The following is a 139,072-nucleotide window of genomic DNA, read 5'->3' as shown; positions in this document are numbered from 1 at the left end:
AGAGTCTTGTGTTTACAAGAAGATTAGTGGGAGCTCTGTAGTATTTCTAATCTTATATGTGGATGACATATTACTAATTGGAAATAACATTCCTATGCTTGAGTCCGTAAAGACTTCACTGAAAAATAGTTTTTCGATGAAGGACTTAGGGGAAGCGGCATATATTCTGGGCATTAAGATCTATAGAGATAGATCGAGAAGGCTTATAGGTTTAAGCCAAGATACTTACATTGACAAAGTGTTGAAGCGGTTCAGCATGGAAGAGGCAAAGAAAGGGTTCTTGCCTATGTCACATGGCATACATCTCAGCAAGACTCAGTGTCCTTCGACTGCTGATGAGCGGGATCGCATGAGTAGAGTGCCATATGCCTCGGCTATTGGATCTATCATGTATGCAATGATAAGTACTCGCCCAGATGTTTCATATGCGCTAAGTATGACAAGCAGACACCAATCTGATCCAGGTGAGAGTCACTGGACAGCGGTGAAAAACATTCTTAAGTACTTGAGAAGGACTAAAGATATGTTCCTCGTCTATGGAGGTTAGGAGGAGCTCGTTGTAACAGGTTACACCGATGCTAGTTTCCAAACCGACAGAGATGATTCAAAGTCACAATCAGGATTTGTGTTCACGCTGAATGGTGGTGCTGTTAGTTGGAAGAGTTCCAAGCAGGAGACGGTGGCCGATTCTACGACAGAAGCCGAGTACATCGCGGCTTCGGAAGCCGCGAAGGAAGGTGTTTGGATAAGGAATTTCCTCATTGAGCTTGGTGTGTTCCCGAATGCGTCCAGCCCATTGAATCTCTACTGTGATAACAATGGGGCAATTGCGCAAGCAAAGGAGCCAAGGAACCACCAGAAGAACAAACACGTAATGCGGCGATTTCATCTCATTCGAGACTTCGTTAACCGGGGTGAGATCAAGATATGCAAAATACACACGGATCTGAACATTTCTGATCCGTTGACAAAACCACTCCCGCAGGCTAAGCATGATGCGCATGTAAGAGCTATGGGTATTAGGTACCTTCTAGATTGACTCTAGTGCAAGTGGGAGACTGTTGGAGGTATGCCCTAGAGGCAATCATAGAGATGATGATATTCCATTTGTATCCATAATTTGTATATTGTGTTCTTTGAATATCCATTAAAGGCTACTTGAATTGATTTGCAATTATGTGAATTGTATGTGAAACTCTTTACTTGTATGATTATTCTAAAGTTGTCCCTAGTCGGAGTTCATGTGAGGACACACATGAATATTAGACTAGCACATGTATTAGTTGATGACTATGTTTCACAAGTCATGGACATGGAGATGTTGAACTAATAATGTGGACACATGTGTTAGGATTGACCCAACACGTGAAGTAGTTCTCTCTTTAAACAACATATACGCTTTGTCCTTAGACCTGAGATTGTCGCATGTATTCTAGATGTGGATCGACCTACTTAGTGGCTATCAAACGCTACGCCGTAACAGGGTAGTTATAAAGGTAGCTTTCGGGTTTGTCAAGAAGCATGCTATGAGACATGGTCAATCAAGATGGGATTTGCCCCTCTCTGATTGAGAGTGATATCTCTGGGCCCCTCGAGTGATCGGATCCGAAAATGCATGGCCATGCTACGTACGGTTAAGAGTTAACCTACAAAGGGATTCCGAATCACAGGATCGAGAAAGAGCGGTCGGCTTGAAGCTAGACCAAATATCGTGAGGCAAAGGGAATAGCATGTATATCATGTTGTGATGGTTCGTCTGATATGATCTTCGTATGCGTATAGGAGTTGGCACGTCTTGCTAGAGGCCGCTACCGACTATTGGGCCGAGTAGGAGTACTCGGGCCATGTCTATACGTATCCGAACCCATAGGGTCACACACTTAAGGGGCTGGAAGCCCAATTCGGATCTGATCCGAGTTGGATTAGGTTTAGGAGTACTAATGGGCCTCGGATCCAGAGGCCCATCAGGAACCTCTATAAATAGAGGGGTGGGGGCGCCCTAGGGTTTACACCTTTTGGCGAAACACATCTGCCGCGCCTCCCACGCCCTCGCCTGTTGCAACTCGCGGATCTAGCAGTCCGGCTTGCGACGCTTCCTCCCTGCACGTGTGGATACCTTGGAGGTGTTGCGCCTGCAGCACTTGGACGAGCCATCGACGAGCCGCGGCACCGGAGGCGATCTTGCTACACGTGGGAGCTGCTGGACGTGACGTGATCAACTACGTACGACTACGTTGATCGACTACGTACGACTACGTGATCGTCTTCACTGCACCGATGCATATCTACATCTTCCGCACCAGTAGTGCGTCGAGTGGTAATCCCGTGATCCTTATACGGCAGTTCTTCCTGGTTATACGCGGTAGAAATTTTGATTTGCGCTAGCGTAGCCTACCTCGTATCCCAACACTCCACACTCTCCCACCACGCCAACCTGCGGATCCCGCTGCTCCACGTGCCATCACCTGCTGCTCCACGTGCCGTCACCCGCTGCAGCTCCCCACGCCATCGCCCGCCACTTCGCCTCTGTGCTCCCCCACCGTCGTGCTGTCGTCTCACCTCGCCCCGCCGCCGTTCCTCACCGGCATCGCAGTGAAGGGCGCGAGGAGGGGAGAGGGGAGGGGCGGTCGTGAGGGGAGGCGAGGCCGCTGTGAGGGGAGAAGGTAGAGAGGAGGGCCGTTCGGGAGAGAAAGGGAGGCGTGCGGATAAGACGTGAGGAGCGGATGCGTGCGGTGGACTTCAATCCAATGAAGTCCAAATTATACCAGGTGGAGGCTTCACCCGGTACTATAGGTTGCACATTAGTACCGGGTGAAGCCTCCACCCGGTACTAAAGGCCATCAGGTACATTAGTACAGGGTGAAGGCTTCAACCGGTACTAATGTGCAACCTTTAGTACCGGGTGAAGCCTCCACCTGGTACTAAAGGGGTTCACGGGGCCTCGTCGGGTACTAGCCATTAGGCTCGGTACTAATGCTCACATTAGTACCGAATCAAAATGCAACCAGTACTGAGCTTCAAGACGAATGTTCGGTTTTCTAGGACGAATGTTCAGTTTTTCAGTAATGCCCACTCACCCACCCAATTTCCCTTGTGCCTCTTGGTCGGTGCTTTTTTGCGTCTGAGATGAACTATATTCATTGTTTAAGATCCGATGGCCTACAGCTAAAGTTTCTGATCATAAGGTAGTAGTCACGGTGGATTTGGTAGGATGAAATGGTTCCAACCTGATTTTAGAGGCTGAGTGGTTCCATCCTTATATTTGGCTGGAGAAACAAAATGATTCTATTTTCTTGGTTGGAGATGGGATCAATGGAAGGTCCGCATTCTACAAACATCATTAACCCTAAGTCCCTGCTCGTCAGTCAAGTCCAACAGATCCACTATCCCATTCACAATTTTAAAATGTTAGGGAGAGGTGCTGCAATGTATCCCCTTTCATCCACATTGACATGTAGATTCACTTTTCATTGGTCAATGTTTCTTCTTATTCCTCTCTCTTTGGAGTGGCGCACAAGTGTGGCTCAACCGTGGCAGGTCACCGGGAAAAGCGTGGCCCCATGGTGGCTGGACTCGTCGGAGCAGCGCGGGTCCAACTCTAGCGAAGGATGCCATAGGGTCATCTGCAGGGAAGACCGAGCGATGAGCTCAGTCGTGATTAAGGGCAAGATGCGGCAACGGCATCCACAGGGGCAAGGTGGAGCTGAGCGGTAGTGGAGGAGCGGGGCAGCATGGAGAAAGGCCCACACATGTGTATGCGGTTGGCGGCGCTGATGAGCTGGATGGAGCGGACGCATGTATGTAATGGGACAACGAGCACGCAAGAAAAGAAACCAGGAAAGAGAATCCCTTTTCTCAAGGACGAAGGAAGGGGATAAAGGAGATTGTGAAAATGGATCTATTAGAGGACTGTTTTTACCCCTTAATCGGTCGATCCTCTTTAACCAGGATATTGGGAAAGGAGATTGTTTTTCACAATACGTTGGAGTTTCTCTTATCTCTTCACTTCCACCCACCTCTACCTCCCCTATCCCCCTCCATTGCCTCCCGCTTGGTTGCTTGAGCCATCGTCCCGCAGCCCTGCAGGCTAGCCGTGCTTCCGAGCTACAGTCTGATGGAGCCGCTTGCCCCTAACGCACTTTGAGCTTCACCTTGTCAGAGCTTCTCTCCCTAACGCGCTCAAACCTCAACTCACCTACAAGTGGCAGGGCACGTGGTGACTGAGACCAGCAGCGCTGGGAGTGGGTCGACCGGAGGGAGGCGGTGCTGGGGAGCAAGGCAAGTGATTCTAGCACCGTTGGCAAGCAGAGGTCAGGGACACGGTAGAGCGCGTCGGTACGGATCGTGCGGTGCATACCAGCTCCGATCCGCTGATGCATGGACACCCGAGGAACCAAGGGCCATCTTCGATTGTTACTAGGCTTGGATTGAATGGTAGAAAGGACAGCTCATCTCAATGCAACGAGGATCCCCATGCTTGTCTCTCGCATCACGTCACCCGGCTTGACAGGATGACCTGCCGCCTATCGGTGAATGTTGTCGGGGTGTTTGAATTCCCCTACTAAACTTTAGCACTTGCCACATCGAATGTTTCTATACTAATTAGGAGTATTAAATATAATCTAATTACAAAATTAATTGTATAGATGGAGTCTAATTCGCGAGACGAATCTATTAAGCCTAATTAGTCCATGATTTAACAATGTGGTGCTATAGTAACCATTTGCTAATGATGGATTAATTAGTCTTAATAGATTCATCTGGCGAATTAAACTCCATCTGTGCAATTAGTTTTGTAATTAGCTCATATTTAGTCCTCCTAATTAGCATCCGAATATCTGATGTGGACCTGTTAAAATTTAGCACATCGTATTTAAACATCGCAGTCCATATGACGTAGCTCTGCTTGCTCTTTTAGAGGTTAGACGGCAATAACAACGGCATGGCGGCTCGATACCCAACTTCCTCCAAATACGACGTAGCTACTATGTACGGGACGTGTCTCCTCTGCAATTACTGCAAAGAGACTGTCCCTAACAAGTGGGCCTGTTAGCCCATATGCCCACTTACTAGCCACACAATACCTTTGCAATAATCACAGAAGAACTGCTTCCCCATGCAGGAGGATGCTAGGAGGGCAACAATGCTGCCCAGGTTAATGGTGACTACTATATTGTTTGATAAGAATCAGGCATAAAGGAGACCATATAAACCTATTATTTGATTGGTATTTTTGTCATCAGATAATTTCTCTTTTTTTTTCCCATGGTTCACATGAACCAGTTATTCTATGTATACCTCATTTTCAGGTTGCATACTTCAATTGTTTAATTCCTTCAAGACATCTCATTTCATATTTAACCCCTCCAAGAAATATCCTCAATTTTCGTGTTACATCTACAAATTTCAGAACACTCAACATGTCTGCTTCACTACTGTGAGTCCACATTGGCATCATCCTAGGCATGCTACACTTAAATTTGTTGATGGTTCGGTTTGAACCCATTTTTTTTGGTTTGGGCTTTGATCTGGTTGAGCATGGTTTGGGTGGAATCGGTGGGCCAGGTAAAGAATTTGGTTAGGTATGGTTTCTAGCTGAGATAGGTTTGGGCTGCATTAGATTGGATTTCAATAGGTCCTCATGTGTTGAAAGCCTTCTTCATAGACTCCTTAACGCACGCCTTTTTTTTATTGAATACCCAGGAGAGTTGTACATCTTTGTATTATAAAGAAAAAGGTTGATTACATGACATTTCTAGCTTCTGCTTGTGTCCTCAGCCTGCTAACATCAGGTACAGATTCACCCGCCAGCTTACGACCCATTAAACACAAGACTTATTATAGAACAGGATTAGAACCAAAATAGATAGTGTTCCTGAGATACTGAGATTACTTAGAGAACATGCAACCTAGTTTTTTTGGCCCCAACAACAACCCAATTTTCCCCACTTTTCTCTCCTGCATTCTCCCACCACGCCGCCGCCAAGGGGGCACATTAGCAACCTAAGATGTCATCTAAGCCTTCTAACATTGGATCTAATTAATTGATAATTAATCACAATTAATGTGTTCATGTCACTAGGCTAGTTGATTATACAGGCCTAAGCATATTAAGTTCCAACAATTAGCATCAGAGCTGATGTAGTAAGCATGCCTCTATCAAGTGATTACCCTTAATTTTTGTCGGTGATTATGCCTAAGTACCCTATTTGATATCTGTTGATGTTATCTGCGGATAATTAGCATGATTTGAACCTTGATCAGCTATGCCCTAAGTGTTTTCTGCATGGTTAATGTTAACCTCATTGAATATGACATGATTTGCTTCGAGAATCTCATTGAAGAGTTTAATTGAGAAATTTTCTTTTTATTTTTTCTTAAATGTATTACACCACTTTATTTTGTTCTGTGAACTTCAAACCATGTATGGATCTCGGAGCTGTAGCTACAAACTGGCCCAAAATGGCACGGCTTGCTTCAAGAACCTCATTGACCAGACGGTCGAGAGCAAAATCATCCGAGATGGCGCCACCATGACTCGTGTTGTGAATCAGCACGGACCTGAAGTAAACCTGCTCCGGATCAGCCCCGATCAGCGTGTCCAACGCCAACAAGCTCGCTATGTTGCTCGCCCCATCGCCGTCGCCGTAAAGCACTTCGTCAGGCTTCGCGCCGAAATCGCCGTCCCAGTACACCAGCTTCTCCGCCGTCGGCACGCCGATACCGTTGATGCAGGTCATCGGCACCGCCGGCGCACTGAAATCCAGCGTCACCGGCAGCACCCTCGTCACGTAGCGCGCCACCTCGCCGTCAGAGAAACCATTGGCCTTGAGATACTCCGGGATATCGTAGGCGGAATAGTTCTTGGCTCGCGTGATCACCAGCGGCGCGTCGCCGAACACCTTGGGGGACGGCAGAGTTGAGAACACGCCCGCGAAGCTCCTGCCGGTGTCAGCGAACGACAGCGGGTCGGTCGGTGGCGACGACGACGACGACGGGCCACAGAACTGCAGCCGGGATACACCGCCTCCAGCGCCGGCGGAGACCATGACGAAGTGCTTGACGTACCTCCTGCGCCACGCCAGGGGGCTCCGGCGGAGGAAGACGTTGGCGTTGATGCCTCCGAAGCTGTGCGTCACAAGGATGACCGGAGCGTCCCCGTTCCTCTCGCTTGCCTGCTCCACGAGCACCCTCAGGCTTGACAGGAAGCAGGAGAACACCCTGGACTCCTTGCCGGGCGGCGCCGCCGCGTATCGGAAGTCATACGACGCGCCGAAGAGGTTCTCGCCTTCTCTGTATCCGACTCCTTCCAGTGCCCGAACGAGTTTCTCCATGCAGAAGTTCCTGACGAGTGTAACAGCATAATGATAAGAGGCAATTTGATCAGTTGGAGGAGATACGAGTTAGTACAACCGAAATAGGTGGCAAAATTAGCAAGAAACACGAGTACAAGGCCTCTTTCGGCCGGCTTAAAGAAAAAATTCGCGGAGGATATCTTATTACTTCATGGCAGGATCACCGTAGCCGAAGCCGCGCGTGGTGCCGAAGGCCACGACGCGGGTCTCGACGCCGGGCACGTTGCGGTAATCGCCGGCGACGGGGTCGTACACCAGCCGCAGCAGCTCCGCGTAGCACGGCACCAGCGTAGGGTCCTCCTGCAGCGCCGTGTGGTTGTTCCACAGCCGGAACCATCCCTTCTTCCCCTTCGGCACACCGCCGCAGCTCGGTGCCGCGGTGGCGGGCTCGAACTCGTCGGTGAGCCGCGCGTCGAGCTGGCTGCAGCCGAATCCGGGCAGCAGGACGACGGGGTGGAGGCCGGAAGCACCACGCGCCAGTGCGCCGGCGAAGAAGAGCCAGGCCCAGGCGAACAGGACGAGGAGGAGCAGTTGGGCATGGGCGCCGCCCATTGAGAAAGCTTTGCTGCTATGTAACAATGGAGAAATTGGGAGCGGCGGTGGATGGGGGGAGGATAATGCATCCACTATCTGGTTGCAGTTTAGTAGTCGCTTTCACTTCCGTACAGTATCGCACATGGTGAGCTTCCAGACGCTGCCACCCAGTTTCTGAATTTCCCTTGTGCATCTGAGGCGGCGTTTGCGAGTGAGGTGAACAGTTCATTGGTTAAGGGGCGTTTGGTTGCCTGCATCAGCCCTCAGCCAGGCTCTACTGGTGCAAGATTTCCTATTTATTTGATTTGTGTATCTGCTCAGTCAGGCTTCGCGCGTGCAAGATTCCTTCCGCAACCAGACTCTGCCGGTGCGAGGAAATCGGTCGTTTCTGCCGGGCCAGACTCGCGTGGTGCAGGTAATTAGCCATCTAATGATGTTATTAATACATTATTAGCACATATTAAATGATATTAACATATTTCGATTAATATTAAGGAGTAATAAGATAAACTAAGAGCTATAAGATAATAGTTTTCCCGTAATAAATGTCATTACGATGATTATTTATATATTTTCATCTCATGCAACCCGTTCTCGTCGGAGCAACCAAACAGCTTCTCGGGAGAGCCTGGCCCGTGCGAGCAGGCAACCAAGCATCATGCTCCTGCATGCAATGGACCTGGCTCTGGGGAGCCAGGTTGGCTGGTGCGAGCCAAGCTAGACTCCTCCAGGCAACCAAACAGGCCCTAAGATCCGATGGCCAACAGCCAAAGGTCCTAACCAAAATTTGTGTTCATCTGCATATTTGCACTCCTATTCAGTTTATCAATCCATGCGTGATAACTGAAGCAAAGGGAACAGATTTACAGTAGCTATTCAATGTGATTTCGGTTTGAAAACTTGAAGCATTGTCTACCCGCGAACCTGATCAAGAAACGTCTATTCGTATTAATTAAGATCTTGGAGAAGAATCTTCTGTGTCAGCAGTAAGATATCAAATTTACACTTACAATTAATTTCACACACACACACATATAACACAACCTCGTAGCATTTATTCAAAACAATAGTAAATCTCTTTTAGATGAAGGAATAGTTTTATTCCAGCCATAAGGCATGCAAAGCCAAAATAGTTTATATCTAGCCTCTAGCTCTAGTAAGAAAAAAAATACCACAAAACATGACAAATATCTCCCTGAAGTGATGTCACATGAACCATATTAAATAACTCATCCAGGCACAGGGTAAAGTGGGAAAAAAGAATAGAGTTTTGCTATTTATCTGTCGACAGATTTTTGAAAATTTTTGATGTTGCAAATATTGTCATTAGATGTTGCAAACATTATTCTTCGATGTTTCAAAATATCTCATGATTTTAGGGGAGGAAATGTGGCAGATTCTCCCGATGTTACGGATACTATCTACCACGTTTCAATGTATTACTCTCGCATGTTGTATAGTACTTCATGTTTCAGTCATATGCAACATGGGAGAATAACATCTGCAACATCAGAGTAACGTATGCAACATCATAAAATTTAACAGATTTTACCCTAAAAAAATCTATCGACAAATAAATAGACACTCCCAAAAGAATAACACAAGCGCTCGATGTTCCTTGCATCTAGCTACGAAAGGGCTATGCCGGCAAGCAGGTAGGAGATCCAATAAACCTCTCTCGCTGCACTTCTTAGTACTCACGTCTCGCTTCGATCTATGTTTCTCATGCCATGGGCCGTGGCAATGGAGTCATAATGATTGTTTGTTGTGACTCAAAACTATGGTCATGCACCTTACAAAGAAAACGAAAAAGGCAATTAAATACCCGTGCACCTTAGAAAAGAGGAAAAAATAGCAATTAAATGCGCAGGCATCTTGGAATGGAGTGAAAATAGAAATTAAATGTGCATGCACATTAGAAAATCTTGTCCACGAGTTAGGATTTGATTTTTTTGATAAATATTTAATAATATGAATGCATTCTTTCTGGAACAGAGGGTGTAGCTCTTATATTAAAGCAAAAGGAAAGCATCACGGAAGGCAGCGTCGTGGAAGAAATGACCATGGGTGCTGATAAGGTCGCTGCCGAGCCAAATGGTGGCGGTGTCCCCACCACCAGCAGTAGCAGCAGCAGCAAGGTGCTGGTTGCCGTGATGATACCGGCGAGCATGGTGCTAAAGTAGCTTTTCTCCATCCTCCTTGTGCTCTCTCCAAGTTGGCCCTCAACACCAGCATGCGCCCCTACATGCTCCTTGCCTACCGCAACCTCATTGGTGCCGCCGCCGTGGCGCCTCTCACCCTCATCTTTGAGAGGTATGCAATGAACTACACACCTTGTTAGTTCTCTTGCTAGCTCCAGCAAACGCACGCATGTATCGGTCTCAGATCAATTTCCAAATAAAGTGCACATGACTGGTTGTGAAGAAACAGAACTTGGGTTTCAATATTTGAATCTCAGCAATTCTTTCATTTGTAGAGATCCAAGAGTTGTGCAACAAAAATATGTGTTCTCACCTTGCTTTCCTCTTGATGAAATACATGCTCAGGCACGTTCTTGGAAAAAGAACAAAAATAGGTGTATAATCGAATTGATGTAATATCTTGTTTTCTTGAAGGTTTTCTTATTTTTTTTGTTACTCATTTGCCATTTCTTGGTTGCCTTATGATGCAGGGATGTAACAAGGAAAATGCCAAATCTTGTTCAATGGGGTTGGATTTCCCTGAATGCTACATTTGGGTTAGTACTTTCTCACCATCATGTGCTCAATTGCAGTATATACTTTAGTCTCCTTGGAAGGTAGAAATCGATTGTTTTCATGGAATGTTTGTAAAAAAGGGAAAGGTAAAATTAAACTTAGATCCCTCAGATTGTTGAGTTCTCATTTATTGAGTTCAAACACTATAAAAAAATATCAGTTTTATGCAACCAGTCCCTTCAAAATATGATCATATTGATCTTACAGAAACAAGACCTGATCGAAGATATCTTGTAGTGAAACTTGTATGAAAATAAATATCTTGTAGAGAAACTTAAGCAATCTTCTGTACTTAATAACTACTCATAAGTCATAACACAAGAACTCGATTTGACCATTTGAAAGAGTGCATGAATTTGCTACTGGAAGATCTTATTAGTAAATTGTCTAGATAGAATTTCTTAAGAAGTATAAAGTGCAAAAATAATGATGCAGTGCACATTCTTTGCCACATCTCTTTTGAGGGAAAATTATTGTCAGAATTTTGAGTTAGCCCTTCACTTCTGTCTGATGTAGGATTATCCTTGCAATGGGGCTGTACTACTACGGGCTGCACAGCACCAATGCCACATACTCTGTCATCTTCCTGAATCTGATCCCCGTCATGACCTCTCTCATCGCCATCACACTCCGGTATTCAAACTTTCCGCATACAAATCTGAATACAATGTGACAAAACAAGCTGACCAGTAATCTATATGTGTGAAACATTGTTTAGGGTAGAGAACTTGATCCTTACAAGTTGGTGTGGAAGGATGAAGCTCTTAGGCATCTTGACATGTGTTGGGGGAATGATGATGGTCAGACTGTACAAAGGCAAGCTGGTGCATCATCCTTGGCCTACCCACCTGCTGAAATCACAGTTCCATGCAGCGACAAGCCCTACCCATCACCACAATATGGTTGCTGGCACATTGTTCCTGTGCGGAAGCTGCCTTGGTTATGCATTTTGGTTCATCATACAGATGCATACTTGATCATGAGAATGTTTTTAGTATGCTTTATATGTATAGCTACTTCTGAAGGAGCGATATGAATGTTCAGCATCCATGAAAACACTCCAATTCTTGCTTACTGGAATTTTATGTCACCGCAGGTTAGGCTAGCTAAGGTGTTCCCATTTCGGTATTGGGCGACAACACTTACATGTCTGTCAGGAAGCCTGCAGGCATTTGTGATTGGCATCCTGATCGACTCGAAGAAATCAGCATGGACGCTCAAATGGGACCTTCAACTTCTGACAGTTATATACTCGGTAAGGCGGCACGCCATGCTTTACCTTTACATGAAACATGATATGCTAATCACCTATTCCGTCGAAACAGGGGGTGTTCACCACCAGTGTAGCATTTATGCTGATGTCATGGGCAGTCAAGCGCCGCGGCCCAATCTACCCTCCCATGTTCAACTCATTGGCGATGATTGCCACAGTTGTTATGGACTCGGTGTTGCTTGATACCAATATCTTCTTGGGGAGGTGAGTTCTTGTTGCTGAACAGAGAGATGTATCAGCTTTGCAATAAGCCGGTAGCAAATACAACAAATGCCAGTGTACATGTTACATACTCTGATGCCACTAGCTGCTTGCTTCCATGATCTGCAGCATACTGGGGACGTTGCTCGTCATCTTGGGGCTCTATACATTTCTGTTGGGGAAGGGGAAGGAGCTGCAGCACGCTGCGGCAGCGCAGAAGGCCAATCAGAAGCAATACACCTCAAATGGAGAGCAGGGCGGACATGAGTTGCAGTTGCGGCATGGAGATGAAATAGCATAGCTGTGGAAGACATACTCTAAAATAAAGCATACTGATTATTGCTGGATAGGCATTGCACAATTAGTCGCGATTATGATGAACATTTGTAGCAAGGCTTGATAGTTTTGGAAGTCAATTCCCTTAGTGCCACCAACAAGGTTACATGTTCCTTGTGTGCCATGGAAATTATAAAGTTCCCTCGTTGCTATCAATTCAAACCTTTTGCCTTATGTGCCATTCCGCCCGTCTAACCATCCATGTGACGTCAAATTGCTAAAAAGAGTTTCATGTTTTTAAAACCATCTCATAAATAAGCATTTTAGGTGAAAATTTAAATATAGCTTTTTCAAGAAGAATTTTATTTCAAATCTACGGCACCTATACAAAATGGATTGCTATTGATTTATATCATCTACTCAAAAAAATTAAAGATTTTTTCAAAGCCATCTTGAGGGTAAATAGCTCACCTGACAACTCAAATATATTTTTTTGAAAGAATTTTTAATTCAAATGCGAGATGGTTGCTAATGATTTATAGCACATACTTAATTTTTTAAAATATTTTTAGAAGTCTCTTTTTGGTTGAGGGATATTGGTAACAGAAGGAGGAGCGGGGCAGTGATTCACTGGGGAATGGCGGACCAAAGGGACAAAGCAAAGGAGGCGGCATCACTTCTACTTAATTAGTAGTAGAGAAGAGAAGATGGTCGCATAGAGGAGGGTGAATAGTCGTTCTAAAAATTCAAACACAATATGCAGCGGATAGTATAAATCCGTCTCAGCTGGGTCAAGTCGGCTGAGCCGACTTTGACTTGGAGCAACGGGTGGTGCGCCGGCCTTGTCGTGCGGGCGCTAGTTCAGTTCAACTCGGCGTACCCAACTTTGAACTGGCGCAGCCAACCCTAAGATATTGATTTCAAAAACCACACAAATTTAACCAACGAAATTTAGATCTACGTGTTGCCACGGCCTTGTGAGTATGTATACTTATAGATCCATGGAACACCTACACTCAAACCACACTCAACAAAGAGATCGGGCTATGAGTTCAAAAGTCAACTAGAGCAAGAATATGAACAAGATAAACTACGAGAACTCAAGAACAAGCAAACCAAGAGTGGAGACACGTCGATTTGTTTTACCGAACTTCGGCTACTTCCAAGGAAGCACATACTCTCAGTTGAGGGGCTCGGTAGCTCTTGAGCCAGGTCTCTTTCAACCATTTTTCTCGCTTCACTATCTTGATCTCTTCCCTTGCGGAGGTGGGATCGACGCTTTCACAAACTTCCCACAGCTCACCATAAAGGTTGGGAGCTCACGGGTAATGCCTAACCATCTAGGTGGCTTCACTTCCAAGAATAACAAATGCTTCACGAATTGCTTGACGAAGTCCACAAGTGCTCAAGGATGGGAATGGCTCACTTTTGCTTTCGATCACACAAACTTTCAGTCTCTCAACCCAACTCGCAAGATTTCTCAGGGAACTCACAAAGAGGGAGTGGGGAGAGCTCTAATAGCCTCTAGAGGTGTATTCTTCGTGTTAGAATGAGCAACCAAAGAAGGAGGGGGTGACAGGGTATAAATACCCGCGGCTCCCGAAACTAGCCATTGGTATACAAACCCGGCTGACCTGACTTGCAAAGGTCAACCAAAGTCAACACCAATCTCAAAAAAATCTTCTGAGACGAACCAGTCAAAGTTAGTTCAAAACCGGCTCACCCAACAATGTTGGCTGACCCGACTTTGGGTGGACGCCAGCGCAACCAAGGCAGCACACAACCCGATGCAGCAACTCAAAGTCGGCTGACACGAATCATCTCGGCTCACCCGACTTGACAGCATAGAGCTAACTTAAAAGGTCATAACTTTTCACTCCGGAACCCAATTTAGGTGATCTTGGACTCTATGGAAAGCTTATTCAAAGGACTATCAAACCCAAGCAATAACAAGCACCAAGATCACCAAGTGTATGTGTTTTGCCAAGTGTTTCTCTCAAGTTAACACTTGGGTTTTGTTAGTTTGAGCACCAAGACTAGTCAACCATTCAATGTCGCATCCCTCTTGACATACCAGCATACTTATACTCAAGATTAAAAATAAAATATAATTCAACCACTTGAGCTTAAATAAATTTGGTCTTGCCACTTTTCTTCAATTGTCACTTCATGAGGGTGCAACCTTTCTTTCTCTTGAGCACACCATCCTTGAACTAGTGACTTAGGATTTTCCATCATATATGATCAAAGTCACTGTCAGATTTAGTGACCGGCAGTCCACCATGGGGTTACCCAGGTGGTAGATTTGTAGGCAAGAGAGATCGTGAGACCAAGAACTTGAATGGTAACATAGGAGCGCAAGGTTTAGATAGGTTCGGGCCTCCGGAGAGTAATACCCTATGTCATGTGCTCTGGTGGATTGTATTGCTGGTATGGTATGCGAAGAGTTGAGGTAGGATGCGTTACCCTTGGGGGGGCATCCCTGGCCACCTTATATAGGCTGACGACCTAGGGTTACAATTGGATAGGATCTAATCCTAGTTTGTTGTTACATGGAAAGCAATCTGAGTCGGTTTACAACAAGTACCCGTGATATCCGAGCAGAATCCATTCGCGCAGCTTCCGAACTTGTGCTCCACATATCTTTATACCTTGGCCCACACGGTTGGACGGGCCCACTTGTCAGGGCCGACCAGTATCTTGGTCGGTGGGGACCTTTGGGTACCGGTATCCCTCAAGCTCCCGAGCGATGTGGAGTCTAACAGTAATCTAATGGATGTGCAATGAAGCTTGTAATGTACTCGGCTGAAGGTGTGGTGTCGTCATAGTGATGAAGAGACTTCCACAGGCATATGACCAAATGTGCACAACTATGCGACTGCTAAGCTCTGAGATGTCTGGCATCCTGTAGATTGAAGGGAAGCACATGGAGGGAGTCACAAGGCGCACTCCATATGTAGTAGCCCCGAGCATTGTCATTGATCATACGTTTGCATCACATGATCATATACTTGCTTGCTATCTTCATTGTGAGCCATATAATACACATTCAACTTATGAGAAAATATCACATCATAAATGAGAATAAAATCCTGCTCACAATCTTAAGCAAACAAGTTAGTTTTTTAATCATTTTGTCACTAATTAACCAAAACCCACTTAGGGGCCTGGATGCACTTTCAGAAGATCTAATTTCTTTCTGATGTAATTTGAAAGAGATAAAAATCTTTGTAGGGGTTCCTTTAGAAAATTCTTCTTGAAACATATATTTAGAGAATAGTAAAATAGATAGACGGTCCCTGAACTTGTCATGAGGTGCCATCCAGACCCTAAACTCTCAAAATGCATTTTCATATTCCCAAACTTGTGTTGTGGTATCATTCGGGTCCCTAAACTCTCAAAATATATTTTCAGGTTTTGTCCTAGTATATCATCCGAGTCCCTAAATTCATAAAATGCATTTTAAGATCTCCAAATTCGTGACTACTCCAAACATCGGGAATTGGGAGAACAATGAATGCTCTCGTTTTTGTGCTTGATCTTGTCTGTTCCCGCTGTCCTCCCCCAATCTAGCATCAAGGAACACGATATAATCGCCGGTTGCGAAGGCGGCGAGTGAGGAGGAAAAACTGCCATTAGCAGCAGGTGACATGTTTCGAGAATTGAAAATGCATTTTGGGAGTTTAGGGACCGGATAACATCTAAGGACAAGTTTAGGGATTCAAAAATTTATTTTGAGAGTTTAGGGACCTGGATAACACTTTGAGACAAGTTCGGAAACTGAAAAATGCATTTTGAGTTTAGAGACCTGGATGATACCGCGCGACAAGTTCAAGGATAGTCCATACATTTTACTCTTTAGAGAAAGAATAGCTAATTGATAGGAACCCTGCGCCAGGGTCTACTGGATCGCCGTAAGCACCATGACTGAGAAGCCCACATTATCATGGATGACCCATAGGATCATGGGTGACCCACTGGTTTCTAAGGGTGCGTTTGGTTCGAGGGACGAAGTGGGACGGGACGGGACGATCCCACTTCGTCCCGTGTTTGGTTTGGAGACAGGTGGGATGGGGACATCCCTATGAGGGAATATACCCTCCAGATGCGGGATGCCCCCATCCCACCAAAACGAGCGGACGGGGGCATCCCACTTCGCCCCCGTCACGCGCCGTTTGCGCGGGCGAGCTCCGGGCGAGCGTGGCCGGCGCGGGCGGGAGCTCCGCCGCGGCCGGCGCGGGCGGGCGCGGCCGGCGCGGGCGGGAGCTCCGCTGCGGGCGAGCGCCGCCGGCGCGGGCGGGAGCTCCGCCGTGGGCGAGCACGGCCGGCCCCTGAGATTCGGCGGTTAGTATGACAGGTGGTGTAACGACCGACCCCTAACCTTTCCCAGTTAGGTTTGATCTCAGCCCTTAACCTTAGTCAGTTGTTCTGTTTGACCGCACCTAAGTGCCCAGTTTTCCGTCGATTCCGACCCCTGGATCCGACCCCTTCCCGCTTCGTTCCTTTTCCGACCCCGGCGAGCTCAGCCCTCCGTCGGATCCTGCTGACCTTCCTCACCCGTCCGATCTATCCCGGTGGACCCGTGAGATCTTTTTCCAGATCCTCCGCGACAGCCGCACTCGAGTTGCATGGCCGCCTCAGAGTCTTCCTGCCGCGTGGCTCGTCTTCTCCGATGCCATCGCCCAGTTTTGTCTCTGGCAAGCAACAGAGTGGGTTCCCGCGCCCCTTTTCCCCAATGGCAGCGGAAGCCCTCTGCACCCTTTCTGCAGAACCTCGTCTCCCGCGCCCATCATCACGCCACCAGATCCCGGCCCCAGAGCCCGATGTCGCCCGTCTTTTCCGTCCCTTTCAGCAACAGTTGCGCCGCCCGGTCGTCGCTACACGACGATTCCTCCACCGCCAACCCCGACCGCGGCCGCGACAGTTCCTTTCCCCGCTCTGTCAGAAGCCGCCCGACAATCTGTTGTTCCGCGCTCTCCCCCGCGCCGCGTTCGCTTGTCTTCTCACCTGTGCGCCCTCGATCCTAGCGCTGTTTAACCGGTCGCTTCTATCACCTCTTCCGCACGACGACGCCCGCTCTCCGCCAAATCCTAACCACCGGTCTACCAGCGCCTACGCCGCCTTGACGGTATAGCGCAATGATCGCTGGCGTCACCCCCGGAGTTCTGCAGCACCGCCCTGTTTGCTCAATCGCCGCCACGGCAGAGCACTCCATTGCTTCTCCCCGGCCTTCGTGCTGCTCCCCTTCTCTCTCTCCGCGACGTTTCCGTTCCTCTGCTCCAGCAGCTATAAAAGGGATGCCCCCGTCGCCGGAGTTCCCTCCGCCTTTGTTGCCTTTAACCTTCTCTAGCTCCGTGCTCAAGCTACTAGCGCCACTCACCCAGTCCTTGAGAGTTCTTCTCCCAGTTTCCTCTCAGTTCTTCCAAGTCACCCAGCAGCTTGCTCCCCCGTGCTGCGTAGAGCTCTCTTGTGATCCGCAAGAAGCAGCGCCGCCGCCGGAGCATCGCCAGTCTTAGCCCTTGCTCGAAGCTTTAGTCCCTCCGCCCAAGTTCGCTTCTTCCCGACCCCAAGCTTTCCTTTCAGGAAGAATGTGAGTTGCCGACCCTAAGTCCGCCTCGCTCGACCCCTCCTATTCGCCCGACCCCAGTTCCGTCTCGTCTGACCCTGTCTGTTCCGCCGACCCTTATCCGCCTCGCCCGAGGGTTTGGCTGTGATCTTTTTCTTCAACTCGAGGGTGTAAGTGTAAAACTTGGGAACCCTGTAGCGCTTGCGTCTAAGGATCCCAGTTATCACCCCCTCTAGTTCAAGGATCAGACCACTAGTTTCCTTCCTACCCTTACCTTTTAATCATCATCAGCTCTCTCGAACCGCCATAACCTCCTGCTCCTTGTCGCAAGTTTCTGGGCTCAGGCGAGCCAGTGTTGCTGTTGAAATAAAACGGTTAAGCTAACCCTTGCATTGCATTCGTGTAAAGCTGCACCTCGCCGACGGCTTCTACGAGTTGCACCCGGCGCCCGAAGAAGAAGCTGTAGCCGAGTTCCTGCCCGCGGAAGCTGAAATCGCCCCAGAAGTCGAGCAGCTTCCGTCCCCTTTGCTTGCAGGCAAGCCCCGGTTGCATGAGAATTCTACGTGTTTTGCCAAACTTGCGCATGCCTTCCGTATAGCATGTTTGTGCATTTACGTATAGGAGTTGTGTGAAACCCTAGATGCATGACTTAGGTAACCATGATATGAGCACTAGCTGTTGGACCGAGTAGTTGCATTGCTTAAATAGGAGACGGTAAAAGCCGAGTGATCTCCTGTCACTCGCGAGTTGTAGGAGTTGCATGATTTACTCTCCTGTTACAACTATAAGGACGATGGACGGGGCAGGGTTTGGTAACTTTTTGGTGGTCGGATGGACGCCCCTCCTGTCTATGAAAACTTGCTAAGGCCCGACAGTGGTGGTGTTCGTGATCAAGTGTTTGAAAGTACTAGCCTCATACTTAGTATGGGATGAGGAAGCCTAGTACCTGATTGAACCTAGACGTGAGCGGTCGCCCCATTGTTCTTAGAACGGAGTTTCCCCTGCTGGTTGTCGCACGTGGTGGCAATGTGTGGTCACAGGACGGCAGAGGCCGGGTCTGTGGAACCTTGCACCAAAGGAAATGGGCCCGACACGGGTTAGGGGATTGATGGGGAAGGCCGACATAGGAAGCAACCTCCGGGTGCGCGGATGTCGTGGGGCTAGGTTCACCATGCATGGTTAAAGAACTCGAATCGATTCGTCTGCCTCTCACAGTCTGAGACTTTCTTGATCGCTATGTCACCCTAAGTAAATGAGGAATCTGATGATGGCAATGTTGTTGTTATATCTATACATCTTGTTTGGCTCTATGATTGCTTAGAATAGGTTGCACAACCTAGACTGGTAAGTGAATCTAGAACCGGAGCTAAAACTTGAAAATAGGGTTACTTAGTGCTTTTGGCAAACAAACCCCTCAGCCAAGAAGCCTTGCATGTCTAGTAGGAGGAGTAGTCCTTACTCCTGCCGGTTAAGTCTTGTTGAGCTTAGTAGCTCAGCCTTGTTGTGGCTTCTGTTTTCAGGTGAAGTTGCCGCGTCCGACCCCTCTCTGGTTGGTGCTTGGCCGCCCCAGCTTCCGCCAGGCTGGACGGTCGAGTGGGACCCCTCCTCGGACGGCGAGGAGAGGACTCAGTGATGTTCTGGTTGGCCTCGCCCAGACATCCGACCCCGACGAAGTCTTCCGCTAGTGTTTCTCTGTCGTTTTCTTTGAGCTCTGTAAAACTCTGATGTTAATTTTTTTTATGGCCGAACTAATTGAGTAAGACTTGCTTAACTCAGTGGACTTGTTGTATTCTCTGTAACCGATCACCTTCGTGTGGGTTTGCTAGACTCGATCCTGTTAAGTGGTTAAATCGGATGAAATCCGACGGCACCCCGTGTTAGCTCGGTTTAAGCAGAAGTGTCGCATGTTAGGCGACTTAACCTTGCTTAATCAAGCTAATCCGAGGTGGTTCCGCCACAGGTGGGCCCCACGAACGGTGCTAACAGAAGGAGAAAACGGTGCTCATCCCGTCTGTCGCAATCTCTCCAACCAAACAAAAAATTGGGACGACCCCATCCCATTCAACCAAACAAGAAATGGGATCATCCCATCCCGAAAAACTGGGACGGGACCGTCCCGTTGTACATTGTCTCCCAACCAAACGCACCCTAACTTTATGAGCAAGGCGAGGCAAGTCAATGATAGAAGCCGAATAAAAGATATGCTCGCGGCCATCCAATCAGAAGGGATACAACAATTTGGATCTTAACCTAGTTAGTTGCATTCAAGACTTTGCTAGGCTATATATACGTACTATGTACACCTCCTTAGGAAGACGAGATTAACTTTATAGGATTCATACTTTTGCACACGTTGCTTCTGTAATTGTAATAGGATAGTTCCAATCAAGCAATATAGTGTAAGGGTATTACTCTCCGCACGAGGCCCGAATCTCTATAAACATGTGTTCTTGTGTGTTTGGTGCCTCCGTATGTCTGTCAGCATTCATCAGCTACAGAGCACTCCTTGTAGCCTGAGTTACCAACCGTCAACACTAACCAAACTAAAAAGAATTTAGAATTACTTTTTTAAAACATGTTTGCAACCTAAAAATACTTTTTGCCCGCTCTTATGCCGCCCTCGGCAAAGAAGAAGCAACAACTATTAGAAATTAAATAATTTTGAAATGTTGAACTAGATTTGTAAAAATATTGAATCCACTTTTTCAAAATGTTGAAATAGGTTGTACAAAATATTAAATGTTGGTTGTGGTATTTTTTTATAAAATGTTGATATATGTTTTAAAAATGTTGAATCAATTATTTTTAGGTATTGATCTAACTTTTAAAAAATATTAAATCTAATCTATTAAAATGTTGAATCTTAGGTGTTGATCTACCTTTTAAAAATGCTAAATTTAATCTATTAAAATGGTGAATTGATTTTTAATTTGGGTCCAATGGACTTTAAAATACTAAGCTTATCTAACTTCCAGAAGCCACGTAGTAGCCCCCTTCGGGTCCAGACCCGACACAACCGATACTTGGGTTGGAGCGGGTGTAGAATTTTAGCCATGGGTGCCCAAAATCCCATAAGAGTTTAACCTTAACGTCTGTTAAAGTATTAAATCATACTAATATAATGAACTTTTGCTATTGAATTGTTGATGTATCATCAGGTGGAAATTTAGATTGCTACCTTACTATATTATTCTTTTACGAAACCTCAACCTTTTTATATTTTTTTATTCTAGATCCGTTTAATTCATTCCTATGAGAGTCAAACTCAAGTCCGTTGGATGCTAATCAGGTGCTCTAACCATTAGACCAGAGATCCTTTCGCTACCTTACTAGACTACATTAATGTGGAATTATTTATGTACTATCATATGAAAGTTTCGACATGCGACATTGCTATCATTGCTGGACTATTCTTAGACTACATTAATGTGGAATTATTTATGTACTATCATATGAAAGTTTCGACATGCGACATTGCTATCATTGCTGGACTATTCTTTCGTGGGATGAAACATGAAGATTTGGCTTCATACTTTGGTATGTTGCTCAAATTGCATTTTGTGAATCAAATGCGTACTGCATTATTACTTATTATATTTTGAACACTTTATTTCTTTATAAAGAAATAAAATGGGCGCCCAAAACCGTTGTGCTCACCAGGTGCGGGTTAGCAAGTGTGGATGCAAAAATCAACCCGTTAGAGCAACTTCAAGAGGCTGCTAATCTTACCCCAATACTTTTTTAGGAAAAAAGAGAGAAAAAATAAACTCCAACAATCCACCTAAACCTTCCCCTAGCGACGCTAAAAAAACAGCCTGCCACCACGTATATTTTAGCGTTGGCGTTCCTCCCCCAATCCTGATTCCCGCACGCCCACGCGTCCCTTCCGATGGGCCCAATATGATGACGTGGCCTGTGTTTGAAATATTGGGGGCTATTTATTAGCGATCTGCTGTGGACTGATATGTTTTCAGGGGAAATTTTTTTTTGGGAGAACCCCAATACATAGTTTTGGGGAAGAATTTTTTAAATACTCTTGGAAAATTTTTTCCCTAAAAACATATCAGTCCACAGCAGATCGCTAATAAATAGCCCCCAATATTTCAAACACAGGGCACGTCATCGTATTGGGCCCATCGGAAGGGACGCGCAAGCGTGCGGGAATCAGGACAACGCTAAAATATACGCGGTGGCAGGCTGTTTTTTTAGCGTCGCTAAAAAATTGGGGAATGATTAGGTAGATTGTTGGAGTTCATTTTTCCTCTCTTTTTTCTTAAAAAAGATATTAGGGTGAGATTAGCAGTCTCTTGGAGTTGCTCTCCTTATCTATTCTATTATAGGTGCGGGCGAAGGTAGGTGCGGCGGGTTTCATGGGTGGAATTTGCTCCACCGTCCACCTGCCTCCGACCCATGTCATCCCGAGCTCTCGCGGCCGCCGGAGCTTGCGTGCGGCCGGCGGAAGAGCTCGTGCAGTCGTGCGCCACCGAGCTATATGCGGCATGGCAACGCGTCCTGGGCCACGTTTGTTTTTTCCCCTTCTTCTTTTGAATAATTTTTCTTTCTAGATCAATTTTCTTTTATTTTGGGCTTCTGCACACTCATGTCGGTCCACTAATTTTGGGCTCCTGGGCTGGCTCTTGGGCTGATCGAGCTCGAGTCGTTCACGACGGTGCACCCCTCCGGCCCTCCCTCCCCCTCACGTCCGTTTCTTTACCCCTGTTCCCTTCTCTCTGTCTCTCCTCCCTTATTCTCGCTTCCCTGGCGGCGACGACTCGGCGAGCGTCGGCGCCATCCGCCACGTCTACGCCGGGCCCGTTACCGGCGACGAGCACTCATCAGGTATACCCGCCCCTTCTCTTCCCTTCCTGCTGTGCGAAACGGAGCACCCCAAACCCTAATGTAAGATGTAGTCGAATCTGACCCAGTTGCAATATACCTACTATCTTCGACTTTTTTTTGCAAAAATCTGCCCCTATATGGGAGGTAGGAAACGCACTGTGGCTTGGTAGGCAGTGTTTTGATTGGATTTTTTTATTACTTTTTAAGTTTTTGACTGTAGCACAAGCTCGAAGAAAAAAAAAGTTTTGACTTTGAATTGAGTTGATGCTTTGTGGACTTGGACAGAGTAAGCCTAGTTAACAATTGACTATTAGTGCTTGAAGCAGCAGGGGCTTAAATTTTCTATAATTGGGTCTTGGTTCCAGGATTAGAAAACAAATTCAAGTAGTAATACTTAGTTTTTCTATCCTTCCTGAACAGTATGTGAAAAAGCTTAGTTTTTGAAACATTCTTTAGTTATATTCCGTTGGATGAGAGTGGAATTTTCTCCCTTATTGTTTAATATAGTTTTTGAAATATTCATGTAGTTATGTTTTGTTGGATGAGAGTGGATATTTTTTCCTTGTTGTTTAAGAAGGTGGTAGTTTCTTGTTGGACGTTTTGATCAGATTGTGTTTGCAATGTATGGGTCATTTAAAACAAACACAAAAACTAAAACTTTATCTTCCAGGTGATCAGCCGTGGCATGGCAAGGAAGCCTTCAGCTTGCCTTGTGTTCTGTTTCCATATATGATGTCCTTCCTTCTGAAGGCCACAAATATTAAAAGATTATTGAAGTGGCCATTGAGAAGAGAATCAGCACTTTCAACACATCTACTTGCTGAAATTCCACCTGAGGTAGAGTTATCGGACTACCGGAGACTGCCAAGCTCTTATTGTGAGAGCCCAACAGGACTTCTCCATGGGGAGGACTTAAAGGCTGAGCTAGTTCCTGACTTGGATATTTTTTTTGAGCGTCTGTACGAATATTTCTGTGCAAAGGGTTTAAGATGCATCATCACCAAATGGATAATCGAGATCCTTAATGTTACATTTATGGTATGCGCCATTGGTTTTTTCTTCTTGTTTGTTGATTGGGATGCACTTGGCCATTTGAAATGTGGAGTGGAAGCACTTGAGGTAGGGAAGAAACCATGTGACCTAATGAATGTCATCAAGAATCACCCATTGATTCCGTTCACATATGTGAAGATGATCACTATTGGATCAATGGTTATATTGACGACGTATGGAATTATTAACTTTGTCAAGTTCTTTGTAAAATTGAGAAGCACACTGAACGTTCGTGACTTCTACTATAACAGGTAATATTTCAATTTCATGGTCCACTTGCACACATTGGTAAACATTTCTTGAGAAAATAATTGACTTGTCATTTTGTTTCCATTACTTCTATGTGCAGCCTTAAGGTCACGGATCTGGAGATTCAAACTATATCATGGCCCAAAGTAGTTGAGAAGGTTGTCCTCCTCCAGAAGTCACAACAACTTTGCGTTGTTAAGGATCTTTCAGAGCATGATATCATGATGAGATTAATGCGCAAAGAGAACTACTTGATCGGGATGGTTAATAAAGGCGTCATTGCATTTCCGATCGCCTGTTGGCTGCCTGGAGTTGGTCCAACTGTCGGTTCTCGTTTCCATGGGAGGAAAAGCTATCTGATGCTTCCAAAGACGCTAGAGTGGACATTGAATTGGTGCATCTTTCAGAGCATGTTTGATAGGTAAGTTTGCTCCTTCGTCTAGCGCCCATCAAATTATTTTGCTAGCATTAGTTTTTGCAAATTATTTGTTATAAGCAGTGCCCCTCAGGCTTTGAGAACAAGTAAGAGTTATGACATGGAAAAGAACTATTGTGCCATGGAATATGTATGTACGAGTGTCAAATTGATGTTACTTTGCTGGCAATGTCAAGAATGGAACGCTGTTTCCATTCAAGTCTATTCTACACCAGTCGTAGTAGATTTTTTTGATGAATACATTTTAAATTATTGACAAATTGAGGCGTTTATGTCACTTTAATGCCACTTATGCTATATGATAATAGAATGTCTGTGATTCTGTGAGTCTGTGTTCCCTTCCATTTGTTGCTTAAACAATGTGCAGTGCAGGGAGAATAGTGTTTACCTGAAATGTTGAGATGACAGATGGAGGAAACCTGCTGCTCATTTATTGTATTTTGTAACTGCAAACAATCTTGGAAACAACTATTACTACCTTTCTTCCATGATAATTTCAGTGTTTCTGTTTTTGTTCTTCTCCATGAAGTGCCTTTCTCATAACTGTTCCTTTAAATGTTGTCTTCCTGTACAGTCTTTATACATTATTTGTTGATTCTATTCTTTTAAAATGTTAGCTTACTTTTTTTAACCTTTTATAGATCCTCCTTTAACACAAATCTCATGTCATCTTCTTTTGCAGTAAATTTTGTGTCGGAAAAGACTTCCTAACAAGCCCATCTGTTTTGAAAAAGAGACTTATACTTATGGGCATTGCAATACTTTTGCTGTCGCCCTGCCTTGTCATCTTTCCATTGGTATATATGTTTCTGAGACATGCTGAAGAATTCTACAATCACCCCAGTACAGCATCATCTCGAAGATGGTCGAATTTATCAAGGTGGATTTTGCGTGAGTACAATGAGGTAGAAATAAGTTTCTTTTTTTGGGATAGATCCTCTACAAAACTCGGTAGATCATGTAATCTTGTTCTTTTCCAGTTTGTCCCTAATGCCACTACTTCTAACTATTTCAGGTTGAGCATTTCTTCAGACACAGGATGAACAATTGCACTCTCCACTCTTTGAATTACTTGAAGCAGTTTCCAACTCCATTAATATCTATTGTTGCAAAATTTGTTTCGTTTGTATCTGGTGGCTTGGCTGGAATCCTTCTCATCCTTGGATTCCTGGGTGAATCTATCCTTGAGGGCCATGTAAGTTTTTTTTCCCCTGCATCCTTTGTATCCCACAATTGATACCTTCCGCCTTTAAAATCGCGTTTCTTTATGGCTTATATGAAGGTTTTCGGACGGAATCTTTTCTGGTATACTGTTGTTTTTGGAACCATAGCAACTGTAAGTCGGAAAGTTGTGGCAGATGAGCTTCAAGTGATTGACCCAGAAGGAGCCATGACCCTTGTTGTCCAACATACACACTACATGCCAAAAAGATGGCGTGGTAAAGAGAGCAGTGAACTTGTGCGAAAAGAATTTGAAACTCTGTTTCAGGTAATTCACTTCCCTTAGATTTTCATTTTATTTACTGTGTCACTCTGGCATGTTTAGTTCTTATATCCTTTTTCCATGTGTGAGTGAGTGGGGAGGGATGTTAGCTCCATTACCAGTGGCTGGTGCAGCGCTGCCTCTGGTTGGGGACAGCGTGGTGATTTATCTGAGAAGCAAAGATGGGAGTGTCTGGCTTGTTGGTGGAGAGAGGGAGTGAGCGATAGGGCAGATATGTGATAGACAGGGAGAGGGCCTTGAGAGATCAGGATTAGTAAATCAGTAGTACTATGGGAGGGGAAGGGATATGGGTTAAGCTGGTCGCTTGGGCCAGTCCTCCTTTTCCTTCTCCTGTTTTTTCCCTCTTTCCTCCTCCCCAGTTTTGATGTTTGTAGATTGGTATAGCATTTAGCTTGAAAAGAAAAAGGATTGGTACATGTTGCCTCGCCCCACAAGCACTTGGGCATCGTGAAGGGATTAATGCCTACTTGGTATCTGTACTTGGGAATCGTGAAAGGGGTCCGGTACTCCCAGTGGTTGATTCGTTCTTTTTTATATATAAAAGAACTCAGTTTTAATGCCTACTTGGGTACTTTTGCATTTTAAGTAATGGTCTATTATTTATGTGGTTTATGAGATCCAGTGTATAATTTACAATTTTTGCCTTTAGAAGTGTAGTTGATTATTTGTAAATTGCAATTGCAGTATACCATAACAATGCTTTTGGAAGAGATGGCCTCGATATTCATCACTCCTTACTTGCTCATATTTGTGCTACCAAAGGTAATGTTTTGAGCAAGATCAACAGAAGTTTGTTTCTAGATTATGTTGTGTAATGATTGACATTTTCCTATCTACAGCGTGTCAATGATATTTTGTGCTTCATTTCGGAATTTACAGTTTACGTAGATGGAGTGGGTGATGTATGCAGGTTTGTCTTTGTATTTTGCTATTACTTATTACGATATACTAATGTTGCTACTTTGCATGGTTTCTAACTTCATTCTGTTTTCCTCAATAGCTTAAGTTTGTTTGACTTCCAAAGACATGGAAATAGAAACTATGGTTCACCACTTGATTCAGTAAAAGATATGAGGAGCTCCCAAGGGAAAATGGAGAAATCATTATTAAGGTACGTTTCATTTTAATACCATATATATGGTATAACATTTCAACACTTGATTTTTTTCTCTCGAAAAAGTGAAATGAACCACAGGTAGGAGGAATTACACGTTCAATTAATAAAGCAGGCTCAGTTCATTATTTGATGTATTTGTATATTTAGTGGATACTTAAACATCCGTCACTAGGTCCTTGTCCGCAATAGCGTTTCTGGTTGATTTTATGCACAAAATCGTAGTCTCCTCTTTAAAAGTTCAAAGTGAAGCTATTGTCCACAAGAGTTGCATGATTTTCTTAATTACTGAGTTGTGAAGTGTTATTATTTAAGTAGTGACCAAGTGTTTCCTTTGTGCTTCAATGCAGTACAAATACAAATAAATTCCAATTCTTGTAATCTCATTGACAATTTGACACAGCTAAGAAAAACTGGCATTTGAAATTATTTCAAAAGAAAGAATTGTAGCATAAATTACTTTTGATGGATGTTGGCCTTAAGTGGCTATGTTATTTTATTTTTGCAGTTTCCAAAGCACATATACATCATGGCAGCCAAATCCAGATGGCAAGCAGTTTTTGTGCAATCTCCAGAGATTCAAGGAAAAGCAAATTCGTAAATATACTTTTCAAGCAATGGAAGATTCACAACTTCGGTCAAGTATTGGTCAAAGTGGTGGCAGCATTTTCCATAGGCTGCTTTCCAGAGAGGTTTTTCTAGGCAATGGGATTATTTATAACTTTAGTCCATTAGGACTGCTTGACACAGATCAAAGAGCTTATCCATATATTCTGGACTGGTATTACACGTGTCACTCTGAACGCTTAGGCAGAGATGTGGACTCATCTACCCACCGCGATGAACCAGGGGAGGATATATGGCCACCTCTGACTGGGAGCAAGCCATTAACTGAGATTGAAGAGGAGGAAATCTGGGATTCTAATCTATATGAAAGAGCTCGAAGCCACTTGGAGGCATCAACATCAAGCGCGTTCTTTCAGCGTGCCACCTTCAAGCGCCAGGGCAGGGAACAAAATTCTACAAGCTGCCCTTGGTGGGCCCAGGCCTCTATACGCCGAACTGATCCACGAGACAGTTATGTTGAGCCTCCTCACAGCAGCTTTATTGAACCTCCAGACTTTGCAAATCACTACACATCTGACCATTGTTCTAGCCAGCACAGTGATTGGGCACTGAACACTGCACATCCTAATGGTCCAGAAGACAGTTTCCATGAGCCTCCGAACTTTGGAAATCATTATGTGTCTGGCTATCATTCAAGCTATCACAGCAGCAATGTGTCGGAGGGCACCAAAGAGCTAGATCAAAGAGATTACAGAACCACCAGTAGTTGCAGCCCCCAGGCCGCCCTCTCCAAGACAACGTACATGGATGATGACCCCGACCTGGAGCAGGGCCTGAGTTTCCATTTTGCTGATATCCCACAGAACGATGATGGAAACGAAGACAAAGCTGATGGCCATGGCGTAACCGGTATTTGTAGCTCTATGCCAGCCAGCCTCCATGTACGGATCGTACCTCGAAGCAGTGACCCAGTTTAATTTGAAGAAAAAACACAAAAAATAGTCATATATGTCCAGTGACACGATCAGTGATCTCGAATTACATTAGAAACAAAAAGATGCAAATGTTAGTTTTGTGTGAGCTGGCAAGGCCGGCAAATTCTTTTGTACAGATGAACCGCATACCTAATATAGTCATGCCCTCCCCTTTATAGGGAGAGAGTAAACATTCCTTTTGATTGAAAACTGAAATGGTTCGATTATTCAATCGGCTAATGCTCATCTGTAGTCGCATGGTACTGAAGATCCATGAATCTGGAGAACACAATATATTTCATACAAGCGGCATGCATGATCTGTTTCCCAAACAATTGAATAACCCAAAGTCACTTTTCAAAATTGCATCTTTATATAGCGGCAACCCACAAACATACGAATTTAATCTTCTAGGAGACTGGTGCTGACAATATGTTTTATACGTACAGAATATTCATTACTTGTGAAAACCTGGCTGAATTGAAACTGATGCAATGGAAGCAGCCCTTTCTGGTGGCACGCTTTGATCAAATTGGCATGACTCAATACATTATGCATGCTGTAAATTGCAAAAGTCGAGTACAAGAGATACCTTCTTACAGTTGGTATACATCATGTGCATAACTGGTTTTAAACGATGATAGAGACATGTCCACTTGCTTTTTTAACATGACATTTGACCTGGCATGAGCATAAGCATATTACGCACGTTACCATTGCTGCAAGCCTTTTATATTCTTCGATCTGGTGTTTTTTTTTTACTTAACTTCGATCTGGTAGTGAAACAAAGAGGCAGGCTGCAAATAAACAAAGCCCATCTGACTCGGCCCATGCCTGATGCCTTTCAACGAACGACAAAGCCCTGCCACGTTGATCTCCCTCGGCCCACCGAGTCCACTCGGCGGTCGGTACCTTCCTCTTCCTTTTCCCCTCCCCGCATTCGCTGCGATACGCCGGCGCCGGCGCCGCCGGCGTTCGTCCCCCACGCTCCCAGTTCTGCATTCCCCTCTTCCCAGGCATACGACTACTTGCGCCGGCCCCCTATCCTTCAGATGGCCGCTGCGGGCGACGCTGCCAAGGAGTACGTCGCCGGAGCAGCAGCCGGCGTCGCCCAGGTCGTAGTCGGCCACCCGTTCGACACCGTCAAGGTCTATTTCTTTCTCTCATCGTTTCCATTATTATCTCCGTATATGCGTTGTTCTCCGCAAATTTCGTCTTGCTTCTTGGTCAACTCTGTCGGTTTCTTACCATGCTATGTCCCTATCATAGCTATTCGATGAAATGCTTGCAAGGTTTCATTCAGCAGATAGGTATCCAACCGTGCATTACATACTGTTTTTTTTCATCTGATGAAGTAAATCTGTTCTTCCTAAGTAGAGATTCACTGCATCAAATTAATGCTTTTGAATAGTTATCCTTTGCAATCTATTCAATACAATACTGCAAGATTCTGATCACAATATATTTCAGCAACTTTGCTGATATACTCTAGCGCCAACTTCCGATGCCGTAAACGCCATCCCTAAGGTCGTAATTATGCTACATCGACCCATGTTTGCTGGTTAAGTGGTTAGCCACAACGTGCTATTGGAATGGAAATAGCATGGGTGGCTTGCGGCTTACATTTTTTGTCAGTACTCAGTAGCACATTGTGGCAAATGTATGCAGCCCATTAAGGCCCATGCATATCATGCACCTAGAAGAGCAATAGGAGCACCAGCAGTACTAGGGCCAGTTGACTATGCGTAGGGATTGTTTAGGTTTTTGTTAGTAAGTCAATACCTTTACATTGTAATGTTATCTTTAGGAGATGGTATGTTAGGTGCCATGCTTCTATGACAGTGGTACCTACCCACTCAAATGGAGCAAGAATATTGAATTTTTGTCTCTCAAAAGTTCTATTTTATTCTGGTCCATGGTCTCTTCTCTATCCTAAAAGCTCCTTTGGCCTATGCTGTCTGGCCTTATTTAGATGGTATTTACCCTTGATGAAGGATTTGCCACAAAACAAGGCATTGTCCCCCATAAGAGCCCCCATTTGACCCTGATGGTACACATTGTGTGGTGTTTGTGGCATTGCACGATGAGTTCACAAACACAAATCAGCTGGCTGTGATACTATGTGAGGTGATACTTATACATTTAACATCTACAATAGATTTTGTTTGTTAGTTCTGTGCTTATTGAATGATTCCTTGTTATATCAGTGCAAAATAATGCACAAAATAGCCTGCACCAGCTATCAGCCAAAGCTCTTCAATCTGGATGAATACATGGTTATAATTAACATAAATTTGGTTCATGTCAATTTAAGATTTTCTTGTTGTAAATTTTGGTTCATGCCAGTTTAAGATTTCTTTGTTCACTGTCTCACTGATAGGTCAAGCTGCAAGCTCACAATACCACAGCTCATGGAAAGGTGTACAAGAACGCGTTCCACTGCACTAGTAGGATACTGCTTGAGGAAGGAGTAAGCCCCCTTCTTTAATATTGCTTGGTCTTGGGTCATAATCCTCCTCCTTAAAGACAAGGGATTGTACCGTGGCTGTTTTGTCTTGGAATTCATTTTAGGCCCAGCATTAGAACCTGCAGTTGTTAAATTTAGGATTGTTATACATTATCATTTCAACTTTCTAAAAGGACAGATTTATATTGTTTATTCATCCACACTGAGTCACTGACTGGAATTCTTGCTTGCCTATTTTCTCTTGCAGATTAGAGGGTTGTACAAAGGTGCATCATCTTCATTTATTGGTATAGCAGTTGAAAGCTCCCTATTCTTTGGCACATATTCCCAAGCCAAACAATTATTACAGGTATTCAAATTATCTATCCAACTAAAAGAATTAAGCATATAATTGTTGAGCAGTAGCTGAGCAAGTAGGAACATTGCAAATCTTGAGTCAAACCCTGGCACCTGTGTTCGTGCCCCTGCTTTGAAGTGAAATTGTTGTTTTATCCTTATTTTTTCAACTTTGTGATTTTGCTCTCAACTATTCATAAGTCAATGCGATTTTACCCTTAGTCAAAACAGGGACAAATACACAACGACCAAGGGCAAAATCGCATCTACTTGTGAATAGTTGAGGGTAAACTCACAAAATTAAAAAAATTAGGGTAAAAACACAATTGCAATTCAAAGTAGGGGTAAGATCATCAAAAAACCTTGTTTCTTTCAGGGAAACTATGAGGATGGTAGGCCACATCTACAGGTAATCATTCCTTCTGCTGCATGTAGTGGAGCGCTGATTAGCTGTATCCTCACTCCAACTGAGCTGACTAAGGTCAGTGTTATGTCTAAATTCCCTCTTTTCCCTAATTGATGTAAGGACTTAGATGCATGATTCAGGTGGCACTTAATGATGTCATGTCAAGACCTTTTCCAGTGCAGAATGCAAGTTCAAGGGAAGGATGTAATGCATGGTACTAGGTACTCCAGCCCTCTTGATTGTGCTGTGAAAACATTGGAAAGTGAAGGGGTGAGATCAACGTGCCCTCTGCCTCTATTCGGTATCTTAACGTTTGCCAGACTAATGAGCTGTTGTTGTGTTACAGCTTAGGGGCATATTCCGTGGTGGTTTAGCCACATTGTTCAGAGAGGCGATTGGTAATGCTGTCTTCTTCTGCACTTACGAGTACAGCAGATACTGGATGCACAACTATTTGGATTCACCTTGGTTTTCTAGTAGCAGTCATTTTGTTATGGCAAAAGACATTGGGATAGGGGTCATGAGTGGTGGCATTAGTGGAATGGCAGTAAGTATTTATGATTGTTTTAGATTCTTTGTAAAGCACCTTTTTACACCCTCATTGTGATGAGTATTTCCTCTCCGCAGTTCTGGACAGCTACCCTACCACTGGATGTTGCAAAAACTATCATACAGACCGATCCAGACCCTCATTTGAGCCGAAACCCCTTTCGAGTTTTAAGCATGGTAATGCTCTTACTAGGCCTCACAATGTCGCGCTTTAATTAGCTAGTGTCTTGTCCTAATGGTGGCAGTCTACAATCCAAATGGCTTGAAATGTAACAGGTTTATAAGAGAGCTGGGATGAGTGGCTGCTATGCTGGCCTTGGACCGACACTAGCAAGAGCTTTCCCTGCCAATGCAGCGGCAATTGTTGCCTGGGAGTACAGTGCTAAGATTCTTGGTATTAAGCGAGGCTAGTATTAAGGTACTACCATATGAACATGAAATAATGCTTATATCAAGATTTAACCTTCGTTCAGTTATTTTTCCTCTGTTTTGTTTCGTTGTCATATTTGGTGGAAGATGCCATCCGGTGGCCCTTTGTCTCTCCCAGTAGACTGACAAATATGTTCCGGGTTTTTCTTGCTATTCCAGGTACTTTGCACTTGTCCCGGAATTGGACTGGGAAATACACTGAATGGAACATTTCTTTTGGTTCATGGCACGGATGTTTTTTTTCCTCCACAGCGATGAAAAGGAGGAAGGCTATACTAAGAACTCTGTAAACTTGGTGGCATCTTTGTGGAATCTTCGTGCTCCACTTCTATCTTCTACTTTGCATCAAACAAGCGTGGAAATGGTGGTGCATGTAAATGAAGCAGGTTAAGGCTACCTCCGAGCTGTACCATGATCAACCTACTTGAGTTGGTATGGACTCGATTAGAAAGGATGGCGTCATGGCGATCATGCCTGTCCCTTTCCTGATGAACTAAAAAAATAGGTGCCTACGGAGGTTACTGCTGCTATTTTCCTGTTGTGCGTAAGCTATGCCTACTGTTGTTCGGGTAAATATTGGGTGCAACCCAGTGCAAACGTAGAAACTCGGATCGTATCCATCGGATACAAAACATGCGGTTCAGATGCGATCTTGATTCCCTCAGGAAACTTCACAGGGTTCCACTTGGGACATCTTGCATGACACACCCTATTCAAAAGAACATTTATGCGAAGCTCCCTCCACCTGTCCATTCAGTGACAGGTCAGGCGACGGCTACATCTCATCTCCGTTCCTCCAGTCAATCCCGTCACCTTCCCCTGAGTCTTCAGCGGCATTCACGCACGGGTCCTGATTAGGGATCTGCTCTTATTGAAGATTACATTCTATTTCAGTTTGGGGGTCACTTACAGGGTCTACCATGGTTTAGGTGTTGGCGGCGGCGGTGGTGGATGAGGAGACTCTTCCAACTGCTGATTTGTTCCCAAGCAACATTATCCTAGGTATGGATTCATCCAAGTTGTGTTCTTCAGTTCTTGTGAGGATTCTTTTACGTCTGTAGTATTGATTCTCCCCTCAATGCACATGGGATGCTTGGTGTTCTGTAGCCCTATGTTATTTGGATGCATCTATGCTGCGTGTTTTAGTTTTCTGTAGGCCCCTAATTGACTTTTAGTATGATCTTGACATTATATATGTCAATAAAATCATCTCAGCGTATTGACCTGTAGGAACATGTGAAAAGAGACTGGAAATGACGTTGGGCTAGATTGGTGGATGTGGCATGAATTCTGGAATATCATCATCTAGCTGTTAGGCACATTTAACATAGAAATCATGATTTATTAGTCAAGTAGCATCAGCCTGAAAGGATAGCATTGTGCCTCAGAAGCGATTCTTCAATGACACTAGGCATACCTGGCCCATTCATTCTTTTGGCATAGTTCAGAATTTTGGCAGATGACTGTTAGCTAGAATTTCAATCATGCATTCTTGATTAGTCTGAACCTCAATGTAATTCAGGAAACTAAATTAATGAAGTTAAAATAAGTAGAAAATTACTTTTTTTTTTGAAAGCAAGTAGAAAATTACTTTAAGTGTGATCCAAATGTTTAGTTCACTCATAACTGTTTCATCTCAGTATGAAAGTTAGTTGAAATAAAATTTTGATTTAAAAAATACAACATGGGTTTGCATTCTGCTTAGCTTACCAAAATTTAAAAGGCTTAAATATTGATCTTTTCTAACACACATGCATTGCTGGATATTGTATCATATCTTTTATTTTTCATGGTTACCAGGCGCGTGCATGACAAACATGTGTCTGAATGTTTTGACCCTGCGCAAATGATGGAATTCAATCTTAAAAAGAGCAACGCTGCAGCACATGATTTGCTTGACGTCTGTTGTGGAATCAGTAGCCAAATCGGAACCCACTTTGGGTGTGGGATATAGAACACCAGAAAAATCACACACTGTACCACTCCGTGTAAGAAAATGTATTATGTATTTCAAAGAAATTATCCATCTCTGCCATGTAATATGTTCATATTTTCTTATGCAGGGACCATCTTTCACACCGGAATATGATAATATCACTTTGGTTGTAGCGTGTACAACACCACAAAAATCATGGAGTGTGCCATTCTGTGTAAGAAACTATGTGCTGTTGCTATGTTACAAAAAAAACAGTTGGTGTCTACCAAAGATATCATTGGAATGTTGTTTTTGTGTAGGGATCGTCTTGCACACCGGAATGTGACGAGTCCTTCAAGCCAGCAGTTGGCATGACATTTGACAACATCGAATCAGCGAAAGAATTCTATAGAGCCTATGCTGCACATGTTGGGTTTCCAGTACGAGTGGGCCAGCACAAGGCGAAGGATGGTGTGGTGACGCATAAACGTTTATACTGCTCGAGAGAAGGGTTCCGTAAGCCTAGAGATGAGACACAATCTGAACCTGAGTGCAGCGAGAAGAGGAAATGTGAAAGGATGTTTAGCAATGGTTGCTCTCAAACGGACAAAGGAAAGTAAGTACATCATAACCACTTTTGTGGAAGAGCATACGCATGCACTTGTCTCACCTAATAAGCAGCATCTCATCAGATCAAATAGACAGAGTTGGTGAGAAGGTGAAGAATACATTGTTCAGTTTTCATAAGGCTAGCATTGGCACTTCGGATGCATACTGTTTCCTTCGTGTCGGCCTTGGCGGGTTTGAGAATGTTGGGTGCACATTAAGGGACCTACAGAATTACCACGGGAAGTTAAGATGCTCGATAAAGTCTTCAGATGCTCAAATGTTTGTTGACCAATTGAGAAAAAAGGCGCTCGCAAATCCAGCATTTTATTTTGATTATATCATCGATGAGAAAGGCAGGTTAGTCCATGCATTTTGGTCGGATGCCACTTGTAGGAAAAATTATTCTCATTTTGGGATGTAGTATCTTTTGACTCTACATACAGCACAAATGAGTATAACATGATATTCACACCCTTCACTGGAGTGAATCATCACAAGGCAACTGTGTTGTTTGGGGCTGCACTATTATCTAATGAGAAGATAGAATCCTACACGTGGTTGTTTAAGACATTCTTGAATGCAATGGGTGGTGTTGAGCCAACTGTATTTATAACCGATGAAGATGCTAGCATGAAGGTTGCGATACAAAATGTTTTCCTAAAATCAATCCATAGACTATGCGTGTGGCACATACTTAAGAAGGTTCCCGAAAAGGTTGGTCCTGACCTCAAGGAGCAGGATGAGTTCCATGATTCTTTAAGTTTATGTGTATGGTCATCTGAAACTCCAGAGGAGTTTGAGGAACGATGGCCACCCAAAATTAATCTCCCTTTCTGAATTGAACATACATGAAAAGTATTGTAAGCTTGCACATCAGGAATTAACGTATATATGGCAAAAGTCTATAGTATTTTAAATACAAAGAACCCAGGACCGAGCAGCACATGTACTTAGTAAGTACAACTCACATCAAGAAAAACCTGTGTTTTCGTAGTAATTAGAGGTTTACAAAATATAAATGTATCACAGAAAATAGGCTGGATGTTTTACTGGAGCACTTTCTTACTTCGTCGTGTTTAACCTTATGAGTGTCAGTTTCTCCTAAATTTTGTAAGCAGTGGCAGATTAAAGGTGACATGTGTTATTAGAATCCATAAGTTAGCACTTCAAAAAATGTCAAAAAGCTTAAGCAGCCAATATTGTGATCTGGGGAGAAATGAAGTTGAAGCCACATCACTGTCTGTGATGTTTACCCTGGCATGCACCAATTCCTCCTCGATCTGTAGCATGTACGAATGAATTTAGCTCATGGCCGTAGTAAAAGAAATACTCCTTCAATGAATTCATTTATAGGATCCAATTATCACTGTTACACATAACTACTTGTAAGATCCAAAACCATGCAGCTTCATAATCGGAAAAGGAGCTAAAGAGTTTACATCCTGTAGGCGTAGTGGACCTTTCCAACCGTGGAGGGGCCGAGGGTGGGAGCAATCCCTGTAGGCGTCGGACATCGGCGTTGACCGCTACGGCGCTGCGGTGAAGCGCATCGCTTCCGCGGCGCATGTGACAACGAGGTCGGCGCTCACCTCTCCTGCAGCTCCCGCGCCGCCTCGGCCGCGGCCTCCGCCTTCGCCGTGCGGATGGCGTCACGCGGCAGTACAGGTCTGACGCGTGTGGTGGAGGGCGGCGAATGAAGAGGATGGGGAGACTTCTCTCGGAAGAGAAGGTTTGGGAGGAGAGGGAGAAATTTGCAATTTTACCATCATCAGAGTTGGGTTTCGTTGGAATGCCATCCCACGAATGGGTTTCGCCAGATTGCCACTATGAAATGGTGTCCACCCGCTCAAATGCCTTTCCTTCCCCTAAAGGCCTGAACCCTGACCCCCTTCTTCCCAAGTTCGCTCTCTTCCTGCCACGCATCCACGCAGGTGATTGACGGCCCGTGCCCCTCCTTGCCCCTTCCCTACCGGCGGACGGCCTGCGCCGCCATGGGAGAGGACGCCAGTGCATCCCACTTCGGCACTTCCCCTACTTGTTGCACATCCTCGTCTGCGCTAGCTACTGACTGGTAGCGGGTCCAGATCACGGTGACATACATCTCGCACACTTGCAGTCACCTGAGCAGGAACAGCCCAGATCAGATCTTGCATCGAAACATCAATGGCAACTGAAGACGATTCTAGCTTCAATTTCATGGTAGTTTCTCTATTGCATTATTTCTTGCGTGCTACTATCTGTCATGGTTCGGTTTTAAACTTTGCGATGTTTAATAGGGTGCGATGGGATTATGTCAAGGTGATATGGATTGTTCCAAAGCACCAGAAACAAGTATGCCACCTTCTGTAAGTATTCTCCTGTGCAACACTTTGCAATTTCTTTGTTCTTTGCAATCTTGGTAGTTCATTATTGATATGCCCCGAAATCTTTATCAAGGGATCTATGAATGAGCCTGAGTGGGGTGATGGCTTAAAGCCATGTATTGGCATGACATTTGACAGCTGGGAGGACGGTGAAGAGTTCTATAAAGCATATGCTGAACGTGTTGGCTTTTCCGTTCGCACATGGACACAGCTGAAAGGTGGCGATGGTGCATTGTTGTGGAAGCGTTATGTTTGTACAAGGGAGGGTTTCAGGAAGGGGAATAAGCGGGTGATCACAGGAGCAAACAAGCCGAAAAGGAATAGGAAGCTCACTAGATGTGGTTGTGAGGCTATGATAGGATTCAAGAGAAATGCTGATGGCAAATATGAGGTCGCACGTTTTGTTGAATCCCACACGCATGAACTCCTTTCTGCTAGTCAAAGACAACTCATCAAATCAAGTAGGGAAGTAAGTGATTGATGTGTGCACCGTTTATCTTTTCTTTATCCTTTTTTCTGTTTTTGCTTGTACACCCCGTTCTTTGATTTCTAACTTTTTTTTTTTGTCTATTTCTATGAAGGGGTTGAATTATGTGCCTGACTGTGATGATAGATTAAAGCCCTTAAGTGGCATGACATTTAATAGCTGGGAAGAAGGTGAAAAACTCTATAAAGTGTATGCTGATCACGTTGGGTTTTCTGTCCGCACATCAACACAGAGTAAAGATTGTGGTGGTGTAGCATTGTGGAAGCGTTATGTTTGTACAAGAGAAGGTTTCAGGAAGGGAAAACAATTGGAGGTGACTGGAGAAAACAAGCGTAAAAGGAATAGGAAGCTTACCAGGTGTGGTTGTGAGGCTATGATTGCATTCAAGAGAAAAGCCAACGGAACATATGAAGTTGCCCGGTTCATTGAAGCACACAGACATGAACTTGTTCGTCCTAGTAAGAAACGGTCTGAGAAGTCCAATAGAGAAGTAAGTAGTGAAATGAAGGGCACATTACTTGGCACGCCTGAAATATTTAATTTGCTTAATTCAGAGAAGGGTGAACAACGAAACATTGGCTGTACGAATGTTGATTTGCAGAATCAGCGTTGCGGTATTCAAAAAGCAATCAAAGAATCAGATTGTCAGGTTTTTATCAATATCATGAAAAAGAAGCAAAGCTTCAATTCAGAATTCTTCTTTGATTACCAACTAGATGAGAAGGGCATGGTAAAGCATATTTTCTGGGCAGATGGATCGTGCAGAAAGAACTACACGTTGTTTGGTGATGTTATTTCTTTTTATTCTACATGTGACACCAATCAGCATGGCCCAATAATTACCCTGTTCACTGGAGTTAACCATCACAACACTTGTGTTACATTTGGTGCTGGATATCTAGCAGATAACAGAATTCAGTCATGCACGTGGTTATGTCAAGCTTTTCTCAAGGCAATGGGTGGGGTTGCACCTAAAGTTGTTATAACCAATGAGGACCCTAGCATGGAATGTGCAATAAGAGATGTCTTTCAAACAACTAAACATAGACTTTGTACCTGGAAAATTCTTATGAAACTCTCAGATAAAGTTGGCCCTATGTTAAACAGCAATACGCAGTTTAGTAATAGAATTAGGGCATGTGTTTTGGGTTCAGAAACTCCAGAGGAGTTTGAGTTGAAGTGGTCTTCAATAATTTCCGAATTTGGTTTAGAAAATAATGCTTGGCTGACTGAGAAGTATAACATGCGTCAAACTTGGATACCTGCTTACTTTCATGATCTGTCCCTTGGTAGAATACTGCAGACCACATCAAGACTTGAGAGTGAGAATGCATTCTTTGGTCATTTTAACAATCAACAACCTGTTTTGCTGGAGTTCTGGGTAAGATTTCAAACTGCTGTAGAGGAACAACAGCGCACAGAGTTGTGCAATGACAATGCCACCCTTTGTATGCTGCCTATGCTGCAGAGCCCTTGGAGCATTGAGAGTCATGGCAGAGAAGTTTATACTAATGAAATATTTAAACTCTTCCAAGATGAGGTGATTGCTGCTAGGGATAGCTGTGATGTCAAAAGTATGGCACAGCTTGGTGAAATTCGGATCACAGGCATTAGTGATGATAGTGGAAAGATTAAAACAGTTCAGTACAATACCTGTACCAAGATTGCACAATGTTCTTGTAGATTGTTCGAATCTGTTGGTATTCCTTGTTCTCATATCATTGTTGTCCTGAAGGGGGAAAAGTGTAATGAAATCCCTAGCCATTATATAATGCAGAGGTGGACTAAAATGGCTACATGGATAAACATCTTTGGTTCCAACATGCATATGCTTGAAGGGTCACGGACATCCCTTCCACCTACTATTACAAGGCTGTATTCGGAATCCTGTTCAAAATTTAATAGTGGCATAGATGTTGCCAAACAATGTGAGAAGAAAATGAGATACTTGCACAAGGCTATTTCTGATGCCGTTGATCATGTAATGCAAATGGGACCAATCAGTGAGTATAATGGACGGCAAGTTTGATACTCTATCCATCCACTACATGAAGTGCACCAGTTGGGAAGTGACAAAAGAATGAAGGTGCTTTGGAGCAGGCAAAAGGATGAAAGGGAACAGGACTACCTCAAATAATTAGGTAAAGAATATTAAATTTTCGTTATTGTGTTTGCTTTGGAGTTGTTGATTTATTGATGTGTTGTCTTTGCAGGTAGATAAGCAGCGGAGAACTCAGAAGGTCTGTAGTATTTGCTCATCTTTGGTTTTGAATCTTTTTGGTTAAGCCACTTGTGTCTTGCTCCATTGTCCGACGGGGGAGGGCCTTGAGCCCCGTCCGTCCCACTGCTAGATCCGTCCTGGTAGCGAACATTCAGCTGACCCAAGGTTGGTTCCAACTATTCACTGAACAGGGAGAAGGACACCCCAATTTTACCATCTCTGCAAACCAAGTATGCAATTCCACCAAAATCATCGAAAATTTTCTGTTTCAGCTTCATTTTACCCAGTGGAGTACAACATTCACGGCATTTGAATTGTTTTACTGTTGCTCCGTTACGGACACGGTACCAGGTAGAAATGTACTCTATTTTTGCTGGCACGAGCGAGCAATAGTTTATAGTCTATACCGACGAAACGATCCAATCCAGACGCCACGGCCTCCGAGCAAATGGCCGTGCGGTTTCATCCGTCACCAGTTGTAAAATACTCGCGTGCGTGCACCACGAAACCAGCCAACCTCCTCGTTAAAACTCGGCTATCCCCTGGCTTCCAAACGCATCGCACATTTGCTACTGCATCCATCGCAAACGGTCACGTCCCGATGGACTCGAACGCCGCCGCCATTCTCCCCACCCACGCCGGCGACGACCTCCACCGCCGCCGCCGCCGCCGCTGCTGCTGCGTCTGCTGCCTCCTCGCCGCTCTGCTCATCGGCGTGACACTCCTGGTCCTCTTCCTCACGGTGCTCCGCGTGCGCGACCCCACCACGCGGCTCGTCTCCTCGCGCGTCATTGGCTTCTCCCCGGGCCCCCCGGGGCCCGAGCTCCAGTTCAACCTCACCATGCTCCTGACCGTGGGCGTGCACAACCCGAACCGGGCGTCCTTCTCGTACGAGTCCGGGAGCGCCGAGCTCCGGTACCGCGGCGTCCTGGTGGGCGTCGCCGGCGTCGAGCCCGGGCGCATCCCCAGCAGGGGCGACGGCACCATGGAGCTCATGATGACGGTGCTGTCCGGCAGCTTCGGCGCCGAGCTGCCGCAGCTGGTCAGGGACATGGAGGCCGGCGCGGTGCCGCTGGACGCCGGCGCCAGGGTGCCCGGGAAGGTCGGCCTCCTCGGCGGGGTGATCAAGCTGCCCGCCGTGGCGTACTCCGACTGCCATGTCATCTTCGGCGTCCCGGAGATGAAAGTCCGGAGCCAGGTGTGCCACGACCACACCAAGCTCTGATCGGGTTCGAGTTAGGGCCGGCCGGGCTGCTTCAGTGTTGCGTGATTGTGTCTTCGATTGGCCGTGCAAGGCATGCAGATAACATACTGTCACCGGCTCACTGCTAGGTGTTGAAAAGAGAAAGAGTATACTCCCTCTATTTTAAAATATACTATTATGGTTGGTCAAACACTGTCAGCGTTATGATGGTCTTGTACTCTTGTCGATCAACAGGTGCTGTCGTCCTGACTACGCGATTATCTTTACACAGAAGATGCAAATAGCTCCATCGATTCACCTTCCCGTGTACGGATTCTATCTTTCAGAATTTTCCTATCGAACGCTCCATTGCAACATAAAAATAAAACATCTGTAACATAAAAAATCAGTTGCAACATTGAAAAATAGGGGGAAAAATGATTACATCGTTCGACTCTGAAGTAGAAAATTCCCGCTGCAATATGAACACTATATTTTCCAAAAAATTCCCACGCGCAACATGAATACTATGAAACATACAGAAACAATAGTCGCAATATCGATGCTTAACTATTGGAACATAAGTCGAGCTGTTCGATTTTTAAAAAAAAATCCGGACTACGTGTAGCATTACCGTTTTTTAAGAAAAGAAAAGGAAATACCTTTTCTCCACGTGGACCCGGTCGGCGGGCTGGCTGGACTGATCGAGTTCGAGTCGGTAAGCCAGCTTACTTCAAATAATCTAACAATCTCATTATGTTCCGAAAGCACACACGACAGGAGCGGACCTAGTATAGGGATATGGGTGTGCAGATGTACACCCAATAATTCTTGCCAAACACTAGCAGTTTGTACGTATATAATTCGTATGGGTGTACTCACAGTTTGTCCAGAACGTGTATATTTGAGCTCCAGCACTCAAAAAAGCCTTGCCAATATCCCAAACTCCCTCTGTCTCTCTCGCATGCCACGATGGGCCTCCTAGTATTGCCCTTGCCCACATCCGCAGTCTGCACGAAAGCCACCTTGTCAGGCAGCCCGGCAGGGGAGCGAGCGCGTGGTGTCCAGGCAAAATGTGAGCAGCGAGCGCCCAGGTAATTAAGGGCCAGACCAACATCGGCCGAGGAAGGGAAGAGCATCAGCTAGCATCTCATCTGCAGAAGGTTTGTGTTTTTATGATAGGTCACGTCTTTGCTTATTTGTTGTAGTTGGTATGCAATTACTAGTTACTCAGTAATACCAATTGCCAGTTTCGGTTGTACATCAATAAAAAAGAAACTGAAATCGAAGTAGAGAACATTGAAGTAGAAACGGAAATTGCGAGGACAAAACATCAGGCTGATGGGGCAACATGTGGTGTTGATAATTCACGAAGATTAACATGACTACATGGCTAAATTCTTGAAGATGATGGACAATTTATGACGTTGGCAGGCTTTTCTATGACCGTGGGGGAGATGAGTGCCGTGTTAGGTTATGATAATGTCAACGAGCTAGTATGGCAAGACGAAGATCATTGTATTAGCATCGTCACAACTTTAGGATATGATTTTCCAAAAAAGTGAAAAATCGTGTAGCAATGACAATCATTTTTTCCTTCTTTTATAGAGGTATAATTTTTGGAATCTCCGTACACCCAGTACTGAAAATCCTGCGTCCGCCACTGACACACGAGTCCGGATCTTGGAAGACACGAACGCGTACAATGGACATGTTGCCATCGTCTCCGCTTCCGGCGGATCTCCTGCTGGAGGTCCTGGCGCGTTGCGACCCAGCCACCGTCATCCGCTGCGCCGCGACCTGCAAGCCCTGGTACCGGTGCATCACCGACCCATCCTTCCCGCGGCTCCTTCGCGCGCATACCGGCGGCGGCCGCTCCGTCACGTGCCTCGTCGGCGGCTTCTTCTGGCGCTCGCGAGAGGACGACCGCTGCACCTTCACGGAGACACGGATGTCGCCGTCGTCGTCGTGCAGCGCCGCCACCACGTCTCCCGTGGCAAAGACCATTCGCGCCTTCCTGTCGCGCAACGCCGGGCACCTGAAATCGTTCGAGCCCTGGAGTCCCGCGGCGGCCTCGTCCTCTTCCGCCGCGGCATCCAGCGCGGCGCGTGGTGGGGCACGCAACAGGAACGTCGCCTGTGGATATGCAAGTATGCAACCCCGTGACCGGCTGGCGCCGCTCCATCCCCGCGCCGGCCGTCTACGACCAGGCGCACGTCCTGCTCCCCGGAGAGGACAGCCACTCGTTCCAGCTCGTCGCCGTGTACCTCGGGACACTGCGACGGTACGGCGACCTCACGTTCCAGACCTTCGCATCGGAAGCCAAGGACACGCGCTGAGCGACGGCGATGGCGGAGATGGACGGCGGCGGCGCATGGGACCCGGAAATCGAGCTATCGCCGCCGGAGGATTTCGAGAGAGTGGTGACGCCCTCGCCGGTGGTCCTCGGCCGCGTCGCCCACTGGCTGTTCAGGGCGTGCGGGGCGTACAACGTGCTCGCGCTCGACGCCGACGCGGCGCGTGCGGCGTGCATCGACGTCCCGCCGAGGTCCGCGCTGGACAGCGACGCGATCCCGCGGAAGCAGATGCTCCTGTCGTCGACGGCGGACGGGAGGCTGAGCCTGCTCGCCGGGGAGGAGACCAGGATCTCCGCGTGGGCGCTGTCGACGGCGACTACTACGACGGGCGGGAGCAGCGACTCCGGATGGTCGCTGCACGCGACGTACGAGAGGGAGTGGATAGCCAGGTTTGTGGCGCCGCAGGGGCCGCGGCGCAAGCCCGGGTACCCGGTGATCGATCTCGAGCGGGGCGGCGGCGGCGGCGCTTTCATTGGCGCGCACGGCTTCGGAAGCTACGTCCTGCTCAACATGGGGACTAACGAGATCGTGCGGACGGAGGTGGCGAAGTCGTCATGCTTCTGCCCGTACGAGTACGAGGTTGATCTGGCCTTGCTCACTGCGCCAATGAAATCATTTTGACCTGTTCCTACGGTCGATGTTGCCAGGAATGTTCTTTACACATTTGCCGCCTTGAGCGAAATGTTTAAACACACTTTCTTTCTTTTTTTTTGAGGTGGTTTAACGGATACATCAACCTGCTTTCAGTTTACAATTCTGATTGTGATATTGTGCATATGCATCCACACACTGACACACAGTATCTTGAGTCTCTTAAACGCGCAAAGCCGTTCATAGAGTAAGGTTTGTGATCATAGAGGCGAATGTACAGCTTTATATACATGCAACAACCATAGTTAGCATAGTGTTATTTTGGTGCCAGGCAGCTTGTTCAAATGCACTTGCACGCAGCCTACTATGCATCCATATTAGACCCTGTTTGGATACACCCTCCTAAAAATTAGAAGTCCACTTTTAGGACACTTTTAAGACTTGTGCATCTAAACATGGATTCTAAAAGTACACTTCTAAACTTTAGGAGGGTCATTTTCATTAGGAGGACCGAGGGGTACTAATGGATCCTATTTCTCGTAAAAGTGGTCCCCAAATCCCCCTTTACCCCTATTGCCCTCACATGCATTAATGACGTGAACAGTGCAGGGATAGTTTAGAGGAGTAATTGGGGGGTAAAAATGACATTTTCCCTCTAAGGATCTTTAGTAGTCCATCCAAACAGCCATGTACTAAACTTAGGACTAGCAATTTTAAGGTCCTAAACTAGTTTAGTACACGGAGTTTGTATCAAACAGGGCCTTAACATAGTGTTATTGGAGCCCCAAATTGCTGATACATCATAACTGGGTCGTACATTTAGGATCTGTCACAAGTGTGCGCAGTTCATGCCTTAATAACTTCCCTGACGGTGACCGTGGTATTGAATCAATAAAAACAACTTTACGTATCTTCTCGTATGGAGCAACCTAATAAAAGAGTGCCAGCATATGTAAATATGTTATATGTGTTATGTAATTTGCCTGACAATTATTGCAATATGGTTAAGCTGGTCAAGACGTTATGCATTACATTCGTTTGTTTGTTTAATTTGTTATTCTAGACTTGACCAAGTGTCTTAAAAAAAGGCACGATGTATTCCTATACCTTCTAACATTGGTCTTAGCAATTAGTCTATGTCCTCAACTGAGCAATAAACAAACCGATAAAGTTTTTAAAAAATGTAGTAAACACTAAATTAGTACGCCTTTCCTTGAAATTCTGCAAGAACAAATAAAAGAAGAGCTCTTCCAGTGAGAATAAAACAAGAAGCAAAAAAGAAGGGAAGACCTGTTTGGCAACAAATTTTATTATTTGGTCTTCTGTAAGATTGCTTCCTTTTTGTCTTACAACAAATGCCATAGGTAATTGTCCTGCTTCTTGATCTGGATATCTATGAAAAGACAGAGATACTTTTTTTATCTTGAAAACAGATAATTTTGAAAAGAAATAGTTGGAGCCTTTCACTAGTAATAAGTATTATAATCAAAGGCTATTCGATCTAGCTCTTATTTAATTACATATCAATTTGCAGTACCCATAAATGGATAGTTAATAATTCAAAGTGAAATTAGCTAGGCACAAAAGGATCTGATCTTGTTATAATCAAAGGCTATATTTGTTGGGAATTATACACTAACAAATAAAGGACTAAATTGCCACACTTTAAAATGTCATAATAATCACGCTATTTTTTTGAAGAGAATTTAATTATTTTTTGACAACTAACTTTGGTAGTGGACAAGGATCTCATTATTATAAGAAAATGTTGTAACTCCACATGCTATAATACTGATTCAATTCCAAGAATATTTTCAAATAGATCATTCAACATAACTATTGTTTAAAACATTTATTCATTTGGAGAAGAACATACGGGACAACAGCTACATCAAGTAGTCCTGGGATCAAATGTAGCATGTCTTCTAACTCCAACCTGAAGCATAAAATAGAAAAACAGATAATCACGTGTGCACTTGTGTTAAATGGAAAAGGACAAAAAATCATGGAAAGAAGACCTATTAATACCTGATATGCCTTGTACTTAATTACTTCCTTTAATCTGTCTACTATATAAAGGAAGCCATCTTCATCGAAGTAACAATGGTCACCAGCCTTTAGCCACCCATCAGAATCAAATGCTGGAACGTTTGCCTCATTACCACCAACATACCCTACCAAGGACAAACAAACTATTGGCATTCCCACATATGTACCAGGAAAAAAATATAGTGAGGTGGGGAGGGGTTTACACTACAATGTTTTTATGAGTTCTTACTGAATCTAATTTGACCAGTAATTTTGGTTTCCTACTTCTTTATTTATTTTATTTTATTTTATTGCAAAGGCAAAAACAATTAGGAAATGGTGTTTATTAAGTCACTCATTTGCTTTAGCACTCTGTTTGTTCTATCATTAAGACTATGATTTAGGGCTCCAAAGGGACTATTTTGTGTATATCACCTTATAACTTAACTTATATTGGAAATTAGGTGACAAAATTTTATGTCGCGCCCTCATAAAACCTTTAAAATGACCATGGAGATATTTTCTGAACATTAAAAATTGTAATATTGTGGACAGTTCCTTATGATCCACAATGACAAAAGATACATCTATGAGATTCATTATTATAATTATGCACAAAGGATTATACATTAACTTAAAACTATTCCCAAAAGGAACATTTATATTATAACTAGTTCCAACAATTCTTTTGAGATAAAAAATAATGTTCACGCTTCATGTCCAATCATAGCATTTCATCCAAGATAGACATAAGCCACAAGATAGCGTTGTCTTATATTATTCCTTAAGATTCTTTAGCAAGTTGCAGACAGCATATTCTGGTGCCTTTAATTTAGGTGCATTTTTTGTTGTTTGGTTTTTTAGTTGGAAGTAGAAACAGATAGTGGTGTTCATGTTCCTTTGTTATGTTGTCAAATTCAATAATACATTGATAAATATGTATTATATGCACTACAAATATAAGTGAAATACCTAGCATCACACTTGAGCTTCGAATACATAACTCCCCTTGCTCATTTGTTGATAATAGTTCACCAGTAACGATGTTAACAACCTTGGCTTCAACACCGCTACATAGGACCTCTTTGTATCCGCTTATTTCCCGCTTATCGGTGGAAACAAGCCATAAGGCCACCCAAACACCTTGCTTATTTCCTGCTTACCACCCAAGCCGCTTCTCCCACAATCCAGAATACAACTAACGCTCCGCTTTTCCTCCACACGGCTTTGGAGGCGCTTCTCGTGCAAGCGAGCCAATTTTCCCCGATACCCCTCACCCCTACGACATCTCGATCCCACGCCCGCTGCCGGCTCCATTCGCCACCCGGCACCCTCCACCGGCTCCGTCCGCCGCCCGGCACCGACCTCGTCCGCCGCCCGCCGCCGGCTCCATCCTCCTGCCACCCGCCGGCCATCTTCCCCAAGAAGATCACCCACACCACCGCAGCTCCCGCCGGCCCCCTCCGCGGCCGCCCACTCCGCCACAGCCCCGGCAGGCCCCCTCTGTAGCCGTCCCACGCCGTGACAGGCGCCGGTTCGCGAGGAAGACCTTGCGGCAAGCAGGAAGAAGATAAACCTGAAAAAATAAAGGAAAAGAAAAAAAAATAAGTGGATGACATTAGAATTCACTTATCATCAGTCTAAAATGAACTATATTATCAGCCTAAAATAAGTGGATGATGTTATAATTATTATCTTCTCCTCGTATTCACAATAAAAATAAGCTATTATCAGCCTCAGGGGTATTCAGGTCATTTTATCAGTCAGGACAGACAATTGACACATAATAATTAGGATTGCGAAACACCCAACTTATTCAGACAACAGATTCTCCAGACAGCAGGCTTATCAAATAAGCCTGCTTGCCAGATAAACGAGTTCCAGAAAAGCGTATACAAACAGGGTTATAGTCTACCTGTGGATTTTACTCGACAAGACTCCTCATGACCAATCATCTTTGCCATCAAGCCCCCCCTCAGTTGAGCCATAAGCTTATTGTAGGGGAAATGATACATATTTTATCCATGGGATGTCACAAGCATGAGAATTTACAATGCAAAACAATGCATCCTATATCTAGGTAACTAAAAGATGATATGCAAGTTGAAGCATTGATAATTGAAATGGGAAAATATAGTAAACTAAATAAGTGAAAATAATAAGGAACAATAACATTAAGTCCAGAACTAAACTACCTCCCCCACCCACAAACGAATTGACCATCAAGCAATGCCCATGACAAGAACAACACTGATCTGCAGTTTTCCTTCAGTTTTTGGAACACTTCATCAGGATTTATCAGTTCTCGTAGAATGAAAAGAAGCAATCGTGCATGTAACTTTCTGATTTAAGAGTGTGATTTTGACATAGGAATGGGTTTGGCGAGCAAAGCATACTCACCAATGAAAGCTCGATGCCTGGAAACCTCTCCTGGAACGCCGACGCGGCGACGGTGCTCAACGGCGCACCGCCGCAGTCTATCCGAACAAGATCAGGGAACCCCTCCTGGCCGACGCCTCCCGGCGCCATGGCCACCACCACCGGCGGCGCCACGAACATCTGCGTGGCCCGGCACATGGCCGCCACCGACGCCATGCCCGCCGCGCCGCCGCAGGGCGCGGTGACCACGACCGTCGTCTCGGCCTTGAGGACCCCGCGCATCAGCATGTGGAAGCCGTACGAGGGGGACATGGGCACACCTAGGAGCGTGACCACAGGCCCGCCGGGCGTCCGCGGCTGCGCCGAGCGGAACTGCAGCGCCGACGCGATGAGACGCCGGTGAGACTGCGCCACCGCCTTCGTTCGCCCGGTTGTCCCGGATGAGTAGTTGATTGCCGCCACGTCGGACTGCCGGACCTCGACTGCAGGTCCGTCTTCCCCCGATTCTTGGCCATGGAGGAAAGACTCGAACTGCGGCGAGTCGAGCAGGATGACGGTCAGCTTCCGGCCTGCGGGGGCAGGGACCTTGCCGACGGTCGCTGCGGTGGCGAAGACGACGGACGGGTTGCACAACCCGACGGCGCGGGCGACGTCGGTGGCGGTGGACAACGGGCTAACCGACGAGACGGTGGCGCCGAGGGACAGCACCGCGAGGTACACCACGGGGACGTCGAGGCTGGGCGGCGCGAGGACGAGCGCGACATTTCCCTTGGCGACGCCGAGCGCGCCGCGCAGTGCCGCGGCGAGGGAGCGGACGCGGGCGGGCAGCACCGCGAACGAGAGCTCGGCGCCGGTGGACGCGTCGGCGAAGGCCGGGTGCGCGGGTAGCGGGGAGGGGAGGCGGGACAGGGCGAAGGACGGGAAGGAGACGGGCGCGTCCTCCGGCGGGCGCAGGCTGCGCAACGTCCTCGTGGCTGGGCAGAAGCCGCTCGTCGAGTCCATGGGCACGGCAGCGAGCGCACAGGTCTTGGCCGGGGCCGGCGGCCGGCGGCGAGCTGCCGAATTAGTGGTGGCGGGGACTGATGATGCGATGATTGGTCAAGTGGAAACTTGCAGCTACGAGTGGCAAAAAAGTGGCCATGGATTTGCCTAGACATTTTCAAAAACGGTACCTAGGAAAGTGATATATTCGCAGCATGATTTGTAGCAGTTCTTTTTCGAGTGTACGTTAACAATCAGCTTATGGGCATCAAAACAATATAAAGAACAGGACGAGGATTGGATATGAGCATAATCATGAATTCTTCTCATTTCACATTCAATCTTAAGCATTGAGATGCAAGGCAAGGCTAGGGCTGCTGGTGAATAGTAATGCGCTGTTGTTGCTCGTGGGTCAGCGGAGGGAGGGAGACGTGAAGCCAGCCATGCCGAGGATTGCGGCGCACGAGTGCCGGCCAGAGCACGGAGGACCGCGTCGTCAAGACTCGGCGCCACTCTCTGCCTCCGGCCAGCAGCCGAGACATGAAGTGTTGCCGCCGTTTGTCATGGGCTGCGGAGGGTTGCGGCCAGACTGCGGGCGGCGGAAAGGCTAAAAATTGATGCTCTGCTAGTCATTTGTTAGACTCTTTGTTGGGCATCTTGCAGCTCCGCTGCTGATCCAACAAATGTGATTCGAGTGTTTTCGCCTTATTACCAGAAATTGGTTGCAATCTCAAAATGTACGATGCATTTCTGTTAAAAAGAATGTCCAAACAAAATCTCTCAAAGACGTCATCAGCGCAGGACTTGAGCCGTCGTCGCTCCCCGAGAAAAGGGGGAAAAAACCCGGCTCAACGCACGACACGAGCCCACGATCCTACGCTGCCTTTGCCTCGCCTCTCCTACCATGTTGCCGGATCGGAGCTCTCCCGGCTCCCTCAGCAGATCCGACGGCACCATGACGCAGAGCCACCCTCCAACGTCATCGCGTACACCTGCGAGGAGATCGCCAAAACTGGAGTGATGATCTGCGCAGAGTCCTTGGTCATTGTGACCGGAGAATGACACTGAGGGAGCCGGGAGAGCTCCGATCCGGCAACATGGTAGGAGAGGCGAGGCAAAGGCAGCGTAGGATCGTGGGCTCGTGTCGTGCGTTGAGCCAGGTTTTTTCCCCTTTTCTTGCGGAGCGACGACGGCTCAAGTCCTGCGCTGATGACGTCTTTGAGAGATTTTGTTTGGACATTCTTTTTAACAGAAATGCATCATACATTTTGAGATTGCAACCAATTTCTGGTAATAAGGCGAAAACACTCGAATCACATTTGTTGGATCAGCAGCGGAGCAGCAAGAATGCCCAACAAAGAGTGTAACAAATGACTAGCAGAGCATCAATTTTTCGACCCATTGCGCATGAAGTGATCTGAACACCACATGCAAGTTTCAAACGACAAATTACGACATGCACTGATGTTACAAATATTCACATGTTACACAGAATTACAGATGAATAATGTACATGGGCATACATTTCCGTGCCTAGCAAGGCACCAGTACTCAACACTCATCTAGCTACTAAGCTACAGCCGTAACAAAAAACAGAGCACCTGGCAATAGACCCAGCATCAGAGATCACCTTCACAACTGGCCTATGCGATCCTGTTAGCAACAAAAAAAAACACACACACACACACATCAACAGGCATCACTAATTTGAGAAACAGTGCATATGCAAATAACCAATGCTCAAATGCAGGTGCTTAAAACTTAAAAATGCCTAGATCAGACATTTCACACAATTTTACCTGAAGCATTTGCATGAGCTTTGGGTTCTGCTCCAAAAGTTGGCAGAGCTTCTCTCGATCACTAAGTAGACTCTACGAAAAGTAAAAGTTACGACTATCAGTCACCTTGATATTGAGTTCTCACCAAATGTAGCTTCACAAATAAAAAAAAATACCTGAATGGCTTCTGGAGATGAAAAGAACTGGTTTAAGTTGATCCCTGAGTCTTGCTGCTGTTGAGAGAAACTATCAGCTTGCACACCCTGGTTCTGAAGTTGTGATTGTTCCCCAACTTGCCTCATAGCTTGCATAGATTCCTGCTGGCTCTGATGATACAGTTGTAGTTGAGGAATAGGAAGCTGGTTAGAAAATTGCAATGGAACTTGCGGCAAGATAGCACTCTGTGGATATGACAGAGGCTGATCTTGCTGCGGCAGTTGGATAGCGCCAAGTTGTTGTAGTGTCTGAGAAGGATGTGGCTGCTGAGGTGGTGGTGGGGGTGGAGGTGGACGTGGTTGTACAGAGGAGACAGAAGGCTGAGAGTTAGAAATATTTTGTGGAAGAGCAGATGAGAGTTGAACTTGTGGAAGAGGCGTGCCAAAAAATGAAGCAGGCATTGAAGGCCTGGCCATAAGAAATTGTGATGCAAATGAAGGCAACAGATTCGAAGCAAGCATGCTGCCAGATGCAGAGTTCAGGCCTAAATTTGAATCAATAGAAGCAGTTGGAGAAGGCTGGACAACACTGCCTTGGTTATACAGTGTTGCAGGAGAGCTAGAGCTCATAGTAGCATGTTGAGTAGCCACAGCTGAATAAGGTTGAGGGGGTGGCATCGGCCGAGCAGACAGACCAGAGCTGAAGGTCTCCAGAGGGATCCTATTTACTGGAAATGTGTTCCATAAAAGCTTGGCATCTGCATTGGGTAAATCATTTGTTGATGAACCACCAGCACCCGTAAGCATATATTGAGTTTGACCCTACAAAAGGAGGTTCAGATTTCAGAAACTAAATTGTAACAGATAAAAAAAACATAATTAAAGATCCCCTATCTTCAATTACCTGAAGGCCTGTGAAAGCACTAGGCATACTAGCGTCAAACGATTGTGTAGGATAACCAGAAGCATTAGATGTTGGTCGATCTCTAGAACCATAGGAAGATGACTGCCTGTTAACTAAATCAGGATTTTGTGTGGGCATGGATGAAATTGGAGGTGGCATTGGTGGCAGAGGTGGATGGTTATTGGAATGTCTATGCTCATGCCCACGGGATCCACTTGACACAGAAGTCTCAGAAAACTTCTGTGGACTTCTCTTCTCATATCTACTACGAGATGATTGTTGATGAGGTGCTTGTGCAGACGATCTCCCAGATAAACTACTAGGAGAAACACGATCACGGAAAGAATTCTTCTCTGGGCTAGGAACTAAATATTTTCGTTCCAAAGGATCATTAGCTTCTGAAAGCATTGCTGTCTGAGAAGAAATGTCAACGCCAGGACTTTCATCATCCTTTTGGAGTGATGTGACCCTCTGGGAAAAGGGAATTCTTTCGTTCTCCTGATTTTCTGTCTCCTCAACAATGGGACCTGGAGAATTTTCCCCAATAATGACAGGTGGTGATTGGAGACTATCATCTGGTTGAGGAAAAGGAAGTTTATCATCTGAACCTGATTCCTCATCAAAAACAATTTCAATTTCTTGATCGTCATCGAGATCAGCCTTGGGCTGACGTGTGTTCTCTGGCTTAGCATGGAGATTGTCATCTAAACTTGTCTGACTTTTTACTTGAGGTGCATCTCCAGTTGGGGCTGGCACAGGATTTTGACGTTCTCTCTGCCTTGCCATAAATTCATCAACATGAATGGATGGAGGCCTTCCACTAAGCGTTCCACGTGGAGTAGAGTTCACAATATTTGATGCACTACTTGCACCATCTATGTTTCTCTCTCTTGCAACATAGTCATCTACATGCATCGAAGGTGGTCTGCTTGTATTCGGTTTCCGCTGACGGAAAGTGTCTCTGCGTGTATTATGTCCTGAAGAAGCATTTGTTGTATTTAAACCTCGTGAGAACTGTCCAGTTAGTTCAGGCACTTGATTGTCCCTCACACGCCTACTTGCGTTCTCTCCCAATGCCAATTTCCTCCTGGCAGATTGGCCATGCATTACTTGTCTATCAAGAGAAGAATCGGGCAATTCCCAAACTAGTCTCTTTGCAAATTCACCCTCTTGGCAGTCAATAGGCTCTTCTGAATCAACAATAACCTTCCAAGGGAAGAGGAAAGGAGATTCATCATTTACTGGCATATCAACTAGAGATGGCATTAGATGGGCTGTCATCACAACAGAGCGAGCAACTTTGGACAGTGAGTCGGTGCCTTCTTCAAGAACCATCTGAATTGAATCTGTGGATAGTCCAGAACTCTCAAGAATTGAGTGTAGTAATGTGGTCGAATTCAGTACCTGCGAATTAAGATAAACATTAGAAAAAGGGCAGTCAAGCAAAATACTCAAACATAACAATATAGTAATATACCTGGCGTAAAAGAGACTTTCCAACAGAAGTTTTTGAATTTTCAAAGCCCTGGCATATCTTCTCTTCAAATGTCTTCATGAATAATGCAATCTCATTCAGACTCTCACCAGATGATTCCAAGGAACCACTAGGATCAGAAGGGAGCCCAAATAGATACCTCAATATTAACAGGCCCTCAAGACTAAAAACAACAGAAAGATTATCAGTTAATGCATCTACAGTTGTGGATATGATAATGCAATGACATGTCATAATGTACAGATATGGATAAAACTAATGGCCTGTCAATAAGATTTGCTTTGGTATGAACCCTAATTATGATAAGAATAATTCAACTAGCTAAACGAATACTCCCTCCGTCCCAAAAAAACAAGTCGTTTTAGGATTGTTCTAAGTCAAACTTTTTAAAGTTTGACCAAGATTATAGAAAAAACTACATATATTTATGGTATGAAATAAGTGCCATTAGATTTATCATGAGATACATTTTTATAATATACCTATTTGATGCCATAAACATTGATACTTTCCTCTATAAATTTGGTCAAAGTTGAGAAAGTTTGACTTAAGACAAACCTATAATAACTTGTTTTTTGGGACGTGGGGAGTAGCTAACTTTGAATCACCATGGAGAATCAGCTAAATGTCCAATCATGTTTAAAGTTAACTTTGAAATTAATAAGAACATTGTTTAAAATCTTAAAATAAGTATCCCTATATACCCATTACTTCTGTGCACAAATCACTGGCAATTAAAATTAAAATAGGTATTATTTCTTCCCTATCATGTGCACACATCATTGGCAATTGAATGGACCTATAAGAACCTTTTCCAGTGAACATTGCAAATGCCGAAGCAAATAAAATCAAAGCAGACCACTAAAATGAGCATTAGTGTACAATGAAATCAAGAACATCACACATCTTTTCAGTAGCAGGATTCACAGTGGATTCAGGACTGAGGGCAACAAAACTAAGAAAATGAGGTTTGCTTCATGAGCTAGATAACTTGTACCAATAATGCGTACATGATTCATGAGAAATAAATGGAAGAATAAGAAGATCAATAAAATGGAATAGAGAAGGTGAAAAGGAAACAGATCATGTCACGGCTGTATCATATACGCATTACATGGCAGCATGGTATTCAGCAAATCATGATCCTAGGTGAGGGCCTGAGCGGTCCTCTTACCCATATGTATAGATTATAGATAATAGGACCATCCAAGCCGGATTGTGCGTGTCAGGAGATCACACTTATCTCCCTATACATGCATGACCCACTGTCACGGCAAGAGTAAACACCACATCCGCACTTCTTTAGAAATTAGCATATGTTGACAAGCACAAAGACAGCAAAAAGGCAAGTGCTTAAAAAATGGCACCCCATTGAGCATTGACTGCAAATAGTGCCTCTATAGTCTATACACTACTTCTGAAGATTAGATGCTACTGAAACATTCAAAATCAAAAGCAAGAACAGGGATCAATGCTTACTTTTCACCATACTGGCTGAGGGCGATAGCACCTAGTGTCAATGAATAAATTGTTTCTACCAAATAATCTGTTGGTTGATTAGAACCAATATATTTTGTGAGCTTCTTCCAGCACTTGAACAATGAGGAAAAGCATCTCCAATTATCCACAGTTGACGAGTTATGGTTAGCTTCACTCTCATCTTTTTCAAGAACATCTTGGTTGGAAGTATGGATTTGTGAAAATATCAAAGCTACTGCACTTCTACAGGTATAAGAAGAAGCCAATTCCTTGAATGCCAGCGAACATGCTAACATTTCCCGTCCAACAGGCAAAACCTGAGATTTTATATTATCACAAGGTAAATATTCAAAACAAACACAGAAATCTATCGAAACATACGAACAAAGGTTTAAGAATGGTATTACAAAGATTTAATAAAGATACAACTCAATAACGATTTATCATTTGAGTGCCATATTATACAATTTATTTTTAAAGTAGCATCTATGAAAACCAGTGATGAAAACTTCAGCGAGCATGTCAGGTGAAAACAAGCTAACAAGTTTTCGAATACCCTTGAAAATATCTCTGCTGTAGGGAAGAGCGAGTTCTACATCCATATAATACTCAATAACAAATATAATCTCATCTGCAAGATACCCACAAAAAGAAAGACAAATCGCAAGTGTAATAGAGCAAAAGCTACTGTTATTTCATGTTTACATTCACACCCACTATTTATGTTTTTCCCTCGTCTATTGATGATTTTTCTTTAGATATTTTTAAAAAACTTCTACATATATATAGTATTTATCAAATGTGAGCAATTTTCAATTGTTAATTTTTTCCCACATATTATTTTCGCACAGGAAAAAGGACAGCATGCTGTACAGTAAATAAATAAATAAGATGCTATTATGAGCGTTCTAATACGCATCGAAACCCATGTTTCCACAATAATATATTAATAATAAATAAATCAAAAGATATGTACCTGACAGAACATCAAGAGGTGATGCATGATAGAAGAGCACTCATGAACAGATTCCTCACTCAGGGGCCTATGTGAATGAAAAATCATTGGTTTTAGTACATAAGTAGATAAATGTTTCTAAATAAATAATGGTGTGGTTGTGAGTTTACTCTTCAGCAATAGTCTTCTCATTATTAGATGGGTCAGTACTAAAGATATATGCAAGAGATTTAAATAGAGGAATCCTCCATTTGAACATTAGATCATTCGTGGAGGATGCTCTTCCAAAAGTCATATCATCCGAAAAAGATGCACTGCTACAATTCTGTAATAACTTCCTAAGAATCCTGGCAACCCCCATCTTCCAAAGCAATGCCTGGATTAAGAGAAATGAGAAGACGAAGAGAGAAACAGCTTCCAAGAATCATAGATAGCGGAGATTCTCTCACCTTGCCATTTGGATGCTCAGATAATTTCACAATAAACTGAAGCAACTGGTGCACCTGGAATGCATAAAGAACCTTCAGGTTGCCAATGCTGAATGCTAACATAATAAATGATGACAGAATTGAATTTGAGGAACCAAAAAAGGCTCCTTCAACCAACTATGATGCCGAGAAAACAACTCAGCGTTACATTTATGCAAATAGAACTGTTCTGAAGTTTGGTACTTGAATGGTCCGCAAAGATAATTCTAGGCACAATACATATATCCTACAGAAACTTCTCGAACAATGCAGACAGGAGATTCCTGCCAGAATCTAGCAAGTTTTCAGGACACCACAGCATCACCAGTTTGTGTGTGGCAAGCACCAAGGTCTATTGGAGGCTATTCCAGTGGAACTGATTGTTTCATGTGTTGAAGCACATAACTTCCAAAAAAAAAAAGAAGGAAAAAACAAAGCATCCAGACAAAAAAGAAACATTAGAACAAGGCTTTGGGATTGACCCCAGTTCCAGGAACCAATTTCAGGTGGAAGTCAGAAGAATCCAATTTGTATTGTGGATGGTAGCTTTAAGTGTGTCGTACATAATGAAAACTGCTTTGCATCAGCACACAGACAAGCTCTTACATTCAACTTGCTAAAACAATGCAACAAAATCGGACACAAAAAAATAACTGCCCTTTAAGAAACTGGTCAAACAAGGGATTGCATTTCTCATGAGGTAAGTACCCATTTAACCCCAGGACTTTCAATAGTAATGCATTTACATTCACCAAATTAAAGTTCATAGCAAGTATAATCGCAGCACATTCCCATACCTTAAAGACCTCTCTCTCTGACAGGGAAGTTTCATCAACTTTATCATCTAACCATATAAATATCGGGCGAAGAAGAACAACCGCACACTCAATCTTTTCTAAGGCAACACGAACAATGAAAATACGAAGCGTGTCTTGTATCACCATCAAGGCCTACAAGATATAATGATCTATGTAAGAAGTGATACAGAGAAAAGGCCGTTAGCAAGGAGTGATAAGCAAAAGAAATAAAACCAGTACGTACCGAAGTAGCAAAGTTATCAATGATACGAGCAAGTCTATCAAGTTGTGGCATCAGCCTCACAAGTAATATGGCTACATGTTCAGGCTGCAGGTACCAGTTCACCTCTTTCTCCACCTGAGGCCCTAGAACTGTACTGGTACTCAAAGATCTAATAGCACTCAGTGAAGGAAGTTCACGTTTCCATAGCCATATGCCTTCATCAGGGAATAGATCACCCTTACAGTGCACACAAGATATTAGAACAACAGGAGAAAAAAACTCAAAAAAAATGACATCAGTAGAATTTGAGATAGAAAACAGGATTTATAAAGTTATCTTAATGGCCATTGGGTTTGAGGAATATTTGTTCGAGTTTACAAGGGATGATGGTGATGGAGCAAACCATTCATCCACAAACTAAACAACTAGGTTTGGGTCATAGTTAGGATAGGAAGGTCCATTCGTCGTCCCATCCTAAAAACAGTAACACACACATTATTGAGGCCCAGAGGTACAAGAGTAGCCAAAATGCTTACCAGAAGACAAAGCAGACTAAAAGCAGCCTTTGGACCTAATGGTACAGACGCATTAGTAGCCTCAACATTTTCAAGAAGGTAATGAAACAGACCAGGTGCCCAATTATACAATGGCCAGCAAGCAACTGCTGATGTAATAAGATGGCAAACAACACCAAAACCAACAGCAAAAGTAGGAAACATGAAGGACAAATCTGCAGCGCACTCTGCTAGTCTTGGGCTGCAAGACCAAAATTTTAGTGTGTAAGAAAAAGGGGGAAATCGAGAGGGCAGGATAGGGGGTATAAAATAGATGTGGTATGCAACAACCTAACTTCTCGATGTAACTGCAGAAGAGAACTAAGAAGTTTTTTGTTGCGATATTGTTCTTTTGTTTCCTGCAAAGAAAAAATAACCAAAGCCCATAACAGTTAGAAGCTTTGAGACGGTTGCTGTGCTCATACACAGAAGACATATCCACATTGACCATGTCACGAAGAATATGAAGTGCAGCTTACACGGAGCGTATGAAGTAGATTTATCAACAAGACAAGTGAGGGAATCATGAGATCAACAATAGCTTGCTCATGAGTTCGATCTAGAAGTAATTCCGTGGTAGAACTCAGTTCAGCCCCTTCATCAACAAGGTAATCTGAAGGAAGAATAATTGTGAAGTTTTAGCACAAAAAAAAGCACATGAAGATTCATGAATAGAAGAATCTAAAGATATACCAATATAAATTCCATCTCAGAATTGAAAAATATAAAGCACATGATGCTCACCATAACTATTTGATAAGCGCTCAAGCATAGACTTGCAGTTCATCAGGACTATGTATATAACATTAATGGCACCTTCTTCAAAAAGGGACGATGCCACAGCCTTCATAGACAGCAAAAAGGTAGGCATGTCATTGCAAACTATAAGTCATGAACAAATGGATGCTCCATGAGCATGAATTTCTTACCTTATCATCCGAAATAAATGCCAAGATGCGGAAAGCTGTTGTTAACTGGACCACAGAAGTGCTGCACAGGGCAACTCCATCGAAATACTTGTCCGCAACAAGTTTACCAAGAAGATTATCAATGACCTGACCATCTGAGTTACTATTTGAATCTGCAACTACATTTTCGACATCCATTGAGTCTGACACAAGCACATTTCCAGAAGAAAGATGAGCATCTCCACCGGATGCGAGAATTGCAGAATAACGAAGGAGCCCGCGTGCACCATTTCTCTGATAAACAACACCAGCATCTATCCATTCAAGCAACCTTGTTGGTGCATCTTTCCTGTTTGAACCAGGAGAGGATGAATGCAGAGCCTTGTGCAGATCAACAGCGAATCCAATCCATGATTTAAGTGACGACGCAGTTGAGTCTGCTACCAAAACTTCAAGAATTTCTGCAGCCGAATGGAAGATTGCGAGACCCAAAGGCGATCCTCCTGAGATCAGACAGAAAAACATGTAAGCTCTAGAATACTATACAGAACCCAAGAAAAAAGACCAGAAGAACATAATAATGTTCATCCCAACCATTCTTCGCCATGACTGACTCGAGATCCTTGTATGAAGAGAGAGATTTCAATAGAACTGATATTGCCTGCAACAGGAAAAATGACATCACTCAACAACTCAAATAGTTTTGAAAAGAAAATTTTGAGATAGGCAAACAACATGTACCTCGGGAAAGTAGCCAAGAGCTAATAATGCTTGTCGACCAGAATCAGACCTGCATCACAATGTAACCCTACGTTGTCATATGGAGTCATGGAAATGTCTATAAAAGAAGATATCAGAAACAAGAATATCTATCCCTTTCCTCAAGCGCAAAAGCTTTGTGCTGAAAATTTAACTAGGTGTCTTCAATTTCGGGTAAGTCCTATAGTTAAGATATAAAAGTTTACAGGCATTTGACTAGACTGCTGAGAGGAAATCATTGAATGACTGGACAAAGATCCAGATAATAGTAGCTTTTTCTTCTATTATTGATTATTGAGAATGGAACAGATAAATTTGCCAGAAGAAAAAATATTTTCTGATCAGGGTACAGGACTCAAAATTGGATGAAAATCTCAACTTGCACCCTCTCATCATTCTTTTACACAACTATTCATAGGAGCAAGTAAATTTATCGATCAAACACTTTCTTCAATACTGACCTTGAAATGGCACAAAGTTCCCAAAGAACCCACAAAAGTTCATCAGAATTCAAAGGAACTGAGAGTATTCTATTTGCAGCACTTCCCTACAGAGAGCAATTCGATTATTATTAGAACAATAAAGCATATAGTTCAAACCCGATCGGTTATTTGTATGTAAATTATGTTCCTAAAGAAACAGAGGTGTGACATAATATAACCACAAGTAGATGTAACGCCATTTGTAGTGTGGACGAAATTATGATGGACAGAATGATTTCACAGAAACATTGTGAAAATACAAACACAGTGCACAGGTACCCGCCATGACATACTGGTTTCTAGACCCAGGGCCACATCAACACTGAGGCATGATGGTGGTAGGAGTGGCAGATACCATGCACAGGAGTGGGTGCAAGGGGAAGGAGAGGGAAATGTGGAAAAGGGGAATATTAGAAATAACTTATTTTTTAACCTTATTTCGTAATCGCATCCTCTTTAGATGAGGAGTCAACAAATAATAAGAACATTAGAATCCATACTCTTTAAACTTAACTGTTTAAGATTAACTGTTTTTCTTGGAAATTAATTTTATGGCAGCACGAAAGCCAAGTTGACAGCCCTGACCATTAGTAAGGCATGCCCCACATGGCAACTTTTCTTTCATAATTTGCATCCAAGATGTCAATCTATTCAGTATGTCATGTATGTATGTGAAAAGGATTTTAAAACAATACAGATTGAATAATGCAATGAGGCCTTTACAAACCACTTTAAGATGTAATTCCGTGATCATTCCAACTTCTTGTGGGCGGCAGAAGAACCCTTTTGATAAAAGAACAAAAGCCTGTCTAAGAGTTATGCATTCTGTTTTATTCATATTTTCTGCATCTTGAAGAGAAAGAACTATAAGCTCAGTTGCTTCAGGTTGACTGAGCAAGAACGATAACCCTGTGAACAGAAAAGATTAAGTTCTGTCCATAATTTCAGGAAAATCAAGATTAAGATTATTCCAGTTTAAGAAACATAAAATTGCGATCGAACCTGAACGACAAAAGAGGAGTGAGAGGATAATAGATTCAATTGATGATGCTATCTCCATCAAAATTTCAGCAGCAGGCCCACTTGCTAAATGCAATATAGGCGATGACAACAAGGCTGCAGACAGAGGGAAAAAACTTCTTTCCTGCTTATACAGAGAATATAGAAGTAAGAAATTGTATTGCAAGTCATAAATTTAGCTGCTTCTACGAAGACTGATGATCAAAAGATTGCAGAATGCATTTACAATTCCCTTTAAGCAGCTAAGTTCAAATATTGGGGAATTTGTCTGCAGGACACTAGATAAATATCAATCTGTGGCAAGCCAAAAAAAAAGAACTGTAGGACATCACCCAATTTCCTACAGACAAAAATAGTGTCCTTAAGACACAATCACAAATGCAGTGTGCCTAAACAAATTTCCCTAAAATATTGCTCATCTTGTGATTTAAGCAGTTAAGACTGATAATCAACAGATGGTAAAAAAAAAATTCTCATCTTGTGCTATTAAGCAGTTAAGATCAGTTTGTTTCATCCATTTTCCCAGTTCGGCCTGGCCAGAATAATGTATTCCCCAAATCATTTCTAGCTGCCAAGCTTACAATCTTAAACTAAGTTTGAAGGATAGCTGGCAAAAGTTTACATACTTTGAAGATAAAGAGTGATATGACTATCGCTCCATCATAAATATTAAAATCGGAATGCAGAGGATAGGTCAAAGCCATTCTTATTGGAAAACATGCGATCCTTGTAAAGACCAATATAGGCCAACAGAAAAACCCAAACAAGATGCAATGAGTACAGCGGTATATAGTTCAGCCCTAGTGAAAAGGTAACAACAAAACAGAATAGTGCCATTCGCAAGATAGCTGTGTATGATTGCCTTAGAAGAGAACAAATCCGGCCAATCAAAGAAGTACAAGGTGTGCCACAGACGGAAAAGAGAAACAACCACAAAGACTACTTCCAGTACTCAACCCAATGCCAGCTGTGTCAGCCCTTTGGCCCCGCACAGCATCATAATAGAGGTTAGATTTAAGATTGAGCTAGTAAGGTTTGTACTCTAATTCCTAGAACAGACATGAAATGTTGAGAGCACACAGTGTTCATAGCCCATCTAAACAGCAGTAAGATGAAGGAGAACACCTTATCCTTGTTCCTTGGTCCTCAGCCATATTCAACTTAAAATTAACTGTCTAATGTAGGATAACGGATAAATTGAAAGAATAAACATAACAGTAGAAGATAATGCAAATTGACCACAAGCATTAACCCAACTTCGATCAAGATTATCAGAGCAAATAGGTACAGAATATGTGTAGAAAAACAACAATGCATATTCACAGTATTACCTGAATAAGAGATAATAAGTATGGATCAGTATCAAACTGCAAAAAACTGTACTTAGAAGAAGTTATAAGACCAATCGTCGCCTTGTATGAAAGTAAGCCTTCCAAATGTTCAGACTTAAATATTCTTCTAGCAGTAGCCACTGGTGAGGGATCTTCAATAGGGCCACAGAAAATTATCAACTTCTGCATCAGCATTTGACAGCATAAAGTCACAACTAGCCCACATCACTTTTAAGGACAAAGACACTGTAAATACAACTGTAATAAATATTTGCCAGTAAAAGGGCAAACTGATAATCTTACCGACAATTCAGCAAGTTCAACACTAGCAGAAATAAGAAATGGAACTCCATCAATGGAAAGTTTATCAGTCGGAAGATCGGAAATCACTTTGACCACTGCAGACTGCAAAACAACCAAAAGCTTCTTATCATCTACATGATACACTAAGATTGAATCTAAAGGTCAGTTGGTTGGGGGATTGGGGCACAGGGAAGGAGTTCTTCAAACCTCATATTTAGATAGTATCTCATAAAAACGCAAGCGTTGTAGAACATATGTAGCTAGAGAGGCAATATCATGCCTTTCCTTTTCCAGTAGAAGCTTCAACAAAGAGCAATAACCATCGCTGCTGCCAACAGGTATACTGTTGTGATCAGTTCGCGGCCACCATCCCAGGAAAGATTCACATCCAAAAGCATGCCGAGTAACATGCTCGACAATACCTAGGAGAAGCAATGTGGTAGCTGCAGATTTTGGTGTCTTCCAACAGAGAAGATTAATGATTTTCTCCATCCCACCACTACCAACAAAATAAAAGCAACTCTCCTTCGAAGAGCATAGTAGGAGAACCAAACTCAAAGACAGCACCAACCATTTGTTCTGAAATTAAATTTGCGTGAGATAAATAAAAGTTGAAAACACATTGAATATGTAGAAAATCAAGTTAGCATGACATAAACTACCTGAGAAGGGCACTGCAGATCAAGTAAGGAAATATTCTTGTAATATGGAAAACATCGGTTAAACAGCTCAACTAGGATCTTGGTCGTAGGCAACTCTTCATCTACTCCAATGGCAAAGTCATTATCATTGCTGTCAGCAACAGCATGGACATTTTTCCAAATTTCAGAGAGCTCATTGCTAGCGTCAGTAAGAATTTTGTCAATTTCCTGAGAATCAGAATCACTCTTGGTGAAGGCATTTGTCAAGTCCTGATTCCAAGTACGTAGAATGTAGTTTGTACTAGCAGTAACATATTTTGAAATAGCTGAGATAACTGCACTTCTTAGGTTAGGAATAAGATTTTCCACAGCAGACATTTGGTACATTTTAAGAGTCAAATGTAAAACTTTCTTTGCTTCAATTGATAGGTCAACATCGGTGGCTTGAAAATGGAATGGTTTCAATGAAGATAATGATTCTTCAAACGACAATTTGGATGAATATAGTGCAGGTGGGAGGTCCTCAAGCTTCCCCTCTGATGGAGAGCTGACAATGTTCGCAAGAGAATGGTCCAGACCCAGTTCTATGTTGAATTGACCAAGATCTTCAGCGGTATTACCATAAATTACAAGAGTGAGGCTGCGATAAGTTCCACGCAGCACTAAATGGTTCGTCACAATAGCCTGCAAATTAAGGAAAACAAATAAATCTACATGAAGCAAAAGAAGAATCATGCCCCCACAATATCAGGAAAGGAAATAGCAGCACAAGCAGATGTGACAGATACTACCAAGCAAATGACTGCCACTTGATTTACATGATCAGCGGGAAAATTTAAACAAGAAGTCTAAATTGAGTAAAGAACACTGAAGGTCTTTAAACGGTTTCGCTGTATTTTCAATCTCCATTAACTTGTAAACTGTAAACACCCATAACAAACGTGTTTATGACAGGAGGGCTCAACAAGCTATAGAAGTTAAAGACATCTGAGGACACCAGTGACCCATAACTTAGTTTCAGCCAAGGTGTAATTATCCATGATTACCAAGTAGAAAGCATTGAACCACTGCTGATTTAGGTGGCTTGGGGTTGGACATTCAGTTTTACAAAAACTGGTCTTTGCCAAATAGAATTTAATAGCAACCATCATAATTACTTTATTAGGATCAAATCAGGATCCTGAAATCTGGTTTTTCAACACAAAATAATGAGCTTCCCACATGTTTTTCACAAAAGAAAATAAAAATCAAAGAACTAGTTCATACAAAACAAGGATGTATTAAATAGGGTCTTAACTGACAACTTAAAATCATTTAAACACACATATTAAACAGTTTCTAAAGAAACAATCCTTCATCTAAACACCCATTCAGGGACACAATTTTGCAGCTCTCAGTTCAAGACTTCAAGGATCCAAACGTCACCAGGAAACTTAAGGGTCTTACAGTCACTTTGTGCAATTTATAGATCTCAAGTAAATGACTATTACCTAAACCTTGCCCACTGTCCTATCCATCACACACAAATAGGTACCTTTAAATCTATAAATTGCAGTTAAATTTTACTTCTGATCATCAAAACACAAAGATTCACATTAGCTAGATGAATAAAACAATGAGCAGATAATCCCATCCTCAGCTGAGGATACCCAGTGGCACACATGCATACACGTGCAAATCAATCCACAAAGTTCAAGTAAGGTGAACCGGTGTAGCACCCACTAGCACAACCTAATGTCCTTTTAAGCAGTATCAATAGAGTAGACTTCAGCTATGGTAAACTATTGATTAAGAATAGGATTGGGAACCATTGAACTAAATGTGAGAAATTTCACAAACTTGATATGAAATGTTGTTATGGCTCTTAGGCACAAACTTAATATGAACAAACCCCGTGGTAGTTTAGCAATGGCTGTGGCCAAGATTAGAACAGCTTCATAGCCTAACAAGAATTGTTGTTTCTATGTAAGTGATAAAATTAGTTTCTTAGCATAAGATCAGCTACATTGTATCTTACCTTAACTGACCAGAATATCATCTCCATTTGTGGAAACATGAAAAGACTAAATTAGGGGGGTGTTTGGATACCACCTGCTAAAGTTTAGCACCTGTCACATCGGATGTTTGGATACTAATTAGGAGTATTAAACATAGGCTAATTACAAAACTAATTGCACAGATGGAGTCTAATTCGCGAGACGAATCTATTAAGCCTAATTAGTCCATGATTTGACAATGTGGTGCTACAGTAACCATTTGCTAATGATGGATTAATTAGGCTTAGTAGATTTGTCTCGCGAATTAGCTCAGGGTTCTGCAATTAGTTTTATAATTAGCTCATGTTTAGTCCTCCTAATTAGCATCCAAACATTCGATGTGACACTGCTAAAGTTTAGCACCTAGTATCCAAACACCCACTAGGTTGCTTCAGAGGCTCCATCAATCATCTAAATTGTCTTAGAATTCATAAATACAGAAATGTTCTTTAGACTCAGGTTCTTCAACCTGGCTCCAGACTCTCGTTGAGCTGCATGGGAGAAGAAGCTCCTGACCAGTCAACCTAGGGCAGGTGTCCTACCTTCACACCTTGGATCCTTACCCAGCCAAGGACTACAGCAATCCTTAGTCCTTACTATATTGAACACTTGAACATTTGTAGAGCAAGAATAAATGCAGTAACAAGATATTGATAAAAACAACAAAGATGTCATACCTCAACTTCTAGCACATTGGATGAAGAATGTGAATATAAGAAAGGCTGGCAAAGACGCCTAAACCGAGACTCCCCATCACAGTGAACAAACACTTCCAAAGCAAATGAAGGTGGTGATGTAGCACTGGATATAATAGCATCAACAGTAGTCAGGGAACATGGCTCATCATTAACATAAGCAAAAAAACAGTGTTGTATAAATTGTGTATGCATGCTCCTAGCACATGTGAACAATTAGTACAATTATATTTGGAATTTTACACTGAAGAAAACTGGAATCTCACTCTTAACGACACTATTAAGAAATAAAAGCATCAATCACTGCAAGCTATATCAGCTAGCAATCAAATCTTAAAGAAAAAAATAAGTGTTTAAAGGATATTTCCTCAGGCTTAATGAACTGAGCAAGTGAGCAGGTACCATAATTTACCATAACTACAGCCAAAAACAACAAAACTATGTTATTTTGGGGGAAAGGTTAGGGTGAAGCATTACAAATCCTCAACATTCTTGGCATATAAAGTACTGTCACATACTAAATTATTACTTAGGCTTACCACCAACTCTGCTTTTCATAGAACCTGTCCCCTGTTAATATTTGTGCTAGGACTATATTTTCAACTATTTAACATCATTACTATCATTGTAGTTAGGTTAAATTTATGGCATAACAGAACTTGCACTCGGTTCAAGTCTGATGAAGCCACTGTTGCTGTCAGAAGGTTTCAGAACTGTAAAACAAATATTTTCTTACACGTGATCTAACTAAAGAAATCAATTACAACACTTGTATCTTTTTCAACTTTTACTCGTATAAATATAAGCACTTGACAGATGATTTATCTGATTTAGCTGCAATATTAGCTTACAGTAAAAAAGCAAAAGGAACACTCTCATCGAACACCTAGATAGTTGGGATAGAATGACATTAAAAATTCAAGGATCAAAATGGACAGACAAAGGCATGTCCAACTTGGAACATATTTACTATGTGTTGAGTCATCCCCAAGCAAATGCAATCACCACATTAAACTGTTCACGGATCAAAGATCATCAGATGTTAAAAAAGTGATCCTTGTTTTTGATAAAATACAACAGACAAATAAGTTAAACAGGCACTGCTCTGCAGGACATATTCTATCACAAGTAACCTTTACACTGGAGACATATTTTCTGCTGATTATAAAAAAGATCAAAAATACAAGAATGCTATAAGCACAAAAAAAAACAATATTCAAAAGAAATGCTTCTTACCCAACAAGGGAAATGTTTGGCGTAGAAGGAGCTGCATTCTGCTCAAGAAACTCACAAGCAGTGATCACAACTGGTTCAGAAAATAGCACCTGCATGATGTAACATTGTAAAGTGCGCTCTAAGGATAAGAATAAATGAGTATCCCTCCCTATACCTGAAGATTTGTTAGCTGCAATCCTTGACACCTCAAAATTAGATTCTTAGATTAGGAAAATGTCCCAAGGTGAACACTTTTGGGTGTTTGAAAACCAGCTACGCAGATTTCTACTCCTTATATCACAGGACAGGAAATAAGTTCTCCAGTTTTCAGGTTCTCATTTGCATTGAATCCAGTTAATATATGATACGGTATGTCTAGCTACATTTCAACAAGGCGACACCAGCAACTTAACTGCGCTGCACACACAAATGTGAAGACATGGTGGTGCAGACTGCAGAGCCACAGAGCCAATGTCATGACTTCTGAACTTCTGGAATGAAATGGGTCTCAGGTTTTCCACAGAAAATAATCACTAGCTTTATTCTGTGAAACCTAAACTTATCTAGCATGCTAAGGTCAAATATTTATCTCATGAGACCGCTTCACATATTGAAAAGAATTTGTCTACACAATTGCTGCATTAAACCAAATCTACCAATCACCTCTTATCATCAGCCTCGCCTAACTCTATGCAAGTGACGTGCACCAATGCACCAATGGAGCCTAGCAGTCTACAAACTATTCGAGCGTCTACTTGCCCAGCAGTAGCTTGGTCGCAGATTTCAGAGCAGATTAACAGGAAAGGGGAAGAAACAGGATTGGGAATCGTACCTCGTCGACGTACTCGTCCAGCTGGGAGTGGAGGATCGTCTGCGCGAACAGCACGACCGGCTCCGGTCGGCCCATCGCCGTGAATCGATTACGCCCGGACGGCCCGGCTTGGAGCCGCTGTTAGCCTCGCCAGCGCGAGCCAAAGCAGGCAGAGAGGCCTAAAACCCTAGCTCCCGCCGGAGCGTGAGAGGGGAGGAGAGGGGACGGGAAGCCTCCGCGAGTGGAGTCCGCAGCGTAGCAAGGCCGCGCGGGTTACAGCTCCAGTTAGCCCTCCTCTTTGACGGCGTCGACCGCGGCGGCGGCCGGTGGAAGAGGAGGGTTTGGTTTAGGGGCCAAGGAGCGTGGCAAGGAGGAGGCTGTCCTTTTCGTTAGTCTCCCCCATTTTTTTCTCTTTTTTCCCTTGTCGAGAGACGGTAACCTGTCGGTTGTTTTTTTCCCCCCTCCGCGAAGCTTCCGTATCACTGTTTGTACTTTTACTCTATTGTTATTACCTAGGGTGCGTATATGTACCAGATACCGTATACAACAAACTTTGGCTCATCCAAATATAAACATCATATCAAAATTTGATATGGTCTCTTAATTTTGAAAGATCAACGCGCATTTTCACGACCGTGTTGAGCATATATTTCATAAAAAAAATTACAGAAGCACAAAATCTAGAATATAAATCATCACATAGACATGGCATACGACTTAGCCTAGTGACAACAAGAAAGAAAGAGAAAGAAGTTCATAATACACCACCCACCTAAATAATTAAACCTAGCGAATAAATAAGGCGCACCATTACTACATGAATGTTGCCATCATCCGTCCATCCGAGGAACGGCTCAAGTTTTCACCCGATGAAAATAAAAAAGGATGGATTCACCTCGACAACATCTCCAGGATAGACTACATATATGGACATAGTGGTTGTCATCGCTAGCAAAAGCCGAGCAGAAATTTTACTCACAATGTCAAAACTCAGACCCTGTTTGGGAGGGCTTCTCTTTAAACGGCTTCATCGGTGAAACCAAAACGGGTGAAGCAAAAAACAATGGCTTCATCTTAACCTCGGCTTACAAAATGGCTTCACGCTATAGTATCTCATTTTGAGCAAAACAAGTGAAGCCGAAGCCAAGATAAGCTTCGCCAAACGGGGACTCAACTTCACAGAACATTCCTCTAGATTTGCTCATGGTTGTTTATATTGCACAACAATAAACAAAATGCACCAAAAGGATACATTCCATGTACATTCATATCTCTCTCGCTATCTTCATCCACTGTCCTCCTACCATTGCAGCTTCAACATGTTCTATGTGTGGCAGTTTTAGGACAACTCCACACCTTCAAGGTTTCCTACAACCTACCGCCATGAATTAGAACACCCAAATTAGAGGTAGAATCATCATGAAACTCGTTGAATTGTTGCCAAAGCGAAAGAAGATGACCGAAGAAGCAAACCTCACATTGCGTGGAATGAAGTAAATAGAGTTGATATATTCAAACACATGGTGCAGGTTAAAATTCAACACTTGGATGTATCTGCAAAATGCCAAAATCCCATTGATGAGGTGAAGATGTAGGTCTTTAGCCTGATTGTAAGTGTGCGATTGCAAAGTCTTGTGCGAATTTTACTCCACTATTCTCATTCTGCCTCAATAGTGTTTAGATTTTTTCTAGAATGTAAGTTAGGGTGGATCCAACGTGAGGCAAGAGGTGAAACTCCCTATCTGTGAGGTTCATGGAGCCCAAGCTCCCTAAAAATTTCCGCCATGGATGAAAAGAAGAAAGAAGAAGCGAAAGAAAGGACATGCCTGGAACCACGTTCTAGCGCACAACCCATCACTAAATTCAAATACTACGTACTCCGTATGCATTTTTTTTCAGAATCAACTGACAAAATATTTTATGATATTTGTTGATGAAAATTAAAACACGAAAAAAATTAAGGATGGAAGTTCTGGATTTTTAGGCAGGAGCAGCGTGTTGCGTGAGCAACACACGGTCCACGTGGACAGAGGCACAGAGCTGACCTTGTGAGGCTGTGACTGTGAGGGAGGGAGCAGGACCGGAGAACTCGAAGGCTCGGCGAGCTCCAACGCCGTGGAGTGGAGGACAAACCAGAGGAGCCGGATTCGGCGCGCAGGAACGACAGGATCGGCGTAGGATGTGGTGCGCGTCGTGCTTGGCGTCCGCCTGCGCGGGCTGCGCTTGCAACCTCTGCACGTCGGCGGCGTCGGCCGTGTCCCGCCGCTCCGCGCGCCTCGCCTACTGCGGCCTCTTCGCCGCCTCCCTCATCCTCTCCTTCCTGCTCCGCCAGTTCGCCACGCCTCTCCTAAAGCACATCCCATGTACGTGCCCCCTCGACCCCTCCCATCCTTCAGCCCTGATTCATCTTCGCTTCGAGGCTCTTGCTGTTTATTTTTCCCCCCGATTTCTAGGATCGGTCGATCTGTTTGGAGTCCCTATCTGCAATTTTGGTGGTACTACTAGGTAATTGTGATGTAGCGTGCAAGATTGACCTCTATCTGGGTGGTTGGGAGCTAGTTGGGGAATTCGGCCCCAGATGCGTACTAGTTAGTCCCTGTTCTGGCCCATCCATTTTGTGTCCCCCCGCATGCATGATATCAATTTTAAGCTTGATCCAGGTGAATCCAGGGCGCCCTTAACTTGAAATTTCGGGGAAGTCAAGATAATTTCATGTGCTCTGTGCGTGAATATTTGCTCTCTTGGATAGTTAGAATTAGCTACATTTCTCCACATACCCTCAAGGCTAGAGATGGAGAAAAGTTTTACTGTATTACAGAGCGTCCATTTGGTAGACAAGATAAAACACAGTTCTGCAGATACCATAAATCACGAAGTTTTGTATAACTATAGGCCATCTTTGCATTTTACTGGTGCCATCATTCACAGTAGTAGGTTGAGCCCATGTGTGCTGCCTAGTACATGGATTTCATTATGCCTGTGCGGATTTGCTCCTTGTTAGAACCCCCCCTTTTGCAGTTATGTACCATCTCATACAAGCTTAACCGTGCAACCAAGCTGTCCATAAAATCTCATTGGTTATCTTTATCATCATGTAAATTTGAATTTAATGCTATTCTGCGATGGGTGATACTTGTATAGAATAACACTGAAAAGGACAGTCAGAATTAATATTTCAAGAAGGCTCTGAATTATTGTTGTGAAACTTCATGAGCTGTTGCCTACTGTTTGAAATCTCCTCCTGATAGCTGTATTGTACATTGGCAGTGTACAGATGCATTTGTTCTGCTCTTTCTTGGGCACAGCGCCCCCATCACACACAGACACACAACAGTTTTTGTCCCGTAAATTTGTAGAACTATAATTTTGTTTGAGTGACATAGATCATAAGTTTTGTACAGGTTGAGAATCTGTAGCACAGATTGATAGTCTTTTAATGTTTGGGGTTTTAAAAAATACCCTAATATTGCTGATATGCAACTTTATCGTTGGACATTTATCTGGTCTTTGTTCTCATCGCTTAGAACGATTTTACTTATTTACAGTAAATGCATGCTAGTATACTGGTACAGAGCATATTTGATATGTGAAGCTGTCTATTTTTAATGAGGTTTTATTTCAAACATCACTCTTCTTTGTTAAATCAAATGAGCCATTGAGACATCGATTTCATGACCATTTTAAGTCAGAAATTTACTGCATTGCAGGGATAAATGCATTTGAACATACACCACCAGATGAATGGTTTCAAATGAATGCTGTTCTTCGTGTAAGCCTGGGGAACTTCTTGTTTTTTGCAATATTTGCCATCATGATGATTGGTATAAAAGACCAGAATGACCGGCGAGATGCATGGCACCATGGTGGCTGGGTTGCAAAGATTGCTGTCTGGGCTGTACTCATTGTTCTTATGTTCTGTGTTCCGAACATTGTAACAACTATTTACGGTAAGCTCGTTTCCCTGATCATTCATGTTACTCTCTCTTCCAGCACAACAATGCGAGATGACCATAGTGCACTTGCAAAAATTCAAGTGCACTTCAAGTGTGCATTGCATATCATAACATGTTTTGAGTAACAAGGTGCACATGACAGCGTGTGCAGATCCCTAACATTATCTCTTTTCTTGATAATTATACTGCTTGTCATATTTGGGCTTGGAAATATTGTTACAATGGTATATTACATTCTGGTTTGCTCCTCAGTTTGTTTTTTTTTCTCCTCTTGTGTTGATCTTATCTCCAAAGTCAGAGACAGCTAATTTATAGGTCGCACTAGATATACCTCCTATTGCCATTATTAGTGAAGTTTCACTAATTTTGAGATCTGAATTGCAGAGGTACTGTCAAAGTTCGGATCTGGTTTGTTTCTTCTAGTACAGGTTGTGATGCTTTTAGACTTCACAAATAATTGGAATGACTCATGGGTTGAGAAAGATGAGCAGAAGTGGTAAGTGCGCTAAACACAAGATAGTGATGCTTGAACCCAGCTTATCTTATGTGATATTGATTATGGCATCTCATTTGATATTTCAGGGAAATAGCTTTACTGGTAGTGACTGTGGTTTGCTATCTCTCTACATTCGCCTTCTCTGGTGTGCTCTTCATGTGGTTTAATCCCTCTGGTCATGACTGTGGTCTCAACGTGTTCTTTATTGTCATGACTCTTATTCTTGCTTTTGCATTTGCAATAGTTGCTTTGCACCCCCAGGTAACATACCACTTCAAATGTCAAACTACTTCAAGTTATTAATAAATAGTCACCTGACCTTTTCTTTTACCTTGAGCTTTCACTATGCTATGGATATGCAAAACAAATATAGCAAGAATATTTATGTATGGTTTTGAGATAGCCATTTGGAGGCTCCTGATTCCTTAGTATTTCAGCAAGGAAATCTGAATACATTTGATTGTCTTCATGATCCAAATTTCCAATGCAACGATTTATGCAGTTCTCTGCTATTACCTGATAAAATTTGCTGTTATGGTGTGATGGAATACTGGTTCCTTTTCCAGGTCAATGGAAGCATTATGCCTGCTTCTGTCATTTCTGTCTACTGTGCATACCTGTGCTACAGTAGTCTCTCAAGTGAACCGGATGGCTACGAATGCAATGGGCTTCACATGCATTCTAAGCAGGTTTCAATGAGCGCTCTTATACTTGGGATGCTCACTACCGTACTATCTGTTGTGTACTCTGCTGTCCGTGCTGGATCTTCCACTACATTCCTCTCACCACCATCGTCTCCTAGATCTGGTAAGAATATGCCAATTACACTCCTGTGCAGCCTTGTTCTTGGTGGACAACCATGGTGATTAAAAATGCATGCAGGAGCCAAAAACCCTTTACTTGGCGACGAGGAGACAGGCAAAGGCGTTGACAAGGACACCGAACCGCGCCCCGTGAGCTATTCCTACACCTTCTTCCACCTCATCTTCGCCCTCGCAAGCATGTACTCAGCCATGCTTTTGACTGGCTGGACGAGCGCTGCATCGGAGAAGTCAGAGCTGATGGATGTTGGATGGACAACCGTCTGGGTGCGCATCTGCACGGAGTGGGTCACCGCCGCATTGTACATCTGGACCCTCATCGCCCCGCTGCTCTTCCCGGACCGTGATTTCTCCTAGGCACCCATGACCACGAGCTGTCCCGTAGTGTGAATTGGCTGTGATTGTGGATATAAATAAGCAGAAGTTTGGGATAGAACGAGTAGCATCTGAATGTTATCTGGCATGCAGCTGTAGCGTTGCGTACCTGTTTATGTGGCCATTGTACAAGAAAATATCTAGGCCAAGATGGTTGCGGATATTGAGTCATGTATAGTTGTACGCCAAGTTGTGACTGGCTGCTTAACGTAACGGTGACAATTACTAGTGATTAAGTGATTGCCGATGGAGTAGGATCTGGTGTATCCGTGCATGTAGAGTATGTACACCTGCTGATTGTTGTTTGTTTACTGAGCTGCACGGATGTTTGCATTTTTTGGAATGAATTAAAAGCTACCGTGGCGATCCTCGCACAGTCGCACCCATCGGTAGCCCTGCTGCACCGCCGCCGCCGCCTCCTGCGCGGCTGCCGAGTTTGGGGTACGACGGTGCCACCTTCCGTTACTATTGCATGGTCATGCATTCCTGGCTTCCAGCATATTGATGCGAAAAAAAAGCAAAACGAAGACACTTTCCAGTTTCTAGACACTACTTACAAACAAATTTGTTGTCCATTGCTGTACACAAGTAAACGCCTACAAGCATCATTAGGAAAACTATGAAAGACTAAGCTAACCAAAATTCACTATACAAGGGCTCAGGCAGCTGAACCATGACGGGTAACGGCCTCACCGGTTAGATTTCACCTGAACCCTGTCAAAGCGACCAAGGTTTTCCTGAGCCCAACTTGAATCCTCAAGAATGCCATAACTTGTCGACATCAGTGCGGCTGCTGAAATCAGCTATTAATCAGTGCCATTGGTCAATTTGACTTCCATTACCTGTCATAACCACCGTAACTTTCTACACGAGCTAAACACTATGCATAGTCTGCAGTAGCTCTGAGGGCCTGCACCATCAATTCTGATTGTGCTCGCACTTCATCTTCCTTTTCCTCTTGAACTTCTGCAGTACTTCGGACCGCTGGACAGGTGAGGCTGCTAGCAACCACTTGCTGAATTCAAGGTCATCCATGCCGATGAAAGATGCGATCTGGCTGAACTCTTTCCTTTTCTGCTCCAGTGAATAGGATTTCACCACTTTTCTTTTCTGCTCCAGTGAAGAAGATTTCACCTTAACAGTGTGCTTTGTTTCATGCTTACTTTGCAGCTCCTCCGAGGAGCTCTCAACAGTCTCATCTGTTCCATCCTTATCTCTTCCATTTGTTCCCATGTTCACAACGTCCTCGTTACGGTGGGCATAAACTATCCCTGTTAAAACAGGCCAAATTTGTTACTTCCAAAATATAAAATGGATCAGCGACAAAGGAGGGAGGTTACAGCAGTCAACCTGTCAGGCAACTCTTTTACAATCATGCAGAAACTTAATGTTCTCAACATGAGAATGGTACATAATGTTCCCAAAATCATCAGCATGGAACACACAGGTACTAGATAATCCACCAGGAAGTGAAAGGGCGAAAATTATTTTTAATAGGTTTTCACTTTTCAGCAAGAAGTATATTTATAGCCGGATCAATAAACAACTGCTCAGCTTCAGGATACAGAAGAATAGCTCAATATTACAAAGACACCGTGTAAAATAGCATCAATTTAAAAATGGTAAACATTGCATATTTTTAGCATAGATAAACGAGAGATTGAACAGCAAATCCAGAATATTGGCTACAGATAAACACCTTACTGAATGGTACAGTATTTCAAAATCTATAAAGCCAGTATCTCAAAAGGTCTAGACCACATCTAAAATAAATGAGTAGTTTTCCATATCAGCCTTTGAATCTAACAGAGTAATGAGTACACTTTAGTCATTTGGTCCATAAATCTTTTATGCAGTATATTATATGGTAAATTCAAAGTAATTTAAATCAGAGAAAGAGCATACCAAAATCAACCAAATTCTGATTGTCAGAATCTGTTGTTGCAGTAGCAGACTTTCTATTCTCTTGTGAACCAAATAAATCAGTATCAACTATTTCTCTTATTCCTGTTGCTTCAGTTGCACTACTCTTGCAATGTTCTCCATGCATTTCGATAATCTCACTAGTAAAAAGCTTATCAGACAAGTCACGGAACAGATTGCAGATCCCAAAGAGCTCACCTTGAAATTTCTTGTCATCCTAAATCAAAATTATCCAAATGAGATACCAAGCATATATATATAGTGAGTAAGCCGTTATTGTTATAGTAGCCCAAAAGGCCAATCTGAAAGTAAACTATTGTGCACGCATGAATGCACCAAGTCTGTCATGCCTATGAGGCTATTACGGCTAAAACAGCCCAAATTGAAATTCTTAAGGTAAAGATACGCTGATGTGTGAAAAAAAGATGCATAGGAAGATTGATGAGTGGTGACATGTTTTTTGAGTTTCCTCAAATGCCATTTAATGGCAATTATTCATACTGCTATTCTGTGGATTACACAATGTCACTTTTCCATAACAATACATCCAGATGCTTTATGTCAACTATGAATTTTAAACTTTTAACATCTTGCATTAGGTCTTGGACCTAAAACTGAGATACTGTGTAACAGTTACAATACTTAGTAAATTTGATACATTGCTCAATGCATTAAGTTCCTTATCAAATGTCTCAATAGTAACACATCTCTGAAGATAAGAAGACAATGAAAGAAACATGCATCTCTAGACCTTTGTTTGGAAAGCATGAAAAATGCTTATGGAACTGAAATCAAATGCGTTAGGTAACTCGGGCAAACACAGATGTCAGAACACGAAAATAACATATTTTGATCCTTTTTGGTGTAGATGAGAAGCTTTGCGCTCCCATAGAATGGATTAAAATTCTAGTTCATGATTACACCAATCCAAGAGAATTGAGAAAATAAACCTCATCATCTTTCGTTCCTAGACAGCTCAAAATTGTACCGGCACACATGCTTCTCATAAAACACTTCATGTCCTCTGTTCAATCTTAGGGAAAAAAAAACTTCAATAGCTGAGAGTATTACCTGCACACCTTCAAAGTAACGTTTCTCTATTTTTCCTGAGACTGCAATGTTGGAAAGCTGCTGTTTATATATTTGTCGAGAATAAACAAGCTCTTCAAGCGAACCAGCACCAAGTAGGCGAAATACTGTAACATGACGTCTCTGTCCATACCGAAATGATCTGTCTTGTGCTTGCAAGTCTTGGGCAGGGTTCCAACTTGGATCAAATATCACCACACGGTTAGCACTGACAAGGTTTACACCTAAATTACCTGCCCGAGTAGATATGAGGAAAACCTGTATAAAGAAGTTACCACTTAATTCGACTATCCTCTTCCAAAATCTGTTAGATAGAAGTACCAAAATTCACCTGTTTGCTAGGGCTTCTGTTGAACTCATCCACTAGCGATTGTCGTGCATTCATGGGAGTTGTTCCATCAAAGCGTGAAAAGCAATAACCCTTCCTTATGAGAAACTTCTCTAGTATGTCAAGCATCCTGTATATACATAGAAACAAATGAAATCCATCGAGTAACTAAAAATGCAATGATGATACAAGTAGAACATGTCTCATTCAGCTCTCCCCCTTTCTCTTCCTCTTCTGCATGCGAGAACAAGTAGCGTATCTAAAGCATGTGTATTTAGAAGATAACTGAAACAGTAATCAAGTTACTCCAACATTCATGAATAATTTTCACCATTGACTTCAGCTACTCATATTTCGATCAATAGTTAGGTAACATGAAAAATGGTGGTCACAAGGTAGAAAAGTTTCAAATCCAATCACACCCTAACATCATTGTCAAACATATAAATCTAAACTACAACTCTACTTCAGATGGTCTGGCATAGATAGGGCCATAGAAAGCCTAAATAAGTAAGATTTTTATGCTCTAGCCAAGCACACCTAATATGGCAAATGAAGTGACAGACTTTCCATTACAAAATTTAACAATAATTGAAAAGAATGGAGAAGCCTTTACAAGAGTGGAAGAAAGATATTTTTATTCATTCTATCATTTTTTATGAACAAGTGTGGCCCAACTGTAAGAGATCTTCTGAAATATGCTTCTCCTACTTTATGTGGATCTGAAGAATAAGATTCAGTCAGAAGTCAAAACGGAGATGCATTTTTCGAATGATGGAACAGGACTCATGTAGAATAGTTGGCAATATGTCTTTTGAGTCTAAATTTGAGGAAGTAAACAACATTAGCTTGTGGCATAGAAGCAATAACTAAAGCATTTGGCAAATCAATGACTAAATATTGATATAGATCAAAAGTGATCAGACTAAGGTGCATGGCATTGTGGCAGTATATCAGCTAAATAGTTAGCGCATAAATGAACAACAACCTGACAGAGTAACTGAAAAGAAGAATCTTGTCACCCTGCTGAGTCCACAATGACAGAAGCCTCTCCAGTGCACGCATCTTTCCACAATGTTCTGCATCACTGAGACCCATGAAGTTTTCACTTTTAGCACTACCACCAACTAAGTCAACATCTGCACCGAAGACAGCAGCCGCAAGCTCAGCATCTTTTTTCTGCTTCTCAACCTCATCCTTTGGATTAGGCTTTATCAGCTCCAGGTGGTTGCTAATCTATAATATAGGAAGATTTATCAGATTTTTTTAAAAAAAATCAGAAACAATAAAAAAAGGTTTTGTTGTTTTTGTTGTTGTTGCCGTTGACCAAAATATTACAGAACAGGACATAACCTGCTGAAGCTTGACAAGACAAGGAAGAACAAGACAGAAGGGGCATATAGGACAGCCATCCGGGTTGTCTCTGTGGAGATAAGACCATATAATACCATTTGGTTCAGTTTTTTTGCAACACTCAACCTGAGGCAAAGGACTTCCACAGCTACATCGGAGATCCTTATTAATAAGGATCTGTATGTCAGGTTGTTGCAGCATTCTTCTGTAAACACGCTTTTGAACATCACTCATTTTACAGAAAACAATATTATCCTCCTTCCCAAGCATAAGATGTCCAATTGTCTCCTCTTTTGTCCTTCTCAACAAGAATTTCCTGAGGACGGAAACAAGGTGCTTCTTGCGTGCATCAGCAACTTGAACAAATCTCTCAGGAGCACTTACCCTCTGACCCTGTTTTAGAGGCTCATCATAGTAGGCTCGAAAGTGTTCTCGATCCCCTAAGCAGCCAGGCACAACCCAGTCAAACAGATTAAATAATTCCATGATTTTATTCTGCATTATGGTCCCTGTGAGGCCAAACCTCTTTTGAGTTGTTATTCCCAAGCACGCCGTATATAACTTGGATTTTTCATTCTTGAGACGGTGCGCCTCATCAACAACCACAAGTTCCCACGAGATACCACATAAAATCTTGTCATGAATTCGGAAAGTGTCAAAACTGGTAATGAGTACCTCCAGTCCTTGAGTTTCAATTTTTTGAAGAACCAACTCACGATTTGGACCATGATAGACAGCAACAGAGAATTCTGCCCACTCAGAAAATTCATTTTCCCAGTTCCGAATCACTGAAGTAGGGCAGAGGATGAGTACAGGACCAGTCTTCTTTCCTTTGTCTGTTGATTGTTCATGGCCATTACCTTTGCCAATAACAGAAGATAAAAAAGCAATAGTTTGAATGGTCTTTCCCAAACCCCTAAATCACAAGAGGAATAATGTTAAAGAATGGATAAGAAGTGCAGTTATAGGAATAATGATTAGCACTACATCAACATTGCACATATCTGCAGATCATGTCCATTTAATAAGCCGAGCTCCTGGAAGTAGACGGCACATAACAATTTTCTACTTAGGGCCTGTATGTTTGGCATGTGTTTGGTTTGGAGACAAGGTGAGATGGGACGGTCTTGTGATCCTATCCCTGTTTTTATGGGATGGGATCGTCCCACCTCGTGCTTGGTTGAGGAGGATGGATCCATTCCAGGTACAAAGCTAGCAAAGAAGTCCGCTTTTGATAAACCAATTCTAAAAGCCACTTGCTTTTCAAATAAACAGGCAACTTTTGAAACTTGCTTCTCAAAAATGGTCTTTTCCAATTCATTTCCTGTGCTTTAAAAAGTCGTACAGAAGCCAGTAGAAGCCCAAACAAATGGGGCCTAAGTATTTTGCAACAGAACTAACAAACTACGTTGAGAAGACTAGTTGCTTCCCTAAAAAAGTTTGGAGCCCCACCACCATCTTATATGGTTGAATAAGTGCTTATCTAAAAGAACACTCTTGGTTAACTTCTGGATTATTTAAGAACAAAAAGAGGATCATACATCTACTTAAAGAAAAGGATCATAAGCAATTCTGAACCCTCACATGTCATCTCCAAGCACACCACCATGATTGTTTCTATACAAATTGTATAAGAATCTCACACCGTCCCTCTGATGCGCAAGTAGCCTACAATTTATGGATGGGGGCACCTACAATCAGACAAAGGAGAAGTACAGAAAGTAAATGTGATGAATAATGATAACAATCAGGTCTCAGACAGAGACAAAAGAAAAAAAAACATTTCTATCCATGGCAATATAACACAATACTGGATGAAAACAAATTTGATCAGAAAATAATACTACAGTGGACAAAGGTGTAAAACCATTCAGATAATCCAGTGAGAAACAAAATCAAGAATAATGGTTTGCAAACAATAATCATGTAGGAACATAGTTCTCTATGCTATAAAGCATGGTGTGCATATGAGCAAATCACATTTACTGTGCATGTTTGTAACTGATACGTTTGTACAGCGTTGGGCAACATTGAACACCCTTGTTTTGCCAAAACCTTAGCCACACCAGAGCTTTTCCAAGAGCAATTTTTTTAGTGGTTTGGGGCTAGCATAAACCAAAGCTAGTCCAGAAATGTATTGTGCAAGTATTTACAATGTTTCTTGAAGCCAGGAAAAAATTATCAGCAAAAACAAACCTCATCATTAAAGAGGAAGTAAACTAAAGGAGTCTATGTAAGAAACAGTAGCAGTTCAGAAGGAACAATATAAATAAAAAAAAGGGACAACAATCTTCCCCTCAAAGATAGGTTGTTAGCCCCTTTACTACAGAGTAGTTCTATAGTTAAGCTTCTTTTTTAAGTAGTATTGATAAGAGGCCTTGAGATTTCGTCAGTTGTGAATCCTGAATGTCAATTGATAAAAAATACAAGCAGCCCATCATCAACTTAATACAATTCTCATGATAATAGCACATTGGAACATGTAAAAATTAAGTTACATACAAAAAATGCATGCAAGTAGCTTATCCTCAATTATTTTTCCTCCTGTCCATGCGTGTTACTTTCGCTCGAACTGTCTCTATTGCAATGTATCTTGATTTACCAATTTCTATTTAAATGAGATAAACCTTCGTTTAAAAAATCATTTCAAATTTAAATGAGAAAAACTGAAGGGAATCACAGAGAGAATAATACCGTAGCAAACTCTCGTGTGATGTTTTCTCAGCTCTCCCTCTATCCCAAGAAGTAGGGTTTATTGCTACATTGTTAAAAAATCGTAATTTTTTCCCTCCCAACAAGAAAGACTTTAATGCCCCGTTTGTAATACCCCAATTCCTAGGGAATTAAAATTTAACTACTTCGCGTGTAATGCCTCCTTTCCAAACAGGCCCTAACGAACCTATTGCCCCCGAAGAGAGGCAGGCAATTTGAAGAGCTGCATATATATTGTACGGTACCTGGACGACGGGGTGCTCTCCGGGCGGCGAGAGCACAAGTGGCTCGTATGGTCCGCGGGACTCGAGGGCCGCCGCTGGTAGCGGAGGCGGGCGGGGGCGGCTGATGGGGCGAGTTTTTCTCTCCTCCTCCTCATCCGACGGCGTCGGTTCGTCGTCTTCCCGCGGCTTCTCGATCGGGGGCCTGGGAACGGGTGGAAGCTGTGCGATCCTGGAAGAAAAGGAGGAGGACGACGAGCCAGCGGCAGCCTCGAGACGGAGGAGCTGCTCCGAAAGGGAGGTCTTTGGGGGCCTGCGCGGAAGTAGAGCGGGAGGAGGCGGCGAGCGTGGCTGGGTTTGTGGTTGGGAGGAGGAAGAGGAGCAGGCGTGGAGGGTTTCCTTGAGGCGGTGGAGCGACATGGGCGGAGGCGGTGGTTCTCCGGCGGGTTGGAAGGCCACAGCCCACCGGAGCGGAGGCGGCAATTTGGGAAGGGGAGTTGGCCGGATCCTCCTACAAACGGTCAAACGGAGACTAGGTTATTGGAGGAAAGATTTTTGAAATAATACTAGCAATTTGTTCATACTAGCTACATAAAACAAAGCGAGCCGCGAGCCCCCATTTGGAACAAAAGGAAAATTTTCCTCCCGAAACGAGGAAGGAAAGGACTTTATGATGAATGATTTTATAGTGTTCATATGTTTTCTTTTGGAATTCACGTTTAAAATTAGCTCAACTATTATTCCATATAAATTTTATATTTTATTCAAGTTATGCATATATAACTGCAAGTTGGTTTTTGTACAGATAGATGTTAGCAGATGGCAATGCGCTGATGTCATGTATCATATACTCCAAATAAATTGGTAAACAGAGAGGTTAAGCGATGACGCTTGCGATCCGCTTGAAGGCATCCCCCTGGCCTGGTAGCTGTTTGGGAAATTTTTATGGCGCCAAAGCCTCCGATGAATCGAAGTCGAAGCACACCTAGTGTGGACCTCCTCGTCATCTTGGGGCCCCTAATAAAATCTTGATCTTGCATGCAGATGCAGTACAATAAGATTGCTTATTTTTAATGCTGAAGATCATATAGATCTACCACATGCCTGCATACAGAGTTCAAACGAGAAGGAGAGGGTTTACCGAGTTGGGTCAAAAGATTGTGGTACGGTGGAACGCAGGACTAGCGCATCTCTCTCTCCTTATAAGGTTTTTTATAGCATTTTTTAATGAAAAATCAACATCCTAGAAGAGATTTTCCCAATAACAACCTAAACATTTCATATAATTTGGTTTTAAGCAACCTATGGCTATTTACTTGAAAAAAAGATTGTAGTCATCATAATCACAATAGTGGCCGCCGGATCGATCCTGACTTTGTATCAAACTCCGCCCCCTCCGGATCAGGCTACAGTACGAGCCGATGTGAGCTGTGGCAACGGAAACAAGCATCCAGTCGGAAGCTCACCTCGCTTTACCTGGCAAGACGAGACTAGCGGGCAAGGCAAGATAATCAGTGTCAAGGATCCAAATGGACATGCTATCCGTATTGAGGAGAATCTTTAATACAAAATGTACAATTAAATTTACTATTAGCATAATGATCCAAAGATATTCAGTAAATTTGCCATGTCTCGAACTATATTAAGAATTGGTAATAGCAGTGAAAATTATGGCATGTTTGGTTCCAGCAAGGTTTACCTTGAATCGGGCTCGCTACTCGCTAGCTTTAGTAAGAGAAAGCTTGCTTCCGCAGGTCCCAAGTCAGCAAAACAAGCGTCAAGTGCTTTTTAGCTCCGGTCTCTGCGTTTAACGTTGTTCCGTTTGTTACCAATATTTTTTTCCTTTCAGAAGGGATTTGCGGTGTGGTTTGCTACCATTAGTTGGTCATATTTTTTCAGTCTTTTTGAATGGAGGAATCTCAAAATGTAGGAATAGGAAAAACATAGGAATATTACATGACATTTGCTATCCTACATGATTTAAGAATGTAGAAAAGTTTGTAATAGAGTGTTTGTATGCAATATAGGAAAAATAAAAGAATGAGAAGAAAGATAGATAGACACAAAGAAAGTTTCCAAGAAGTTGGACCTCATGTTAGATTTCCTTCAAAATTCCTATGAATTGGTCATTCCATATGAATGGAATTTTGAAGGATCGAAAGATAGTCAATCCTTTGTTCCAAAGGGTCACATAGAAAAATTTCTTATAGGATTTAAATCTAAAAAATCCTATATTCCGAGAAGGCTTAAGCACAAAATGTAACTAAACGGAGTAACATGAATAAGTAATAACTCGCAAATAGGAGGAGTGATGAAGCCTCGTCTTCTTGTCTCGCTGTCCTAAATCGACGGACAGTTTCTAAGAAGTTGGACCTCATATTAGATTTCCTTCAAAATTCAAATTGAGCCATTCCATAGGAATTTTGAAGGATTGAAAGATAGTCAATCCTTCGTTCCAAAGGGCCACATAGGAAAATTTCCTATAGGATTTAAAAATCCTATATTCCAAAGGAGGCTTAAGCACAAAAATGCTTAAGCACAAAATGTAACTAAACGGAGTATCATGAGACAGTAATAACTCGCAATCTGGAGGAGTGATGAAGCCTCGTCTTTTAACTTTGTTCGTTTGTGCTGGCTAGCAGCTGCAGCTGCACGGGACAGTGGACCTACAACTCAAACTCAGAATGCTTGCTTGATTGTTGCAGCTACAGCCGCAGCGATGCAGTAGCAATCTCTGCCGAACAAGTATCTCGCTGTCCCAAATCGACGGCATGGAGCTCGTTGACAAGGATCCCTGCCGCCGGTGGAGTTGGCCGGCACGGGGGGCTTCCTCTCACTGCCTGCCTAGGCAAGAACACCACCATGTTTGGGCACCCCGCCCCCAATCACTCCCGGACACGACTCGACGCGTACGCGATCCGAGACCGGGGGCGACCCGAACTCGCAGAGCGCCAGGAGCCGAAGAAAAGGCGGCCCCCAGTGAGACCCCCGTGCCAACCATCCCCGCCCCCAGCGCAGCAACGCCCGCCCGCAGGTCCCCGCACGCGAGCCCCGCCCGCACGGCCTCTCCACCTCGCCGCCGCTCCACGCGACCCCGCTCGCGGCCGCCCCAATGCCCGCCCAGAAGCGCCTGCCCCCGCCGCCCTCGCCCTCCGCCGCCACCGGCGCCGGCTCGCCCCCTCCCGCCTCACCGCCGCCGCCCGCGGCCGAGCCCGCGGAGAAGAAGTCCAAGCTGGAGGAGAACGGCGCCGCCGCCGGCGCCGTGGCCAACGGCAACGCCAACGGTGAGCGCCCGGCCGCTCGCCCCTTCCCTTCCCGCCCGTCGGCGGCGTCCTTCCTCCTCGATCTTGGCGCGCTGACTGCGTTTTCCCTCTCGACCCCGTGTTTGTTGTTTGGCTGCTGTCGCAGATTCCGGCGCGAAGGCGGCGGCGGCGGAGGCCTCGGAGTCGGAGTCGGAGGGCGCTGACGCCGTGAACCAGGAGTACGTGCTCGCTCGCCCGCCCACCACCCTCCCTCGTTGCTTGCTTTGCCGCTTCCCTTGCCCCGTCGTCGTCGTTTCCTTCCTGATGCGTGCTCCAGATGTAGCGCGGCGAAGCGGTGACTCGCGCGCGCGTTTGACTCGTTGTCGTTGGCCCTTTCCCCTGCTCTCGAGCGTTAGCCCGTCGCTGTTTGCCTGCTCGACCATGGCTGGCCACGTGGTTTCCGGGTTTCCTGCCACCGAGGGGAGGCACCGTGCTCATAGTTTTCCGCTTGTGAGAAGCTGTGCCTCAGTGATTTCTGTTGGTAGTCATCATCTTGATGGCTAGAGCCAGGCTACCCGAGGGGCTGAGAGGTAGTTCTTCTTGGTGAGCAGTGCTAGAGTTTTCAATCCTGCAGTCCAATGTGGGCTAGGATGACACACTGTTGATCTTTCCACGCATGGATATTTCTACAGTACAGGAACGACCAAGCGAGGTGACTTAGTTGGTAGTTAGATATTGATTAAGTTATTTTTTAAAAAATATGGAGATCTTGCCTCTCTTGAGCAAGAAGTTTCAGCTCACTTTGTAGTGCCTGTTCTTTTATTGCTACAGCGAAGCCTAGAGTATAGCACCGCTAATTTACTGCTTAATTAGTGATGCTGGATGCAGTTACTAAACTGCATCCAGCTACTAATTGAAACATATACCATAATGAACTTGGAACCTAATCAGAATTGGTAGCTTGAAGTTTTTGCCATTGTGGTAGAACCCAGCACCCCTAATTTCTATAATTAATTAGAGCTTTGAACTCACCAGTGCTCCATACCAGAATGGGGTACTGAAAGCTTAATTTCCAATCTGAAACATCTGCATTGTGGTGCTAATTAAAGCCATACATTAGGAACTTGGAAGCCTAACCATGCCTAATATCCAACAAGTGTGAAATGGCACTGACCACCATATTACCAATTTAAAAATCAAAACATTTAAGTACTACAGGACAAATCTGGCATATCTTTTATTAATCGTCATGACATACGTACGGATGATGCATGTGCTAAAACAACAACAAAGCACTTACTGCCTGCTATTATGATACCTCTTGTCTTTTTGACATGTGGTTTTCACACAATGCTAAGGCTTTCCTATCAGTCACCAATCCTTTTTCCCCTAATGAGACGCCTCTTTATTCATGTGAATGTCAGTGGAACAAGAAAGCAGAACACAACATATGTGTTTATAGCTTTAAGTGTTCTATTTATGGTTTAGTTACATGCCAAGTTGTTTTAAGTGCATACTGTTGTAGTTTACTTGCCGATATGCATACTACTGTAGTTTAGTTGGTGATATGCATATAGGGAGATACACAGATTGGCATCTAATAAGATCTATTAATAAGCTTATATAACTGGAATGTTGATTGTTCTGGCAAAATTAGTAATGAGACACATATTGTCAGCTAATAAGGTCAATTAATAACCTTATATAATTGGAATGTTGATCATTCTAGCAAAAATTAGTGATGAGGTAATAATGTTTAATGCTTAGCCTTTTATTTTACATCGATATAAATATTGCTCTGTTGCAGTAGAATTTATTGGCTCTTGCCTTATTTTCATATTCATGTAAACAATTAGCACCGGATCCTTTTGTAGTATGCATGTTCTGTATGAGAATAATCTAGTGCTTCACCTTAAGTTTTGCTACTTTATATAGTTTTATTACAGTATATTCATTTATTTTCTCTTGCTTTCCCACCCATTTTAGAGAGTTGACATCATGCACTGACATATGCAGGTTTATTCCAGTGAAATTGGCGGACATACGCAAAGAAGTACAGTGTCCCATATGCTTAGGTAACTACAAGCATGCAGAATTGCAGACAAACTTGTACCCTTTTGTACTGCACAAAAGAAGCTACCCTTTCTATATGACTAGATTTTTCATGCTGTACTATGTAAATATGGAACGTTGATGTTTCAATAAATTGAAATCCACTTATACTTTCACCTGGAGAGAATTCCTATGTCACAAAGTACTAGAACTCTCTTAACGGGCATGCCATATGTTAGGAGTTAGAGCTGAAGCTTGGTGCATATTTTAGTCATGCTTAATTGAAACTAACATTCATCTTCATTCTGGCAATAAAGAATGATTTGAGCGAAGAGCTTTAGGTCTTCCTTTTTAATATTTCCGCTGCTTGCAGATATGAGATATTAAGATATCCTGCTTTGTCAATTTCATCCCTATCGTCATTCAACACTCTGTAAACAAACATGCTGTTTAATTTACTGATTTTGGAACCTTCTATGCTTGTAGGCATCATCCGGAAGACTAGAACAGTTATGGAGTGCCTGCACCGGTTCTGCAGGGAATGTATTGACAAATCCATGCGACTTGGGTAAGATATGATATTATGCAGAATTGTTGATGCATTGTTTTGGCTCTTAGGCCAGACTTACAGCTCTCTTCTATTGTTTTATATTGATCTATGTTGTATCCAATGTATGACTGCAGTGATTGTTTGCATGCACATCAGACATATTGTCAGCTCATGCTTAGTACCAGTGTTATTATTAATATGCCCTTTTCCTTTGCTATATAGGAATAATGAGTGCCCAGCATGCCGCACTCATTGTGCAAGTCGGCGTTCTTTGAGAGATGATCCGAACTACGATGCCCTGATTGCAGCTCTATACCCAGATATTGACAAATATGAAGAAGAGGTATTGAAATACTTTTTATTTGTTTATTCATATTAGAGCTTGATCCTACTAATTGTTTCTGCATTGTCCCATGTGTAGGAACTAGCCTTCAATGAAGAGGAGAATGATCGCAATAAGCAGGTTCTTTCTTCCTTCTGTTTTTTCTTATATCAGATTTATATCCATGTTCATGTGACTCTGTTATGGTGCTTCACATAAAATATTCATGCATTTTGGTTTATGATCTGTGAACTGATGTACTAAAAAATATTGTGATGAATTTCCCTTGCTACTTCTCATAAGATACTTTTGCCCCATGTGGACCTTCTATATTAGCATTTTCTGGTAGGCTATGTATCACCTATACAGCTGGGAGGCTGCCGTACCAGTATTGGATACGCCCCGATACGTCTCGATACTCCCCGATACACGTATCAGATTAATTCGATTTAAAAATAAATAATTTAATTCCCGATACTTGTCTGATACTTAGCGATACGTCTATCCAATACTTTTGACAGTAACATTTCATTCTGAAGCTTGGTTTGCTGGAGCCTATAAATACAGACCCATCCTATATTTGGCATTGTGCCTTTTATCCCTAAGTTATGTAATGCAATGTTTCCTTAATTTGCCTCTTAATCTTTGAACTGCTTGCTCTATATGAGTGTATGTTATTTATCTTGCTACTTATGCATCGCTTGACAAATGGTGTTTTCTACGTATCACTATTTTGCATATTTTGTTATTTTTATTTTGAGGAAATAAGAAAAATGATTTATTTATATATACTAGACGTATCGGCGTATCATGGTTTTTGGGGATTTGCCGTATCGGCGTATCGGTGTACCGGTATCGCGTATCGGTGAAACATAGCTGGTAGGTGTTAGAAAAACTCCCAGTCAAATTCAATGCTAAGGATAATAAGCTAGCGATGGAACAACTTTCCAACTTCATTATGTTATTCTGAAACTTTTGCTCCATCAGTAGTGGAGTCATGAAATTACCAATTGTGTACTGTTGTGTCCACAAAGTGCATATAAAAGTATTTAAGAAGCATTTTTCTTCAAGAACCCAGGAACCTAATTTTGATATCTGTGCATTGTACGAATGCTGTCAAGAGATACTGCATCATGTATTAAAGTCTGACACCTATAAAGATCTGAACAAACGGATGACATATTTGCTTGCAGTTTGTTTCCTCCTTTCTTTAACATCAACTAACCATTGTTTTTCTGATTATGAAGATTCAAGCATCCATTGCTGAGGCTTTTAGGAAACAATCAGAAGTTATTGGGCGGAAATCTACTGCCAAAGCTACTGCGGCTGCATTTGTAAGAAGATCACGCCGCAACATTCGGGCCAATGGGCATAGTACCTATTTTCGTGGCAGAGGAAGAGCTAGTTCTGATGATGCTGCACTGGCCTGTTCTGATGATGAAGAGGATGGAAATGGTGAAAACGGTGGCAAAGAGGAGTCATCTGCTGAGGAGAGTTCCCCAGAGAAAAAGCAAAAACGACCACCGAAATGGCCAACACCACGTTCTTCACCTGCCCGAGCAGCATGCAATGAAGAGGTTGCTTCTGATGATAAGGATGATGTAGGAATCTCCAGAGAAAATTTTAGCACATCTCCACTGCGAGCATGGGGAAAGAATGGTACTCGCAGCCAGACTCGCTACAGTAGCTTTAGTGGTTCAAATGGCAGGGTGGTCAAGGGTGGGCGCATGATCAAGTTGGTCGAATGTTTGCGAAATTCTGATGACAATGATAGTGAGGTGAACATAAAACAGTGCACTTGATATGTTTTCTTATTCATTTGAGTGCCTCATTGGTTGCTGATTTTATTTGATAGCGTGACATACATCTTTGTCTGCTTCCACTGGATGGACAAACTACACCAAATCTGGAGAAGCCATACCTGTGTTGTGGCCCAACTCTCTCCATCAAACAGCTGTGTCAGGTGAGTCCTTATAGGAGCATTTTGTCAGTGATCCACTGTCAGACTGTTCTAGAGCTTACAGATGGTTCTGTCTATGCTTGCATGTAGTTTGTCGCCACTCAGACATCTCACAAAGATGAAGAAGTTGAGATATACGCGTTGAAGCCTTCTTACAGCGACCTTGTCAGCACTAACACATCTGGTTTCGATAAGGCAAGGCTTGTAGGGGAGGAACGCCTTTCAGACTTGCGTTCCTCATTCACATTTCCCAATGGGGTTCTGGTGAGATCAGACACTCGATTATCTCATTAACCTTTCCTTTTTGTTGGGGACAATTATCTCGTTAACCTTGATGCACACACACACACACACGTATATAATCATGTTTGAGCTTTTCCTTTTTTTTGTTTTGCTAATTGTTTTACTCTTTGAACATTGTGATTCAGGAGCTGGTGTATGCCATCAAAGTCGCCAACTAGACATTGAATTAAGTGGGCCAGTTAGTTCAAATGGAAGTATTTTGTTTGTAGATATCTGGATCTTGACCCTTTTGATGACTCAGGGCTTTTGTATACGGTTGAGAAGGAGCCCCCCAAAAAGAACTTGGGAGAGCCAGTTGGTGTATACCTTATGAGATGTGAGATAAGTGTCTGTAGGTTGTTGTCAATCAATAGCTTTCAGATGAGTCAGGTTCACTTGCATAGTTGATTTGTTTCAACTTGTGGGGTTAATATTCTTTTGTGCAGACGGTAGGAGTATTTAAAAAACTTGAAGGAGTATTTAAAAACTTGAAGTGATTATTACCAGAGTATTACTGTGTATTAGTTTCTGTACTTGGCAGATGTGTACTGATGAGCATACTACCATGGTGAATCTCCCCAGCTAGGCAGCTACCATGTATACACCAACTAAAACTTTCAGAGTATAATGAGAGAGCATACTTATTCATCGACATTTACGAAAAATAAAAGCAAATACTAAATAAACACCTGATGAGGTTCAAGGCACCTCCTAGAAACAAACGAAACACATGTCTAATGCAAGCCTGGTGATTTACAGTGAACACCATTTTGCTGCGCTCGATGCAGTCACGCAGCTGATCATAGACGACGCGCTGCTGGCCTGCTACTGATGGTCACCGCATGTCCGCATCATTCCCGCTTTTCTGTCGGGGGCATAGACCTCCAGATCCCAGCTAAAATGCTGCCATAAACCGAGTGGCAGATGCTCGAAACGGCACATGGAACTGCGGTGAGGGGATTGCCGAAATGCTTCGTTGCAAGGACAACACCTAGCACAGAGTTCTGCATGGATAGGAAATTCAGTGAGGTATAAATAAATACAAAGACGAGGTAGGACATTAGAACGGCATAACATTGGTGACATATGTATAATATATCCATGGCTAGTCGTTTGGTTGACTAGGCAAGAGATGTAAAGTTGCTTATATAGAATGAAATGGAAACTTTTCAAATGATCTGTATCCGAGATAATATAATGTATGGTACTTATACATCAATTACCTGCATGCCAACCTCTATAGAGATTGTTCTTGCCGAAGCGGTATCAATGCCAAGTATTCTGGAGAGAACGTAGCCGAAGAAAAAGCCACTTCCATGCAGACAACCAACAGATAAAACTACTTGGACCCCAGATGACAGGATAGCTGAAGCATTCTGTGCAATAGCATTGCCACAGAGAACGGCTACTGTTGCTACAGCAACGAAGGGCATCAAGGGGGACACTAATTGAACCAAACCATTACAGTACTGATTAAGTAGAGCACCCAAAAGGACAGGTGCGAGGACGACCTGTATAAGATATATCAGCATCAGCCAGAGGTCAAAGAATTTAATGTAAAACATATAAATTTGAAACTTTAAGCACCTGAGATGTGGACACAAAAAGTCCCATTGGATCCACTGCAACGTATTGTCCAGCAAGTTTGGATGTCAGGAGAGGAGTCATGAACTGCATCAGGAAGCAAGATGTGAAGAAAAAGAAAAGAATAACAGCTAAGTTGAAGATTACAGATGTGAGAGTGGCACATTACCGCTGCAGCAAAAGTGCTTGCTGCCGTCATCAGCACCGAAAGAGCAACATTTGCCCTGCAATATGGCAATTAATTTATCCAAGTTTTACTTTCCATTGGGTACTACAATACAATTCCCTGGAAATGCTGGTCGTAAATTTTGACTATTTGCTTCCACTGTATTTGAATTTGGTGTAGATGCACTAATTTATCAAATCAATTTACAAAATATAAATCCAATCAGATATCGGATGCTATGACCACCCTATATCATAAGGCGCTGGATGGACCACTCAAATATACCTTGCAATTTGTTTCATAACACAGCTGTTATGGGTCACAAGCAATCTGAACGTTGTTATTTACGTCATTTGAACATATCAAAGATAATCTTGTTGCCCAACCATAGAAATACAACATCTGGCCATAGTTTGACATTATGTAAAAAAAAAACATTCGGTAACTAAAAGCCAGAATAGTTTTTTTTCTTTAACTGGTCAGAACTGTTGCATAATGTTCTAATGACTAAACTATGATACCGTGATCAAGACCAGATACTTTTCAGTTTGGCAAAGCACTGGCAGGTGCTTTGACTTGTTCTAGGTCTAGCTGATTTGGCCACTTACTGGTGGCAGGCAGAGTAAGCTGGTTAACTAGGTTCTAGAGATGCCTTCATGAATTTAAAAAAGTAGAACCTGAATCATGTTCAAATAATTCGAAAGACAAACATGCATCTCCAGAAAGATTGGCTCCAAAAACTGGAGATCACAAAGAGTGTTAGAGTGCTAACCGGAAACCTTGAACTAGTAACAGTTTTTTCAAGAGACTTGATTCTGAAATATATTAGAAAGAGGGATAAATATAATGGATTCAGAGTAACAAACATATTGGAATGTGAGCCCAAATGGGAAAAGGACACACTAGACCTGCCATCAGGGGTCACTAAGATTCCAGATTCCAGTTACTGGATGTAACCATCAAAGTTTTTTTCTTCTTCTACTCAAGTCCATGTCCATGTATCTCTTTATTGTCTGTGAATTTGTTTATTCCAATCCTCAGTTGAGAACAAAACTTCTACAACATTTCATATATCTGAACATATTTAAATGAAGCTCGGAAATCAGAATAGATTGCCGCCTACCAGATGACTAGTGGTTTAATTTGTAAAAAGCTCATGATGGCATGTATTCTCAACATGATTTTTCTCATTACCTTGCTAAATAGGTCACAATGTTGCTTGCCGTGCCTGCAGATACAATTGCCTTATCAGTTTAAGAGCTGGTATCAAATCTATAGACAAAAAACAGGAAGTGCATACGCACCTCCAGGGCAACATGACACTAAAATCAGTCCAGCAGCATAATGAGCTGGCAATTTCAACAGCTTGCTCACAAAAAATCCTGACAGTGGCATCACCTGTGCATAGATCACTTACTCTGGATTTTTATTGCACATGGAGTGGCAAAACATAGAATACAGAAAAAAAATCCTTGTGATCCCCAATTAAAAGGACGAAGATGCACCAGCTTTTACAAGGGAAGATTTATAATGCCATTGTAACTTGTAAAGGTAACAGTCTACTCAAAGACAATGTAGATGAAAACAGGATTATTATTATTATTATTATTATTATTATTATTATTATGGCTTTTAATCCACTTAAAATGACAATAATCTACTAAATAAGCTGGGGGGAACTGACCGTGTATTGCAGTATAAATCCAGCAGCCAACTCCCTAGGCATCAATAATGCGGTTTTGAGGTCATCCAGCGTCAATGTCATCCCCATTCCTGTAGATACAGATTAAATCATGTATCAATTATCCAACCATAAATACCATGGCCAATAAATAAAACCAGTGGTAAATAACATGTTCAGGCACAAGAAAATTAACACCCTTCAGTTTCTACATGTACAAGTGACAACAAATGTGAGGAGAAGGTCCTGCTAATCATAGCTGCAGAAATTCGGTTGAACCCATGGACTGAAGTAAGAACGAGCATTCCAGCATTCAGGCTTTGGTGCCTCCACAATATTGCCAGATTAAAAGATCAGCTTACTGAAAGCCAAGGTTCGTACCAAAGTGAGAATACGAATTGCAAGATGCCTGATTGTGCTAGTGTACTCGGATTGTAAAGTTGTCTGTCTTTTTAATTTCGGTGTTATACTTTCCTTGTATCAGGTTACGCATTTATTTCAGTGATCACACCGCCTAAGCACTGAAGAATGTGGAACCCAGTGTAGCAGAACGCCAACTACTCTCATCAGTAGCAGCAGTATGTGCTACCAAGTGGAGAACATCAACAGAGCAAGCAAACCCACATGGGGGAACTAGAGTTCGAGTCCACTTCAACAAGTGACACAAGTCACCACCATCATGACTCATGAGGATGGGCACAGGAGAGGAAAGGAAATGCAGTAGCAGGGGAGGGGGAAGGCGAGGGAACTAGACACGGACCGAGCATGGTGAAGGAGATGCCAAGCATCTGCGCGGTGGGTCCGACCCAGAGGAAGGCCGGCGGCCGCCACAGCGCGATCGCGCAGGCCGACGCCACCCACACCGGGAACCCCAGCGACAGCGCCTCCCCGAGGAGAACCAGCGCGCTCCGCGCGCCGGTGTCGTCCCCTGGACCCTGGGAGGGCGCCGCATCGGCATCGGCGGCGGCCGCGCGACACCAGGTCCTCGACGGAATGCCGCGGAGCGGGGCGGCGGGGCGGAGGCGGAGGCTGGCGAGGGGCGGCCGGGTGGAGGGGGCCTTGAGGCGGCTGTGGGAAGTAAGGAGGCGGCGGCGCGGGACGGTTACCGCGGCGGCGGGAGCCGGCGGCGCGGGGCGGAGGAGAGGCATGCCGCAGGAGGCGAGACGGGAGGAGGGACTGAGGGAGTAACTGACCGGTCGTTGACTTTTTCTGACCGGGTAGAGTGGGAGCTGAGAAATTTCGATATTCGACTGTTTATAACCCTCGCTTTGCAAGTTCGCCACCAGATGGGCGGTGGCCGGCTTCGAAAAGTCCAGCTCCTTCATGTCGAACACATTTTTGACACGATTTTTGCGCTTCTTGATGTAGCACGATTTTCTCAATCTTGACACGAAGATCAGCAACGGACGCCTTCAGATCGTTGACTTGTGTGTCCATCTGCGGCTTCCAACCGTTGAGGCCTTCAAGTGCCGCGTTGTTCTTGTCCAGCGATGTTTGGATTGGTATCACGCGAGTGAGGTATCGTGGGCGCTTCAAGTAATCTGGAAGCTCCATATTGTGAAGTTGGTGATGACGATTGGTTGTTGAGCCGGTGGATTGTGGTGATGGAAAAGCTAACTAAATGTGATACCAGGCGTTATGTTTCTATTCGGCAATACTATAGATAATGAGGTTATGGTAACATGTTGATGAATTGTCGCCAAAATCCGACAAGCCCGCCAACTAGCCTATTTACAGATTTCCTGCTTCATATAGATAGCGGTGCGGTAACATATTGATTTTGGTCAATTGGTCTGATCTGGGCCGTGGTATCTGTTGTTGTTGGGCCGGCGGACTCTGGGCTCCTTGACGTTGGCCTCTTATGATACCTCCATCTTCTCTATATCAGCTTGGATGCCATCTCTTGTTGAAGATGACTTTTTCAGGGTTGAATCCCCCACCATAGATGCTTCCCCCTATCCTCTTATGGTGGCGCGCGGCTCGGCATCGCTGGAGAAAGGTGAAGGAGTAACTCCTGCGAGTAACGTGCCGACGAGCAATAAGCTTCTATCTAATTTTTTTATTCCAGACCTATTGAATTCGCTCCCACGGGGAGTCGAACCTGGACCTGCTGGATGCTACTCAGGTACTCTAATAGGCCCTTTCGTTATTTCTTGTGATATTGGAAGTTGTGTGCCTGGACATTGATTGAGACGAATATGTAAAATCTAAAATTTCGCTTTCGATTTTTTTGAAGGATCTGAATTTTTATTTTTTTTTTGTTGTAAGTTCATACTTGATAATGTCCTATACAAACACAATAAAGTATTTACATGATTTTCAAGTGCTTCAAAATTTATTATAAAATACTCGTTGCAACATTTGTGAAAAAATATGGTACATGTACTTTTCCAGCAACATTTGCGTGCTAAATGTATGTTGAAAATGAAAAAAAAATGTAGATGGATATTTTGAATTTATTTTGTTTGAAAGATGTGTGCAAGAATATGTTGAAAATCTTCAAAGGAGTATTCATCTTTTGATTGCAGGCTTAGTTAAAAGCTGATTTATGAAAAAAAGATAATTATTCCTTTGGTGCCGCCGGTACCTTGGTCGTCAGAACAACGTTCCATGGTCCTTTTTCTCATTAGCATCAAATTACCGTACTACTCCCTCCGTTCCAAATTGTAGGTCATTTTGGTATTTTTATATTCATATATTTTGTTGTACACCTAGATATACACTTATATCTATATATAATACATGTTATGAATCTAAAAATACCAAAATGGGGAGTACTTGTCTACTTGTTCCTCCTCTTCTCTCTCCACTACGTGTCAATCGCCCGTGGGGCTACATAAGCTCCCAATTGCTTCGTCCACCTAGTGCATTTCCACGGTCAGACCAGGGGCCAACTGATTTCACAAACTACGTAGTACTAAATTTAAACGAATACATACATACATACATGCATACATTCTACTCCCTCTCGTGTCACCGCCCTTCTCCTCCTCCTAGTCTCCTACCAACATGTTTGGTGTGCTCATTTAGCCAAGGCTGATTTGGTTTATGTGTTGTTACGTAGCTTATCCATTGTGTGAATGTGTGATCATCTTTCTTGGCTATGGTGTGAGTAGTATGGCTGGATAATGAACTTCACTCCATTGCCTCTTCGAAAAAATGAAGGAAAAAAACAAGATGGAAAAAATGGAGATCCTAATTATAGCCAAATTACCATATACTCTCTCCATTTCAAATTATACATCGTTTTGATTTTTCTAAATATATAATTTTTTAATGTATCTAAGCCAGAAATAACTTGCAATGAAGGAAGTAAGCTTGCAATTGACCTTCATAAATAACAGCGCTCCGGAAGGCGATAAGCTCTTTACCATGACTCCATGAGAACCCATTGTAAAACTAAGTACATTTTTGTTCGAAGGGCATTCAACTGATGGAAAGAGAGAGGATAAACAAGTGGCTTTATTTCTTGTTACGCGCGCGTCATACAGTGATACAGTAAACAGTGAGAGTACACTTGGGCAAGTAGACAGAGACACTAGCTCGACCCTGAAGCCTAATTATTCGGAAGGATAGAAAAAACGTACGCTCCATAGAATTAGACACTATTTGGAGTATAGATGAATGTCATTTTTTTTCTTCGTAAAGTATAGCCCAAGCAGATGTACGGGGTCGACGGCTAGTAACTCTGAACATATTATTGAGAAGAACCATGACGCGTCCTGCATATTGTTCGCCTAACAATTAGCAACAGTACACACAAGCTCGCATGCAGTCATACATTGTGAGCAGCATTCACTTGAAGAGGTGGTGACCACGCCTTCTGGGAGGCCCAGCTTCCCGGAGAGCTCAGGCTCCGCGAGCAGAATCCGAGGCAGCGCGGCGAAGTTGTCATCGTGGTCCGGCGACGCGTCAGCCCATCAGCTGCCCTATGGTCAGGACCAGCACGCAGAGGGCACCCATCGTCTTGAGAGAAGCAGCGGAAGTCATGGCAGACTCAAGCTTAGCAAAGGGGATCGAGAGATGCTAGCAGTATAGCAATGGGCAGGTTATCCTGATCGAGATGGTCAGATAAGAGAGGCGGTGTGAGATGTGCTTAATTAGACGACGTTCCTCTATTTATAGCGCAAGTGATATGATCATCAGATGGGAAATGAGCCACCGATAAGCCACCTTGAAAGGACAAGCTGGGTGCCATGAAACGGTTGGCAAAGAGAGATGCTTGGCATCAGTCCATTCGTAGTACACTCAGATCACATTACAAAATACATAGTACAGTAGTAGTTAAAGAAGGTAATATAGATAATGTGCATCCGGCCAAACCCAGCAATCAGGCGTAACGACACCACCAATTTGCGCAGGGCCCCGTCGTCCGTCGTCGTGGTGCACTCCAGCCCCGTTATACTGAAAAACAAACACGTCTTATTTATTCCTTGGTTAATTGAAATTTGGTACTAGTGGTGGGTTTATTCAGCCTTCAACTCGATACATGTTCCGAATACTACTCGTATATTTGGCTAATCATTTTTTTTCAATTGCAGACGTTTGGATGAAGGGGAGGAGGGATGGGGTCATCCCTCTTTTCGAGGGTGATCGTGCTCATCTCATGTTTGATTGAAGGGATGAATTCCTCCCTATTTCGTGTTCGATTGGAGGTACGAAAGAGGATGGAATAGTCCCGTTCCATGGTTGGAGGAACTAGGATAGATAGCTAGATATGACCATCCATTGAGTACAATTGATAAGGTACTTCCTTTAGCTGATCACCACGTCCACTAGCTCGTGCAAGTTAAACTGGTAGCTAAATGAGAAAGGAAAAAAGGTGGAAATTAACTGAAGTTTTTATCACTGTGGGAACAAACTGTGCTAAATCTTGCAGACTGTGAACAAAATGTGCACCTTTTTGCTATACGTAGCAAGTTTTGACACCTAAACGTGACGGGCAGCATATAGCACAAGATGAGTATACTTCAGAACATCCTTCTCAAATGTTTGGGCATTCCATAAACATTCCATAACACACATCAATAAATCATACTGATTAATTAAGTAAGCAGACTTTAGGCATTCTATAACTGAAATGAGCACAATGCCATCACACAGTAGCATGCTGTTTAAGAGGGTGACAGCCCATACAAAACTAACAAATTTAAGGCAAAATTAAACCGCAGTGCATTGTTAGTGCTACAAGCAAAAGAAATGTAGCAGCCAGCAGTTCATTCTTTAGCACCTAGAGAGCTTGTCGGCGATGAAGAAAGCAAACCCAGTTTAACGTAGAAGACCTTAGCAATATGAGGGTTGGCAACCAGGTATGCATAGTAGTAGGATATGTGTGCCTCCTCAAAGCCTGGAAGGCTTGTGAGGACACCTAGCAGATCTTCAGGCAGCTCATTTGCTAGAGGAGGTGGATGAAGGGGAGCAGGGGCAGCAACCTTCTCTGTAACATTGGAATTTGGAAAGCTTGTGTCCCTCGATAATGTGGTGCCTCTGGTTAGCCTCCTCGATTGAACAATGGTCTTATCCAGCACCAGTCGACCCCGTAGGCAAACGGGCGGTGTCATACTGCAATTTCGCATGGAAAGAGTTGATTCTGCAAATTGGCTTGCCCTAACGCTACATGGGCCAGGCTAGATGTGGCTATGCCGTGACTCAGACCATACAGGGGCATAGATTTTGATTTACACCACAAAAGAAATGAGCATTCGTCTAACAAGTCAGTACGAACCAAATTTGGATCCGATACTAATGCTAATATTAGTACCAGGTTTAAAATTTCATAGCTCTCCCAATATCTTTTAGTACCAGATTATAATTAACATCGCCCGGACTAAAAGGTATCGGTGTAACACCACCCGGTGTCAAAAGTTTCCTTTCAGTAATATGTGGGGTTACGACTCGGTATTAAAAGTTTCTCTATAGGGTACTTCAAAAGAAAAGTATCTTTAGCTCCATCACATATGTTGTGTAGGTGAGATAGTAAGGAAGGCTCGCGTGAGACTAGTGATCCCAGGTTTGAATTCCACTTACCGCATACGCGCATATTTCAGGTGAAAATTGTGTGAATAGCATGGTACTAAAGATCCCCACTTTACCGACGTAGCGGTACCGATTTCGAAACCTGTATACTAAAGGGGATCCCATCCAAGTATTAAAAGTCAATTCTCTAGTAGAACCTGAGGGCTTTAGGCTCGGTACTAAAAGTTCATCCTCTAGTAGTGTTAGATTTGTATCGTCCATCCAAACGCTTTGTAAATTTAGTAGAATGAGTCTATTCTTCATTACTGATTATTAATTTGTGAAGAATGAGATGACGATGAATCAACATATTTCAATTCACAACCCAAACAAAAAGTAACAAGGTGAGCAGATAATCAATTAAGTTCTCCAAACATCTTATAGTATCATTGACCCTCTCCTTCCATTATAAACCTCCTGGACGATCCTTTGTAAAATATAGATGATGTTGTTGTTGTTGCATGTTTGCGTTCTGTACATGGTTGTATAATGTATTGCAAAGAGTCCCGACCCTGTGTCTCGCTATGACATGACGGGATTCCGCTGCAACATCACCGCGCTAAGGTGACACGTACTCATGCGGAGCAGTTTGGCACTATCTAGCAGGGTCCGGAGACCGAAGATGAGGGTCGACCTGGCACGCTGATCACTGGACTTCGTGGATCAATCAGTACTTTGCGTCGCTCGTACTGTAGTACCGTACTGATCTGCTGCGACGTGAACCAGATTGATCTTCAGGATCTCCTAAAATTTATGTCACATCGAATATTCGGAGGCTAATTAGGAGGACTAAATATAAGTTAATTATAAAACTAATTACACAGATGGAGGCTAATTCACGAGACGAATCTATTAAGCCTAATTAATTCATCATTAGCACATGTTTACTGTAGCATCACATTGTCAAATCATGAACTAATTAGGCTTAATAGATTCGTCTCATGAATTAGTCTCCATCTGTGCAATTAGTTTTATAATTAGTCTATATTTAATACTCCTAATTAGTATCTAAACATTCGATGTGACAGAAATTTTGGGAGAGACTAAAGCTTAAGTCCTCGCATTGGTTTTTTCATCCCTTCATCCCAACCTCCAAATGCTTACAAAGTCACGGTCACCAAGCCCTACACAGCTGCCCCATGACGACATGGCAACCTTTTAAATTATTAGTTCGTGTGTCGATGGGCCCTACACAGCTGCCCCATGACGACATGGCAACCTTTTAAATTATTAGTTCGTGTGTCGATGGACTGACATTACAACTTTTACCATAGGCTAAATTCAGTAAGATCTATCTCAGTGTACAATTTTATTATACAGTACAAAGTTTGTTAAGTGCCACGAGGATGAAACCCCTCTCTCATCCGATCAAACTTCCCCTTCTCTCTTCTCATAATAACCATACAAAGTCAGCGAAATTACTAATGTGATATAGTATTTAATGCACAAATAACTCCTATGAAACTTTACATTGAGATTGACCTAAGGTATACATAGACGTGCAATGAATATGTTAATCCATGGAATTCCATTCACCTCTCCCTGGGCTCTCTGATTCGTCAAAGGCAGATTCACCTCGTTTGAACACGTGCTGGAAAGGCGAGCAGTTGACGACTCACAAGTATTCCCTTCATTTTCTTTTAATAAAATCTTTCACCTTAACATAATAATTAAAAAAAATAATTCTAATTCTATCATCTAATAAATGCAAACAACTTTTTTCTGATCCTCGTGCCTTGATATTCTAATTATCAATAAATTTATTTGCAATTATTGCCGCTGCTCACATCTAAAGCAAATATAACATTTGAGTAATAACCATGACCAATCATCATCTCAGCGCCGGAAACTATCTGTCCTATAAAGACTGTTTGTTTAAAAAATTTTAGACAATATAGTACCCTTTTAGAGATAAGATAGTACCCCTAGTACCTCTTCATAATCGGATGGATGAATTACCGAGTAGAATTAATTATTCATACCCGTTTGCAGTAATTATTGGACCTATTAGCCTTCCTTATTGTTGAACCCTTCCTTATTCATCCTTATTCAGAGAATCTGGACTCGGCATCGATGGTGGAAGTTCGACTCGAGCATCGATGGTGGAAGTTCGACTCGGGTTCAGGCATCGATGGTCGACTTGTTCTATTAGCCTTATTCAGTGAATCTGGACTCGGGCATCGATGACGGAAGTTCGACTCAGGTTCGGGCATCGATGACGGAAGTAAATGATCGACCCCGAGTCATCGATAGTCGACTTGTTCTATTAACCTTCCTTATCCATCCTTATTCAGTGAATCTGGACTCGGGATTCATCCTTATTCAATGAATCTGGACTCGGACATCGCAGACTCGGACATCGCATCGATTTAGTGAATCTGGACTCGGGCATCAATGGCGAAAGTTCGACTCAATTCGGATATTCATCCTTTCGGATATTCATCCTTATTCAGTGAATCTGGACTCGGGCATCGATTCGGGCATCGATGGCGGAAGTTCGACTCGGTTCGGATATCGATGGCGGAAGTTTGACTCAGATTCAGACATCGATGGCGGAAGTAAATGGTCTACTTGTTATTTGAACAAGTATGAGGCCGAAGGTATTATGAGACGATCTTTATTGTACAGCACGAAAACTCTTGAAGGATAAAGGAAGAGTTTTGGGGACGTTTTGAAGGATAAAGGAAGAGTTTTGGGGACGGTGGGGGTACACATCAAAGGTTTGGAAACCAAACACGAAAGAAACAGTACGATTGACATATCCCATTACAGATACACGCAAGCAAATATTTACAGATGGAGAGAAGCTACTACACACCAATCACAAGGGTTCCCATCACAGGGCCCGCCGGTCGCTACCACTCAGCGGCCAAGTTGATCGAGTCAGAGGAACTGACCAAGTAGTAGTACTAAGCATTTTACTCCCTAGTCCATAACATAGGACAAAATTAAATAAAAGGCAAAGTCTCCAACCTCGGACAGCAACGCAGCCGTGGTACATGCGTTTTAGATAACCACAAGGACCAGCAAACATGTGGCCTGACAGGGACCGGCCACCGCTCCTCCGTCGATCTCATCTCACCCGATCCGAGATCTAACGGTGGTTGCTCCTGGTCTCGTCGCTGTAGAGCCTGAAATAAAAAGAACAATCCCAGATCATGACTCGTGATGATAACGCTGAAGCTCAAATGACATGACCGATCATTTTCGCAGATTAGTATTATATTAGAGAAACGGAGACCAGAGTGGCCTATCCGTTCCAGCAAACACCAAGCAGTAGCACTAGTCGACCGTGCTTCTGGATTAGCATGCGAGCAAATCATGGTGTGCTAAGTGGCTCCTGAGCTGCCTTTGTTTAGTGCTAACTGAATACCTAGTTCATCTGCTTATGGTTGGGGGGGGGGGGGGGGGGGGGGGGGGGGGGGCTTGAAACAGAAACATAGTGCTAACCTCACGGCTCACTAGCTAGTTGACCTGCTTATTGTGGTGTTTGAAACAGAAACAGTAATCATTCATTCAGCTAAATCACCTGCTTTGATGCTCTGCTCTGAGCCTTGGAAGATCAGCATAGTACTAGTGTAGTATGCAATCAAACCATATGGTACTGCTAAGTAGAGATCATCCTGCTGCTAAGTACTAATACGGAGTATAAACCAAAGGACGGTGAGGACGGCAGAGAGATGCCGGCGCATGGAGACCATGGACGGCGGCGCTTACCAGTCGTAGACGGTGGGGGAGTTGGGCTGCGGGCGGTCGAAGAGGTTGGCGCCCATGCTCTTGGTGGCCAGGTTGCTCCCGGGGTGGAACACGCTGCGCCACACGTTGTTGCCGCCGCGCGGCGTCGTCGACGACGACGGCGTCCCCGGCGTCGTCGGGGTCGACGGCATCGACTGCGTCCGCTTGTAGCTCCCGGCAGCAGCAACGGCATCTTGGGAACAAAGTTTTTTTGGGGGGTTAGTTCTTAACGCAAGATCATCATCATACGTGTACAGCTTAACATGTCTAGGATGCTCCGTTAATTAGTTATTCTTTTAAACCATTTTTGGTCCTCGAGAAAGTATAACAAATCAAGCAGATCATGATTTCATGAGCCTTCTTTTAAGCAGATCTGTACTAGTTGAGAGAGTCCGTCGTTAGACATCAGATCAGTTTGCATTGGTGCTTCATGTATCTTGATTGAGTTTTGTTCCAAACTGCTACCATAATAACTAGTGGTAGAAAACCGCGCTACCTTTGTCGATGACGATCGGGCGGGAGGTGGCGGCCTTGCGGAGCTTCTCGAGCCCCGTCTCCGGGTGAGGCCCGGCCACCACGTCGTCCCACAGCTTCTCCAGCATCTTCGCCTTCCTCCAACAAAGGTTACTGCTGGCCACTGGCTTACTGCACTACTATGCTAACGAGAGGAAGAGCACCGCACCACCAGAGTGTCCGGGTACAAGAGAAATGAGCCGATGGGCCCCTCTTAAATCATGGAGGGAGGGAGCGTCCGGATACCGGCGGGTGAAGGTACCGCGAGGCGTCACTAGAAGCACGGTGAAGCCGCCACAAGCACTGTAGCGAGGCCCTGTTCCGGAGGTTAAGGAGCTTTTGCATCTAAGGAAGCTCCAAAAGCCAACGGCCATCTCCATTTGACCGAGAGGTGAGCAGACCCAGCGCTCGGGGGGTGACGCAGCAAAGTGGATAAGGACGGAGCGGGCTGGCGCCGGGCCCCGCCGCGTCTCTTTTGGATCGCGGCCAAAATATCCCCAACCCGAGCTGATGGGCACGCCAGACGTGGCGGGTGGGCAAGGCAGGGCAGACGGATTGCCGGGTTGGCTCGCCCCTTCTAGCTAGCTCGCTGCCCGCCCCGCCACGGGTCCCTGCCACCTCACCTGCCTGCGACCGCGAGGTGCCGGACCACGAGCCGACAGGCAGATTCCCCTCTTCTGAGCACGGAGATCGCGTGTATCCATCCATGATCCACCGCCGAATCGGCCGGCTTCCGGCTCTTGTTCCGCGGTGTTGGGCCTGCTGGTGGCCCGAAATGGGCGAAGAGCAAACTGGCCGCAACGGACCGAATCCCGCTTCCGCCTGCCCGCCCCTTTGTGTGTTCTACGGTTTTCAGCCCAGTGGCGCCTCTCACGCATCAAGCCGGGAAAAAAAAAATCGATCCTCGCATCAGAGAGTATCATCGGACTATCTCCTCCTCCACTTGGGTTTACGTGATCACATCAATCCTCTCTTGAGGAAATCTTTGTGGGGCAAATGAGCCGGCCTCATAACGTCATACGGCAACAAGATAGCAGTATGAACATTTGCACAGGCATTAGATCCCATCGCTGCTAACCTCATATACCTGCCTTATAGGCTGCAGACAAATTAAATAGCCGTGAAAGTGACCGGGAAAATAGGAAAAATCCGTATACCTGCCGCTCTTCTGTATCTTTTCAAAGAGCAGCGCTCTGACATTGAAGAAAGCTGAAACGCATTTATGCAGTTCGGATTTCTTCAAACTGTAGATGATGAGACATGCACCCTGACAGACACAACTTTAAAACTCCGCTAGGTTAACGAACAGAACAGAAGTATGGTAGGCAAAAACTGTTCCAATTCATTCCGTACTTCGTCTCAGTAAACAGAAGAACAGAATTGCCATCGAGTGGTTTAACTAAAAATATGAGCTGCAGTCGTATGAGGTGGGTTAGGAACTGGTTTTGACATTTTTGAACCGATTCTGTTCATCACCACCTCTACTTTTTCAAGTCCTGGGATCTTGGATGTAAAAGTTGTCCTATGGTCCTCAAAATGCATGCGTATACTATACACGATATGCCAATGCAGATAGCTATCCAGGTGCGAACAAATACAGATAGTTAAAAGCAAGCAGAGTTAACCTTACAACTCATTTCTATATAGTTATGCTACAGGACCATCATGGTCAGACAGCACTTCTTTGAAATTATACTTCAAGGTCCTCTTCGCAACTAGTTCCCTTCTACTAACCAAATAAGCAATAATTCAGTTCTTAACAAATGCTTTTCATAGATTTCTAGCAAGGGTATACTCAAGCATTTTTATGAAAGCATATGCAGGCTTCCAAATATGCATCACATAGACCATAGCTATGACAGGGAAATTGATGCCTTAGGCAAACTATGGCAATGCAGATAACAAATGACAACCAATATCATAAGTGAAAATGAATCAGACTTACTTATTAAGTAATCTCTGCACTGCCAAGTGAAAGGACCTTTAGGATTGATGGAATTTCCTCGAAAACAAACTTTAGGAATATATCAAACAATAAACAGTACAAACTATGACAAGAAAATGACGTAGATAACCTGAGCTGCCTCTCCATTATTTAATTTAGTAACAACTGAAGGCCCAGCACATTTGAAAGCATCCATATCATTTTAGGGTACCAATTCTTGACCTTCACCTTGGGCATGATGCTTCTAGTCTTGATCAGCCAGTCCATGAAAAAAAGGAACATATGGAAGATATGGAAGAAATGTGTTATAAATAGGCTCTGTGAGCAACATATAACACGAACTTTACCCCGATCCATGTCATATGACATTAAAAGATCCTCAGAATTCAAAACAAAGAAAACCACATTGGCTTCTGGATGAATTGTGATCAAAGAATAATCCCGCTCCATCATGAGATCTACCTCTCCGAAAAGCTGGGAAGTGCTGATGTTGTACTTAAAAATCCATTGACCAGCACTGTAGTCTTCAAGAATCCAGACTGATATCTTATTAGTGATATGTTTCCTAGTATTCATATAGCACAAGCGCCCTTGTGATTGACCAAGAAAAGCGATGGGACCATGGCAAAATTTTTCAAAACCCATACTTTCCAGCAAAGGAATGGTACTCCATGTCTTCCCTTCCGTGTCCACTGCCAGTATTGTGGATTCGTGGGAGAGCAAATGCAGCATTCCATTCATAAAGACACCTCCTGATTCGACCGGCACAACCTCATCGCCCCAACCATTTTCCTTGTGACTCCATGCACCAGTTTCCGACGAGTAAATATCCAGGCCAGTGATATATCCGTATTGATCTTCCTCTAGGAGCTGGAACACATGGAAGTGAGAGAAAATGGCTGGGTCAAAACACAGTTGGATTGTGGACACCGAGCTACCATCGTCGGGGGCCTCAGGCAGGACTACCCATTTATCAGCGGCAGGGTTGCACACCACGTAATTGAATTCATCTCTGGGGTTCACCTTCCAGCAGCCGCAGAGGAGAAGGCCACCACAGCTGTCCTTGGAACGGATCCACCTGTAGCCGGGCAAGAAGGGCAACGACGGGTCAGGAAATGGCACTTCTTCGGCCCCCGAGATGCCAACGAAATCGGGAATTGCTGTTATCTCGTCCTCGTGGTCGAGCAGATAGCGAGGGTAGAAGAAGCCGGAGAGTTGTGTCTGGGGGAGCTTCTTGCGGTGCTCGGGGTGGGATGCCAGTGGCGGGAGACGCACTTGAACCGGCAGATCGATTTGACCGGCAGCCGCGACAGGATATCGACGATGAGGTCGTCGGTGAGGTCAGCCGCGGCGGTGGCGGCGCTGGCCCTCTTCTTGGAGCCGGAGGGGTCCATCCGTGGGCGCAAGTGAATCTACTCTGTCCCAGATCGGTCACCACCAAACTGCAGATCTGCTCACTTGTTCAGTAACAAGAATCCAACAAATCGAACTGAATCGATTCACCGAAACACAATGCCCTATTTCCTTACCTGAACGAGGACAGATGGCGATCTGACGGCGGCGCCGCCCACAGAATCAAACTTGGGCAGCCGCCTACCGCCGTTTTGCCGTTCGCCGTTGCCCCTCCCCCGACCTCCCGCGACGAGGCACCGAGTCAGGAGCCGGGGAGGACGACGCTCTTTCGCCGAGGAGCAAAAGGCTACTCGATTGGTAACTCGAGGACCTCTCCAATGGCGAGTCTGCGAGCAACGGATTGGTTCCTGTGCAGTCGCTACGAGCCTACGACTACGACACCACAGAATCGGAAACCAACGGGCCGGGTCTATTGGAATCTGGAAATACCGACTGCACTGGATTTATTAGTGCTGAGTACCGTTTGGTTTCGATGGTGATCGGAGAAGGCACACCGGTCAAATGCTCAAATGGCTTTGCTTTGGTAGATAAAAAAGGGATTTTAAACATCTACTAGCAGAGTGCATGTGCGGCCGCACGTGTTTTAAAAAAATCCGAGATATTCTCAGGAAGGAGGATTTATTGCTGAAAGCTATTTTATTTTCATATAAAAAAATGTTTAAGAAGAAACGCAGTCACATCAAAGATTATGTGAAATATCTCAGGAAGGAGGATTTATTGCTGAAAGCTATTTTATTTTCATAAAAAATGTTTAAGAAGAAACACTGTCACATTAAAGATTATGTGACGAGAAGTATAAATGGCCGATTGACAAAAGGATATTTGAATCCTTTATGGTGAGTTGTAGACAAATCTTCCGAAAGAAATAGTGATAGAGGGACATAATTTTCTACTATTTGAGATACATCATATAATGTATGTAATTGCAAACATGCCAAATGAAATAAGTAAGGCCATATTTGCCATTGACTTCCGTGGACACAATATTTAGTATATTGTTGGATACAAATTTACCCACAATGAAAATTTTATAGATGCTAGATCAGAGGTACATAGAAATAACCACAATGGAAATAACCACAATGGTGCATGGTTTTCCTCCTTCCGCTCCCCTATCAAATTTTGATGTGCCTTTTGCTTCCTCTGTTCCGTCAGATCAAGATTTTCATGGCCATGGTCAATTTCAATTTTAGATGCCAACAACGAAAGTAAGGAACAATCAAAACCAAATAAAGTAAGCAATAAATTAAAATATCGTGGTTGCCACCAAAGATTGTTTCTTCTACAACCAATGGTGCTAACCCAGACTCTTCTCTTAGCCTCTTACGACCATTACTAGACCCTCGGTTTCTTATGTTTAATTTGTCACACCACCAAGTGGAGGATGATGATCCATCAAAAGAAAAAAGCATGAATATCAGAACTAAAATCTTCAGGTGAGAAAGCCGAACATAATATTGTATCGTTTCTTCTCTTTTTTGTGAAGTCCTTCAAAAGTGCTCCTCGACTAAAATCTTATAAGGGGAAAAGTATATGGAAGCACTTTGATCTTTCAGGTATTTGTGCATCATCAAGAGAACCAATAAGGAAGAAAAAACAAAAAATGGTAGTTACCTGTCTCATTGTGTTTGTGCATGAAACGTAGCAGGATCAAGAATGTACAGTAACATCACTCAAACAGCACATTGTATCCCAATTTTAATATCTCCGGAATAATCCATGATTTCACTTTTATTGCTTGTTGAAAACACTTTGTTCTAAATGGGCAGACATCAAAGCTGAAATTATTTGATGATAGAATTTATAAATGGCAGTCAAGGTTAGTATCAGGCTATCAGTCATTGCAATACCCCTTTCTACCTAGGCAGTGAATCACCAATCTCGTGCATCACCAATCACATGCTACTGGTGATCCTTGAATGAACAGATGAGCAATATGTAGTGTATCCGAAAGATGAAAGAGAAGGATATATTTACATTAGAGTTAAAAATAGGGGTAGGTTAGAAAGTCACAGCTACCTAAGGAAATACAGATATTTGAAAATACACTTTTGATGGAGAAATTTAGTTCACTTTCGTAACATTAGCGGGCAAACATTTAATTTGATATCCCTGTTACACCAAAACATCCTCAAATGTCAGGACCTTCAGGTGTAGTGCTACTCTAATTCATTAGGCAAATCCATTCCAAATTGGTTCATGAATTCATCTACATTTTTTTTCACAATCTATGCGTGTAAATTCATGATGTAGGTCCCAACATCTGGACAGAGAAACAAGACACTCACCAATCATAGTCCTTCCTAAATCTGTTTATTGTCTTGTTACATGCCCATGTTAAAACTATTATTTAGAAGAATTTGCAGAAAGTCATAATACCAACAACAAAACACATTTATGCACCGATCAGTAAGATTTTCAACAAATATGCATGCGGATTAAAAGGGCTAACCAATCCCAAGGAACACACTTGGCAAGAAGACCAGCAGCGGCACCTCCTCATCTACCAGGCTGTTGCAATCGCCGAGGCAGAATCAACGTAGTATCTCCATCATGTATGCATGGTCGCTGCCGCTGTGCCCGTATCCTCATTTGCAGAAACGTCTGCGTCCTCCTTCGTCGAGGCAGGGTACAGTACCGGTGGCGCAGATGAGGGGAAACAACAGACCATATAGAAGGGGAGGGCTTCCCTTGCGAGCCTGCGCGGTCGAGGCCTCCCCCGTGGTCTTCTGACCTTTCTCTACATGTGGTCTTCTCGATGTGGAGGATCGCAAATGGAAACCTTCTATAGCTGATTGATGATTGATTTGTGATTTGCTTGAATCCCGACGTGGTCTATTTGGTAGGGATCTTGGTGGTTTACAAATTTGGAAAGAGTGCATAATTAAGCCTGATGATTGATTCATGGTGAAAAATTTGAGGGCGAGATTGTGGTGGTATGTCGGGCGGGTTGGAGAAAGCACGGTGTCAAATTTTTTTCGATTTTGGCAGAATCATTTTCCTTTTCCTTTGGTCGTTTTTTTGTCTCCCCCTTCCTGTCACACCCCGCGCAGTGGGTCCAACATGAGAGGTACAGGGGAATTGTTTGGGTGGAAAATATTTTCAATTGTTTTGATCCTTATATAAACATCTAAAAAAGGATTTTAAAACTTTGCTAGGCACCCCACTATTCACAGTGACCTTTTTTTAGCACATAAAATCACCGATAACGCTTTGAATTAATTCAATGAATGTGGTGGTGGTTGTATCACTGCTTATTTGCTAAATCAATTCGCTAACAACTGAAAGCGTATGCCAAATATTTGAAAATCCCATTTACCACCTCTCATCTCGGCTAGCACTGGCATACTATATGTTTGCCCGACTGTTCTCGCTTCTCACGTATCTTTTTTTTGACGGTTTTTGTTGCTAGCGGTCGTAGTATTGTGCTAATTTGTTGTACGCTAGAATTAATTATCAAAAACTTGACAAGTGGATGAATTTTATTTGTAGTCCTATAGTGATGAACCATGCGCCTAAAGTTTTAAAATAGAGATTTTTTACTTTTTAATAAAAATAAATATATATCTTTTAAAAAATCGACTCTCCAACGGCCCAACCTCTTTGGGCACGTCCGCACGGGCCGGTCCGTAAACTTGATTAGTCCGGCCCAGGTGGCCCAACCCGGTCCAACAAGGCTGCCTGTCCGAACACCGGATAACGAAGGGATAAGCTGGGCGACGGCAGCTCCCATCCGCTTCACCAGCCTGCGCCTGCGCCTCCTCCCCTCCCCTCCCCTCCCTCGCCGGGGCGCCCTCCAACTCGAAAATGGCGGCCACCGCCAGCACCGCCACCGCCATGGCCATGGCCACCGTCTCCCCCACCACTCCCACCCCAACGGCACCCTTCCCATCCCTCCCCCTCGCCTTCCGCCTCCGCCCCCAACCGCTCCTCCTCTCCGCCTCCCGCCGCCTCCTCCTCCTCCCCGTCCCCAAGGTCTCCTCCTGGGACGAATCCGCCCCCGGGGAGGAAGGCGAGGCAGAGGATTCCGAGGAATCCGGCGCCGCGGCCGGGGACGAAGACGAGGACGAGGAGGACGAGAAGCCGCGGCCGGAGCCGGTGTCCTCCGCCGAGTTCCAGTTCGCGGCGCCCCCCGAGGGCTACGTGGAGCCCGCGGCGTTCGACGAGCTCCCTCCGGAGTCCCCCGAGGACGTGGCCGCGGCGTACGAGTCGCTCTACGGGCCGGCATTCAGCGGCGAGACCGTGCTGGGGAACAACGTCTTCGAGGTCAAGGTGGTCGACCCCGTCGACATGGACCGGGAGCAGCGCCCCAACGACGAGTTCAGCGAGCGCGTAGTGCAGGTCAACCGCGTCACCAAGGTCGTCAAGGGAGGCAGGCAGCTCTCCTACCGCGCCATCGTCGTCGTGGGCGACATGAAGGGGCACGTCGGGGTCGGCGTGGGCAAGGCCAAGGAGGTCAGCGAGGCCATCACCAAGGCTGCCATGAACGGCCGCCGCAATCTCGTCACAGTGCCGCTCACCAAGTACTCAACATTCCCTCACAGGTCAGTGGTATTGCTAGCCGTCCAGCATTATTTAAGCAGTTAAGCTTCAGTGTGTCCTGAATTGCTCAAGGTGGTTCTCCAACTCCTAGTTCCGGACGCTGATAGTTTCAACATAGTGCACTATATTGAACATCGTATACTCGATGATAATTGTGCCTACCAATTTATAGAATGAAGCTGGTTAAGCTCGCATTTAATTTATTATTCAACTGTTCTACCCTGATTAAGGCCTATAGAAACAGGCTCTAAGTTGCAGAAGAACAGGAGGCAATAGCTTGCTCCTAACTCAAGTAATGCTACTCGTGAACCAATGCAGTTATTTGGAGTCTAATAATTAGGAAGATCATCCTAGTTCATTTTTTTATTTAATAGATGCAACGAGTTGTCATTGTGATGTATCTGTTGTTTCATCAATTTGGATGGTAAATCCACCTGTAAATTTCCCTCCACATATTTGTATTTAATTAGTTGCCAAAAACTCCGTGTTAACTCATACTGTAGTTGTGTCTCCATTTCTGTGGTCTGAATGTTCTTCTTCGTGGATAAGCCATATAGAAAGTCTCTTTTTTAATCACTTACTTTGGATTAGCATGCTCTGTCATATTTGAGGTGTCATGAAGGTTACTTGGTTAATTTTATATTGATAGCTTTTGTAGGTGGTCATGGAAAATATGGCTCGAAAAAAAATTCAATCCAGCCTTTAAAAGGCAACCATTTTGATGTTGTTTATCTGTAGCTAAAACTTATGAAAAATTTAATCTACAGATTGTTTGTAAAATATTGTTAACCTTTAACTTCCTTGCCAAGATAGGTGCCTATGTCTTTGTTTTTTCAGCAAATTAGTTAACTATTTTGATCTTCTGTGCTGGTAATATTAATTTGGGTGAGTTATTTTTTTTCGATTCTATGAAGAAGTTTCATGAGATGTGAAATTTTTGTAAACAATGGCTGAAAACAGTAAAGCTACAATGGTGCCAGATATGTTTGAGGTGTCCCATTTTGGAAAGTGATGGAAGTTCCATTTCATTTTCTGTTGGCATTAAGGCATTTTGATGTTGATTTAGAATAAATCTGTTGTTGCTGCCTGGCCTTATTTCTCAAAGCAATTGTGCAAAAATATTTGTGAATAATCTAAACCTATTTGGCAAATCAAATAATGGCAAATAACTTCCTTTGTTCAATGTGTGTGACTTTTGTTTAGAAAGAAGCAGGACCCAAACACACATCTGGTCAACCAGAGGAGATACTCGTAATCCATTTTAAGGTTGCTTGGACCCTTAGAGTCTTGTGCATAAGCCAGTTGGTTTTTGCAATTCCATCTAGAAGAAAAGAGTTGGTGTCTGCAATTTATAGGCTCCCCTCTCGAAGATAGTATTCTGGTTAGGGGTAGTGGCATGAACCATTTGTAAACAGTAGAACGTCAAGTCTGGAAGTACTGCTTTGCTGCTCATTTCTCTTGTGCATATTAATAGAGTAATAGGTTTCCCTTTTCTTCAGGTATATTAGTGCCTTAGTGGTACTGTTCTTGTGCCCCCCAGATTGTTTGCCATATTGCACACTGGTAATCATCAGCTCGGCTAATGCAATTATCTGCTATGTGGACATTTCATGCATATGTATGCGGAAACAATATAGCATCAGCATCTCTCACATTCCTTTCTATGATAGCTGGGTTTATATAACTGCAATTCTGAACATTTGTCATCTCTTGCCTCTTCCTGCAACATGAACAGAGCTGATGCGGACTTTGGAGCAGCCAGAGTTATGCTGAGGCCTGCTTGCCCTGGATCTGGTGTCATTGCTGGTGGAGCTGTGAGGGTCGTGCTGGAGATGGCTGGGGTTGAAAATGCTCTTGGGAAGCAGCTGCGGAGCAAGAACCCCCTGAACAACGCAAGAGCTACCATCAAGGCGACGCAGATGATGAGGCAGTTCAAAGACGTCGCAGACGAACGTGGGATCCCAATGGAGGAGCTATGGAAATGATAGAAACACATTCACACTGAAAACCCGTTTGTAGCATTCTTTCTCCTTTTGCTGTATGTTTCTTGAGTTCATTCTCTCTGCTGTAATCTATCAATGGGATGGGGATAATCCCGGCTCACGATTTCGTTTCGCAAATCCCATCTGGAATCTGTGAGTAGTGCATGCCAACATTTACACCCAAGCTTCAGAGATGGAATTGAATCGATGAAATTTGACCTACATATAATGCAAATTCTTCCCATCTGTACACCGAGGACGGGAAGAAATTCAAACCAAAGAATGAACAAATTCAGCAGCACAAATGCGTGCAATTCATCTATGTAGCGGCGCACGCCGCCCGACCATCTGCTGGAACCGGTCGGCGCCGCAGGGGATCCGGAGCACGCCTCGCTGGCCGTACCCGAACTGCTGCGCGGCCATCTCCAGAACGGCCGCCATGCATGGCTCCTTGAGCATCTCAACGCGCACCATGATCCGCCGCTCCTCGCTACCTCCCTCGTCGTCGCCGACGAGCACCATGGGGACGTAGCCTCTCGGGACCATCCCGTCGTTGCCGCCGGCCAACAAGGCGAGGGCTTGCCGCGACGGCGCCGCGGCGGACTTGGGGATCGGAGCAAGTAGAAGGCCGCAATATGATCGATGATCACTTGGGCACTTGCCGTTGCCGATTCTTGGCTTTCTGATGAGTGAGGAGGAGAGGCACAAGTGCAGGTGCTTCGTGGAGGTGGGGGTTCGCTTTTTAACAAAGAGGGTCCGGAGGATAATGGAAGCAGCTTGGTCGTCGTACGCCAATGGGAGGTCTTGGAAGAACTCAGGGGACGGTCCAAGGGGATACATACACGCTTGAAAGGATCACCGGAAATGGTCTACTTTGGTTGGACTTAATCATGGGCCCCGTGTCAGTCGGCATGTCTCCCGGTCAAAGTATTGTCCATCAACTCGAAGCCAAAGATTATCAAGACTACAACAATCTTATGATAGGTTCGTTTTGAACACAAGACGTGAATAATTTTCAAACTGGTATTTGAACCGTAGGAGTTTTTGACGGAAGCATTCATATATGCTTTGATGAGTTTGATCTTTTGCTACCACTTTGGGATGTAGGAACGGATTTACACCGCTTCGTGGGGATTGCTGTTGTTTTCATTTGAATCTATCTATATAAATTTCAAGGGAAATGAAAAACCACTCAACACCCCTTTGGTCATCAATGCAGGATCAAATCAGTTATTTCTTTTTTCTCCTTTATTGTATCTCATTACATTAGCTCATAAAGCCTATCACAATTCACAATACCTCATCTGAATATTTATTCATATGATTTTTATGTGATTTTAAAATGTACTCCCTTCGTTCACAAACATAAGTATTTCTAATTAAGTAACCACTAAACCCAACATCCTACATCTTATCTTTTGGTGCACCAATCAAAACCTGACGATTTCAAATTGGCGCCCATCAGAAGCTAGCCCTAAGTCTTGCCTCATGGTCATGAAGTTCTTTTCTATTTTTCAACTTATCTATCCTTAAATCTAAGATCCTTGTGTTTTGTACTTATTTCTTATGGAGTGGCATGATCAATGGGCAAGACGTTTTTTCTCCTTCTTAATCTATTTTCTCATTTTTCCGACCATTCTACAATTTCTCTTAAATATAAGTTCTAAAATTAAATTAATTAATGCGATATCACTGATTATCGATGTGTGGACAGATGCATGTACAATAAGATTAATCTCAGTGCACAGTTTCATTGCACTGTTACCAAGTCTAGGAACTAGGTAACCATGTGTGTTGAGTGTTATGGAGATGAAACTCCTCTCACATATGATGAAACTCCCTCTTCTCTCTTCTCATAAAGATTTTATCAAGTCAACAAAATTGCTAATGTAGCATGAAATTTTATACCCGTAAAACTCTTCGTGAAATTCCCAGCCTGAGCCGTCGCTCGATCAGCTACGAGCCGAAGAACGAACTTTGAGTTAATCGAAGAGGTAAAGCCCACAGCCCACAAGAACAAGACGCGGTGCATTATACTCAAATATAAAAATGCAATAAAATCTCTGTATTTTTTTTGTTTTGTTGCAGGTGGGCTGCAGCCCAACAGGTGCGCATCCCGGCCCCGGGCACGACCACGGGATCTGCCAAACTCCATCCCTGAGCGTGAGAACTTCGCCCAGGGGAAAAAAGACTTTGTGGTTCCGAGCGTCGGCTCCAATTGTTGATCATCCGGTTTGGTGGCGGCGCATTTCCCTGCGGAAATGAGGGAAATGAGAGAAGGGTTGGCGGAGGGTGGAGGATCGTGGCAACGCCACCAATGCTAGGGAACTGGCGAGGTAAATTCCCCACATCCTTTGCTCGATCTCTCTTGTTCCACTGTTGATTCCTACGTGAGGAAGGCATACATCTATCCCAAATCGGGCTTCTTTGCTGTGCTCCGATGCTATTTTGGTTAAGGATTCGCACGGTTCCAATCCATTGGTCAGTGTGCTCAGACCATGCCGTATCTCGTACTCGCAAGCGAGCTGTAAAATTTCATTAGCAGGGGCATGGCACATCCGCATATATATGTGTAACGCCTGGGCCCTGGCCCATATTGCCATGGTTGCCGTGTGGGCCATTGTGCCATACTGAGACCCAGCCTAAGGCCGAAGCCAAGGCAGCATCTGCTATAGAAAGATCGGCCAGCAATAGCAGAAACGAATAGAAATCATATCGGAGAAAAATCCCCCAAGTAGTCATCTTCCTCGGGAAGAAGCGGCCAGGTGAGCTCCTGGATCTCCTCACACCTCGGTCCTCACCGCCGACAGCCACGGGGCGTGACAGATTGTATCCGAGACTCCTTTCCTCGGCCTGGGTTGGGTTGAGTTCTATCGCGAGGCGAGTGGCATGCCAGTGGCGCACACTGTGTCGCTGCTGCTCGATGGCTTAGGTTGGCCGCAAACCAGCCTAGGATTGGTTGACTCCACGCAGCAAAATGGGGCAGCGAAGATTAGTCTGGCGTCCACGGCAGTAAATCAGGTTCGTCGTGCTCACCTCTCTATGGCTTCGTTGGTTCCTGAGGTGACTGCCCGCGAGCCGTTCGATGATATGCTTCATAGGGACAACGATGCAGAGCAGGCAGCGTTCGATGCTCCCATGGTGTCGGCTGCTTTTGCACATGAGCTGTTTGGCGAGAGGCCTCTTGCATATGTGATTTGGGATGATGAATTTGTACCTGAGCTAAACACTTTTGATCAAGCTGTGTATGTGGAACGTCCTGTACCAAATCCTGAGGAGGTGGTTTTCATGTCATCATTTTGTTCAGAGGATGCGGCCTACAGTGTGTTCAATGAAGTGCCCTTTGTGGATGTCAGCTGGGATGCGATGTCAACTGACCCTATTGTGCATGAAGGATTGTTACAGCAATTAGCTCAGGGGACTGAGGAGGAGATGCAGTGCGAGCAGCATTGGAGGCACCAATCATGTTTGAGGAAATGCATCAAGGTGGAGAGGACTTGATTGGCAAGGAAATAAAGCCAACTACAGAGTTCAGTCACATCAGTGGTGCTTCCTTGGTGGAGCTTAACATTGATTCTGTGGTGCTTGATGGAACGTGTCACGAGAATGTTGTATGTGATGAGGATATCAAAGCAATTAGTGAGTTAGTCATCGGTGACATGCTCAATCAGGAGAACTGCTCTTCTTTCATTTTGGATGCTGGCATAAATAGGGTGGATTCAATATTTGCTGGAATGGTTCTTGACGAGGACAATGCAGGAGCTCAGGCTAGGCCAACCATGTTCAGAGATTGGATGGGAAGAAAGTATGATGCATGTGAGTTGTTTTGTGAAATGCCCAGTAAGATTATGTGGGATGACATTCTATCGGACATTGAGACACATGGCATTTTACTGCAGCTAGTCATGGGGTGTGAGATGCACAATGTTCTTCCCTGTTTTGCTAGCATTGACACCATTTCTCAGGTCATCGACAACCATGATGAAGGTGAGGTCTTGCTGGTCGTTTGCCATGAACTTTTAAGTCCTGGGAAGCCTAGTACAAGAAGTGCCCGTTACTGGCTCAAGGAATGGCCACCATTCAGGTGCAATGCGTTTAGCCCTGGAAAACTAAAAATGAAATGCAATAGATATGTGTTTGATATAGCACCATCATGGAGAAAAAATGATTTTAGTCCAGGGAGATTTGAGCTAACTAGAAGGATTTGGAATCCAGGTATTCAGAACTCCAAATTGAGTGAAGCTCCTCATGACTGCCTACTTGCACAACTTCTTCAGATCAAATGGCAAATAGAGAACAGGCACAGAGGTGTATGTCATGCGAAGCATGATGTTGCTTGGGGACAAGCAACATTTCGGCAGGGCGGAAGTGTAACGCCTGGGCCCTGGTCTATTTTGCCAACAAATAGAAATCATATCGGAGAAAAGTCCCCCAAGTAGTCATCTTCCTTGGGAAGAAGCGGTCAGGTGAGCTCCTGGATCTCCTCACATCTTGGTCCTCACCGCCAACGGCCACGGGGCGTGACAATATCTGAAGGAATAATCGCTCTGCTTATGCATCTAGGATTTGGTTTTTCCTCTTTTCATCTACGTAATATTTCCTGTTTTTGCAGTACGTAGTCAAGGGAATAGCAGCATCTATACAATCAATGCAGTGTTTTGCTTTTTGATTTAGAGGAGCCACATAGTTGTGGAGGAAACTTGGAGCACAGTGGATACGATTGCTGCATTATCGCAGCCCAAGATGGCTGGTGAACTATTTTGACAATACTATTTTGTACTACTCGGAACAAGGAATGTGGTGATTTTAGTTTACCATGTGATGCATGAATTCAGTTATCCTTGGAGCACTGGCCTACAAAATGATGCAGAATTTCCGGTTAGACTTTGTAGGAATATTTTCTAGTCTCTGTAATGTCCAAAGATCATTTACAGAGAAAAGGACATCTGGCTCCACCAACACCGTTCTAACATCATGCATGATCTTGTCAGGAAGCTGCGAAAACTAATAGAGATGGTTTGCTGTTTGCAAGTGGAAATGCTTTTTTTTTCTTTCTTTTTACTATGAGTGCCGATTTGCCTTGTCATCATAGAAATGCATGATCTTGGATCTTCTTTGGCTCTAAAGTGATGATTATTCTAGGCAAGCACATATACTGCATTTACCCAATTAATATTGATCTGGCATTTCAAATTTACTTCAGCTTTTTATCATTTGCACCTGTAACATGTTAAAAAATATCTTGAAGTGTGAATGCAACATTTTAATATAATAACATGGGCACATGGCCTAATACTTCGCATAATGCAGAAATATTTTTTTCTTGTACACAGTCGATTGCATGGATTCTTTTTGTCTTTGACAACCAGCTCAGACCCTTATTGAAGCCACTAGTGGATAATCATTGACAAGCACCATGGGGAAACAACACTGTTCCACATAGGATCGTCTTCTCATATGCCAATGTGGCATCATTATATGCAAACATAGGCTTCTAAAATGTTTGGTTTAGTCATTTAGATACTCAACACTGGCAAAGTTTAGATTTACTAATTTCCTCCCTCGTAAAGATCACACTTCCACTCATGTAGATTTGTTAGTCGTATACTAGCTGGCTTTCATTCTTTTATGCTTGAAGCTATCTAGCTCAGCCCAGCCAAAAAAATAATTGAAGTTTAATATATATTTTATGTATATACCCTGTTACATGATTTATTTCTTTAAATAAGGCCAAATTGCTTCAATAGCACTATTTCTGTCTCAGTTTGCAAACAAACCATAGTTGCTTCTCAGGTTAGTACTTTACCATTATTTAGTTTACAGTTTTTGCTCCTTCTAGCACTGTACCACAGGATTGAAAATCAAGGTTTGGATTGGACTTGAATAAGGTCATTGTTAAATCCCTATTTCCTTCCTGTGATTTACTCTTACCGCGTGGCTGTGGCTTGGTCATACCTGGCCCTGCGCACCATAAGTTATCATTGGCCAACCCCACTCTGCTGTTAGGCAAACCTTGCCACCTCCTCCTGCCATTACCTGTGCTCCTTCGTTGCTCACGTTTTTTCTCTGCTATTGGGCCAAGCCCCAGTGCCCCACCGCATCATCCTGTGTGAATGGGCTCGAGCCTATGTGAGGTGGCAACATGGTGTGCAGAAGAACGTCTGAAACTTTCACCAGGAGCAAGGCAGACGATAGAGGGCACTAAGCCCATTCTGATTCTAATACATGCACTGTTGGTATCTGAATCGGTCTGTTTCAAGCATTAAATAGTACGGATGGACCTAGAGTAACAATTCCTAAATATTATGAAAGTAACAAATAAATGTAAATTGTTATTTTATCAGTGGAATGACTATTACACAAGTTCAATTCTTTAACAGGGAGAAAGCTTGAATATTTTTCGTATGCATACAATTTTAATAATGACGGAACATGTAAACATGTTTACCTCTTTTGGAAGTTCAATTTTTCAACTGACAGAGAGTAAAGGGTAATCAATACAATAGGGAAAGCAGTGATAACAACAGCTACTATGCTCAACCTGTCTTGATGAAAACCAAAATAGTCATTCAAGAAAACAGCAACAGTTTTGGTTTCTCCAAATGCTTTGACTTCTTTGTCTATGTTTCCGTACTGGGAGGTCAACAGGGAATTGAGTATCCAAGATGTAGGGGAAAGGTAATAGAGCCAGAGCCACCACTTTGGGAATTGCTGAAAAGAAATATTTGACTGAATGTTAATGCTTTTCTCCATACAGAACATAGATGAACACCTGGTTGAGCAATTTTTTTCATTTATAAATTCAAGAGTTATTTTGACTGTGTAATATTTGGGTTTAGTTTTAATCTTCACATGAAATGAAATGAACGAGACAAATGAGTTTACAGGGAATAATATTTCAATTGTTTTATGTTTGGGTGTTGCAAAATATTATCACTCAGATATACTCCCTCCGTCCATAAATATATGACGTTTGTAAGATACTCCCTCCGTCATTCAAGAAATAGTTTTCACATGTCTAGACAATTTCTCCTAGGATCGTCGGCATCACAATAAATGCAAATTCTGTTGATATATCTTTGTATCATTTCCATTCTAACTTTCTGTGAGAACATTGTTGTCATACTTGCACTTCTATGAGCATATTTCCCTAAATGACTAATTAAAAAATGTAAGCTGTTTTATCATGTGTGTAACACTGAGAGATCCAGACTTACAGGTGCAGGTAAAATAAATCCCGAGAATAGTGTCTGCATTGTGTTGAAAAATGATCCCAATATGGTGGCTACTTGAACATTTGGAGTTATTGAAACAAGCAGCAATCCAACGTAAACATAAGAAAGAACTGAGCAAAATGTGGTGTAGAAGAACCATAAGAGTTTGTATGCTGTCCAATAATAGCCAATTGTCGGGTAAATGATGCACGTATAGAGTAACACTTGGATAAAGACATATGGGATCTCTATTGCAGCCTGTAGAGGGTGAAGAAATTTAATTAGTTATTCTATTATAGATTTTTTATATGCTTACAAACTTGTGGTCAGCATCTGACCTGTGCAAATGAATATGCCCAGGAAGAGTACATTCCTGCAAATTTCTCACGATACATTACAATGCGCTCTGTTGTACTGAATGATATAATTGACTGATTATTGTAAACACCGAGTAGTATAACCCCCATATACATTGCACCAAGAACATTAAATAGATCCTGCTCATTGTTTCTTTAAAGGAACAAGAAAACGTTAACAGTTAGCCTATTGAATATGTGACTTACCTTTGTAATAGTTTATGATCTAACTCATATTCAAACTGCTCAACAGCAAAGGACTGTAGTGGTATCCCATGTCCTGAAAAAAAAGAAAAAGAAGTGGGGTGTGGACTTACAATATCTTTGCATGCCTCCAGTACAATACTCCGAAGATCAAGGCTATCATTACTGTCATCACAATGCGATTCAGATTATATTGAGGACTTCTCCAGTAAGTTATAATCTGTTTCCATAAGCAAGCTTTAAATTGCCCCCATCGACTCTGTGGGAAACGATAGGAGAAACATAGGTTTTCTGAATTTGGTAATGGATTACTTAGTTGCTCAACAATCTCTTGCATGTCCCTGGAGGGAAAAAAAATATTCTCTTTGTAAGTTCAATGGAGGTATTTTGTTGACATTTTTTTTTCAGTATCTAGCTTAGTTTAGGCATATATTTATTCCCAGTTGATCATCAAATGCGAAATAAAGTGGCAATACGATGTACCTGTGCAATGGGGATTCTTGGTAGGCACTTGCAAAGTTTATATTGAGTTGAAACTCCATGGATGCCGATGTTATGTCCATCATCCAAGTAGCAGGGTTGCAATTTTTCTCTATTTTTGGGACACCGGAAATTTTCTATTGATACAAGGAAGCAGATCACTCTATTAATTCCTTCTGGTACCAGTGACTGAACCTTGCTCGGTGGTATGTGTGGATGTACAGTTTTCACATCCCCACCATCCAGTTTAAGACCTCTTCACTAATTTAGGTGTTATTTTCATAATAGTATATTACCAAATTCCTCATAATAATGTGATGCACACAAGGACACACTCGGATATGACATAGTCATGTCTCATGGCTTGTCTCAAAACACTAGCACAGAACCACAGTCCACGGATGTACATTTGCCACAAAAACTATCATGCTGTTAATTTCTTGTCACTAAATCTAGCCATCAATTTTTACATGCAAAATGCAAGGCTGGAAGCACAAAACTTCTATACCTCTGTTTTTCTTGTGAGCTGTGAGCCAACTTAGATAATGAATACAAACGGCTTCAATCAAATACACCAAATTATATAAGATTACCAACTGTGTGAAATGAAAAGCAACTGAAAACTGGTGTTGTTGTGTGGCTACTAGCTGCTCTGTCCCTAGATGGAACAAAGACATCTCTAAAACCACTTAGAGAAGCATTTTTCTATGCTATTTCATATAATCAAGAATCGAAGAATCATGCAAATTTTAATTTTAGTTGAATTAAAAAAGATAAAAATAAAGAACAATAAAGAATAGATACACAGTCAGGAATCATTTTGAGCAATACTACCTCAAAGTACTCAATCACTTTGCAAGATTGCTCTCCTATTGGCCCACTGTAGATTACATTTCCTCCGTTTTTCATTAATATAAGCTGCACAAAAAGATTTACTTAATTCAATTAAAGAAAATTTCTTCTAGCAGTCACATAAAAAGAATCTTCTAATAATGGTGGAGAATTTTCTTTACGTGGGGAGAAATACACAAAACATGAAACTGTAGCCACTAAATTTTTTTATGACTGTTCAAAAAGTGGTATGATGACCATTTTGGTTTGAGTGCTGACTTAAGTATTTTCAGTGCTTTTGCGAGCTGCTTAGGCAGATAAGCATCTTCCTATTAGCTTATACAGTCAATTAATTATTCCAGGGCTTACTTGTATGCTATACAATTTCTGATGCAGCCAAAAGATGTCATTTTCCAGCACATGTGGCACATTCACCACATACTGTATGCAGTGCCTTTCACCATGACAGGTTGAACTTATGAAAAGAAGTATTGCATGATAATCAGTGTAGTTTATTACACCAAGTTCATTTGAGATTTGACATATGGAGTGATGCAAATGGTAAGTGGAGGTCTGGAGGATGATGTACAGTTTTTAAGAATTTGTTTGTACAAATTCAATGAACTCAGAAAAGTATGATTTACTCTTCAACATTATAATGAAACTATGTAAACTGCTTAAGTATCTGCATACCGCTTAAGCACTGACCAATAGGGTTTGCACAGCGCTTACCATTTTCTGAAACATTGGATCAACTAGATGGAGATGATAGATGCAATATGAAATGGGAAGTGCTTCTTTGAAAAACTACTAGACATAGGAAATTCCTGATACTCGCTTTGCACTGGATGGATGTAGATCATTTGAAAATTCATACTATATTGCAAAAACTAAAATACCTCGTCAAATGCCTCAAAAATTTCAGTGCTAGGCTGATGGATTGTACATACAACTGTCCTTCCTGTTTCGGAAATATTTTTCACTGCACGTATAACAATTGCAGCTGATCTAGCATCTAATCCTGTAGTTGGTTCATCCATTAGTATGACTGATGGGTTTGAAACAAGTTCAACTGCAACTGTTAACCTTTTCCTCTGCTCCAAGGATAATCCATTTATTCCTGGCCTCCCGACTAAAGCATCTTTTATGTCATCTAACTCAACAATTTTGAGGACTTCATCCACAAATTCCTGCATGTTAATGCAAAATGAAAAGAATGTCAATTACTCATGAAACCTTCTATTATTTTCCATTCGCCTCTATTATTTTAATAGGTCTTGTGATGTTCGAGGGGACGTACAGATCTTGTTTTTTCATCAACCTGTGAAGGCAGGCGAAGCCAAGCTGAATAAGCTACAGACTCTTCAACTGTAAGCTCTGGAGAATGTATGTCAACTTGCTCACAATAACCTAAGATTCTGACAAATGTTTCTTGCACCTTGGTATGTCCACCTATTCTTATGTCTCCTTCAATATATCCTCCGGTTTTCCTTCCTGCTAATACATCTAGTAGAGTTGTCTTCCCAGCTCCACTTACACCCATTAATGCAGAAAGAACACCAGGACGGAATGCACCAGTGACATTGTTTAATAGTTGAATTCTTCTAGCTGAGTAGCCTTGTTTTAGCATTTCCTGCAACATGGGCACAGTTGTTATATACCTACTTCGTATAAAAATCATGCAAGCACTACAGAAGCAATAGGAACATTTGAAGATGAGGCTTTTCAAATTTACCGGTGGTGTGTCAACATAGTAGTTTAGATTGTGGAACGTAAGTGCAAGTTGCATAGTAGGCATAGCCATCTTTGCTGCAAGAAGATGAATATGTAGGAGATTACATATTATAATGGAGTCTGATTTTGAGACAAAACTCTACTAGCTTCATTTTTGCTGAGAAGTTTATGCAGATTTTATTTTGCTATGGTACTCTCGTAATATCAACGTAGTCATTTCAGTAGGCTCTCCCCTTCTATGCTAATGGGGAGGGAGGGCAAGCCAGAGGGCGGTTGATGGGATACCTTCTTGGGTCATGTTTGCATGACCATCAGATTCTTTCTGGATATCGATCTCTTCTTCCTGTTCTTTAGGAAAGAACTTCCTAGGCATGCTTCCATGATATGTTTCTACAGCTGAAACAGGTAGAAGCATGATTTATTTTTAAAACAAATAAAAATTTATGGTGGTATCCTGTGCAGTGTGCACTTTCAGTAGTGAACTTACGCCTTCTATAAGCTAGTGCTAGTCCAAAAGCTATGTAAAACAAAATGATGAATCCAAGAAGGGCTCCAACAGATATCCAATAAAAATACCAACTGTAGTAGAGGCCATGATTAATCAAGATTTGGTTCCCTATTGTTTTATTTTGTATAGTTTCCTGAAAACAAAAAACAAACAATCGTGAGGATGTTGAATACTTGATACCATCTGATCTGTCCCATTTTTTCTATCCGAGAAGACATTTCACCTTTTGCCATCTTGGTGCAAGGAATTCATTTATGGCTGTGCCAACTTCTGCATAGGTCAATGGAGATATCCAAAATCCCCAGCTTAACCATCCTGGCATAGAGGCTGGAACATAACGATAGCATATAACAAGTGTTAAATGATATAGAATTATAGATGGTCTGTAAATGTGCCTTCTATGATGATAGTTGTCTTACGTTTGGGAAGAATGAAGCCTCCAAACACTAGGAAGACTGATAGGGAAACAAATGAGTAGAAGAAACACAAAATATGTGTTTGAGCATAAGAAGCAATAAATCGGTACAGTGACGTTACTGATTGATGGAGAAGAGAAAATATCAGAAATTGGCAGAAGAACCTAGCAGTGGCTTGAAAGAAAGACTTCTGTAGTTAGTCAGAGATTCAGAAGTGGTACTCATGAATGCAAATTTGAGGATTTTTTTTTCATAAACGATTTACCTGGAAGCTGTAGGTGTGTAACCAATACCATAATAAGTGATGCATATCCATACAAGTGAGTTTAATAAGGAGATAGGGACCTTCAGGATTGATGCAGGTATGACATATGCCCATGAAGGATAAAAATGATAGCTTTTTTGCTTGTAGAAACTTGGCAGCCTTGCAATTTGCATGGTCATCTCTGGAATGCCATTTAGCATAATGATGAAGATGGAATAATATAATGCTCCCATGTAGTAATGAGCATGAGTTAAATCTGTTGTCATATGACTTCGGAAGAATACAGACATTGTCATGGCTGCAATAGTGGAGAGCTGCAGAGTAAAATTAGTTTTGATTCATGTGATTTAAAAAATAGATTATGGCTATTGTATTTTGTACAATGATTTTTTCTGACTATTATAACCTGCATAGTTTTGAAGGCATAAACAAACATACTCCTTTTGATCAAGAGTGCTTCCCTTGCTCCACACGCTTTGAACAGTTCCAGTTTTGGTAGTGAATACTTATTGAATGATAAAGATTCTTTGCCAAACTTACTTTTCTGAGGTACAGAGGGCTCTTCTAATATTCTCTGTTTCTGATATTTTCTATACATGCTTGATAATTGATGAGAAGAAATGTATCTGTAAGATTCATCCGTACCAGACCAGTACCGTCGTTGATCCTTTCTGGATAATACCTAATGATTCAAAAATTAGGAAAAATAGATCATGAGCTTTGGAAGTATGTTGTTTTGCCTTTTCAGCTGTTTTTGTGATTTATAATTCATTACCTCTTGGAGAAAGTCTGCCATCCCTTTTCTCTTCGGGCATCTGAAGCCACAGTCCTCAAAAAAATTGTGAGCTTCGTTTCGAGGGCCATGATAGATAATCTTTCCTTCTGCCATTAGGATTAGGTCATCAAATAGATCAAATACCTCAGGTGTTGGTTGAAGAAGTGAAATAAGCATGGTGCATTCGTTGACGTTTGCCAATTGCTGAAAGCACTTGATTATTCGGAAAGTAGTAGAGCTATCCAAACCATTGGATATTTCATCCATGAAAAAAGCTTTTGCTGGTCCAACGATCATCTCCGCTGGTGCAGGCAGGTGAAAGAATATTAATTGATTTTTTTTTGCAAACATGCAAAAGCTTTGCATGTTAATTTTATAGAATAGGAAATAATAAATGACCATTACTAGAATATATTGGCCAACCATATTTTCTTTAACCACCTGTTGTTAGTCTTTTCTTCTGACCCCCTGATATTCCTCTTCTCATTGCATCCCCAACCATGGTGTCAGCACATATGTCTAGCCCCATGATCTATCAAAAACAATCAATATTATGAGCTTTGCTTTAAGGCTTAAGCATGTAATTGTTTCCCTTGAGCATTGTTTTCAGTATAGTAAACTAGTAAGTTTCCTCAATATGTACCTTCAAAATGTAGTCTGTCTGTAGGCTTTTCTCTGAAGCTGCAACTGCGGTTGCCTACATGATGCAAATTACTTTTTTAATTTTGTGTGACATAACTTTCAAAACTGAAGAATAAAACAGGGATTGCTTTAATCATAACCAAATATACAAGAACACTGATTTCTGCTCTTCACCCACATTGGCACTGTTCTGTTCCTTTCAAGATACGGCCACATGTTCTCGGTATAAAAAGAAAAAGAAAAAGATAATGTTGTTGGTCAGTTTCTAGGAGATTGATGTATTACCTTCATGAATAGATTGATGTCACGATCGGGTGTTATCTCAGCCATCCTCTCCCTTTTGTTCACTTCCTTGAGTATTTCTTTGGACAAACAAAAACAAATATTGCTATTAGTTTGGAAATTACATTTTTACTAAGTACGGCCATTTCTGAAGAGGGAGTTACCAGCTCTACTTCCAACACCTTGGCACTGGGCAGAGAAGTCTAAAGTTTCCCTTACTGTTATATCAGGTATGTGCAAATCATATTGGCTAATATAAACAGCTGTTTTCTCAGGTACAAATTCATCAAGTCGGTAACCATTGTAAGAAATATCACCTGTAACCTGAAGACAGTTTCCATCTTACTACTCAGATTCACTTTGCATGAAACTTCTAGTCTTGACCTTTGTTTTGTAAATATTGAAGCAAGATTTCGTGAAATAATTTATCAATGAAGAGCAACATCTTGTCAAATAAAAGAGTTCTAGTGACGGCATATTGGTTTTATGTCTATGACATGCTATGCAAATTCTTTCATCATATACTTGATATTTGTTTTATTAGCTTCATAATGAACTAAAGATGTACACAACCCATCATTACAATAAAAAAACTGCTAAGAAATCCATTATCTATGTCTGCCAAAGGAATTCTGATTGTGGTTGTTTTAAGCACGTGATGAACTATAAAATTATGCAATATGTCTCGTATAATCAGGAACAGCAGTACTCTTCAGCTGATTAGAGTACTGCTGTAGTAGAAGGATTTTTTAGTTGCAAATTAATTTAAACTTTTAACATCGATACATTTTCACATTACAATTTGAAAAGTGCTTAAGGCAGTATACCGTAGTCTGTTATGGCCGTATGGGGGTGGATCCTTTTAATGATGGCTTCAGCAAGATGGGTCAGCAGTTGTCATGCGAAATTTGGAGATTAGTAAATTGATTATATTGTGTGTTAAAGAAGGTGAGAAGCAGTGACATTAATTGAATAGAACAGTGTCTTTTCAGGGCACTAAATTAAAAATCTAAATACCAACTAATGGTGGTATAAGTATTGCCCACAAAACTTATTTGTTTGTTGATTACTGACTTTTTATGGGAAATGGTGGTCTACTGATTACCATAAGGGCCCCATTTGGTTTAGCTTGTAGATTGTGAAAAGCAGCTTCAGATTGTAACAATATGAGGGGAGTTTGATTGTTGGATTGCAATAATTGGCCTGTGGATTTTGACAACCTGGAGAGAGAGGCTACTTGTTTGTTTGTGATTGTAAAAGCCATAATCCACAATCCTAAGCTGAAACAAACAGGGCCTGCAAAGTTTGGGGTTTTGCACTTTTGCTTTTGGTAAAGCATGCTTAATGGTAATGAGATGAGATCGACAATGATGGTTATGGCACTAACCAGCTCAGCCATTTTTATGACCACTTAGTCTGCTGGATACTCATCGTGTTTCTGGATTCTGGACTAAGTACAGCAGGGGTAAGTTGTAGTGCTGAACATAATTTCTGTTACATGTTTGTTCATTTGAAGGCATTTCAGAGCGTTCTCTCAAATCAAACAGTTTTTTTCGATTTAATCATTCTATTGTTAGGATTTTCGATGCTAACTCAATTTATCAATCTTTATCATTTGTACCTTAAGGGATTTTTTTGGGTAAAGAGTACCTTAAGAGATTTATCAAGTCGACCAGCAAGAGCTTGCAACAGTGTGCTTTTTCCACATCCTGGAGGTCCCAATAGAAGAGTCAATCTGCAAGTATATAATGAATGTTAAGATGACACTGCAATTCATATCTACTATGATACGCATTCTGAATATTATACTTTCTAATGCCTAGTCTGGTGCTAAAGATAATATTTGTACATCACAAAATTTGCAAGAAGAAGAAGAAGTCTTGTTGTTGACATACCTGCTGGGTTTTATGATTCCACTCACATCTTGTAGAATATTTATCTTTACTTTATCTGACTTTAACCCGCAAAACATGGTGAGGCCCTATTAATTATGAGCAAGTCTAGTAAGCATAATTACTGCCTTCTAAATAGGGGTGCAGTTAGTTCATGTAAACGGGAATAATTTCAAACACTTGTTCTGTACAAAGTTATCAATATTTTCATTTGCAACTAGGCAAATCTTAAGACTAGACGATCCATATACATAATCATAGGGTTAGACACTGATGAAGAACAAGTTAAGTCAATTGGATGATTCTTTATAAATAGTCAGTCATATAGACCCAGTGCTTACTAATACATAGAATTTTCTTGGACAATGTTTAATTTGAACATCGTTTTTGCAAACATTAAATTATTTGGTCCAAGTGTTTTGCAAGAGGTAATAATACTATTTTTAAAATAGAAAGTGGTTGCTGAGTTTTGGTTGATATTGAGACAAAATGGTTATTGCTTGAAGCCTGCAGTTGCTACCCTTCTACCCATCATGAAATTCCCTGCGCTCATATCAAAGTCAGAATTGCCTTACCGAAAAAAAGCCCTTCATGCTGTTCCACAGGGTTGGCAGGTGACCCCCACCGGAGTATCTGCTTTCTGCTTCCACACACAGATTTTCATAGGTCACCTCTATTGCTGGCAACTTCACACCAACTCTGTCAATATGAATTACAATGCAGAAACCATCACTTAGGGCACAATACTCACTAATATAACTAAATCTATGCTTGTACTAACTGGGAACTGCAAAGAGAACTTGCCTCTCAATTCTTTCCTTTTGCCGCTGCAGGAAATGGAGGTTGTCATCCTCGACGCTCTTGAGAAGATTGTTGAAGAACTCTCGCCTCCTGATAGCGCCCAGCTTGCTGCTATCGAGCAACATGTCCTCGCACATTTCTTCGGCATCTGGAGCTCCATTCCTGTATTCCGCTGCTGCCATTTCCATCTCCATCTCCATCTCCTTGGGGCCGTGTTGATTAGCAGCCAAAGCTGAATTAGGATGCTGGGAGGGTGGACTCGTATCTCTTCCAGGAGACTCCATCTCGAGATTGATCACTTCTCACAGTTTTCTATCGCCTGGAGCCTAGAGGCCCGGGATCCTACTGCAAGAATGTGGTATCTTCTTCCCAGAGAGCCTGGAACTAGCTAGTTTTGCATCATGTTCCTGTATATGGTTTGCATTGGTATGCCCAAATAAAACTATGACCAATAGTCTTTGACCCTTAACTTCCTGGACGAATTGCTTAGCTTTCAATAGAGAGTGGTTTTAAATGTTAGGGTGCGTTTGGCAGAGCTCCCAGAGCTGATTTTCTGCTAATTTCAGTAGGAGCTCTATCAACAGTTTTTTCAGAGAGAAGTGATTCTCTGCTGATTCTGTGAAGTAAATTCTCTGAAATGAACTAAGAGACTGGGAGCTAAAAAAAGTAGCTTCTTCTGATTCCGTGAAGTGATTCTCCATCCTGATTTTAAGAGTTTATGTTAAAGAATCAAAGAGAATCATTTTCAGCTACGGAATCGCTTCTCTCAGAGAATCAGCTCACGTAGAGAATCAGAATTAGATCGAGCTCTACCAAACAGACCCTTAGTGCACGCTGCATATTATCAGGCTCAACTGCAAGGTGCATCACGTTCTTAACGAGACGGTGTGCAAGGGATTGCCAAAATCATAAGTACCCTCTCCGATCATGAGATATTTGTTTAGTTCTTCGAATCCTGCTGGTCGGATTGCATTTCTTACTTTATTCGAGGACGAAATCGCCAAAGATTGCACTCTACAGAAAGCTGCTGTAAGCTTGCTATTTTTTTTTTTTGCGGGGGGGGGGGGGGGGGGGGGGGGGGCGTGGGTGGGTGGATGGGGATTTGTGGCAGCGATGGGTCAATGGCCAAGTAATGAGTGCGGAGATCGGGAAGATCGAGGTCACCTGGAGCGCCTCAACAACTCGTTTTCCAGGTGGAGATCTCAGCTTGCATTCAAGGAGTCAAAGCAGCAATTCAGATGCAGCACACCATGCGGCACTCTACTCAGCGTTTGACGTATCTCCAGCTGGTGGATCTTGTCCTTAAGCTTCAGAACTGGTTACAGTACACTTGAAGTTTTATTAGGTCTTTAGTTTGTTTTATTTTAAAAAGACGTGGAAACAAGGCTGGGGCATGCTGTGGCCACGATGTCTCGACGAAATTGATCTCATGTTGATATGGCGTTCCCCAACTGATCTCTTCCGTTGGACATGATCATGATACTTTCTCAAACGCTTGGTGTTAGTAGTAGTAGCGCCTATATGCTATGTCCAATGTACAATCCGGTGCATATTAATTATAGAGACATAGGAAAAACTTGGTAAAATAGTCATCTCCTCCCTCCATTTGGAAATATATGGTTGGCATCAAAACATTCAAAATTTATCAAAACCGAATAGCTAGCGAGTAAAATAACTAACAACACAGTTCTCCATATTATAATAACTTAGAGCTAAATGCATCTTTTACTGATATCTCTCTCCCTAATGTTGGTGTTTAGACCGGCAACCTACCGAGGGATACCCTAAGGTAGTAGATTGGTTGGAGGGATTTCGCCGAGATCAAGAACTTAAAGATGAACACAAGACACGATTCACTACCTTAGGTATCCCTCGTCAAGTTACTGGTCTAAACACCGGCAGCTGGCATGCCAGCTAGGTCGTCGCGATCATTGGACGAGCTTGATAGACCTAATCATCTTCACGAGGAAGTGCGATCATCGTTGCGATCGTTGGGCTAGCTTGATGGCGCGGGCAACTTTGATTGTTGCTTCACAGCCACCACCAAGAGCCAACTTCCCACCACGATGACCCACCGGCTTGGACTGGCCGGTGGTTTCATAACCATCTCGGACAGCCCAATCTGCACTAGAGTAGTAGTCGTGTCGGTGCGGAATCTGGACGACTAAAAATATAAGTAGTTTTGTCGTGCGTTAGATTGGATGTGGCCTAGCACACAATGACACAAGATTTATACTGGTTCGGGCAACGTGCCCTATGTCCAGTTCGGGGTTGGTCGGTCGACTGTATTCCTGAGCTTAGGTGCTCGAAGTTTACAGTGGAGGTATAGACGAGTGAGTAATGAGAAGGGGGGTGTCCGAGACCCGGTCGAGCTCTGGTCCGAGTGGAAGAGAGTGAAAGGAGCTCGAATCGTGCGCTATGTGTTGGAGAAAGTGCTCGCTAGATTTCTCGTGATGTCTGATGTGGAGGGGGCCGTCCCCTTTTATAGTCCAAGGGGACGGCCTTACAAGTCAGTGAGGGAGAGAGAGAGAGTGTGTGTGGGCACTGCCTAGTCTTGTCGTTGCCCACGTCATCGGGTACGGTATGGCCATCGCCCTCCTTCCCTGTTCATGCTCCGTCGTGACGGGCAGGTAGCACAGTGTCCGTCTGACACGGCACGACGGCACTGTGCGGTGCGTGCGTAGGGCATGGTAAGGGACGGTCTTCTGTACGGTGGTTGACCTGAGTGTTTTCCCTTATCTGCTCCACCTACTCCCTGGGCCCACACCAAGCAGGCGTCCCCGATCGGTTGTCCTAGTCGGTCCCGACCGTGTCGGTCGGGAAGGAGTGGTGTGTGTAGGTCGGGCGTGTCCCTGGTCGGGGGAACTCAGTTAGAGTCGGGCTGTGGTCCTGGCCCCGACCAGGAAGCACCGATCGGTGGCCGGATCATGGTCTCGGCCTGGCGTTGCATATTTGGGCCGGCTCAGGCGTGCATTATCACTGCGCCTCTTGTTGGACTGGGCGTTGTGGAAAAGCGGGCCCATTGGGGACCCCGGGTCTATGGACCCGTCAGCAGCCCCCGAGACCCTTTGGGGCTTTTTGAAGCCGTGAAGGGACTGTTGGATTTTGACCGGCAGGTTGCTGCCCTGTTAGGAGGGACATACGGGAGTGCCATTCGGCTTTGTCTTGTTGCAAAAAGGACGAGCCGCATGTGAACACTAGCTCTGGATTCCTGATGATAAGAATAAGTTTCACGTGGATACTATTTTGTCACCTCGTGCCCAGGTACCTCTATTGCGTAGTCATAGGCGCGTATTGTAACGCTCCTGGATGGTAGCTGGCGGCCCGGCTATAAATAGGACTGCTTCTGCATCTAGAGTCCTCATAGCTTGAGTTATAGCGTTGGTTGGCTTGAGGCTTTTGCTTTTCACCAGGGGTAGCTTCGGCTGGTCTTCATGATGCTAGAAAATTTCTTGTAATAGGTACCCAGATGCTCCTTCCCTTCGCAGTCTCTTCGGGCATGTCCAGGGACCATGATGCTAGAAGATTTCCCGTAAGGAGAGGGCATCGTGTGTCCCGACCAGATCCTTCTTGGATGCTGGGTGAGAAGACGAGGGCACCGTTCCAGAGGGAGGAGAAAACTTTGAGCGCAGCTTTCTTGTATTGCGTGCGCTCATTTCTCTTTTCCCGTCTCGACGCTTCTTGCTCCGAGGTGTAGAGCAGTCCTGGGACTGTTCACGCACGCTTTGCGTGATATTGTAAAAGCCTGGGACTTCTGTTTTCACATGCTTTGCGTGATAATGTAAAAGCATGTGGTTTCTATTCACGCACGCTTGTGCGTGATATTGTAAAAGCCTTTTTTAGCTCAATGAAAGTTTTCATCAGTATATGTTTCTTGTGCCTATTGCGCCGTGGAGGTGGGTTGTCGTTGGGACTTTGGCATTTTCCCCCTTTGTTTGCTGCGTTGCGTAGGGTGGCCGAGTAAGATCAGGCGTCTAGTCCCCGAGGAGAGGACTAGCCAAGGCCGCGGAGGTGCACCGAGTAGATACAAGCGCCGAACCCCCGTGAAGAGGGACGGCGAGAGCCGTGGAGGCGCGTCGAGTAGATGCCTAGCCCCCCGAGCCTACGGTCGACCGGGGAGTTGGTCAAAGTTGAGTACTTTCATACTTTTCCAGAATCGCGGACTCGTGTGTCTCCACCGGTCGGTATGAGACAATCCTCAACGCGAGTCGGGTGTTTGCCCATGTGGGTTCCCGACCGCGACCTGTGTCACCGGTTGGACTCTCGAGTCGGGATCTATCAGCTCGAGCCCTCGATCCCCGTTGGGCTCGGTCGGGGTCGTTCGCATCTTTTCATGCGTCACCCCATCCGCGGTTTCCGCAACCCGATGGGTTGAGCTAACGCCACTTTCCTCGATGGCTCGAGTGACGGGCTCAGTGAGCTCCTAATGGGTATGTCCGAATGGAATCTAGGTCCGTTGTTCATGATGGGGTCGGCATAGCCCTCATGTGGCATTCCACTACTCCTTGACCCGCCTCTCGGCAGATGCCCGAACCGTCCGACTGACTCAGGTGGCCCGCTGGCCTCTCCTCGATGGAGATTCTGTGGGCATGGCTCGAGGTCAGGATCAAACGAGAAGTTGAGATGACCCTGTCCGCTTCTGAGTGGGTCTGGTGGAGGCTGTTGGGGCTCATCTGCTTTTCCCCTAGCTCCATTTGATGCGAGGCAGCCTCGAGTCCTTCATGGACTGGCCTTCGAACCTCGATCGATCGTGGCTCATTTCGAATCAGCCGACCATTGCTTTGTGACACGACGCAAAGCAATCAAATGCAATGACCGTATGTATGAGATGAATGTATGAATGAATGTATGCATGCATGGGATGGATGGATGAATGAATGAATGCTCTTGCAATGGGTAAGGAAACAGAGGGTTGGTAAAATTACCTCGGTCCGATTTTTAGGCGTCACCCCATCCGTGGTTTCCGCAACCGGAGGGGTTAAGCTGATGCTGCTTACCTCGACGGCTCGAGTGATGGGGTTGGGGAGCTCCTAACGGGCGTGCCCAAGTGGAATCCGGATTCGTCGTTCGTGATAGGGTCGGTGTAACCTTCATGTGGCATTCGATTGCTCCTTACCCATCTCTTGGCAGATGCTCGAGCCATTTGACCAGCTCGGGTGGCCCGTTAGCCTCTCCCCGATGGAGATTCTGATGGTGGGCCCCCCAACCCTGCCTTGGAAGGCGGAGGGTCATTTGCATGCAGTCATGCCCCGTTTCTCGCGCCTCCATTGCGGCAGTGGGTGGGTCCCACCTAGGACACATCCCGTCAGTTACATTCCGACCGCTAGGACTCTGCGCAGCCTTCCCCATTAAATAGGGGGGAGGTTGAGGGTCTTTCTCCTGTCCTTTCGCCTTTCTTCAACCACTGCCGCTTCCTTGCTTTCTTTTCACCAGGCTTCCTTGCGCGCCACGATGAATCTTAGGAGAGAGGAGGGTAGAGAGAGAGAGAGATGGAGGGAGGGAGAAGGAGATCTTACAGATCCATTCGTTGATCCGGCAAGCAATGTCGAACTGGAGGCCATCCACCGTGGGGGAGGACCTGCTGGCCGATTTTGTGAAAAGGGGGCTGCTCCCGCTGAAGGAGGTGGCGCACTGGAGGGCTCCTGAGCGGGGGGAGGGTGTTCCACAACCCCGGTCCGACGAAATTGTCTCCTTCCTCACCTTCCACGAGCGTGGGCTCGGGTACCCACACACTGGTTCCTGCGCAGGCTTCTTAACGAGTGGGGGTTGGAGCTGCAGCACCTCAACCCGACTGGGGTGCTGCACATCACCGGCTTCGTCACCATTTGCGAAGCCTTCCTCGAGATTGAGCCGCACGGGGATCTCTTCCGGCAGATCTTTAGCGGGCGAGCTCTGTCAGAGGAGAAGGGGAAGGCGGTCGGAGCGGCTCCAGTTGGCGGATTCGCCCTGCAGAAGTGGTCCAAGCTTTTGGTCGTCTACCCGTTGTACTCTCCCAACGATTCCAATCGGGGGTGGCACGGTGAGTGGTTCTACATCAGAAACCCGATAGAGGCGCCATTCCCAAAGTTCACCGGGAGGAGGTCGGAGAAGAAGGATAGCTGGACATGGGGTGCCGCTTCCCGTCGACAGAGCCGGCTGGAGACCATCGAGGCGGCGCTGCGGAAGCGTGTGCAGGAGGGTCTCAACGGGCTGCGGGTCTTTGAGACCTTCGTCCGTCGTCGGATTGCCCCGTTGGCGGAGAGAGCGCGACTGATATGGGAGTACTCCGACTCATCGGACCCCGACCACGCGTCGTCGGAGGAGCTGCCAGGGAGCGAGATCTGGGGACGTCTCGATCGGGTGCTGTAGTTAGGGTGGCAACCGACCCTGGATGGGACCCCCGGACCCCTCTACATTGAGAGGCGGTCCATCTTGATATGTTTCCTTCCCGTGACCCTTTTATTTTTCATTTTGATCTCCCGACTGATTCTGAGTCATCTATTTTGGAGAGGCTCGAATGCTACAAGTCCAAACCGCATCTCCCGAAAGGGGCGGAAGGCGCGGCCCAGCAGGCCGCCCAGAAGGAGGCTGCACTCGCCAGGAAGAAGAAGAGGTCCGCGGAGGTCCGTAGAAAGTACGAGAAGAGCCAAGAGATCATGAGATGGGCCCCTCCACACAGACATCATGAGAAATCTAGCGAGCACTTTCTCCAACACATAGCGCACGATTCGAGCCCCCCGTCACTCTCTTCCACTCGGACCAGAGCACGACCGGGTCTGGGACACCCCCTTCTCATTTCTCACTCGGTTGTACCCCCACTGCAAACTTCGAGCACCTGGGCTCAGGAATACAGTCGACCGACCAACCTTGAACTAGATGTAGGGCACCTTGCCCGACCAGTATAAATCCTATGTCATTACGTGCTAGGCCACATCCGATCTAACGCATGGCAAAACTACTTATATTTACTAGTCAACTAGATTCCACACCGACAAGTTGGGTTGGACCCGAGTCATCTTCCAGATCTTTGACCAGGTCAGAGATTGAGAACTCGCCGAAGTATTATTCGACGAGATCGTTGAGCGCTCTTGCTAGTGAAGCATCATGGCCGGAGTCTCGAGGTGGTGGCGAAAGTTGCCCGCGCTGTTCGCGATGCAGACCTAGGAGTTGAAGATGAACATCGTGCCTTCTTCAAATGCGGCGTCAAACTTGAAGATGATAGATGCCATTGAGTTTCTCCAGGGGACACTACAAGAAACCATTTAATCTATGATGGATTTTTTGTGACGTTTTTGAGAAATGTCATAAACAGGGTATCATTTGTAATGATTTATGGATTTTCGTCATGAATCTGCAAATGGCTCGTTCGGGCTTCAATTTGAGCCCAGTTTCTATGACAGACCTCTCTAACCGTCATAGATTGAAAATAAGATCATCACGAATTTGATATCATACTCAACATAATTGTGATAACAAACTATATTCCTTATCTTAAAAAAAGATTGATACCATACTTCACCCAACTTTGAAAAAAATACGTCACATATTCTTTGTTCAAAAAACTAGGAAAAATACGTCCGGATCGTTGCCGAAAGCACCTGCCCGGCGCTAGCTGTCAGTGTTTTTTGGCATAACGTTATGGGTTGACGTACCAAAACCCCCAAACCGACCATTCAAGCCACTTCAGTATTGTTGGGGTTCAATTAAGAGTGTTATAACTATTGGGCAGGTTGCTAGCTATGGGCAGAAGGCATCATAGCTAGAAACTATTATAGCAGAGGACATGTTTTAGTTATATGCTGAAAATATTTTAAAGTGTTCACTAAAACAACTCATAAGGGATACATTATTTTAGGTTAGGGAGACGCTCTCATTTCCCAAATTCTTCTTATGCTAATGTGGCATCATTGTCATGAACGGGTTGGGTTCTCAAGTGTTGACTTGTTAGTGATTCTTTGATGCTTGAACCTGTCAGGCCTAATACCACATAGCTCAACTCAACGAAAAATAAAACAAAGTTTAAATATACTTTATGTAGATATCCCATTGACTGTTTATTTATTTAAAATACATCAACACTTCATTTAGAAAGAAATAAGCATTGAGTTTCTTCAAGCCTTTTGTCCATGCCTAACTAGATTGGGCTCAAATTTATGGTTTCCAAGGTTTTGAATAGCCAATTTTACGGTGTCAAATAAAAATTTCTAATATGTAGTTTATATTAGGACAAAACTATAAGCACATGATAATTTGGAAGTTGTTAAATTTTAAACCCTAGATCAGAGTAGTATGAACAATACTTATCTAATAATAAATATGGTTGTTTTTTTTAAACCCTAGATCAGAGTATAGAAATAGAGTGATGCCTTGTTTTTTTTCTCAGAAAATAAGTTCAAATGCAAAATTGCATTTTCATTTTGGTCCATGGATGC

The 139,072-nt window shown here is 43.5% G+C and overlaps 16 protein-coding genes, 1 long non-coding RNA gene and 1 pseudogene across 18 annotated transcripts; 9 read left to right on the top strand and 9 right to left on the bottom strand.

Annotated features, from left to right (window-relative positions):
- Nucleotides 1-6,338: 6,338 nt before the first annotated feature.
- On the bottom strand, nt 6,339-8,068 carry LOC117836255 (lecithin-cholesterol acyltransferase-like 1). Its single transcript, XM_034715643.2, has 2 exons — nt 7,504-8,068; nt 6,339-7,344 (listed from the first exon to the last, which is right to left on the bottom strand). The coding sequence occupies exons 1-2, from the start codon at nt 7,905-7,907 to the stop codon at nt 6,387-6,389; spliced, it is 1,362 nt and encodes a 453-aa protein (XP_034571534.1). The 5' UTR covers nt 7,908-8,068; the 3' UTR covers nt 6,339-6,386.
- A 1,670-nt stretch (nt 8,069-9,738) lies between these two features.
- LOC117840210 (WAT1-related protein At5g07050) lies at nt 9,739-12,611 on the top strand. Of its 2 annotated transcripts, XM_034720676.2 has the most exons (8): nt 9,739-10,202; nt 10,366-10,464; nt 10,561-10,626; nt 11,162-11,278; nt 11,364-11,567; nt 11,742-11,900; nt 11,971-12,122; nt 12,249-12,611. In XM_034720676.2, the coding sequence occupies exons 3-8, from the start codon at nt 10,594-10,596 to the stop codon at nt 12,418-12,420; spliced, it is 837 nt and encodes a 278-aa protein (XP_034576567.1). In that variant the 5' UTR covers nt 9,739-10,202; nt 10,366-10,464; nt 10,561-10,593; the 3' UTR covers nt 12,421-12,611. The 2 variants fall into 2 exon arrangements, with proteins under 2 accessions (XP_034576567.1, XP_034576566.1); XM_034720675.2 differs by lacking the exon at nt 10,366-10,464 and having other exon boundaries at nt 9,740-10,202.
- Nucleotides 12,612-22,642: 10,031 nt separating this feature from the next.
- On the top strand, nt 22,643-28,890 carry LOC117838868 (autophagy-related protein 9). The gene is made up of 10 exons (XM_034719054.2): nt 22,643-22,800; nt 23,471-24,104; nt 24,203-24,523; nt 25,221-25,443; nt 25,554-25,733; nt 25,821-26,027; nt 26,727-26,804; nt 26,882-26,952; nt 27,043-27,153; nt 27,665-28,890. The coding sequence occupies exons 2-10, from the start codon at nt 23,530-23,532 to the stop codon at nt 28,698-28,700; spliced, it is 2,802 nt and encodes a 933-aa protein (XP_034574945.1). The 5' UTR covers nt 22,643-22,800; nt 23,471-23,529; the 3' UTR covers nt 28,701-28,890.
- Nucleotides 28,891-29,566: 676 nt separating this feature from the next.
- LOC117837391 (mitochondrial arginine transporter BAC1) lies at nt 29,567-33,414 on the top strand. The gene is made up of 9 exons (XM_034717007.2): nt 29,567-29,845; nt 31,078-31,167; nt 31,412-31,513; nt 31,877-31,981; nt 32,084-32,176; nt 32,253-32,453; nt 32,534-32,632; nt 32,732-32,873; nt 33,044-33,414. Exons 1-8 carry the CDS (start codon nt 29,750-29,752, stop codon nt 32,864-32,866), a joined length of 921 nt encoding a protein of 306 aa, XP_034572898.1. The 5' UTR covers nt 29,567-29,749; the 3' UTR covers nt 32,867-32,873; nt 33,044-33,414.
- A 2,884-nt stretch (nt 33,415-36,298) lies between these two features.
- On the bottom strand, nt 36,299-37,553 carry LOC117837394 (uncharacterized). The gene is made up of 2 exons (XR_004636335.2): nt 36,848-37,553; nt 36,299-36,688 (listed from the first exon to the last, which is right to left on the bottom strand). It is a non-coding gene; the product is annotated as an uncharacterized lncRNA (long non-coding RNA).
- Nucleotides 37,554-37,690: 137 nt separating this feature from the next.
- On the top strand, nt 37,691-40,479 carry LOC140221092 (protein FAR1-RELATED SEQUENCE 7-like). The gene is made up of 7 exons (XM_072290421.1): nt 37,691-37,753; nt 37,845-38,240; nt 38,353-38,748; nt 38,860-38,988; nt 39,562-39,639; nt 39,727-39,913; nt 40,472-40,479. Exons 1-7 carry the CDS (start codon nt 37,691-37,693, stop codon nt 40,477-40,479), a joined length of 1,257 nt encoding a protein of 418 aa, XP_072146522.1.
- Nucleotides 40,306-42,019, top strand: LOC117837392 (uncharacterized). Its single transcript, XM_034717008.2, has 2 exons — nt 40,306-40,399; nt 40,472-42,019. The coding sequence occupies exon 2, from the start codon at nt 40,928-40,930 to the stop codon at nt 41,702-41,704; it is 777 nt and encodes a 258-aa protein (XP_034572899.1). The 5' UTR covers nt 40,306-40,399; nt 40,472-40,927; the 3' UTR covers nt 41,705-42,019.
- Nucleotides 42,020-45,410: 3,391 nt separating this feature from the next.
- On the bottom strand, nt 45,411-50,115 carry LOC117837351 (4-coumarate--CoA ligase-like 7; the record flags this gene model as incomplete). Its single annotated transcript, XM_072290420.1, has 8 exons — nt 45,411-45,539; nt 45,901-46,003; nt 46,487-46,530; nt 46,615-46,784; nt 47,611-47,793; nt 47,838-47,917; nt 48,072-48,214; nt 49,039-50,115. Coding segments are annotated over 8 exons (1,929 nt in total), but the record flags the coding sequence as incomplete, so codon positions are not given.
- A 1,258-nt stretch (nt 50,116-51,373) lies between these two features.
- LOC117835979 (protein virilizer homolog) lies at nt 51,374-69,419 on the bottom strand. The gene is made up of 28 exons (XM_034715321.2): nt 69,028-69,419; nt 68,217-68,305; nt 66,963-67,086; nt 64,271-64,933; nt 63,816-64,187; nt 63,609-63,710; nt 63,306-63,488; nt 61,957-62,098; nt 61,682-61,863; nt 60,934-61,019; nt 60,455-60,503; nt 60,308-60,374; nt 59,735-60,216; nt 59,550-59,649; nt 59,285-59,418; nt 59,097-59,164; nt 58,788-59,007; nt 58,273-58,488; nt 58,029-58,181; nt 57,214-57,267; nt 56,935-57,140; nt 56,786-56,852; nt 55,810-56,126; nt 54,313-54,493; nt 52,836-54,239; nt 51,953-52,753; nt 51,798-51,869; nt 51,374-51,651 (listed from the first exon to the last, which is right to left on the bottom strand). The coding sequence occupies exons 1-28, from the start codon at nt 69,100-69,102 to the stop codon at nt 51,631-51,633; spliced, it is 6,630 nt and encodes a 2,209-aa protein (XP_034571212.1). The 5' UTR covers nt 69,103-69,419; the 3' UTR covers nt 51,374-51,630.
- A 1,603-nt stretch (nt 69,420-71,022) lies between these two features.
- On the top strand, nt 71,023-74,962 carry LOC117835981 (uncharacterized). The gene is made up of 6 exons (XM_034715323.2): nt 71,023-71,369; nt 72,714-72,953; nt 73,344-73,455; nt 73,542-73,716; nt 74,022-74,262; nt 74,338-74,962. Exons 1-6 carry the CDS (start codon nt 71,186-71,188, stop codon nt 74,631-74,633), a joined length of 1,248 nt encoding a protein of 415 aa, XP_034571214.1. The 5' UTR covers nt 71,023-71,185; the 3' UTR covers nt 74,634-74,962.
- A 190-nt stretch (nt 74,963-75,152) lies between these two features.
- On the bottom strand, nt 75,153-82,847 carry LOC117835980 (switch 2). The gene is made up of 8 exons (XM_034715322.2): nt 82,302-82,847; nt 80,929-81,035; nt 79,345-80,260; nt 78,980-79,227; nt 77,995-78,121; nt 77,646-77,921; nt 76,557-76,791; nt 75,153-75,922 (listed from the first exon to the last, which is right to left on the bottom strand). Exons 1-8 carry the CDS (start codon nt 82,695-82,697, stop codon nt 75,570-75,572), a joined length of 2,658 nt encoding a protein of 885 aa, XP_034571213.1. The 5' UTR covers nt 82,698-82,847; the 3' UTR covers nt 75,153-75,569.
- A 2,435-nt stretch (nt 82,848-85,282) lies between these two features.
- On the top strand, nt 85,283-91,218 carry LOC117838248 (putative E3 ubiquitin-protein ligase RING1a). Its single transcript, XM_034718199.2, has 10 exons — nt 85,283-85,561; nt 85,686-85,758; nt 87,536-87,594; nt 88,058-88,139; nt 88,344-88,464; nt 88,543-88,584; nt 89,691-90,221; nt 90,299-90,406; nt 90,494-90,667; nt 90,832-91,218. The coding sequence occupies exons 1-10, from the start codon at nt 85,390-85,392 to the stop codon at nt 90,862-90,864; spliced, it is 1,395 nt and encodes a 464-aa protein (XP_034574090.1). The 5' UTR covers nt 85,283-85,389; the 3' UTR covers nt 90,865-91,218.
- A 36-nt stretch (nt 91,219-91,254) lies between these two features.
- Nucleotides 91,255-95,348, bottom strand: LOC117838249 (probable sodium/metabolite cotransporter BASS1, chloroplastic). The gene is made up of 8 exons (XM_034718200.2): nt 94,877-95,348; nt 94,120-94,208; nt 93,740-93,833; nt 93,630-93,663; nt 92,439-92,493; nt 92,273-92,356; nt 91,909-92,196; nt 91,255-91,689 (listed from the first exon to the last, which is right to left on the bottom strand). Exons 1-8 carry the CDS (start codon nt 95,262-95,264, stop codon nt 91,537-91,539), a joined length of 1,185 nt encoding a protein of 394 aa, XP_034574091.1. The 5' UTR covers nt 95,265-95,348; the 3' UTR covers nt 91,255-91,536.
- Nucleotides 95,349-102,869: 7,521 nt separating this feature from the next.
- On the bottom strand, nt 102,870-104,582 carry LOC117835367 (dormancy-associated protein 1). Its single transcript, XM_034714728.2, has 3 exons — nt 104,363-104,582; nt 103,849-104,059; nt 102,870-103,262 (listed from the first exon to the last, which is right to left on the bottom strand). The coding sequence occupies exons 1-3, from the start codon at nt 104,466-104,468 to the stop codon at nt 103,226-103,228; spliced, it is 354 nt and encodes a 117-aa protein (XP_034570619.1). The 5' UTR covers nt 104,469-104,582; the 3' UTR covers nt 102,870-103,225.
- Nucleotides 104,583-106,300: 1,718 nt separating this feature from the next.
- On the bottom strand, nt 106,301-108,249 carry LOC140221475 (F-box protein At5g07610-like; annotated as a pseudogene).
- Nucleotides 108,250-111,481: 3,232 nt separating this feature from the next.
- LOC117835365 (uncharacterized) lies at nt 111,482-114,399 on the top strand. The gene is made up of 2 exons (XM_034714726.2): nt 111,482-112,281; nt 114,015-114,399. The coding sequence occupies exons 1-2, from the start codon at nt 111,545-111,547 to the stop codon at nt 114,262-114,264; spliced, it is 987 nt and encodes a 328-aa protein (XP_034570617.1). The 5' UTR covers nt 111,482-111,544; the 3' UTR covers nt 114,265-114,399.
- A 2,517-nt stretch (nt 114,400-116,916) lies between these two features.
- On the top strand, nt 116,917-119,110 carry LOC140221353 (uncharacterized). Its single transcript, XM_072290882.1, has 2 exons — nt 116,917-118,727; nt 118,874-119,110. Exon 1 carries the CDS (start codon nt 117,726-117,728, stop codon nt 118,698-118,700), a length of 975 nt encoding a protein of 324 aa, XP_072146983.1. The 5' UTR covers nt 116,917-117,725; the 3' UTR covers nt 118,701-118,727; nt 118,874-119,110.
- A 1,504-nt stretch (nt 119,111-120,614) lies between these two features.
- Nucleotides 120,615-131,108, bottom strand: LOC117840203 (ABC transporter G family member 50). Its single transcript, XM_034720662.2, has 24 exons — nt 130,665-131,108; nt 130,436-130,559; nt 129,864-129,949; nt 129,619-129,703; nt 128,133-128,292; nt 127,972-128,048; nt 127,688-127,741; nt 127,486-127,576; nt 127,045-127,346; nt 126,676-126,951; nt 126,270-126,583; nt 126,008-126,168; nt 125,812-125,915; nt 125,568-125,721; nt 125,366-125,476; nt 125,082-125,155; nt 124,647-124,979; nt 124,246-124,536; nt 123,350-123,433; nt 122,519-122,652; nt 122,149-122,376; nt 121,814-121,985; nt 121,479-121,733; nt 120,615-120,972 (listed from the first exon to the last, which is right to left on the bottom strand). The coding sequence occupies exons 1-24, from the start codon at nt 130,943-130,945 to the stop codon at nt 120,706-120,708; spliced, it is 4,218 nt and encodes a 1,405-aa protein (XP_034576553.1). The 5' UTR covers nt 130,946-131,108; the 3' UTR covers nt 120,615-120,705.
- Between the last annotated feature and the right edge of the window lie 7,964 nt (nt 131,109-139,072).

This window comes from Setaria viridis, chromosome 9 (assembly GCF_005286985.2).
Source record: "Setaria viridis chromosome 9, Setaria_viridis_v4.0, whole genome shotgun sequence".
NCBI classification, from domain to species: domain Eukaryota; kingdom Viridiplantae; phylum Streptophyta; class Magnoliopsida; order Poales; family Poaceae; genus Setaria; species Setaria viridis.
Note: the sequence above shows the minus strand (reverse complement) of the source record. Positions and strands in the feature narration are given on the sequence as shown.

Coding starts and splice junctions, on each gene's coding strand:
- LOC117836255 (XM_034715643.2), bottom strand. CDS start 7,907: ATGGGCGGCGCCCATGCCCAACTGCTCCTCCTCGTCCTGTTCGCCTGG. Junction 7,345..7,503: donor TACGGTGATCCTGCCATGAA/GTAATAAGATAT, acceptor TACACTCGTCAG/GAACTTCTGCATGGAGAAAC.
- LOC117840210 (XM_034720676.2), top strand. CDS start 10,594: ATGGGGTTGGATTTCCCTGAATGCTACATTTGG. Junction 11,279..11,363: donor CTCATCGCCATCACACTCCG/GTATTCAAACTT, acceptor AACATTGTTTAG/GGTAGAGAACTTGATCCTTA. Junction 11,901..11,970: donor TTCTGACAGTTATATACTCG/GTAAGGCGGCAC, acceptor CCGTCGAAACAG/GGGGTGTTCACCACCAGTGT.
- LOC117838868 (XM_034719054.2), top strand. CDS start 23,530: ATGATGTCCTTCCTTCTGAAGGCCACAAATATTAAAAGATTATTGAAG. Junction 25,734..25,820: donor AATCTATCCTTGAGGGCCAT/GTAAGTTTTTTT, acceptor GCTTATATGAAG/GTTTTCGGACGGAATCTTTT. Junction 26,805..26,881: donor TCATATTTGTGCTACCAAAG/GTAATGTTTTGA, acceptor TCCTATCTACAG/CGTGTCAATGATATTTTGTG.
- LOC117837391 (XM_034717007.2), top strand. CDS start 29,750: ATGGCCGCTGCGGGCGACGCTGCCAAGGAGTACGTCGCCGGAGCAGCA. Junction 29,846..31,077: donor ACCCGTTCGACACCGTCAAG/GTCTATTTCTTT, acceptor TCTCACTGATAG/GTCAAGCTGCAAGCTCACAA. Junction 31,982..32,083: donor CTCCAACTGAGCTGACTAAG/GTCAGTGTTATG, acceptor GACCTTTTCCAG/TGCAGAATGCAAGTTCAAGG.
- LOC140221092 (XM_072290421.1), top strand. CDS start 37,691: ATGGGATTATGTCAAGGTGATATGGATTGTTCCAAAGCACCAGAAACA. Junction 38,749..38,859: donor CTGAGAAGTCCAATAGAGAA/GTAAGTAGTGAA, acceptor GTTGATTTGCAG/AATCAGCGTTGCGGTATTCA. Junction 38,989..39,561: donor AACTAGATGAGAAGGGCATG/GTAAAGCATATT, acceptor AGAATACTGCAG/ACCACATCAAGACTTGAGAG.
- LOC117837392 (XM_034717008.2), top strand. CDS start 40,928: ATGGCCGTGCGGTTTCATCCGTCACCAGTTGTAAAATACTCGCGTGCG.
- LOC117835979 (XM_034715321.2), bottom strand. CDS start 69,102: ATGGGCCGACCGGAGCCGGTCGTGCTGTTCGCGCAGACGATCCTCCAC. Junction 59,419..59,549: donor GCGCTTATCAAATAGTTATG/GTGAGCATCATG, acceptor TTCTTCCTTCAG/ATTACCTTGTTGATGAAGGG. Junction 57,141..57,213: donor CTGAGCATCCAAATGGCAAG/GTGAGAGAATCT, acceptor CTCTTAATCCAG/GCATTGCTTTGGAAGATGGG.
- LOC117835981 (XM_034715323.2), top strand. CDS start 71,186: ATGTGGTGCGCGTCGTGCTTGGCGTCCGCCTGCGCGGGCTGCGCTTGC. Junction 72,954..73,343: donor CATTGTAACAACTATTTACG/GTAAGCTCGTTT, acceptor TCTGAATTGCAG/AGGTACTGTCAAAGTTCGGA. Junction 74,263..74,337: donor ACCATCGTCTCCTAGATCTG/GTAAGAATATGC, acceptor AAATGCATGCAG/GAGCCAAAAACCCTTTACTT.
- LOC117835980 (XM_034715322.2), bottom strand. CDS start 82,697: ATGTCGCTCCACCGCCTCAAGGAAACCCTCCACGCCTGCTCCTCTTCC. Junction 78,122..78,979: donor CTTTTCAGTTACTCTGTCAG/GTTGTTGTTCAT, acceptor ATGTATATACAG/GATGCTTGACATACTAGAGA. Junction 77,922..77,994: donor ACAGAAGCCCTAGCAAACAG/GTGAATTTTGGT, acceptor TTCTTTATACAG/GTTTTCCTCATATCTACTCG.
- LOC117838248 (XM_034718199.2), top strand. CDS start 85,390: ATGCCCGCCCAGAAGCGCCTGCCCCCGCCGCCCTCGCCCTCCGCCGCC. Junction 88,140..88,343: donor GACAAATCCATGCGACTTGG/GTAAGATATGAT, acceptor TTTGCTATATAG/GAATAATGAGTGCCCAGCAT. Junction 90,668..90,831: donor CATTTCCCAATGGGGTTCTG/GTGAGATCAGAC, acceptor ATTGTGATTCAG/GAGCTGGTGTATGCCATCAA.
- LOC117838249 (XM_034718200.2), bottom strand. CDS start 95,264: ATGCCTCTCCTCCGCCCCGCGCCGCCGGCTCCCGCCGCCGCGGTAACC. Junction 92,357..92,438: donor CAAGCACTTTTGCTGCAGCG/GTAATGTGCCAC, acceptor TTCCTGATGCAG/TTCATGACTCCTCTCCTGAC. Junction 92,197..92,272: donor TTTTTGTGTCCACATCTCAG/GTGCTTAAAGTT, acceptor TATCTTATACAG/GTCGTCCTCGCACCTGTCCT.
- LOC117835367 (XM_034714728.2), bottom strand. CDS start 104,468: ATGCTGGAGAAGCTGTGGGACGACGTGGTGGCCGGGCCTCACCCGGAG. Junction 104,060..104,362: donor CCCGATCGTCATCGACAAAG/GTAGCGCGGTTT, acceptor TTTGTTCCCAAG/ATGCCGTTGCTGCTGCCGGG. Junction 103,263..103,848: donor TCCCCCACCGTCTACGACTG/GTAAGCGCCGCC, acceptor TTTTTATTTCAG/GCTCTACAGCGACGAGACCA.
- LOC117835365 (XM_034714726.2), top strand. CDS start 111,545: ATGGCGGCCACCGCCAGCACCGCCACCGCCATGGCCATGGCCACCGTC. Junction 112,282..114,014: donor TACTCAACATTCCCTCACAG/GTCAGTGGTATT, acceptor CAACATGAACAG/AGCTGATGCGGACTTTGGAG.
- LOC140221353 (XM_072290882.1), top strand. CDS start 117,726: ATGTTTGAGGAAATGCATCAAGGTGGAGAGGACTTGATTGGCAAGGAA.
- LOC117840203 (XM_034720662.2), bottom strand. CDS start 130,945: ATGGAGTCTCCTGGAAGAGATACGAGTCCACCCTCCCAGCATCCTAAT. Junction 125,156..125,365: donor TGCAAACATGACCCAAGAAG/GTATCCCATCAA, acceptor ATCTTCTTGCAG/CAAAGATGGCTATGCCTACT. Junction 122,377..122,518: donor CAAGAATCCCCATTGCACAG/GTACATCGTATT, acceptor TTTTCCCTCCAG/GGACATGCAAGAGATTGTTG.